The sequence below is a fragment of the Anoplopoma fimbria genome, chromosome 2 (genome assembly GCF_027596085.1).
Source record: "Anoplopoma fimbria isolate UVic2021 breed Golden Eagle Sablefish chromosome 2, Afim_UVic_2022, whole genome shotgun sequence".
Taxonomy (NCBI): Eukaryota; Metazoa; Chordata; class Actinopteri; order Perciformes; family Anoplopomatidae; genus Anoplopoma; species Anoplopoma fimbria.
This window is the reverse complement of record NC_072450.1, coordinates 9687074-9831252: the sequence shown is the minus strand read 5'-3', so window position 1 is coordinate 9831252 and position 144179 is coordinate 9687074. Positions and strand designations below refer to the sequence as shown.

Sequence of the window (144179 nt, the reverse complement as noted above, 5' to 3'; positions counted from 1 at the left end):
TATATTTAAAATTAGCATCCTTTCAAAAATCCTTTAAAAATAGTTATTTAATAAATATTCAATAAAATATAAGTGTAAGTTCATCAACTGAATTCAATGCAACAATGCAATTTTCAGTGTTTAATAAATCAGACACTGATGGCAGAGCGCTGTGTATTACATCTTTTTTTCAACCTAAAATGCTTTGCGCTGGTTAGGTACAAAAAATATTTCACAGGGGGTACATCACTGAAAAGAGGTTGAGAACCACTGTCATAGGCAATACATAGCTGGGGAGAATACTTTAAATTCTATTTTAGTTTCAGATATTAGAACATCAGAAGATGGTAAGAATAATTTTCAAGAGGAGATGATTTGCCAGTTTGTAAAACAGCTTGCATATCTGTTTTGTCAATTGTAAATAAACAGCTTTATTGAATTATATTCTATGTACCTTGAGGCTTCTCTATCATATATACCGGAAGTTGTTGGGCAAATCGTGGCAGTAATGGAGGAAGCTGAGCACAGTGCTCACTGACTCCTTTCACATTAATGAATGAAGAGGCATAGATTTTATGGAGCTCGGCCGTATTGACCTGTGGCTGACACCTACTTTTTAGTTTCATAACATAATCAGCACTTGACACACGATTATAATAACCCAATGCAATTTACTGCATTCTCTGCAAACACATTGATTTTTTTGAACAGCTCCCAAAACCAATTACATTATTATTGCCGCATAATTAGCTTACACATTACTAAATTACTGACAGATTAAAAGTGAAATAGCAGAGTTCATACCCTGCCCACATAACTGCCAGAGAGGAAATTAATATGGATTCAAAAGGTCCTCAGAGGCATGAGCAGTAAAAGGAGAAGGGAAAAAAAGCAACAATCTATAAGGCATGCTTGCATAAGGATATCCTCTCTGCAGGCTTGCCAGGTGTTGGTTTCAGCAGGGGCATTCAGGCCCAGGTATCTAATATGGTCTTTAATTAGATTTGCATATGAATATCGATAGGCTCGGCTCCTGTGGGGAGGGTTACAGTACTCTCAGTTTGGAGGAGTCTGTGTTAGACTACTGAGATTACCCATGCTTATCGCCTCATTATCAAACCCCCCCCATTCAAGCCAGGCTCAGACCTCATTTAAACCCAGTACTTCTATTTTGTTTGTATACTTTCTGTATAGTTACAGTATCGGTGTAGATGAGTAGCCTTTAGGAGACTTTGCATAATTATTATTATACGTATTAGTGCATACTAGAAACCATTGCCTACGTAAATCTGTCTGTCCTTCTTAACTTCACCTCACTTCCAGTCAGATGAAAGTTGGTGGCTGGTAGATGAGCTGCCGGATGGCACACTAACTTTTCAGCAGAAATGTATTGCTCTAACCTTTTGATGTGCGCATTGATCCAATGTACTGAGTGGCCATTTCCCCAGAAACAAACATATATAATTGGTATTGGGTTTCAATGGTGCTCTTTCAACGTCTTGGGGATGCTTTGCAGCAATATAAATCAATTCACACTTATAGACACAATATGGATGCATTAGTGCTGACTGGTCATTTGAGGATGGCTGAGAGGTTAGAATTCAATAGACCTTGATCAGGCACAACCAATCTATCTTCTTCAATTCTCAACTTCTAAAACACTGGAGCTCGAGATGTAATCATAATGAATTTTACTTTAAGTGTTTTTATCTGACGTTTTCTGTATTGTTTTGCTTATTTTTAGAATTACCAATTGAAAAGGCACCTAGAAAAAGTGCTGTGGTGATGAACAGGTGCACTATGAACAAAATGAGATATTTAGAATGCCATGTTTAACACCTCTATGAAACATGTGTGGCCTGCTATCCACAGGTGTAGTTAACACCTTATTATGTTCATAAATGATTGCATTATATTAAGCAAACGAGGGACTGTGAACATATGGTTGAAAAGAAGTGTATTCTTATTCCACATACACAACATATTCTAAAATCCTGAAAATGAAATGAGGTGTTACATGTGATAAATGTTGAATTTTTTGAGCTTTTTGCTGCTTAAAATACTGCAAAAGCACAGCATGTTTGGACTCCACCTCAAAATGAACATGCATCAGTGTCTGATGCCTTTGTCTATTTACGGCCTCATAAATGACCACTTTGCATGAGTCAGTAATACAAACATTGCTTGAGTAACCGATCTTTACAAATCTCCAAGGTTTCTGAAGTTACGTGTTGGACGTTACTGCAGGAAAAACAAATAAATGGAGACATCTTTCTAACTTTGAATAATACATTTACATAACTCCCCCACTTTCCTCTCAAAGATATTGATTCTCCTCATTTTCCCAACATCTCCTGAGCCCTCTGCTCTTGTTGGTTTTCATATCAGGCTTTGAAGTTAGCCGAATAGACCCAGAGTAAAGATCTTAATTCTCCTTGAAGTTCTTTGGCTGCTGTGTATGTATGTGTGTGTATGTGTGTGTATGTGTGTGTGTATGTGTGTGTGTATGTGTGATGTGGGTTTACCAAGGAGGACTATAGTAGAATCTCTTCATGGTTCCGGGGGTCTCTCAGTGCTGTGGGACTTGGCACTCTAGTATAACAAATGTCTGCATTCATTGACCAAATCAGGAATAAAAGACAGATCATTGACTTCTAGAAACAGAAATTGTGCAGTAACTCACAAAGTCCATTTCAAAGGAAGATCTAATGTTACAACTGAGGCTTAAATGAAAGTCATAGATGAGATCAGCTCAAATTCTCAAAAATATCTATACTTCTATCAAAAGAAAGATTTTTCCGATCTTGTTATGGGCTTTGTTTTATTCCTCTAGTCTTGGTGAATTTTCACATAGTGCCATTCTGTTATGAATTGAATACTGGACTGTAAAATCTTTAGATGAGTCATATAACTATTGCAGCACAAAATGTTGATTGCACATTAATTGCATATTTAGTCCCATTTGGCAGTTAACATTTGAGTGCACTTCATTTGCATTCTCGATTAATCAAAAATCCTCAACAAAAGAGGATTTTCCAAATTGCACACAGTCTTTATGGTCTAGTTAGAGAAAAATAAGAAAAGTCATATTTTGTCTCCAGGGTAACAACACTGTTTTATTGGTCAGTTTTGAGGTCGGGCACTAGTTGCTACCTGTCCACGATGCAGCCCTGCTGTTTACTCAGCTGTAGGGCCTCTGTCTCCAGTGGAAGGTCAAAAGCAACAGGTCACTAAATATTTCATTTCCCAAGTAAAACACGCTTCCCCTCGTCAGCTGGAAAAAAAAGAAACAGATCACAGTGATGAATGTGCAATCAGGCTGATTAACTCGTTATTAGTTGTCCACGGGATCCACCGAAGGAAATGAGGGCAAGAGCGAAAGAGGTTGTTTATACGTCTCGTGGTCAGAGTTATGAATGTGATGTGAGGAAGAGGCCTCCGTGAACTTTTACCTCTCCAAGTCCGTGATTTGAAGTTGAGTTATGATGCTGACATACAGCACTTGTTCCCACTGTCTGGCTCTTCCTCATACAGCCATGGAAGTGTTTTTATCCAAAGCACCAGAATTACATGAATGTTGATAGAATGAGTGACCCGAATGGTTATTAAACCCGAAACCCTCTCTCTAGACCCCATCAGTCTTCAAACTTCCCCCAAACTTTTCCTCCTTACTTTTTCTTTCATTGTTTTCTTTGACTGTCATATTTTTCACCAGCAGATGGGGCTGCAATCTCTTCACAAAGCCTCTACAGTGGAGCTAGACAACATATGCTCTCAGGGTCTCACACCGACATGCACGGCACACTTTAAAAAAAAAAAAAAAAAAAAAAACAGAAAAAAAGTCCGGCTTAGTTGAGGCAAATGTTTGTTGAAATAAGTGGAGATTTCCTGGTTTTCTTTTTGCAGGAAGAAAAAAAAAGAAAGGAAAGAAGCAAAGTTTCTTATAGTAAGAGCTTGGGGTGTTCTGCAATTACCTTTACTTATGCTCCAGCTCTTCCCCCCTCCCCCCCCTCGCTGAGTAGGAACAGACAATGTTTTCCATTCCAGTTGCCTCTTACAGTTGCAGAGAGGGTGCCGGTGGGCTCAGTGTTTGGGCTTTTACTGTTGTGGAACATGGTGGGTAGGATGACTGAGCCAAATATCACAGCTAGCATGGATGGTGGGAGGCATTGTGGACGTAAGTAAGAGCAGCAACTAACATCTTTCTTTCTAAGTGGACTGAGAGGAGAGGGTGAGGAGAGAGAGCGCGCTGCAATTCTTGTAAAGAGGTTAATAATTAAGCTTATGAGCATCTGCCAGGGCCTTGTTGTTTCCAATTGAAGAAATAGGTTATGGTGATGTCATAGCTAAATATATTTAAATGAGCATTTTAATTATTCCTTTTCTTTTCAAACTTATTATTAAGTCAATGTTTTTATTGTAGAACACCTGTGACTTTAAATGGATAGCATTTGTTTTTCACACCATTAGGGGAGGTGTAAGCTGACCAGGAGAAGAGAGGTGTGTGTGTGTGTGTGTGTGTGTGCTGGGGTGGGGTGGGGGGGCAGAGGTGGGGGACCGTAGCGTGTAAGCTATTGAAAGGAGGAATGTGAGAGAGCATTATTGCCCACACTTCATGTGAATGGAAAAGGGGTTAAAGAAATGACAGCGTACAGTGGGTGGTAGGGCCTCAGTGCAGCCTGGGAGGAAATGGAATGAGAAAGTGCAGTCAGGCAGACCACTCATTCACCATGACAAATGGGAGAGGCCTCGGCCAAGGGGATACCTGATACCCCACGGTGGGCTGTGTGCACCTGCCCTGGCTCCATGTTCACCAAAGTGCAAATAAACCTCAGCCACTTGTAGCAGCACACCTCCATTTATTGCAGAATCAGATATTAAATAATGGAGGTATTTAGATTATAGTGGTTGAAAAGCATTAATACAATCTAGATTTGATATATCTTATAGTATATTATCTTTTTTTCCCCCTTTCAAATGAGTAGTAGCTTTCCTGCTAAAATGGATTTTAACGTAAGCGTTTAATGTATACACATTTTTTACAATTAACAACTACCGCCACTATGTTTCATATACTAATATGTTATATTAATAGTGTTAAAAAATACTTAACAAAAACAAAACAATATATGATCTAATATAAATGTTCTGAAACACTTGAATCAGAAATCTTTGCATTTGAAACTAAAAACTTGGAGAACAGGAATAAAGGTTAATGCAACCCCTGTAAAAAATGTTTAGGCATATTTACGTACCATTTAAAAAAAACCACTTAGTCGCCCGAACACAAGACAAATTGAGGAATTATTGGTGTTCAATAAATTCCAAATATTTGTGGCAATTTCTTTTTTAACAAAATCTAACAAAGGTTTATCACCATGTAGTGAACTTCAAAACATAGCAAAATGACAAATACCAATTAACAAATTGTAAATAACTGTGATCATCCGTTGCAATAATTTGCAATTTGTTACTCACAAATAATTATTTGCGTTCTATTTTTTTAATAGAAGTAACAAATGAAACTTCCTACAGTTGATAAGTCTTCATACTAGTACAGGTCTCAAAGCATTATTATGCTCACAAAGAGTTAATGAGGGTTTCAACAGGAGGTCACAAGCCGCATGTCATGAGGTTTCCATCTAAATTAAGTCATATATCAAATTGTGGCATATTAAATCTTAGGGAACTGTTCAGAATTAGAGGGGTACTGCTATAATCCAATTGTGTAGGAGGACAGAACCAGAGACATGCGTAGATAGCAGAGAAGCAGTCTTCTGTTCACATATCGTCACGCGTGCTTCCGAAAGGGCTCCTCGGCCTCGATGCTGTCACTCTTCCTAGAGCGTCCACGAAGGATTGCTGACCTTCTCCCATGCAGGCAGATGAGCTGTGGTCACTCTAACACCGGTCAGTCTGTGGCGTCAGGGTGCAATGCAGCGTGACATGAAAATACTCAATCTCCTCTCCCATTCCAGTGTTTAGATTGGGCTGACAGTAGTAGGGCCCGCTCTGCTCAGAGGAGAAGAATAACATTCTGTTTTTCTCTGGCCAAACATGAGCTCACTCCTCTGGTTCTGTGTCACTTTGTTAGATTTTGTATTTGACTTTCCTGAAAAAAAAAAAGAGATGGTTTTACTAGATATCACTTCTTTACGTTGCCATGATTTATATTTGCCGAGTATTATGTTACATTTCTAGATGCTTGAATATAAGCAGACAAGACAAAATGCAAAGAACAGTATGATAGGAAGTGAAGTGTCAGCCCCTCCACCAAAGTACATTATTAACACCTGAGTACATTACATTATGACACTTCACACCACAGCCAATTAACACAGAGGGGGAAAAAACACAAATAAAACCCAGAAAATTCTTATCTGTTTTCACTGCGTTTGGCTAATGTGATCACTGGCTAAACTGTGTTTGTTAAAATGTAAGCAAGCTTAACCATTAACGTAGTGTAAAGCATCAGCTCGGTTACTGTGGTTACCGCCAGTCAAATAACGAGCTGGAATCTCACAAACATGGTGATGTAGAGTGATGATTAAACCGTTGACTGAAACGGAGGTTTCCCAATATATAACATTTTTCACAAATTGGTTGCTCTGTCTGTATGTTGGTCAGTGTAGTTTAGCAGATCATGCTCTGCCAGTCGCTGCTGTCACTATTTCCTGCTGCGGAGGTCAGAACTTGAACAGCTCTCTTGAGTATATACAGTAAATACTGCACCCACCTTAATAGGTAGATTGAGGAAAACGGTATTGATCATTTCTTGTTCATTCCAATCCTTTGATTTTAAGACATTTTAGGGTTGTTCTTTTCGGTTAAGGTGTTACCACAAAAAGGGTAAAGTTAATTTAATAAAAACTGTTCTATGGGTACGCAGTATTACAACCCTGCCAACACATAGTTCATCAGGAGAGAGCATTCTTCCAGGTTTAAAACTTCTCCTCTCTGTGTGGAGTTTGGATCATCTCCTCATGTATGTGTGAGTTTCCTCAGATTGCTCTCATTCCCCTCCCACAGAAAAAGAAATGCATTCATGTTGGATTTTCTCGAATACTTTTAAATTGGCCTTGAACTGTTGCTTCACTACGGCCGCCCGCTTTTAAATAGTTAGGAATTGTAACTAACTGTATTTAGCCTCGCATTGGTATCAGTGTGTGGTTTTTTTGTATGCATTTAACATCACGCTAGCAGCGAGTGCGTTTGTATTCCTGTGCAAAAGCATCTGGGTTAATCTCATATTAGTCAAGAAGGATCATTCTCACAAACAGCCTTAGACTCGTGTCACAGAACTATGCTCTACATTACATGCACGGCGTCAGTGGATTACTCCGTATCACTTTAGAGAGTCAATAATAAGGTGGTAAAATTAATTTCCATTTTTATATTCACAGATTCATATGCTTGAAAAACCCATAATGCACTTTTAAAAAAAAAAAAGAAAAACATCTCATGTTGTGAACATCTCAACTTTGAGAGCGTTGAATTCCTAGAATCAGGAGCCGGCATGAGTGCGTGCATACTATTTAATTAAGCTCCACGATAGCCTTTACGTTGGTAGTCATAAAGTTTGTATAATTAATTAGAAGTTTAATTAGAATCTAATTAGAAATTCCCATAAGTGAATTTATGTTATTAAGTTTAATGTTTCGATTTTACAGCCCTCACTTGGCGTTCTGAATGTCGCCCGTCACTGGTCCTGTGTGCAGCTATGCACGGTGTGTACATGTATTCTACTGTATGTATTCATGTTATTTGGTGTGTCCTGTGCTTTGCATTATTCAGTTGCACATTCCTTGCCCTTTCCGCACGCTGCACTACTATCTCACAGGTTCTCTGTTTTATTTTCATCCTGGAATGTATTTATTTGTGGAGGATCAGCGGGTGGCAGGGACATCTGTTGCACTAATGCCCGACAGAGTAAACAATATGTTTTGAATTAAGATTTGACCTTGGAATAATCCTTATCTTATTTATAAATCATAGTGAGTTAAATATGCTTTGTAAGTAGATTAGGTCATCTGGAGTCTCTCTCTCAGCAGCGAGGTTGTAGAGATGTAATCCCGATTCATAATCCAATGATTCTTACAAGCTGTTTTGTGTTGTTAAATACTGGGTATTTGTGTTGATTTAATATCATTCTAATCTCCTTTAAACTGCCAGTTGCTGTCTGGTTCATGGCCATCTTGTTTATTGCTTGCTCTCTACTCTTTACCACTAGTCTTTACTGTAGTCTGGGAAGTTAAATCTGATGAGGACTTCACGGAGGGCGCTGAACCATAGACATGTTAACTAATGTTTGAGGCTGGATTTTCAGGATTTTCTTAAATAGATTATCAAATATATTTTAGTGAAATGTTTTGTCTAAAGTTCTGCTAACACCGTCTGATCATCTTCTTGTTAAACTTTGTATAAACACGTTCTGACAATGAGTAAGCTCAACATTTTGGCAGAAACTTTTACAAACTTCAGGCGGCTCTTTCCATTCCCCGCTTTTTGGAAAAACAACAGCTTGGAGAAAAGTGCTACGATGACAAACCCACATGACTGAGGAATTTAATTTTTATTTCTAAAAAAACTTTATCAATTTTGTTTTTTAAATGAATTTGCCACAATTAACCCTTAATATATTGTAATTGTATGTTGAAATGTCGGTATAAAACATTAAACATTTGAGTGGTACGTGTTAAAATATCTTATTATATCACAATAAATGAATGTGGAAATATTGTACTTATTGTTATACCAAGACTCATTGCGTCTTAGAATTAGACATTTTAAGGATTCAGTTTTAAAAGGGGAAAACTTTTTTTTGTTTAACTGTTTATGTATCTTCTGTGTCTATAGGTCTGCATTTGCACAATTTTTATTGTTTCTAAAAAAAATGGAATACATGAAGATTTACTCTTTTATTGACGCAGGTTGAGCTGTGTGTGTGTTTGTGTGCGTGTGCGTGTGTGTTTGAATGTGAATGTGAATGTTTGTGGACAGCTACATATAGCAAAAACAGGGCTTACTAAAATGTTTAGACCAACAGGTGGTTCTGAGAATTTTCTACTAATAGGTGTTTACTGTCATTTCTAATTTGCAATAATTAACTTGTCATAAAGCTTAGTCTGATTTATATCCTTGCTATTTTTATTTAGTTTTTCTTCTAAGTGGATTCTGCTTCCAGAAGATTTGGTTAGCGCTCAGACTTGCATGTCCAATATTATTAGTTGCTATGAGTTCAGCCCCTGCAAATCTGTTAATGCATAAGACCATAAGAGCTTCTTATGTTCCAAGCCAGGTCAGAGTGAAGACACATCAGATTAATATTTGATCATGCAGAAGGGCCCTTAATCAGATTTGCTTATTCCCTTAGCTGAGTGCTCTGCAGCAATTATCATAATTGTTGCGCTAAACATGCTTGTCTTTACGGCTGGTGGTTGGACGTGAGCGTGTGCCGTGAGAGGGGGATTCCAGCACCAAACCCAATTAATGCAGGATGGATGGCTGGGCCTGCTGAGGGAGGAGGAGGATATAGGGAAAAGGAAGGGGAGGGCAACTGGTCCAACCCACAGCCAGTGATATAGCCCAGGGCAGGAAACTCAACTCCAGCCACCTGGAGCTCCTCAGGACGCCCCCCCCCCCCCCCCATGCTATAATCCCCCTCCTCAGTATTGCAACCAGCTCCTGCTGATACGAGGAAAGTCAGAATTGCACAAATCGTAGATTTCCTGGACTTGCAGATATCAGGTTTTCTCTGGTTCATATTTGTCTCTCCTCTTCTGTCTGACCTGGGGATGGAAATCATATTTTAAAATAATGCTGAAATGGTGTGAAAATACTCGAGGGCAATGATTCACTAATTCAAAATGATATTGTATTCCTCTTTAATTATTTACGGTTTGATTTGTATTCAAAGAAAGTCCCAAAGTTCCTTTGTAAACTACTTATTAGGACCCTGGAGAAACTTATTGAAAATAGAAATTATTTTATAGTTTAAATATAATATATAAATGACAGGAAAGTTCATAGATATTTGGTTCTTGTTTATAGAACAAAATATGTTGAACAAAATAGTTTAACAGAGAAAAACACAAGAACAATGTGATCAAAATGAGATTTCATCATAACTATTTTGATGATAATGGTTCACCACAACGTCTGTGTATTAACAAAGTCACTGAAATGTTTCTGGAGAGAAAGACCTAAAAAACAAACCCTGCTAGGATTAAACTGAAATTGGAAATTATGTGCTTTTTTTCTCTTTTCCTTTTTCTGTAAAATGTGTAAACTGTAAACATGAACCTTTAATTAAGCAGAAGTGTGACATGAGTTTGACGGTTCTTGCAAAGAGGGACACACACACACACACACACACACACACACATATGTTTTTGTTTTTCTTTGATTTTAAATACATCCTCCTGATACTGTTATCCTTAAATATGTGCCAAGTTGTCAAAACAAAAATATCGTAACAGTTGCTAAAATGTATTCCATAATGGGATATGTGAAGAAAAAAATACCTTTCAATAAATGAAATGCACAAAACTACTTAAATCAGTTATTCTATTATTTAGAGAACTCAAACCCATGTTTTACAAAATACATTTTCACAAAACGGACTCCCTTTATTAAAAATATTTAGAATATCAATTTAAAACTTGAGCAACTGAGCACTATTTCTCAAACTAGTCTACACATTGAAGTAAAGTAAAATAGAAGAATCCTCTCCAGAAAAAAGAATCATGTTGAAGTATTTGTCCACAACATTATTCCTTGTTGAACAGAATAAGGGAAGTGACATTTTTTTTAAAGAAATGTCACTTCCCTTATTTCATTTGGGGGGATAAGGGCAGTGACATTTTTAAAAAAAAATGTCACTTCCTAGTGTTTCTTCCCCCGAAGAATCTTTTTGTGTTGGAGTGTTTTTCTAAAAATACTTTGGATGGAAACATTTGTGACTCAAATCCTGTTAATTTGTCAAACCAAAACAATAAAATGACCAAAGTGAAACTCTGCTGTGTGTCTTTTTTTGATTGCTCTCTGATGAGTATGTTTTCAGTTAACCAGTTTGTCATAAGCATGTCTATTAAACAAATGAGCCTGTGGACCAGTTGTGTCTGTATGAAAGTCATCCATCCTGCTTGAGGCATGGCACTGCGCAAAGAAACACTAGGAGAGATGGTTCCCCATTAATCTACGTTGACTGGCTGGAAATTGCATCTTTGTAATGAGTATTAGGTGTGCATCTACATGAATTAAAGCTGAATGAGCTTCTGATTGATCACCTCCTCCCAAATGACACCGCTTCCATGATCATTATTGTTTAAAAGTGACTAAATCATATCGGGATGATTAAAAGTCTCGGCTCTGAGGGGAGGGAAGATAAAGTAAAAAACACACTGTCTAAGAAATTGTGCTTCTATCGCCCAAATTCTGTTTATATGGTTGTGGTGTATTGTTGTGGCTGTGGATGTGTGGTCAAACAGGGCTTATATTTAAATACATCTATTTAATAACCAAATAAAGCAAAAGTACCGTTGAATATTACTTGAGTGAACATTGACCATTTTCAGAATTTTACAGCACACAAGGACACCAAGTACAAGGAAAATATGTGATGAAAAAAGTAGACTATATATTGATACATCAGCTTTTAAAATCTCAAGCTCTAATTAAAGGATGTTTAATAATAAATGCCAATGGGCTTCATCTGTTTTATGTGAGACATCCTGTGTTAGCTCTATTTTCCACTGTTTTTTTTTTTCTTCACCTAAATGCTTATGAACAACAATAAAACACTATAACCTAAACTGGGATGTAAGAGAAAAGCCACCTTCCGTCTGCAAGTAGTGTACATATAACAACTCCATACTTGTTTCAGATGTCACACATTCAGCTATGATGAGATGATATTCCAATTTTGTTTTGGTTTTTCTTACCACATAAAAGGTCTGTAAGGGTAAATGGAGTGCAAAGGCAATGTTTGAAGTCGGGGCCAAAAAGTCCAGGTGTTTTTACAGGCATTGTGGCATTTATGTGGTCTAAACTATATGTCTGGAGTCGCCTACACAAAAGTGCTAGACATCCCTGCCAGGTATTCGCTTACTTCATAAAGTACACTCGACTGTGAGCAGCTGATTTGCTGCAGTTTGAGTCTCGGCTATAAAAAAATCTTGATTGTTTGGACTCCCACTTGACTCTCCGCTTTGCAAGTGTTCACACGCATCCATTTTCCAGTACCACATTTAAATTGTTTAAGATGGAAAGGATTATCAAGGAATCTGTTATTTGTTTCAAGCATAACTTATACATTTCCCGGTAGGAAAATAAAAAAGCTTGTTTTAGAAAAAGATCCAGCTTTGGGAAAAAAAACAGCAGACCTCTTCACCTTGTATCTCGACATATTTACTGTACCTGGACACACTAATGTTCCTCTGTAATGTCTTTCTGGTAATTATACTGCCAAGCACCCTGTTGGGGTAATTATACTAAAAACAGCCTCATTAGCAGCATCAAGATGTAAACCCTCAGAAGCCTCGCTATCTTTCCCCTGGTGCACCCTCGGAAGGCAAGATATTCGGCCAACTTCACCTCATATTAACTCTGTGCTCATTGCAGCACATTGCAGTATCATATCACTGCCTTCAGTGTGGCTGCTTTAGTTTGTTGCATTTTTTGACATTACGTGTAGTCATTTTGAATTCTACGCTTTGCTTCACCAGACACAATATTGTCCCTTAAACTGTCTAGAAACTCATGCAAGAATTGTTAGCTTGTGGCTATGCGCAACAATTTGTTTAAATAAAGAATGCTAGCAATGCTTACTGGCTGTTTACCAATTATCTGAATAGTTTTAAACAAACACACCCTTAACTCATAGCACAAAAACTGTTCTCAATAACGGGGCTCTATTGAAATTTAATAGCACAACAACTAAATTGAAGTTCTGCAGATATATTGCATAGTAAATATGAGTTTCAGCAGATATTCCTTCCACTATGTGATGCTCAGTTTCACTTAACCACAGATGCTTTACTGAAACTTGTACAGCAAAATTGCTTAAATGTTGCTTAAACCAGTTAGAGAAGAGACATAATGAATGGAAACTAAACATGTAGTGGTGAGGTTTGCTCTGCTCATGCAAAATGGACATACTACTCACCATAACAAACCAGCAGAGAAATTACAACAGTAGCGAGGCCCTGCATTGTCTGGCAATTTGCTCTCTCTAAATTATTCAGAGGAAAGGCTTTTTTTATGTCAGCAACTGTGTGTTTCCCAGTGACAAAGCTAGCCTCACCTAATAGTTTCACTGCGTCTGCCGTTTTATGACTGACATAGCAATAAGCAGATTGTCCAGATATTTATGCCATCTGCACCTAGGAGAGATAATTAAAGTATATAAATTAATCAAGTGCAATTAATTAGAGGCTTTATGTTCACAGCAGTACATCTTTGCATGTATAATTTATATTTATTGATTTGTTTGGTTTCATTAGCCTATAAGATAACAGTGCAAATGCATTAGAGGGGAAAATGCACAATTAGCATGCGGTAAGGGCTGCTGGTAATTGATAGATCAGCGAGCACTCCCTGCAGATATAAAGCTGTGTAAACTGTCATAAGCAGTTACAATCGATGACTGATATTTCCCTCCATATCTCCCGCTTGATTAATGATGTTTTTGAAAGCAGCCCCCCACTTAATGGGACCCTGATAGGCATGCAGAATTTACTGTTTAATCAGGGCAAAGAATTTATTGCGGTCCAGAACCTCTTGTCGTTGCTTGTGGAAATGTATGATTGGTCTCTGTAAGTGCTATGCTGATGTTATTTGCTCCCGTCAGCAGCCAATATGGCTGAGCATTAAGAGCTTTGTGCTTCCCAGTTGATTTTTCATTGACTGCGCTGCCATCGTTCATCACTGGCTGCTTTCCCCCTTTCGTTCTGCAGAAGCTGAGAGGGAGGCAAGCTGGGTAGTCAATAGCGGCCAACGTGCTTCACAGCGTTCCAGCGTTTCCTGCGGTGCTAACGGTGTGTGGACTGTTCGCACAAAATGTAAGACACTTACTCATTTACCTGCTGATGAGGCTATATCATCCTTGAGTCACATAATAGAAAGGTAATATTTTGTGTGATGAGAAATGTTTGTTGCATATCCTGCGGGCGTGCACATACATGTAGTTACTTTGCCAGAGCACAAGGCCATAAAGAAGTAGTGCCATTTAAGGACTGCGTGTTCAGAAGGTGTTGGGCTTATAGATAGATAGATAGATAGATAGATAGATAGATAGATAGATAGATAGATAGATAGATAGATAGATAGATAGATAGATAGATAGATAGATAACTCTTTTCACATTCCTTAGATGTTATTTTATCTTTCACTTACCTTGTAATGGAAATTGGAGTCATCTGAATTGGTGGCTCCTGTCTGTGTTTGGCTGACACATTTTGAGGATGTTGTCACTACGCGTTGCGTCATTGATAAATTCATGTTGCTGAAGCGATATTATTACTCCAAAGAAGACGTGTGGTTTATAGGCCCCACATGTTGCTGTTTGGGAGCAGCTTCTGTGCATTTCATCTCTTACATCGGTTGACCTCTCCAGTCTCCGACGTATGTTATGTTCACTCTACCTACAGTACTCTCCGGAGATGAGAGGCACAGGTGTGTGGCCTGAACCAGTGGTGTAGGTTAACCAGGCGTTGTTGGTGCGTGGTGTGGTATACAGTACGGCAGACGGTGTGTTTTCAGGAGCTTCGTCCTGCAGCTGGGTGCCAGACGTACATACAGTTTTTTGCCCTCCGTCTCAGGCAATTTCCTCCCCTTATGTCACTGTAAATGCTTACAGAGACACCTCCCCCTGTTTAAGGTTGCAGATATGCACTGTGGAAGAGGAAGAAGCCATTTGCCTTCCGGTGATGGGCTTGAAATTGGGATCTTCCTTTACACCTGCTGGTATCTACTCTTGTTTCCAGCCCCGAGGGGAGCTCCTGAGATGTTTTGTTGAAGAAGGATCTTTGGCAAATTCCCTGAAAAGTTTACAGCCTGTACCTTTTCTTTTCACTGTATATTTATTTAGCCAGCTTATAAATGGATGACGGATCATATTGTGTTGTAGAAAAAGGCCAAATTTGGAATATGAGGACATTGGGTTACTGTGAATAATGCAAAAGACAGGTCTGTTGTCCCAGAGGAAACGGTAACCGAAACCCTTTGACCTTTCTCTCCTATCCGTTGCTCGTCCCTGTACCCAGATCTGAGGTAACAGCTGGAGATGTTTTGAGGCTTGGCCCTCTCATCTTGCTGTAGGAGCCGGTGGAGAGGTGGGCCGCCTGATAGCGGGGCCATATTGACCCTGCTGGACCGCCGCGGCCCTTAAAGCCACAACAGGCTATCTGATTTCCTTCCAAGGGATCCCCAGAGAGTCGGAGCTTCCATTTTTCTTAAGTTGTGTATAAGTAAACTGCAGGACCTGGCTGGGAGGTCAAATCAATCTCTGCTATTTATTACATAGAAATGTGACACTCTGTCTTAAATGCTCCCGTCCCTTGTGATTTAGACTCGTGTCTGCGTTATGTCTGCAGAGTGTGTGCTAGGGTGTGTGTGTGTGTGTGTGTGTGTGTGTGTGTGTGTGTGTGTGTGTGTGTGTGTGTGCGTGCATGCCAGCGAGGTGGGGAGCGCCGCGTTTTACGACCGTTGTGCCAAATTGTCTTTTTCTCCGTCTTGTCTCTTGTAAACAAAGATGGGTTAATATGCTCTTTGAAGACAGTTTTATGTAAAGCTTTTAGCCCTGGTGTATGTATCATATTTACTGTAAGTACACTTCAAACACAAGGGCAGACTAATGCAACGGGAATGAGTAAGGAGCGTAGTCATGCACAGGTCAAATCTTGAACACAGTGTCTAAATATGATCAGTATCTCCCGCTAGTTCAGCACGCTTTTCACGCTCGTTCAGGTTTTGTCTAAATGATATTATAAGTTGTTCATTCAGTGCACGAAAAAAAGGACAGTGACACAGTCATTAGCCCCTAAAGGGGGGATGCAATCCTATTTCTGTGGGAAGCGGCGCTCTGTATACTGCGTGACAATGTGATATTGTGTGGCTCATGCTGTCTTAATTGGAAACAGTCTCACCCCACAAAAGGTGCATAAGACCCCTGATTTTGTGAGGCAATCTCACCCCTCCCCTTTCCCACCCCCATCACCCTCCTCCTCCTCCTCCTCCTCCTCCTCCTGCTCCTCCTTCCCTCTGAAGAGCAGCAAAACCCCCTGAAGCATTTCCTTAATCCTCCGGAAGATCATGCTCTCCCCACTAAATATGGTACCTGTGGACAAACAATGGATTTTTCCATAATAATAAGTTGAAGATTTCATTATGAGTGGCTAATGGACGGAGGGGTCTAGGCCTGAGCAGATACACGGAGAAGCTTCCTTTTGATCAGCAGCATAGGGTTAATCCATGGTAAGATATAATGGAGGTTTAGAGAGGGGGGGTGGGGGGGGCAGTATTGAGCTGGGCTGAATTTACAGCCGAGAGGGCTCAGTAAAAGGATGATTTTTAGAGCCTCTCGCTGCGTATTGAAGGGAAGACTGTCTGACAAGTCATCAATGAGCCCTGGCGCTGTACTAAACTAATGAAAGCTGCATTTGATCTTCTCCGAAGAGGTTCAATACCACTCCTGCTATTATTTAAGTCCCCAGCTTCACCCAAACCTGTTTTCAGATCCACAAAATCATTAGATTGCGCAGTGAAGTAAACTGTGTTTGTAAGTATTGGATGAGGAGGAAATATCTAAACTGCTTATAATGTATCCCTGTTGATTGCATCTAACAGTCATTTCCTCACTTGATTAGTGCCTGTTTTCTGCTGGTCCAAGTTCAGTTAACATTAGCATCTATTGTACTGAAGTGTAAGATTCATGTTATTTATATTTCACTTACAAATGTTAAAAATGAGCACAGACGCATTTGTCATGCACTTAGACTTTTCTGGGGTTTTTTCTGGCTTTGTTTGTCCGTCTTGTGTGGTCTGATGGTTTTAGTCCTTAGGACAGCACTTGATGCATTTTCATGTGTGTTTTGACCTTGTCTATATTCAACCATTCTCGTCAAGAAGGAGGCCACCTGAAAGTCAAACTGTTGTAACTAAATACCCCATCTTAGCCTCCGCTCATTAACAGAAACACTGAGTTCTGCTGCCGGCTATATTATTTTCTCATTGAACCAAAATAAAAATAAAACCCGGTTGTTGAATTTACACTCATGCTCAAATGTTAAGGGCCACCCTGACCACACTGGAGAGGCAGGCAGGATGAAAGATTTGGCCTAAGCCTGTGCCAGAGAACGGGGCATGCGTCATCTGCTAACATCAATGATGGGCTGCACCGCAAGCAAAACAGCCCATCCTCGCACTTGAACTGCAGTGATTCAAGGTTATGTTAACTGAAACATGTTGAAGTAATAATATAAACACTGTGATAAACCAGCAGTTTGGAAGATTTCAGTAATAAATCTGACCAGAGGGGGCCTGACTGAAATTTGTGATGACATCAAGTGGTTGTTAGTGTTAAAGTCTCCCATTATGCATCTGTTCTGCATCTATCTGGCTTTCATCCTGCAGCAGCTTTAGCGGTATATCTTTACTGAATGCTGTAAATGAATAAATAAATAGGTAATTAATACTGAAAATTGATGGTGAAATAAATATAATACACCCAGACATTTTCCAGATTTAAACCCCTTCACTTTTACCCATTAAAGTGCCTCTGCAACAGATAATAAAAAATAAAAATGTAATCTCAGAATAAATATAAACATGTTTACATAAAATATCAAAATCACAGTAAAGAAAATGCAGTCATAGCTGTCTTAAAAGGGCTCAAAAATATAATTCCATTAGCTGACCACAAAGTTTTAGGTTTTATTGAGTCTGATTCAATATCCTTTGTGATCCAACCTTTTTTAAGGTTTCATTTAAAACTTCCAAACTGTGCTGGCAGACAATAATATACATTTTTCAATCTTGTGGTCTAATAAGATTTAAGATTTGACAAACTTGCATTTTGTGATAGCTTTTTATTACACACATTCTTTGATGTAAATCTCCAATGGAATAAAGTAAATCAAAAAAAAAAATTCGCGAGTGGCCATAAAGTGTCACCTCAACCAGAGAAGGTCTACCCTGAGTATTTGCTAAAAGCCCAGTTAAATAGAAGCTTTTGTTGTGTAGGTTGAAAGATCAGTAATAAATACCATGAGAGAGGTGTGAAAAAAGAGGAGAGGAGAGACTCATAGAAGAGCTAGAGAGAGAAAGAATGTGAGAAAGAGGGCAGTAGAGCTGAATTCTCACCAGGCTGGGAGAGTAATAGAGTAAAGAGAGAGAGAGAGAGAGAGAGAGAGATCCATGGTAAAGAGAGAGCCGCTGGGCCATGCAGAGGATAGGCCTGCTAGTCCTCAAATATATATTCTCCTAATTAATCCTGATTACCTCTTTTTAATCGGCCTTCTCAGGTCGCCCTAGAAAAAAGTGACACTTCCTAATGAATTAAACCTGCGATTTACAATTGGTGCACTATTCCATCCGTTGTTTTGTTTTTTTCCGGCCTTTCATATTGGTCCCGTGTGGGAGCCTCCAGTCTGTCGGTGGCGTGTGGTCTCCACACTAGTTAACTGCTAAATGCTTGGGTCACACCTGCGCCCTTTTATGGGGTCTGGCAAATCAGTGGTGTTAGTGTTGTGAGGGGGGTGATCAGTCCGGTCGCCTTTGCTGTAAAGGTTTCGCAAGCAAGACCCAGACATTTATATTTGGGAGCGACCCCACTGGATGTGCACATGATTTTTATTTTTTTTTACATTACAGTGTAATTTGCTGATGAAGGCACGTTGAATGCTAAAAGATCTCTGACTCTGGCTTTGCTGGCGCCAAAAAGCACAGCGTGTTCAACCTCGACCCCTTGGCCAGTCTAGTGTCTAATCCAATGAAATGCGTTTAGGTGCAGAAAAAAGTAAACAGATAGATTGCTGACCCTGCCTTTACTTCCGGGTCAGCAGCGCCCGGTGGCCGAGCGGGTTTGAGACCACGGCAGTAATGAACTCTTGTCCCCCTGCGGTCGGGCCCTCTGCCTCCCTCATTTGAGTGTGTTGGTCCCTGGGAGATGGGATCCTGTGAAGCAGTGATTGTTTCCACGATTATGTGGGACGAGTGGTGGAGCCGTGCTCGTGGATCCCTCCCATGGATTCGCTCCCTCACCGTAGCCCGGGCTGAAAAACAATAGCCAGCTGTCGCCCGTCGGCTGATGTACCTTTGATCAGCCAAATGAAGGCTGCTGGCATTTCTTATGGAGTGGAGATTGCTTATCGATCTATATCAAAATATTCATGCTAATCCCGGGCAGCGGAGACTATTTTCAAGCCGGGTTAGCAATCAGAGCCGCCGTCCTGTCTAGAGCAATTCGCTGAGCTGGGAAGTCTAATCAGCTCAGGGTCCTGCAGTCAAATGCACTTTGCTGTTTAAATTTGGACCCCTGACATTGATGGAGGAGTCCAGAGAAAGGTGTTGACAAACCAAATTGTTTGTTCCAGCACTATTTTGCTAGAGATCAAGTCCAGAGTAATGTGCAGTGAATTTGTTCATTACTAGCCGGGGTCGGAGAGGAGAGGGCTGAGGTTTTCAGGAGGACTAGTGTTTCAGGGTTGGGGGATTGGAGGTTTTGTGTGTGTGTGTGTGTGGGGGGGGGGGGGGGGACAGCTTGATGGTGGTGGTGAGCGTATTCATGTGTTTGTGGTGGGTGTGTTCGGTGGCGTGTCAAGCTGCGTGGGACTGGTAACCGTGGTGTGTGTGTGTGTGTGTGTGTGTGTGTGTGTGTGTGTGTGTGTGTGTGTGTGTGTGTGTGTGTGTGTGTGTGTGTGTGTGTGTGTGTGTGTGTGTGTGTGTGTGTGTGTGTGTGTGTGTGTTGTTTGGCAGGGGGATGTGGTTGTGACAGTGGTTTTGGGGGGGCTACATGCAGGGTCAGGGTGGGGAGTGTTGCGTATCAAGGAGGTTGACGGCGTTTGGGGAACAATCGACTGGCTTCACTGGATATTCAGAGACCAGTTTAGTTTGTGTGGCTTTTGCATTTGAGAACTGCAAGAGGATCCTCAGCTGCCTGGATGAATAATAACAATTGTTTATTTCCACATTCCAAACCCATCATTTGTATAAAGAGATACTATAGATTGTAATTTTCTATAGGTACAGATTATAATCTTTATTTACCTTTATCAATATGTCTTATAACATACTATTTTATTTATACCCTTAGACATATAACATGTCATGTCTGTGTTCAAAAGTAAATCAAACATTACAGTGAATAGCTGTAAATCCTCTACAGGGTGTGTTCATGGCCTCCTTGATCACAGATTATGATTCCTTACAAAAGCCCCTCCCCCGCCCGGTGACGCAGGCCGTTCTAAATCTGTCCCAATACGTTAATACTGTCATGCAATTATTGTGCAAAGAAATCTGTGAAGAAAAAGCATTGCCAGAGTGGAGAGATTATCCTGCTGGAGGGTTGAAGGGCTAATGTCTTGCCATATGGCCCAGATTGTAATGGCCAGTGTCCTGCTTCAGGGTCAATCATACATCAAGTATTAGTGTCAGGTGGGGATTAATGCTTAATGTTCACCTCCGACACACTGTACTCTACCTGGCTCTTGTTGCTAGGACATGATGGATTTCTCATGTTACGTAACAATTGCAATTAATGGAGGAGTTTTCTTCCATGATGATGGGTTTTTTCAATACGAAAATGAGCATAAGACCTAAAAAATATAAATAATTTTAAAAAGTGCAATAGAGTTATGAAGCTTTTTGGGAAAACATCACACTGCTCCTCTTCTTCTCCTTTTTCCTGTTTAGCAGCCTGTCACCTCTGAATAAAGTCCTCCTATTTGCTTTCCTGTTGCTGCAAAACCCACCGATTAGTGAGATTATTGCTATTGTTGACTGATGCGGGGGCCATACGTTTTCACAGAGGGTGATTTACCCCCACACTTATGGCATAATGCTTGTCTTGTACACACTGCAGCCAGGAATGTTTTTTCCGTGTACATAATCGAGATTTATATTTCAGTTTCCACGCTGATATTTAGTTTATATGGATTGTTATTATTCATCCAATATAGCGCGCTGATATGCACGCCAAAAAGAAAGCTGTAATTTGATGCAGAGTAGAGCACGTTATGCATAACCATATATTATTTGATTATTGCCGCTGTTAAAAGCATCTTAGTTTTTCCTCAAGGCCTTTCTCTGTCACTTTATAAGGAATGTGTATACAATATTTCTGCGAGATAGTAATTGCTATGGATCTAGCGGTTTCCTTGAATGGCCCTGTACCCAGCCAGCCTTTTTCACCTGGTAGAGTGTTAAGCCAAGTCCTGGCTGAGGCATTAGCCTAAATGACTGTATAAGTAATTAACCTCATAATCCCTTTTTGACTGATTAGAATTGATAGGTTTCCTGCTCAAATGACACGAGAGCCTCTCCATATGAATCCTCTCAGAACCAAAGTGGCAAACACAAATGTCAAGGGGGGGGGGCAAAGCATAGCATATTGTGTATTGTAACCTTGAGAAATGTGATGATGGAGAGGGTGGCTTATGGGGAGGGTGTGACACGGCAAGGTGAGATGTTTCTGTGTGTGTGTATGTGTGTGTGTGTGTTTGTGTGAGGTTCACATATGTCAGACGGCAGGATGTAAGGTGCAGGTGTCGCCAGGCTTTGGCGCTGCCTGTCACCTTGTGAATAAACAGCAGTTGTTCGTCGGGGAAGGCGGGACTGATTCATGTGAGATCGGCGGAACATGGCAGATGGATGTACTTTTTCATATGTGTAAATAGTCGCAGCTAGCTATTAACATACCTCCGTGCAGATGGCAAACTGTAATAAAGTACAGGCGATAAAACGAGCCTCCTCGTCGATGGCTGACGCCCAGCCGATGTTTGTTCATTTTTACATACAGTGCAATATGTTCTGTAGCACAAGGGCACAATAACTAGTGGGGATATTTAGGAGTGCTTGTTGTTCCTGAATAGTAAACAGTTTTAATGCTGCAGTAAAAGCAGTTTGATCTGGTTTGGCTTCACATAACAGAAGTTGAAAACTAAATCTTGTATTCTAACTCCACTTTTTCAGCCAGTGAAAGACTTAATAAATAGCGGAAATAAACCCGGAACATATTTTTTGGGGTTTTATTTGACACTTTTTGGGGTTTTATTTGACTTTGGTTTGTGTTCCCCGATGGTAATAGCATGACAGAGCTAGCTGGTCTAGGAGCAGCAGCAGCAGTGGTTACATGTTGGGTTCCCGGGTGTTGGCTGACGTCGTAGCTTCTCTGGCCCACAGCTGGTTCCCCTCCAACTAGATGATCTGCTCCTTCCTGACTCCAGAGACCAGAGGAAGAGGCTGAAAAACCCAGACAGAGAGTGAGAGCGGTAGAGACAGACGGGGTTGAGGGGTAGTAGAGGGGGGTGGAGGAGCAGTCGAGCGGGAGCGGGAGTGTGAGTGAGAGAGAGAGAGAGAAAGAGAGGGGGAAAAAAAGTAAAAAGTGGGGGTGCATGGCGTCAGCATCCAGATGCATCACAGCCACTCGCCGCAGCGATATGTGTGTGTTTGTGGAGGGCGTGCATGCGTTGGTGGAGCCCAAGGACTTGTCGTCTGTCTGCTGCCGGTTGTGGCAGCCAGCTGTCAGGGGAGCTCAGGGAGAGAGAGGAGGCCAGGTGAAAGGAGGGCCAGCGGCAGACGAGGACTGGAGCCAGCGCTCGCTCACTCCAAATGAATGGTGACAAGAGCGCGAGAGCCATTGATCCACTGGTCAAAGCACCCCTAAGGCTGCAACCTAATGTGCTGAAAAAAGAAACATCAGCCCCAGTTGGGGCTCTGGGAGGGAGACAATCCTCATCGGATGAAACACACCTTCCACACAACATGAAGGAGATCAATAAGACGGAGCTGGTGGAGATGGCCGTTCAATACATTTACATCCATTATGGACAAACTCATAAGAAGAATTATATTCTGACATGCTGTATATAGACACTGTTCACAAAGTTAAATGAGTGAATACAGATTGCAGAATAAAGGCTCTTTATTAGTATACACACATGATTTTAGCTTTTGTTTAGGATCATCTGGAAGCATTATTCAACTTCACATAGAAATTAAAAAGTGTCGTTTTCAGTCAGTATTAACATTTAACACACTGAGGAAAAAATATTGTTACACCCTTCGGCAGATAGTCACTCACTTCACACTTATTGTTTTAAAACAATTAAATATATAACAGCTCAGCCAAAAAAGCCAACTACTGTGTAAAACTTACCTTAGAGAAGTGTTATTCATTAAATGTGTAACATCGATAGTTATCTTCTTTGAGGTGACAAGGAGTTTTTTTTTTCTTCTAATTACTCACTGATAACATTTGAGGTAAAACCTTACCAGAGTTCATCACTCATATCTCTGACTTAACGCCGTTTCCGGAGACGTTGTTTGAATAACGCCTCAGAGCTTTAGTACATGTGTTAGGAGTTAACTAGCAAACATGCACCGAAAAATGCATGTAAGATGCAACGGGGTGGAAGAAGCCCCCGAAACACTCAGCAAGCAGCATACAAGCATAAAACATGACATTCACCACTACATGGCTAGATGACGATCACTACACATCAGTATGGTTAATCACCTGCAGTGGTCCACCTGGCCTTACACTAATCTTTTGTGATGAAAATAAAAATTACATGACTTTAAAACATTCCCTAATTTTAGTTTTTTAGCGAGAGAGCATTAAAATTCATCTGCCCGCTCTCTGAATATTGAGTTGTGTCCCGAGTGTTCTCTGATAAGGGTCTTACGTGGTGCTCTGACACGTGATTGGCCGGTGTAACCTGAGCCAGGCAGCAGGGCGCGGGAGGGCCCTCTGTGGGCGTTTGCGCCGAGCTGATTGATCGGTGATGCGGGCTGAGGGAGATGATTGATTGATTGAGGTTGGTTAGGTGACAAACAATGCAGCGCCTAGCCCATCAAGGTGCAGCCCTGTCAGTAACAATAATCCCTGATTGCCTCTGCTTCTTGCTTCACCCCCTCCTCTAACCCCCACTCTCCCTCTCCACCCTTTGGGACTACACATACAGTCGTATAAGTACATGCACAAACACACAGACATGTACAAACAAATGCGCACAAACAAAACATGTGCATTACTCTGGTACTGATGCATACACACACTGGTTTCAGAAGTACAGACGCTCACCCCCGTCTCCCATCCAGCCATTCTTGAACTCACTACAAACTCTGGTAAATATCAACTATAAGCAATAGCTCTATTTTTCTCCACCACACACCTGCATGTGTGTTTGTGCATGCATAATGTGTGGGGGTTCTGCTCACCGTTGCCCTGCACACAATGTTCAGAACAGAGCAGCCAACGGCCCTGAGGCCTCTCACGCATATTATTCATATTACTGCTGATTCTAGAAAAATTAGTCGCCAGGATATCCCTTTGAGATTGCAGAGATTATCAAGCTCAACTTCAAATACTTCCCAGATTGAGTTAGAATACCACACAGCATGCATTAGCTGGCAAACTTTTGTTTCAGGGCATCAATCAGGTGATGTTTTACACCAGCCAAAGAGAAACATGGACGTTTTGTTTTTTCCTTTTTCTTTTGATAGTTCCCGCACGCAGAGCATTGCTAATACTCCATCCAACCATTATCAATAGATGTATCTGATAATATGATTATTTTTTTTTTGTTGTAATAATTTCATTAAGACCTCAACAACATCCTTTGTTCCTGATTTAACTAATTCAAGATTTTACGTTTTCTTTCTTGCATAATGTCTCCTATATGTCTGACAGCCTGCCCCGGAGCTCTTCCGCTCGATGTGGGCCGCTTGGCAGGTCTGCTCTGCACATTTGGTTCATGTCCCACACATTTCCTATCTGGTGGGCATCACAGGCATTTTGCTTTAATTGCTAGGCGTTCTCCGACTGAGTGCAGCTTATTTGTATGTTTGTTTGCCTCCCTGCCTGAGCTATTGGTAATCTATTCTCCCTTCTTAGCGGGAGGAAACCCAGGCAGCCAGTGTCTGGATTCATTGAACTGGCAACAGGGTTAGTGCATTATCATGCTGGGTTAGATGTGGAGACATACTTGGCTGGCTTTCCTTGATTGCAACTAAAGACCAGATAGCTCAACTTTTTCAGAGTAGTTTGGAGTGGTGGTACATTTCCATAAGATGTGGGGAGTTTGTAAAAAAAAAAAATAAGGTAAGAGGAAGGAAAAGATCCCTCTCATATTTAAATGTTTTTCCGTTATTACTTTAACAAGGCTGTGATACACACGGTATTCCTTTGCAGCAGTGTTATTGAGAGATTAGGATTTCTTATCCTTCGGAGACAAATACATGGATAATCTGTGAGGAGATCAAGTGGACAAAAAGCAGATTTTGTCGATAATCCATCTCTGAATAACAGATCTGCAAATCAACATCACTAATTATGATTGTCTAACAATTTTATCCTTGTTTTATCCTTGTTTTTTTCACCCCCTAAATACTGATGAAAAACTGGGATTTTTCCTATAAGAGTAGATAAGAGGCACTACACATCCATCCGCTGTGATAACGTTGTTTATTATATAAAAAAAATACCAAGCAGGAACTTGGATGAAAGCTGTTTTTCTAAGATAAAAAGACCTTGAGGAGAGGGACATGGAATGAGTTCAAGGAGCAATAATATAATAATTTTGACGTAAACAAAACTGAAACATCAATCAATTAAGTATCTTATCGTAGAAAGAGGATAAATGTTTATGAGTTAATGCTGTGTCCTTGGGTTTTCTTTTAAAAATACACTTAATGGAATAGAAAAGCATAAGATCAACATACAGAGAGAAACTCTTAAAAACAAGGTCTTCAACCTTATCCTTATTTTTTCTCATATTTTTTGTTGCATTCGTGGATAGAATACAAAAATAGAGTGAATAGTGAATTTTTACAATCTAATTCTACACAGTTATCTAACTCCGATTTGTGTCCTGCTGCATACAGGCGGTGCTGTGTTTGATGACACGTTTTTAAAGTAAGAAGGTAAATCATTTTCTTTTACTTTTTTTTTCCCGATTGATTATATCACAGTCAAAATGACCATCATATCATCTGTAAATACAGGTGTGTTCTTGATCTTTAAAATGTTTGCCTCACTTGGTCAAAAATAGCTCAAAACACTGTGTGATGGGAGCATTTGACCTTGTCTAAACAGGCAGCTAAATCCAGTGCAAAACCCAGTAATCCTTTGCACTAAAACTGCCCTGCGTTGCTTGATCGTTCCTGGCACACCCTGTACTGCGACTCTCCTTCCTCTTAAGCTCAGCTAACTTCACAGCGAATCACTGAAAATAACAAGGTGACAGAAAAACTTCTCTGTGACAAAAATTGCATCATGCTCACGACAAAATAACCAGCACAAACCCCTTGACATTCTCATATTCACATTTCTGAGGACAATTTGTAACAGCAGCACTTATAGCAGCAGTGAGGAAAAATGAATATGCTGAGTAATCTAGTAATGCTTGAACCTCCTCAACCTGGCTTGCTGATACTTGTTCTGTATATCATAATTAAGCAGAGACCCAAGCGGATTGTGGCAGTGTTATGGATCACAACTAAAGCATATTGCCATTAGATTAATACCGCTGCCTACTAAGGTCTTGACATACTGCCAGCACGCACAGTGTGAAATATGTTTAGTAAGTGCATAATTATGACATCTGTTACCCTCCACGGTAGCTCTTAGCACAATATTAACTGAAGAAATAACAGGTTTAAGTACAGTATGTGTTAACTATGATAGCATGTTTAATTGAAATATGACTGGGGCGTAATGACGATTAAATTAAACCCGGAGATAATCGTCTGACACAAAGATAATTGAGTTGCAATCCCCGGGCAATGAAGAATAGCTCAGCGAGAAGAAAGAAATAATCAGAGCCCTTTGCTAGAGAGGAATAAGCTTATTTCTCTGTGATGGGGGGACATATAAATTCAGCACTCAGATTAAAGAGTGATTAATCAAAGCAGTAATCCACAATTTGAGTCGTATCAGAATGACATATGTCTGCTTTATGTAATTTACTTTTCCCTGCTCTCCCAGAGAGTGCGGGTCTGATATTGTGCTATGAGTGCAAGTGTTTGGTTTTATTTTTTTCTTCACCCCCCCTTCGGAGATCTCTCTTCTGTGCTCGCAGGATGACTTGATGACTGATCCGATTGCGGGAGGGGGGTAAGAGAGGCTTGCAAAATGTTTTCATCTCCCCCCCCGTAAAATAGCACAGGAGATCTCTTGTGCTCTCCCAAACATATGGTCCCCACGTTAGTGCCTGGGCTGGTTCAAAAGGGATTAGAGCCTTCGGGTCGAAGTGTCTCCGTGTCAGCGGTGGCACCCTGCTGCATTTCCAAGCCTCTGCCCCGCCGAGCAACAAATAGTGCTCAGAGAGCCACGAATGAGCTCACAAAATGACACAATCATGTACCGCACAGTGACCTTTAGGCTTACTTTTTTTTGTCTTGAGAAAATCATCTTTCTTTAAATTGTTTCAATGTTTTTGCACAGTGTATAAAATAATTTAGCTTATATGTTGTAGCTTGATAAAGCTTTATTTAGTTTTTCTCTAATAGTATATCAGTGTTTCCAGCCAGTGTTCCAGCTCAAATTGTTTGAGAGGATTACGTTTACACGAGCACATTATAACATACAATCTGAATGACAAGCACATAAGAGGTGCACATTTGACTTATATGTATTGGTTGTCCACACTAACAGCATGGCTCCAGGAAGAGTTTCAGCCTATTGGTTGTCGGCCCGCAAATTTGGTCCAAACTAAGACGTCTCAACAGCTATTGGATAGAGTGCCATGAAATATGACTCACATATCCATGGGGCCCCGAGGATGAATCCTAATTACTTTGGTGATTCCTTGATTTTCCTCCAGCTTTATCTGAAGGTCAAAGATTTTACTCGTGCTGAGAAAGATATCAACTTCTGATGGATAGATTAGCACAACATTTTGTTATAGACATTCATGGTTGGGAGATACCCTGATTTTTTTCTCTTGTGCCCCCCTGAGGTCCACACTTTTGGCTTTAAAGGGAAATTGCAACAACTTGGTATGTCAAGAAATTTTACATGCGCATTTATTTCCTTCTCATAAACTGTAATATTTTTTGTTATCCCCTGACTATTCTACTTACCAGCTGGTTAAATATTTTTGGCTTTTAGTGAAATGTCATGACGACTACTGGATGGTGTGGCCCTCCATCCACAGATAATGAGTAGGGTCTTCAGAGGCAGCATCGGGGTCTGCATGGTGACAACCAGGTCTTGTCTTCACATCCTCTTCTGCTTCACCTCTTCCTGACTGTCAGGACTTCCACAAATTGAAAAATATAGATTTATTTTCCAAAGGACTTGAGTTGTGCAGGTTAGAGGTCAGTCAGGCTTCATGCACCCAGAGGCCTATTTTAGAGAGGTGAATAATTTAAACCGTGCTCAGAGGACTGGTGTAGCATTACAACACACGGGAGAGGGGATAAAAAAAGGCGAATGTCCAAGGGCAAAGGGCACAAGTAGGAATCATCACTAATTAGAGGTTACCACGGAAACGGCTCTGTGTAGGGAGTGAAACAAGAAAAGGCGTAGTAACTGACCATCAACTAAAGACAAGCACAAACAACACATGTATCACACCATCCAGCAGGGAGTTAATTAACTGATTTTACTTGTAATTAGTTGAGCTGGGTATGTCACAGAAATAAAGTTCAAACCAATCATTCATTCACTAGTTTCATCCTGACAGAGATGCACATTAGAACCAAATGTTGGCAGGATTATGATAGAATTGTTTTGTGTGTGCATTAATGTTAGTTCTTAGTTTAACATAACAGCATGGTTATATCCCCTCACTACCATCTACTGAGTCAAAAGTAGCGATTGTGCACTCTGTACACATGATTTTGACTCACCTGTTTGCACCCGCTGCCTTGTGTGCAGTTCTTATGAGTGAATTACAAATATAGATTTTTAAGGATCTTAAAGGCCTAAAATCATAAGCAATCAAAGCACCAAGGTCATAACCTCAACGTCAAAATGGTTAATCCCCGAGCTGATGATAACAGCTCAGCGAAAAGGGAAAAAAAAGATGCTATCTGTGAATCGACTGTCTGCTATTGATGTTGGTGTCATTATCTCCAGATTGGCTCTGAATTAGAACAATGGCCATTTTAAGGGCCATTTCCTTTTCCTTCCAGCCTGCTGCATGTGGTACACATTAGGCAACTTGCCATTAGGCCAAATATCTTATTTTCTATCTTGATTCATGCCCTCAGTCTTGAACAGATTTATGATAACCTGGCACTGAATGAGTAAAGTCATTGTTTATTTTTTTCGAGTTAATTTTTTTACACCGTGTTACATATTGCTCGGAATTCAACAGAACTTCATTATCATCTTGATAATGATTCACATTTGTCTTCAGTTTTTTTTCCGGTTCTTAAAATGACATGTAACTGTGATAAATGTAAAATTTTAGGTATTTTTGGGCAAAAAAAAGGACAATTAAATTACCCATAGTGAACACAAAATGTTTTCCCATATATTATGTTATTAAGAGTAGTTATGACTGCTTCCGTAAAATTATAAATGACCAGAAAACAGGGGTAAAATGTGTTTTTTTTGGTACAGCATTATACAACAATGTAAACATATGTAGATTGAAGGAGAATCTAAAGTCCCACCTCTTTGAGAGCAAGTATGGACCGCCATTGGGTTCAGGACACAAAGAGGAAGGAGCTGGGAGGTGGCAGACAGTGAGCTGCTGCACAATACAGCACACTAGGTCATAGGAGGAGCCAGGAGGACAGAGAGTGTTGTTCCCAGAAGTCAACTGCAGTGAGGCGGGGCGAGAGCCACAACACCAGCGACCTGCCTTCCCTCTGCCTTTCCCAGCTGCTGGGAAAGATGGAGATACCAGCAAATCTCTGTTTGTTCAGCCACTCCACAAATATCCCCTCTCCAGATTGCGTCTGGCCGAGGAAACGGCACTTGACTGGGATTCTGAAATGATTATTGGTGGCAGTGTCCTTCTGGGGCTGCTTTTATAAATGTGCCAATAAATTTCACATGTCCAGCTTTGTTTTGCTTTCATTAGGCCTCTAATCTCCGTCCCAGGGCCAGGCCCATTCTGCCATCAGTGAACTCTCTGTTTTCTCTAGAGCCAGTGATTAATGACTGGACAGCATCATTACCAACGCTCGGCTCTGGAGTTACATATCTGCCTCCATTGACACAACACCACAAACAGAGCAGAACACCGCCCACTGCATGTGTGCACATACGTGATTGTACGAGTAAATGTGTGCCTGCACATATGTGGTGGGTGAATATGAGTAGTTCCTGTTTAATAACAGGCATACCTTTTTATATGATCAAATATCAGGGAAGTCATTCATTTTGATTATACCAAATCTTTTTTTTATGTTTGACTCATCCTCTTGGAGTACTTTTGTTTGTGAATCATCTATTTGATCGAGCCATGGTTCAGACATTAACAATCCTAACACAGTTGATAGCCTTCATATCTCTGAAGTTAAAATAATGGAGTAAAGCATTGCTAATGGACTCAAGGAATCTGACCTGCCAACAACCCCACCTCTTTTTACAACGCGAGCATTGTTCATCTTTTCCTTTTAAAACTCATATGCCCATAGCAGCCGGCTATTAACTTGACGTTTACAGTACTTTTATTGACTCTTGAGTGCATTGATTCATAACAGTCATGTAAGTACTCATCTCCGGGGATATTAGTCACCCATCACCCGATAGCTGTAATATCATATTTTCTCTTTGTCTCAACTCTCTGCCCCAGGCCTGGAGACATATGCATGGCCCGACAAACCATATCGCCATAAACCCCCGCCTTTGTGCTGCAGTATGCATCTGGCTAAGCCCAATGTGACTGTGAATGTGTTTCCACATGACTAATAGATGATGCGTGCTGTCTGCCAGGCCAGGTTTTCCCTCGAGTCAAAGGACAGACAGTACGCGGTGGGAACAGGAGACCATGTTTTTTTTTTTTTTTTTTTTTTCCTTTGTTTTCTGATGGAGTCACCTGTAGAGTGGAGTCAGCAGGTGCTCTGCCTTTCAGGTCTCAACACCTCCACTGTCTTGGGGGTGATTACGCTGCCTGCAAACTGTCTGTTAGAAGGTGGTAGTTTTCTCAAAGCTATTGAGGTGATCTCTTGATATATACCTGTAAAATGTGTTAATAGATAGAGTATAGATATGGTCCTCAGTACATATATCATTTTGTTCTCTATTTACTAGATTAGGTACAGCATGTTGTTGGACCACTATGCTTCGTGCTCTAGATCCAGCAACACCACTCGGAAGAGGAAACCCTTAGAAATATGTCCATCTATGCGTTGATGAATGATATTTTCTCAGCAGTGAGGCTTCCATTGTTTATTCTTCCTCTTTCTCAATGTTATTCTTTTCATACCAGGTTGAGTATTTCCCCGGCCAGTGAATAAGCCTGTCATTCCCATATTAAACACAACGCTGGTCCAATAAATGGACACCACCTGTTTAAACGGTCAGTGCCATGTTAGGGTCAAGCGGGGTCCCGTTTGATTGGCCACGTCGAATGGTCGGAACACGCCGTGTGCCCTCTGCGGTAACTTTAAAAAATGTTCAGGAAGTTTGGTTCACCCTTTACGGCCTAGGACATTTCCTACTACAGGAGTTAAGCACTCAGGACAGGAAACCATTTGCTGTGGCTGTAAGATCTCTTTAATGACTGTCTAACTAGAAACAGGCTGGCCTAATTCAGTGCCTGGAGCCAGCAGGAATGGCCTTGCATCTAGACGCTGTTAGAATATTTACTGCTTCTTCGATGGGAGTCTTTTTGACACTGCTGCAATAAAATTTACAAGGAATCCCTTTTTAGCGTGATGCGAGGCAAAGTGTGGTCAAGAGGGGAAGGCACATGCTTGAAAAAGTAGCGAGCCATTAAAGTTATCATTTGTCTTTGTTTATGTGAAGCGGGAACTACGGATGGGTGACATTTAAACAGCGTTTGATCGGCTTTGTCCCCGGTTACCTCACAATGCTGTTGGGTTGATGGTCAGCATCATCTGACTTTGCAGTATGTCAGAGAGGGTAACAATTGTAGGACCTGAGCTTTAGTATATGTGAAAGGGTCAGTTTTGTCCTTGGGGAGGTGAAGAAAAAAAAAAAGCTGCTGATTCAAACATATTGAGCTTTTAATGTCCTCTCACTTTCTCTTGACTGCTGTCGTATGTTGTTCCACTTCAAATCAAAGCCGCCCTCTTGTCACGAGAGCCATAGGGCAACCATATGTACCTTGGAGCTCAGCATTGAACAAGTTAGCGGCTCGGTAACTGTGGGAGTGGTTATGGATTAGGAGTGTTTGTGTACATGTCCGTGTGTTACATGCCTATGTGGGTGTCCATGCACCGCCGTACACAGTGTCGGTGCTCCCGCTGACTGAGGAAATGAGCTGGGACCACCAGAGGTGATTGTGCATGTGCAAGCAGAGGCCAGGATCGGCTTGTTCCAGTCACTGACTGACTAGGCCTGTTCTGTGGCCCACCAAAGCCTCCCCCCCCCTCCCCTCCCGACCTTTGTTTAATAAGCCCAGGGAGTGGTAGCCCCTTTTTTTTTCTAAAGTGCCACCGTGTCTGGACAAACTGACACACTTCAGTTTCACTGCAACCCCTCCACCCTCCTTTCCTCTTTCTTCCACTGTGGATTTAAACAAATGCAGTCAAACCCAATTAGGGGAGAGTGAGAGCAGCACAGGAGAGGCGCTGGTAATAGTAACTTTGTTCAGCTGGTTCCTGCTGTGACCAGCCCTCATTTAAATGAGCCGCTTGATAACCCTCAGAAATACGATCCCAGTGAGAGAGGGAAAGAGGCAGTCTCTCCACTTTCCTCGTTCCCAGCGGAGCGTCTTTTAACAGGCCTGTCACTTCTCTGTGTCGGAGGGCACCGCGGTGACACAGATGAGCCAGTTGGGACAATGGAAATGGGCATTCATGTGCTGTAATAACATGTAATGGTTAATACTTGACGCTGAAGGAGGAAAAAGGAATACCGTTATAATATTTTTTCTTGTTTTTCGCACTGATCGGATACTTGATTCATATATTTCTCCATGTCAAAGCATCACGTTTAACTTCACTGGATTAAGTTTTCCATTTGGGGAAACCAATCTCAAGTAAACATTCAAAAGTCAACTTAGTACCCTATGTGGTTAACATACTCCACCCATCTGGGGCTCCGAGTGGGATAAAACAAATGCTTAGAACAACTCCAATTTGACCTAGGCTTCCTGACAGCTCCCGAGCAAACTTTGAAGTGTTCTTATCATTGATTTTGTGTTTTATTGTCTAACGCGTCTCCCAGACAGACCCGAGCAGACATGAGTGTTAAAATACTGTTATTCACATCATTGCATGTGAGGTAATGGAACAATTGATAAGGTGCACTACTCCCTACTGGATAAACAATGCATTTGAAAAATTCTGTCATCATCCTTCACTCACCAAAAGCTATATTTGTGCCAAATGGGTGATTTGGTTTTTGAGGCCAAGGTAGTCTATTACACAACACCATTGAGGAGGGAAACCAAGTAGCTTGAAAAACAACCCATATCTTATTGTTTGGAGAGAAATTGTATTTCGAAGATACAACTCAATCCTGCTGTGGATGTTTAAGCATTTTTGGGGCTCCATAGATCACCAAACACACTGACACTTCACTAACAAAGTGAGTGGGGAAAAAATGGAAAAGAAAAAAATGGAAATATAACAACTGCTCTCAGGTACTTTTGACCAGTATTTAATGATATAAACACACATTTACTTTTCACTTTATGATCTCAGTGGGCAGAAATGAAGGGATAACTTTCCACCCTGAATTTAATAATTTGTGCACAACAGCAGATTTTTGAAATATGTAATGTTTGTATTGCTGGCCTTGGCTGTAAGATAGCGAGCACTGAATCTTCTTGACCTGGAGCCGGACGGGGGGAAGCAAAGAGCTTTGATCTGTTCCCCAGTATGTTTCACAGCTGATCTTGGAGTTCGACTGGAGAGCTGCTGTAGGCAGATGGCCCTTTTATCCCTGTGAAAATAAAAATCCAATAAACATGGTAATGATATAGAATGCACAACACTGTTGACAGGATCTAGCAATGGGGCTGCTTTTTCCTTTTCTTCTAGTCCTGAGAATGGCAAATACGATTTATGAGAGTTTTTGTACCGTACACACCAGCTGATAGCCACAGCCGTGCTTGTCCAACAGACAAAACCCAAAGCCCACCTGGAATTAGATAAACGGAGGACATATTGACACCTTTGTTCCCCTATCAAGGGTGTGTTTTTACTCTATTTTGAAATTACGACAAATCAAATAAAAAATCTAGGAATTTTAGCTTAAAAATGTAACGTTCAGCTAATTACACATGCATGTCACACCAAAAACGACACTTAACAATTGAAATCACAACTCAGTAACTCACTTCATACCAACGGCTGAGATGTTGGCCTGTCAGCTCAGAGAATTGCGTGTGATTGAATGCCTCCCCATTACACTGATAACAGATCAGAGAGGGGAGCCTGTTGGGTCTTTGATAGGCAGTTAATGGTCCATGAGGCATTGGGAAGAGATATCTCTGAGAATCCACAGGTCTCATTGCCCTTCTTCCCTTCCCTACCCCTCACTGCTCCAATCAAGCTATAACACCACCTTGTGTTTCCATTGGCACTTTAAGTGACGTGATTAACGGCACCGTGAGGTCGATGTCAGCTCCAGAAAAAAATGACAAACAATAAAAACAGGCGAGATGGAGCTCTACAGCCACAGGACAATGGCGTGTCAGTTATGGCATGGCAGTGATACATTTTAATGTCCTCAATGTTCTTTTGTGGGAAATAAAAAATGTCAAAATTGACATTTGAATACAACAAGAACATGTGTCATTCAACACCAATGCCACGATAAATGCTTGTGGTCTTCTTTTGTGAAAATGAATTGTTTTATAACCAGTGGACCTGTTTAGAAGCATGGGGGCAAGGTTAAAGATGACTTTGGTAGTGTGAGGCCAAGTCGCATCCCATGTATGGCACTGTTACATTCATAACACAGATGTGGGGGTGGGTTTGGGTAGAGGGGTTACACGGTCAGGCCCTATTATACGCCACACTGAGGAGGCCTTTGTGGGTGCTGGGGCCACACTTTAAGTGCCTCTTTATTTTGGCTCTCATTACACGCTCCAATCCCACAGCAGATACTGTTGGTTGTGTGTGTAGGGGACTTGAATGTAAAGCAGAATTCCCTCTGTGGAAGCCACTGTCGCTATCCAAACATTACTTTTTGCCTGCCCTGTTGGTCACTCAGTGAAGCCCCTCAACAGCGCTAGTGGATGCACAACACCAAATACTGATTTATGCAGCCTCTTTTACTTGACAATATTGTCAAACGTAATTACAATTATGTATATCAGAGTCCTTTTTGCCGTTGATTGTTGCAGGGTGTTGTAATCAGTTTAGTGAGATACGCCACAATGGCAGACACAGCTGTTTGAGAGGCTACAGGCGTCTGCTCGGGGGGAAAAAAAAAAAAAAGAAACTGATGTGGACCAAGATGGCGACTTCGATTGTACACACCCAAGCAGATCTCAGACAATAGACACACCCTATTATGTCTTTACAGATGCAATTTCATAAAATATTAATACTTTATTATTATAGGATATTTTTGCAAACCGGTCCTGGGTTTTCTCGGCTGTACATCAAATTGGGTCAAAAATAATAATAATAATTTTTTTTTTCAAAGAAGACTAAAAGTTTGTTTTCGGATCTGAAACGTGTAACATAAAGCCAACCTACAAGTGTTCAACACATTGAGGATTTTTTAATTTGCAGAGCCTTAAAAATAAAAAAATTGTCCTGATATGGGGTCAAATGAAAGGTTTTATGTCCTCATTTTCTTTGCAAAATGTTATGTCAATTAATGCCAATTAGGAGAATTACATATTTTGTGTTCAAGTAGCTCCCGCAGTCTCCAAAGTAGTAGTCCAGAGTACAGAAATTATAAATATAATTTGAAACCACCCATATCAGATTTCATGGTTATCTGGGAGTTGCGATGTCTCTGGGCCAAAAACAGACAGACTGCTGAACTGATCAACTGCCCAAATTTCTTAGGCAATTTTGTTTGTTGTCACCAAGCCTCATACAATGCAGCACTGAGTGAAACATCTAATAAAATGTCTTGCCCTTGTGTCATCAATATTTAAGTAGTTCGTAGTTCATATTATTCACCAAAATTTAAAATTTTCTGACAAACCTTTTTTTGTTAATGCCTCCAAAACCCTTCATCCATCTCTATCCATTTCTATCCATTCAACAAGAAGGAGCAATGGTTATAATCAGAGCTCCTTCCGGGTATCTGAACACCTCACCCGAGCCCTGAGGCTGAGCAAGAGACACCCTATGAAAGAAACTTCCATCTCTTTCGGTCACTGACCAAAGGTCATAACCATGGGTGAAGATTGGACCGTAAGTCAACTGTTAAATCGAGAGATTCACCTTAAGGCTCGGTTACTCCTTCACCGCTATAGCCAGGTACAACACTGGTCACTGCACCGATCTGGCTGTCAATCTCATGCTCCATTTAACATTCACAATTAAGACCCCAAGACTGAAAGTTATAACATTATTTTTAGCACTGCATGAAGTTTTGCCCCTCCAATGCTCATGCAAGCTAACACCTCATCAAGTCATAAAGTGAATAAAGTCAAATCCCATAATAAATACACTACAAGAAAGCAGTAAAATTTTCGTTTCTTTGCACTAATCATAATATGGTTGCAAGTGTTGTGTCCGTTACAAGTCTGGCCAACAGAATTGACCCTGTTAATGTGCTGATTTCACTCCACTGTTCTGTAATATGCAGTGTAAATATGGTTGTCGGTCTCAAACACTGACAGTAGAACATAGTAACAGTGTTAAGCTGCTGCCAGTCACACACTCATTCTCACAAACCCTTAGGCTAGCATGTTAATGTGCGAGAAGTGCGCGGTGCATTATTTTTAGCCGTGAGTGGCAGCGCACTTGTAAACACTTTTCCTTCAGCAGTGCACTCAGAAGGTGCTCTCTTTTACTTTATACTGGTGATTTGCCTGAGCCTTACACAACATTCACTCTGAGGGTTAATTTTCTGTCACCATTTAAACATTAGAAGACAGTTTGAATTGCAAAGCCTGGATGAATTCAGATTTGACTTGGGTAATAAGGTTTAATTGGCTGGATGGGAAAATTGTTTGGTTCCTATAATTTGCTAAAATCATCATAAACTAGAACTTGGATATTTTTGATCCATTTGAACATTCAGACAAAAAAAGGCTGCAAATTGTTACTAAAATGGTTGATTCATATGTCTGACTAATAATAGTGCTCTTCCTCACACCATGGTTTGGTCAGTAAGTCATTAGCAAGCAGGAGCAGCAGATGGGCCCCTCGGATTCTCCCCATGACTAGTCAGAAACATTGTGGGTGTGTTCAGGGAAAGAAGAGAAGGGGACAACTAAGAAGTGGCAGGACGCAGCCGCTGAGCCTTGCCTGTCAGTTCACATGATGAATGAATCAGTTTCACATCAATCTGATGCCGAGCAGCTATAATTGGATTATTTACACAGAACAGAGGAGCATGGAGTCGGACCATCGTAACCCCAGGTGGGCGCTGGACTCCTGCTCTCAGGCCACGGACTCTGACCCACAGTCAATATCCCTCTGCTCTGCTGGTTATCACCAGCTAACAGGTTAACGCTCATAAATCTAATAGATTTAGCATTTCTGTTTGCCATTGCGCAGGAGCTTTAATTCAGAGCTCTCGTAGCTATCCTATAACTTGAAGTATTTGTTTCATGACTTAAAAAATACAAAACAAGGCCAGATGTACGGGGCATTTTTTTTTTATCAACATAGCGGAACGTTTTTGTTTATTATTTAAAGCCCAACAGCTGTATGTATTTAGGCGTTCTTGAACATCACTACCAACTTTTAAGGCTAAGAAAAGAGCTCAACTGTTTTTTATTTCTTTATATTTTTGCATGATCAGAAGGCAAGGTAATAAATAATCGAAATAAGACCAAATCTGGACATTTATTTATTTATTATTGCATAATGAATAAATCCTCATCCTTTGTCTGCAGTAATAATTTGACCTGCGACTTTCTGACATGCACCCCACGGTCCATCCAAATGTTTTAGTTCAACACTCCCACTCTTTTTCCCACAGAACAGGGATATCACAATTCATACAGCCTGGAAAATACTATCTGCATATTTCTCAAGGAAACCAAATGACATCTTAGAAAACACCTCACAGAGGAACCCAAAGGTATATGATATAACAGGTACTGTAACATCATTAAAATGTGCCTAAATAAATAAATGTATTTTCACATGAAAAGATGAGGAATAAAACAAAATCCATCCAAAATCTATGACTAGAAATATATATCCGTTTGTATTCTGACTTGTCCTTAAGTATTTTTGTTTTTCAAGGCAAAGATGTAGTTTTTAGTGTTAACAAGCCTTTTCTTATTCCCAACAGGAGAGTTGGAGTTTCATCTCCACTATCTGCTGTTGCCACTATTATTTCTACGAGAAAACACCATGTTGTCCATAGTAATATTTGGATTAATTCAAGATGTAATTAGACCATGATGTCATGTTGCTTAACTGGTTAGGAATGAGATTTTTCATATGCCTAGTGACTAACTAACTGTAGCCTGGAGACATCCCCTCTGAGAGCTGCTGTAGTAGATTTATTTATCTTCCAGGCTAGATTCAGTGTCACCCTGCTGCTGATTTGTGACTTAAACTTCATGTGGAGGAAGTTTAAGTGACTCTGTTTACAACAGGAGATAGTTTTCTTGCTCCCTGGCAACAACAGCCAGCACCAAGACCGAGAGTGACTGTTGGAAAATGTGGTGGGAGATGTTTCCTTACAGCGGCGATGCCTGCATTACAGCTTACCGCGCTGGGACACACTGTGAATTTATGCCTATAGAAAAGCCGCTTCATCGGAACAAAGTCTTGGCAGAGGACAGATTCATTTTGTCGTGTAGTATTTTCAGTTTTATTTTAGCCAGTAAAAGTTTTAATAGAGGAGGATTTTTAACATTGGATTAATATGTAAATTTCTACGAGGGCTCTCTTCAGTTATTGCTTATATGATGCTTTTATGAGTTTGATTTTGAAAATGAAAAGAGCTATTGCAGATGAAATGTAATGTATTACCTGGACAACCATTTGAGTATGACCTCTAAAGAATGAAATCAAAGAAAGTACAAATGGCATTAGTCATTTCCCCCCCCCCAACATTGCATCTGTTTAACTTCAGCTTTTTGTTGCCAGGCGTCTCAGAGTATCATGTAGAGTGGTATCATGAGAAATGTTGCATTTTTACACTGTTCCAGTATCGTATCCAATGTAGATATTTGGTGTAGTCATTTAAATGCAGAAAGAATCACCAAACTCATGCAGTTCAAAGACTATCTTATTTATTTATTCGTATACTCTGACAAACCAATCATATAATTATGTGGCAGACTCTCTATGATAGGGCTCCAAACCTCAATAATACTCAGTACACCAACAATCCTCATGCTGCAGCCTACAAAATGGATTCTCTCTGATTATCACTAAAACTGTGCCGGCTTCAGGCCTCCCACACATTTATTTACTCTGATTAAAAAACAAAACAGAAATGCGTGCTGTCCAGTGCAGAAAGTACATACCCATCTTTTTGCATACTGCATAAATTCTGTGGAAAATTCCGCAGGATTGTTTTTTATTAGGCTAAAGTTCCCAGGAGCTGCACAGCCAATAAAAAGCCAACAAGATAAAAGAGCGGGGAGGATTAGGAAGGGATGAAAGCTGTAAAATTTTCCATATTATCTTGTGAAAAGCTATGTTCTCTGCTCTCTCTTATTACATTTACCTTAATTACTCTGAAGGACAGAGCCAAAGTAGGATTTATTTGAACTTTCAGCAAGTCATCTCAAACCCACTCTGTACTAATCAGATGCTTTTTTTGCTTTAATTCTTCTGACATACATTTATTTGTTTTTCCTCATGGCAAAAAATAAATGGCCATGGACTTGGTGATAAATTGAGAACGTTGTTGTGCAGAGACAACCTGACCCCCCCTCCTCCTCTTGCCCTCTGTGTTGCGTGTCTAAGAATCGCACCACAAGTCGCGGAGACTCATAAAAGGAGAGGCGAAGAGACATTGAAATATCTGAACCTTGCGAAGATAAACAAACTGAGGTATTCATTGCACATTTAACAGGCTGTCCAAAGAATTCTGTCCTCTCAGGACTCAATTTGCACAATCAAAAGCGCACACACACACACACACACACACACACACACACACACACACACACACACACACACACACACACACACACACACACAGTCCTCCCATGTATAAAAGCAACTGCATCCGCACACGACCAGGTCTATACGCTCATACAGGCCCAGACACATGCACACACACAATAAATAAATAGTTAAGTAAATGGGCTTTACTTTGCCCAGTTCATGGCTCAGTTTTCACTGTTTAGTTCTAAGAACCATCTGGGTCTCTCCTTTCACTCTGCTCTGTGGAGCACAGATGCTCCTTTTGTGGTGAGCTCCAAATCTTAATAAGCAGTTAAAATATTTACCGAGGTGGGGTTTCTTCCCCCTCCACCAACCACATTTTCCACTCCTGTTTCGCTTTTTTTAAATTATCATTATTATTATTTACACCTTTTCACTAGCAAAAAATGGAGATGTCCACTAAATGTGATTGATTGGGCTTAAAAATGGCCATTATTACCATTAAGCTCCACATGTCAGCTGCTGCTTTTGTGCCGGCTGTATTTCTAAGCTAACCAGTGATCCATGAGCACAGACAGGAGGGGGAAGAATGTAATGCTCTGAAAGAAATGCCCATTTCTCTATGGATCCTTCACTTGATTAAAAATACAGCTGCAGACACGAGCATACAAGAGGCAGAGAGAGTCAAAGAAAGAGGAACGAGAAGAAAAGGAGAAAGTGAGACGGAGAGCAAAAAGGGGAAAACCCTGATGTTATAAGAAAAGGAACTCTCGCTGATTTGATGAAACAACTTCTTTCAACTGACAGAAAAGAAGAACAATGGCATATCGGGGCTAAATGTGCACATGTTTGAGATTGTGCACGTTTGGTTACTGTATGTGGCAAAAGATCTTGCAGCACACATGGGAATCAAAACTTGTGGAATGTGAGGAGGGGGTTGGTGTGAATCTGTTTACTGTTGTTGTTACTTAACAGCAACTTGTTAGCCTACTGCAGTTAGTTAGTGTTCATCATCTAATGAAAATAGTGAGAAAAACAACCTTTGAGACCATGTTAAAAATATACATGGAGTGCATTTCACACTCTTTGTCTTTCACAGACGTGTTTTTCTACTGATTCATTTAATTGAAAGATAAGAATACAAAAGAACATAAAAAACAGAGGAGCAAACAATAAAAAAACAATTCCCGAAAGGACACATTTCTGAAACAACTTCCTTGAATCTGTCCATTGTTTATTGTCGTATGATTAATTTACAAATCATATGCATACAGGATTTGATCGGGCACGACTGGCATCATAATTGTGTGTTTAGGGTATGAGTAAGACATGACCTCATATTGGATATCAACAGCATAGCCTCATAGCTGTGTGATTCAGTGAGTCATTGCAGTCACACGGTGGTGTTTGGATTTGACTTCCTGTAAATTAAAAGCATTTAAAGGCGCTTGCACGTACTGTAAGTTGACTAATAAGGACATCCTTAGGCTACGCTAAGGACGAGGCCGCTTTGCCCACTTCAGAAATATGTTTTGGGGCATTGTTAAAAGCAGGAAACTGCAATTTCACCACACACTTCCTGTTCAGAAGTTTCCACTACAGTTTTATCCCCCCCCTTACATAAAAGAAGGAGGAGGAACTACACCGAAAATATTAACGTGCTGCTAAATGATTCCTCATTTCATCTTTTTACCTCGGCCAAGGAGGTTATATATGTATGTATGTTTGAATACTTTAAATAATGCAGCACAGTGAATAATTAGCATTGCTTACAGGTGGTTTACTTGGAACCTGGTTTGTAATCAGAGCACCGATTGAAGCCTGCAGTCTGTGGAGCATCGTGGTGTCAACTTTATCTTTTGTAACACAGTGATTCTCTGGTGCTACTTGACATGATCCAGTGACTCAGACCCACAAGAGACACCAAAGTGACAGTAGCAGCAGGTCTCCCGAGCTCTCTATAGAAGTCATCAGTCATCTATGCTCAACAGCTCTGGCCATTAATTCCCTGTTTGGGAGGGCGGACTGTCCGCCTTCGGATCCTATTGACTTTTTATGAGTAACAAACCCAGCCTACACATCGCAGGCATTTTATCTCGCAAGTGACCAAACCTGTACAGCGTCAGTGACATGTTTTCTTCCATTGTTCGCTAGATGGCCCAGGATATGCTTCTTTCTGCCTTGCTATATTTTCATAACTGCAGAGCCCTGTTGATACAGTGCGCTAGGGGGAGGACAAAAAACACAGGGCCGTGCGCGGGGTCTGGAAAACATGACCTCACACACGCGTTGCAGAGAGGGAAGATTCCCAGAGGTCAAAGCACTGTTGTTCCTCGGAGGGGAAGGGCCCGAGGGTACCCGGGGCCATTGAGTGACCTCACCAGGCGACGTATCGAGCGGAGGGCAATCAGCTCAAGACGCCCACCAGCAGCGTTAACGTGGCAGCAAACAGGACGCAGCAGCAGTGTTCCATCCAGAGCGGTGGACGAGCCTGCAGGTTTTCATCCCAGTGCAACGCCGCAGCAGACGAGTTCCACTGGTGTTGTGTAATTGTAATGAAAACCAGGTGACATAATGGCTCTCGGTGTCTGATGGAAGTAGACAACAGTTATGCTGTATTCTGACTTTTTGCTGTGGATGGGTACAGAAAGTGATATACAATGCAACATAGGTTTGTTACATGGTGACATGATTCCCTAGGTCTTTATCACGGCCGTCTTTATTTAGTTTACGTTATGAACCAAAGTGAAGAATTGGACTAAATTAAATGTATATGTCAAAAAATATTTTGTTATTTTAGGCAAACAATTACACCGTCATTATCAGTGTGAATGGTGCAGATCGCTACTGCAAATATAAAAATAATGATTGTGCCAGGTGCAGCTTTAATGTTTCATAACCAGGTATTTTATACCTGGTTATGAAACAACGCCTACAACAACGCCAGTAATTCGCTTATTTAAAATCTTAAATTAATCAATGTATCGCACTCTTCTTAATTTACTTGTAACAATTGGAGAGCATCACACTGGAATGGAGACTCTTGTTGACATTGCTCATCAATGGTGTTCACTCCGCCATCCCCTGACTGTCTATCTGTTTCACCGCTCTGAAAGCGCTCTGTCTCCGGGCTCCTTTGAAATAAGTCATCTCTTCAGCTTCCTTTATCTCCTCCTCACCATCCCTCGCTTCCTCTCTCTAGCCATCACTCTCCTCCTATTCTTAGTGATGGTGCGTTTGTTCTGCGAAGCGGACGCCACGTGGGCCTCCTTTTATAGCGCTGCACCGTTTGTTTTATTTATCTGACAGGCGTTCCCGCCGTATTGTCCCAGGTTATCAGCGCTCTCTCCTGCAGATCACGTTACCGCCTGTGTGAGGCTCTGACCCATCTCAGGGTTCACCTTTTAAATCTGATTCTTATCATTACCTCCGTGATAAATAGGCAGGGCTTAGGAGGAGATTATGCCGCTGGTCCCGTTCCCCTTTTCCCACTGTCGACGGGGTTCTCCGTCCGGCCCTGAGCTGTCATCCCAGTCTCAATTAGGAGGAAGGCAAACACTCAGCTCTGTTCCTCTAAAGATTTGGTGACTTTAGCTGAAAAAAAATAAATAAAAAGAGCTACCGCTGTTCCCAGGCGAATGGTCTCTTATCTCCAGTGGGCGTCCTTAAAACCCTCTTCCCACTCTGCCTCGCTCCTCCGAGAGTTAGTCAGCACACCGTCATACTGACAACTGAGCTCCCCCATCGATTTTTCACACGGTTCTTATCTGGGGCAACAGTTTCAGAAAGTTTTTTATTATTTATTTTTACTAATGAAAGTAGTGTCATTTCAGACGTCATGCACACATCTGCCTTTCCCTCTCTTTCTGCTATGAATAACAGGTCTGTGTCTGGTCTTGTTTTCACTATTTTGTCCCCGTTTGCTATCATTTCTGCTTCTTTGTTGCTCTCTCGTGCTTATCATCTAAAGCAGCACTGCACATGATTTACAACCTTTTCAGCCTGCATCACAATGTGGAATTGCAATAAACATGTGTCCCACCACATCTAATTAAGATATTGTCGTTTAGCACTTTTTACCCAAATTTAATTTAATTCTGTTGTTGAGTTTTGACACTGGCAGAAAATGTTCTCAACCCACAAGATAATAATAATAATAATAATGAATCATAGCAAAAGACACTCTCTACTAAACACCAGAGAGCAAGCACTCTTACCTGAAGTTGGACTTTCTGATGTGAAATCTTCTTCTGTCTCCCCTTTGGTATCTTTTTGGTGTAAGGTAATACAAATGATCTTTTACCATAAACATCGTACTGTTTGTGGCTTACTGACATTACATGATTGGCATTGCCATTGAACTTATTATTTTTAAACATTGCTGTTGAGCCCATAATGCTTGAAGATGCCTCATCTCTCAGAGATGATGTGACGCAGCAGGTACCTTTTTTTCCCCCCGTTCTATCTATACATTATGAGCAAACCTTAATGTGTAAACTACATTGTCCATTTTAGCCTGTATATAGACCAGACAGTATGCTGTAGCCCTAACTCTTCTTCTCATCTGATAAAAAATTGCAGTAAACTGCAAATGTAACTTGTAAAAATCTTTTTTTAGCTGATCCACTTTTATGCCTGGCTTTGTACTCTTTTGCAGTTTATGTGTGTCCATATGTCTCCTCGTCATCCCTTTCTTAAGGCAATGCACACTGTGTGACTCACTGGTCAGTCATGTGACCATTCAGCTCTGCTGGCTTTGATTGATGGTCACTAACAGCCAATCCTGCCGTCACCATAGGGAAATATGGAATTCATTATTTAGTTTCCCATGTGGGGTCAAAGGTTAAACTGAAACAATGATAAAAATGGGTGAATCGTTTGCTTTGGACCGGGGATGGGGGGAAGGAAGACCTCACGCTAACATTAGCAGCTGGCTCCTCTCACCTATATCATGTGGACAGTTTTAATAGCAGTAAGCTGAAAGAAGTGCATGACCGGGTGATTGAGGACACTAATGTTAGTCCTGAGTCGCAATATCTAACCCAGGTTCACAATCTTTAAGTAAACATTTCTGAGAATGCATACATTTGACCTTATTCATCAATGTGAGAACTCACAGCTGTTGTCATGCAACCTAAAAAAAAGTATAGTCATCATACTGGTGGTCTTTGTGCAGTAAAGTCATATGGCAGATGGTTCTTGGTCAAGAAAATATTCATTTATCTATCACATAATGGAATTATATGTCTTGTATTTACATCTCACACCATTTGCTCATGCAATACTAACTTAATAATGCTAATCATCCATTTTCACTATCTCGCATATCAAAGCCAGTCTCTAAACAGCATATGAGGCTGACCTTCTGACCTCCTATTTGGCCCAATTATTAGATGAAATGACGAATTTGATCTCCTTTCAAAAGCAGCCAATTCAAAGGACCCTCCATTCTTTCTCCATCATGTTTGGGCAGCCGGTTAACAAGAGCAGACTGGTGCATTAATGATGATAGATTCCACACCCAAGGCCTTTGGAGAACAATCACTCCCAGAATGCCATGCAAGAGGCTGACCTCCTGACCTGTCTCAGGCCACACAGCAAAGGAAATCTATAAGTAGATTTGGAGGCAGAAGTGACCAGTGGCCACAGAGACTGGCCAGTAGGTGCAGGGGTTTGCTGGACAAATAGGCTCAGGCATACAAGCCCCACAGTTGAAGAATAATCCCATTGGAGGCCTCTTAAATATCCAGACCATGTAATATAGAGGAGCTGTAAGATATGCAAATCTTTTTAAAACGTAATGAAGCACAATCTTGTTTCACAACAAGCTGAATTGTGTTCCAAAGAGACTGAAAGGGACAAGTTGAATTGAGTCCCTTGGTGTTTCTCTGTGGGAAGCTTGTCATCTTTGAACTGTGAGGGGTTCTATCCAACCTCAGCAACCACTGTCACTGTGAAAAATGGTCTGTTTCCTCTTTGGGGTTTGAGTCTTTTCAAACAGGCAGGATCCTATTCACCATCCTGGTACTGTACTCCATCTTATTAACGTCACGTCGATAGTCAGGATAGTCAAGCACTTTGTCCTGTATGCATGCCGGCCAAGCGTGTCTGTCGTGCATGTGAGCGTGCCCCACTGGTTAGCTAACACTCACCGCTCTGCCCAGCTCTTATATGGCGGTTAAAGCTGATAATGTCATCCCTACGTAGAGCGTTGTCATGGAAGTTTAGCACCTACCCTCCTGTTCCGCCTCAGGTAAACACTGTTAGCTCTGTCAGCCCTTTTGCCATAGTTTGCTCTGTTAACTTTGTTAGCACAGCTAGCTATTAGCCACTGGCTTGCCGTCAATATGTTGAGAGCCATTGAGGGCAATTGAAATGCTCTCAATCTTGGATTTTACACCTTTTAAACAACTTGTCTAAAGCCCTACTAGCTGCTCTTCTAGGCTGTACTTCAGCACAACGGTGCTTCTAGCTAAATGCTAATGTAATTTACACCATGTTCATCATCTTAGTTTAGCAAGTTAGCGTGCCAACATTTGCAAATTAGCAACAAATACAGATGAGGCTGATGAGAATGTTATTAACATTTTTCAGGTATTTGCTCATGTATGGGAAAATAAAAATTTGACGTTACATGAAACATTTAAAGGTTTACCAGAGTTGCAACCCATATTGAGGGGGAACGCTCAAAATTTCATGGCAATCAATCCAATATTTACTTGAGACATTTTACTCAAGACCACGAATAATAATCCCATGGTGGCGCAAGAGGAAAAGTCAGCGGATCCCTTTTGCTTTCAGGATTCATCATCTTGGAACCATGAATGTTTGTACAAAATTTTGTGCCAGAACATGTTGAGACATATTACTAAAAAGCACTAACATGAGACCTTGTGTATTTAGTATGACGATCACAACCACATGCTAAGCCATTACACTATATACAGTGTTATGAGTAAAGCAAGTCACACTGATCCACAGTATAACTAACAAAGTCGACACCCCTGATCACCCATTCTATGTGAAACAGCTGTAATTTTCCCAAACACCTGCCTTGACTTAAATATCAGCTGTGGTTCCTGTCGCTTTTTACACTTTACTCAAATAGGTTGGCAGTCTTTACAAGCAGGGTGATAATCCTACCTTTTATTGCTGCTAAGAAGGCTACCTCCACTGACTTTTGCAGGAATAAACGTCCATGCCAATGCCTCAAACTAAGGGCCAAGTACAATTTTTAATTTCCTTACTTTTGACGACATGAGGGAATATTTGTGACCAAGAAGACATGTAATAATATGACATATCTCGCTATGAATATAAAATAAACAAATTTGGTATTTGTTATTCCAATTAAAATGAAAGTTTCTGAGAAAAGAAATAATCTTTAGGTATGTTGGCTGCGGCTGCTCTCTGTGGCAATAACCCTGTTATTCGCTAAAGATCATATCCTGCTGACATTAACCACACAAACACATGCACTTTGGAACAAAAAAATATGAGGTGAAACAGGTTTGTCAACAGAACCTTCGGAGATCAAATTGTATGTTTAAATCATTCATTTTGTGGCCTTGAAGTTGTGGCCGGTTTGATGACAACAAGCCATGTGTGTATGTGTTTCTGTAGTGTTAGATATTGATTGTCCTTATCTCTCTCTAAGGGGAGGGTGGGAGTGGGTGATTCATGTGAAATCGTAAATGGAACCTTTCATAAAGGTTCATGTGTACGGACATTGTGCATTCAAGGACAAATTGTTTTCCATGAAAAACTGATAGAACGAAATGGTCATCACTGAGCAAACTTTGGTCATTATTTGCATTCAGAAAAAAAATTCCATTGAGGGTCAACACACTGATGTTTGGGGCATTTGGCTCTTCTTCAGTTAAATGGTGAGAGTTGATTTGTTTGTCCCCAGTGGCAGAAAAGTAGTTTGATAACCTTACTGGTAAATTATTTCATAGCTTCCAAGGCTGATAGTCCACTCGGAGTAAATTCCCACATTAAGTGTGGTCACTTCCTGAAATGATGTCATACCTGGTAGGGAATCTCAGAATTCTTCAATCTGATGTGTGTGGAAGACAAAGAAAGATCAGAAAGTTGAATAAGAACACTTCCTTAAACACAGCAATGAACTGTTGGAGAAGTCTCTTGGTTGGAATATGTATCATGCATACAAACAATAACACCAGAAGGCTACCCGTTTAGACCGTTGTGTTGTAGTGGTGATCAATGAACAGAGGTCCTGGAGCACCATAATACCGGGTATAAATAGGGCACAAAAAACAAACAAAAAACCCACAAGATATTGTGCTTTTCCTGGATTCTAGTTTTATTATTTCGGTAACAATAGGTTGTTGATGACCTCTCCAACTTCTGGGAAAATCCTACGGATGTGTCACTCAGCGTTCACATAATTGGAGTGACTCGTTAAAATATGATTTCTTTCATCCATGTTTCATGTTTCCATAGTGAGTCACTGCTGAAACTCCATTACCCTCTTTATGATATTAGTCAGTCATGTTTCAGCAGACTGTGAGGACACAACTTCAGTACCAGGAGAACAGACACATTTTCTTGTTGATCTCTTTGCTGCTTCTTTGTTGTTGCCGAATGTGGATCTATACTATCTTGTTTCTATCAATGTCAGATAGCAGTTTGGTGTCCATTCAGTGATGGCATTCCTGCTGGGAAGGACTTAGTGATTAAAGCAGACAGGTGTTCTTAGTCCTTGGAGAAATAAAGAAAGGAAACCATCGATGGCAACATGCGGCCATCATTGAGGAACATCCATAAAATAGATCATGGCAAGGAGAAAATGGATAAGAGCTCTAGGCAAGAAAGATCCAATCCATTGAGTAGGAAATCATTGCTTGTTGCTAAAGTAAAGTCCACTATGTGTGGGAACGTTCTAGTAAGTCTTTGGGGACACTCAAACATTATTTTAAGGCCAATGTTATTTTCAGCATTCATTTGGGATAATACATACTATATTTGTCATTTCATTCATCATTAACGTATTGTGTGCTGAGGCAACAATATTCAACTTTTAGTCATCAAAGGTTAGAATCCACACTCTCAAATCCCAACTACACTATATATATTGTTAAAGCAGACAATGGGCAGTATAAAATATTATAAGCAATGTTTGTGGGGTGTTAATACATATTTTTACTGAGCCAACAAGACCCAACTCACCATTGGCTGCACCCATAAAGCACATGCCCGCAAAATATTATTTTCAACCCAAAATGTCCCAAAACCAAAACAACGTGCAATATATTTACTAGGCGCTTGTTGGATGGTTCAAACATCAACCCCATCCCCATACACCTTTCTGACATCACTTTTTTTCTTTTTTTTTTTACACAGCTACTTCACACAGCACAACCAAGTGCAACATTATAACTGCCTTGGAAACTGGACCAGTCAGCAAGTTTTCATACTGATATGTCACTGTAGGCCAACACTAGTCAATCATTAATTCATTGATTAAAGGTTGTTATCAAATGGCCTTCAAATAATTCTTGGTTGAACAGTACTGATGGTGTTCCTTACATAAACAAATCAGTCTTGCTAAGCTAAGATGTGCAAAGTAAGCTAAATAATTTGCCATTGTTGGAAGGCTAGCATACAGTATAGAAGTATTACAAAGGTTAAATATTTGTGTTGGCCAAAAATAAACACTCATTGGTGATGGAAATCATGCATCCAATGATGTAAAGAAAAGTCCTAAGTTTAGTCACCTAGCAGAAGGTATATAAAACTGAATCCAGTGAATAAACTGTCAGCTTTGAATTAGCATGTTGCTGGATGCTTCTTGGCAATCGTGAGCCACGGGGCTCAGATTGAGTCAGACGTGTTTGTATATAATTTCATCATATTACAGTGTGTCATTCCGACAGCAGAGTAGTGTCATCGTGGGAAAGCTAATTGGATTTGCTGGCTGAGTGCGCCGCAGCGCAGCCACTGTGGATCTGTCAGGATGGTGATGACACGTCATGCTGCACTGTAGTGTGTCAACAGCGGTGAGGAAAAGCCCGGAGCCCGCAAATATCATACGACTGATGAATTTGTCACCCTCACATTACACCGCAGTCACCTCAGGTGGATAAGCTGAATGCTTGATTTATATCGCTCTGCTTTTTTAGAGCACAGTTTAACTACATTTATAAAATTCTCGCAATCTGCCCCAACGTGATAATTTTCTTTCGGCTTGTCTGTGTTGTGTTAAAAGTGACACAGCGAACAGTGGAAGCATTGTATATTTCGGGCCTATTTAAAAACTTGACACGAGATTGGACCCACCATGCGGCTGTAAATAGATGAAGTCTTTGGGGGTACTGGCCTTGGGTGAAAGCAGCTCCGGCAGAACTAAAGAGTGATTTACTGTATTCACCACTCGGCCTGCTCTTTTCACTGAGAAATAGGCTAAACTCAAAGAGGAATAAATGTTGCTGAAGTTTTCCCAAGCATTGCTCAGATTCATTATGTGCATAACTTACTTAATAGCATTCCTTCCTTGTACACTTCACGCCATGCCTACCCACCATGCACTGCATAGGCTTTATATGCTCCGAGTGCTACGGAAAGGTTTAGAGTTGGACGGGTCAGCAGGGGTGTTGTAAGAGTGGGTAAAACTTTTTTATTTATCCTGATATTAGGACAGTTTGAATTTTCTGGGTTCATAGTTGACAACTAGTCTAAAAGACAAACGCATTTTAGGGAAATTCACTCTTCAAAAGACAGAGGAATTATTAAACATAGTGTCCTGGGAACATAAGCTTTTTGGTGAGAAAGATTTTTGTAATAAAGAGACCCCACGGCAAACAGAGCTGATTAATTCAGCCCTCCAACCCCCACCCCTGAAAATGATTCCCCCCAAAGCGCAGGAGCACTTGGGCATGTTTAGCGCAAATGTAATTACGGCCTCGGTAAGCGGCCAGCTTTTTAAATAACCCCTTCTCCTCCTCTCTCACTTCAATACCTGATGATGTCATGGCCCTTTGTGGGGTCGCAGAAACTCCTCAAATCAACTGCCACTCATGACCTTTTCTTTCAATTTTTTTTTTCTCTCCCCCTTTGCCCAACTCTTTCTTCCTCTTTTTCTTTCTCCGGTTCATAACTGAGGCTCCCTTTATGGGTTGATCAAGCAGCCCCCCCTCCCATTTGCTCGCTCTTCTTTTGGAGCCACTTTATGAGAAATGCATGCCCCTGTTTAAATGTATTGATAGTCCTCACAGACGTCTCGGTCTTTTGTCCTCCCGGCCTGCTCAAGTCTAAAAAGTTCCAGAACATGAAAAAAAGGACCCGGCATGCAGCATTGTGCTGACAATCCCACCTCCAAACATATTTGACTACAGACATATTGCGGTTTGAGAGACCAGAGCAACGCTGCTTGGAGAATTTCACCCATTTTATTGCCACTCGCAGTGGCAGAAAGGAATGTAATCTGGCAAACAAATGTTGTGACAGTCAGCTTGTCTGGAGGACTTTATGGCCCGTCTGCATTGTTGGTACATGGTTACACCAGCCTCCTCAAAAGTTAATGCTGCATGGAAAGCTGTCTTTAGTTTTTTTTTTAGTTTAGTTTTTTTTTTTTTAAATGTGTTTACTCTGTAGCTCTTCAGGGTTTGTGAATCTAATTAAAAATCTAGCAGTGCACAACAAGAAAAGGGGTTAGCCTAATAATGGCTCAGCACTAATCCCTGACTCACACATGATCGACAAATTACTGTAAATGTGTTCATCTTCTGTTGAGATGAGCAACCGGCAAAAGGTGCCCAATTAGTGCATTGTCAACAAGCCTTTCAGAATTGTATTTTCAACAGCAGGTCTGATGGTTGCACTTTTTTTTCTCTATCTGTGTCATCTTGTTTTCACGCAGCAAGTGCATTTATTTAAGAAGTTGATGTTAATTCTTTGTAACTTTTATTAAACTTTGATATTTCTTGGAGAACAGTTGTGCAGTTGGTGTAGCGCCTAGCCCTCTTTATTTTTCTTAAAAAAAATGTTTTTGCATTTATTTATTCATAAGGACAACATGGTTTAATTAACATTTCTGTTAATGTGCCATTTTTTGCCAGCTGGCTAGTTTTAAACCGCATTCCTTTGGCGACATGTTTTAAAACTAGTATTCCCAAGGCCAGAAGCTGAGGCCATGCAGAGCAACTGGAAACCGTATAACATTAATACAGTAACGCATTAAAACATTTTCACCATTGAGTACATGTAGCCATGCAAGCATGCAACACAAAGCAACAAAACGAGGCCAAGCAACACTGATCTTAGCTGTTTGACACATGCAAACATGCAGAGCAGCAGTAAGCAATAGGACATAAATAAGTGCAGTTACAAGTTAGTATAATGGTGATATGACACAAAAAATACATAAGCCACTGAGGACAGGGATGAAAGACCCGACTATAGAAGATCAAACCACATTGTTATAAAGTTTTAGTGCATGAGACCACCATAACGATGCAATCAGTCCCTCTCACATTTGGTATGTAGACCATGTTTGTGAAACATTTCTATTGTGGCTCTGCTACATTTCGTTTCATGCAATGGAGAAGCAATAATGGTCAACATGGAACCACTAAAAATCAACCAACAATGCACTTCTAAAATGTTCCTTAATTACCTTAAACTCCAGTGGTTGCTTGATGCTAATGGTTTGAAGAAGGGTCCTCCTCTACTTAGTATCCTGTAGAAAACAGAGAAGTCACTTAATATTAAGCTATTAACCAAAGGAAACAACTGTATTTGAACAGTAATAACTATTTAATGTAGTGCCGAGAGCTTCAAAGCATTGTATGACCTCGCATGATGACGCTAATTACATGTTAAGGTACCATCAAACAAGTGCATCAGTGTTATTCTGGTTAACTTTCCTTGATAACTTCAAAATGATGTTTAACCTGGATTTAAGTGCATGGTGTTGGCTGCAGTATGTTGTTGAGCACTGCGTCACCTTCTGGGAAAATAATTTGTGTATCCATTCAAGACAGCCCCTTTTTAACCATTATGTTATCATTGTTTTACATCGAATATGTATACAGGCAGTATTTTTTAATTGACGCAGTACGTGGTCTGTTTTAAACTGCAAGTTGAAGCAAACAAAGTTGCAGAGCGTACTGATATAAATTGCTTACTTTGTCTTCATTTCTTGTTTGCTGAGCTCAAGATCCCTTAACTAAGATTTGAGATATTATAGGAACCAGTGTGGAATTTGCTATCTTGAGAGTATTGATGGATAGCAAGAAAAATGCCCATTGGTTAATTTGAAGCCAGACCATTACAATAGAATGAATAGCAGAGAAAATACCCATACAATGGGTTAGTCTTGTTACAAATTCTAATGTCAGGAGAAAACGAATGGCAAAGGCATGCAGTGCAGAATGCTGGGAAAAACACTTTCACAGCAAATTTAAAATGTTGAAACTGCTTGAAAACAACACAATTCTACATCACCTGTTATCAGAGGTTAAGTTATAAAATGAAAACATGAGTTTAAGGATTGTCATAATATAACCTGGTTCAGTCTTTATGTCTTCTTTTCATATTTTTTTTTTACGGGGGTAGGTATCTCACACAGCTTTTGTGTGGTATGGTTGCTATGCAGCATTGATCACCCCTTTTCTCTTTTTGCCGTGTTTCACACGTCATACAGACCTCTTGGAAAACACAAGATGAATGAAGGGGTAGAAGCAGTGAAAACACATCTAGGTTTTCTCCCCCAGTGGGGACTTTTCAGTGGCATACATACAGTTTATGTCTAATTATGGCTGTCAGTGTGGGAGAGAAATAGGGGAGGCATTCATTTCTCCTTTGGCCGGATTTTCTATCTCCTCCAAGCTCGTCTCTTCATCTCTCCCCGTCCAAGTGATTACAGCACACTTAAATGCCTAATTGGCTTTACTCCTTATTAGCAATACAATTATACAGGTCTTGGGATCCTCATGTGTGCAGCCATCTGTAGAGAAGAGACACCATTCAGGTCTATCCATAATTCAAACCATAGTTATTCTTCCACTGGCAAGCCCGGGCCTTTGTGTGTGTTGTATGGTTTCTTATCCTGGCTTCCTGGATTAAATTTGTTAGACTTGTTGCATCCCATCATGCAGCTTAACCACCTTTTTTTTTTTTTTTTTAGCTCACGGTTATAGAAGCAATTTGTCTACAATTATGAATAGAATGGGAGCACAATTTCTTTTGGTGTAGACACATACTTAAAGCTTAAAAAAGTTAAAGCAAAGAAATGCTAAATAAATATAATTAATGAAAACAATTAGCCCAGTGACAACCACTTCCGCCCCTCCCACAAGGAAGTGCAGCTGTCTTAACAGTAGGAAGTTCATGTGATCTGAGGGGCGCTCACTAAACTTTGGCACATGTGACGGATGGATTAACTCAACCAGGTATATTAGAGCACACTGTCGCAGAGCTTCATTATCTGTTTCCATATCTGCGCACTAAGGAACCTGTCTGTCTGCCCGGGGTCTTCCCCTCCGCTGTAATAAGACAGCTCTGATAGTATCTAATGACAAGGCAGACACCCCGGTATCCTGATGCCATTATCAAAAGTGGCCTCATCAATCAGACGACCCGTTGTGACAGAGGATGTGTGTGTGATGACAGGAGAGATCGGTGATGAGAGGCTGTAGCGGAGGAGCAGGGTGGGATGAGGGGGATGATGGGGTGCAACCGAGGGCCGTTGGGAGTGCAGGCAGGAAGAGGCGGGGAGTATGTCGCTGTAATGAGGCGGCCCACCTTTTACCCCCCTTAGACCCGGTAAGAGATGGTCTCACTGCGGGGGGGGGAGGTGGGCGTTGCAGAGAGCAGAAGAACAGCCCCCTCAGTCAGTGTACGTTGTTTGATGAATCACTAACATCTGTCCATCCACAGAAGCTACTTTAATGTGGCCATTTTATTTTTCATCTTACATCATCTCTAGTCTAGAAAACCGTTAAACAGAATAGTTCTGCATTGTCATGTTCTCAACATAACTGACATTTCATAACGATAAAGGGTTTCCATTTTTGCACAACAGGTGTAATTTTGCTTTATGAAATCAAGGCTCAGCGTTGCGAAACAGGCGTTTACTAAACAGTGCATGCATACATTGTTCGATTTGAATTGCCTAACTCCATAATCCTGTATTCTTTCAGTTTGCGGACATATTGCATCCTAACTCAAAGGCACACTTGTGTTGCTCAAGCACAGGAAATTTCCAACATGCTGAATGAACTCTCAAGCACTGTGGAGGAAGGGGCTGAGTTTACGCTCACACGGATTAACATGTTTGGAAATTCTAACTCTCTCCATCTGACATCTTTGTGTGAGAAGAAAAGCAGAGAAACCTTTGACAACGACATTTTTCACATGATCAGGGCCAGATGAAAAAGTGCCTTTTGAAAGGCAGTGAAGCCCAGGAAAATTGTTTGTTGACCACACAACAACCATCGTATTGCGGCTGTCAGGCTTGCGTGGCATGAGGAATTCCTTTGGGAAACAGATTAATAGTTCATTTTCATGGCAGTTGCACCGAGAATGAGAGAGTGAAAGAAAATGGAGAGGGAGACATGAGTGAGGAAAAAACAAAACACAGGCTTTTTTTGAAATTCTTTTTTTCTTTTTGTCATCATTTATGAGCATTTTTTGTTTTTTTCATTTTTTTTAGATTGACATTTGTAAGAAATAATGAAAGAATATTCATGTTCATTGTATAGCCATATGCAAATGCTCTGCTTTCAGACAAACACCAGTCTGCATTTCCACTGGGCTTGCCTCGAATAGACGTTTTGTTTTTCCAACTTGGCTACAATGTCATCCGGAATGCGTTCTCAGCGACAAGGAAGTTTAGGAGGACTGCCGCCCCATCCTCGCTTTCCCATAATCTCCTGTTTTTATTTTGTCAGGGAATTGCTGCAGAAACAATGAGCTTCCTTTTTCAGAAATATTTTGCTTACCTTCTTACTTCTATATCTGAATTAGAATGCAAATAAAAAATTACCCATGAGTATTTGGAGTTAACAGGTTTGTCTTTTTATGAACCTGTGGAAAATAAAAGACAACAATTTAGGATTATTATAACTATTCTAATATATCTATAAAAAAAAAGACGTATAAAGAATAAGCGAACAGCTAGAAAAAATAGTATTGATAATAAATGAGGAATTAGTTTGTTTTGCTTAATCTGAAATGGATTTAGGAATAGCTCAAATAATTAGTTGATAATTTGTGTGGTTGTGAAAGGGCAGAGACAGCACATTCTTTTACAGGTTGTGCTAAGTATTCATTTGGAACTGGAACATTAGTCCTTATTTGTTGCCTGTGTCGCACTTTATAGTCTTGGGAACACACTTAACAAACACTAACAAATCACTTTTCCCGGGCCACAGTAGGTAACCCGACGGTAAGCAGCGCAAACTTTTGTCTTTCCCCAAAGTTTTTTTATCCCAGTAATTGTTCTAAGTGCAGGTATCAATCAGAGTTCTTGCCATTTACAGTACATTATCTCCTACATTAGCTCCGTTGAGTTATGTGCGAGTGCAGGTGGAGACACAGTAAACGGCTCTGCGAGAGTGTATGCATGCATGTGTGTGTGCTGTGTCGTGGAGTGGGCGTGCATGCATGTGCATACACCTTGTTAGTTTCCAAACTATGCACGCCCATAGCTTTAGAGGCAGACAGAGGTTGGCCCCTCAATAGATCAAGGCATCACTAATGGCATATGATGCTGGGGCGGCCTCAAAATGAGCCGTGTAAAAGAGTGACATTATCGATCGTGCCCTGCGAGTCGTGTGGCCTCCAAACACCTGGGATTTTAATGGCACGCTTACTTTTTCATGGTTGTGGGAATAAATCACAACGTCAGGGGTGGTGGTGGTGGTGGTGGTGGTGGTGGTGGTGGGGGGTGGGGGGGGGGAGCCCAGCAGTGTGGCAGAGCGCTCCATCACATTTTATATTGTGTTAATAATGTCAGATGTATGTGGGGGAGAGAGGGCCCGGCATGCATTCATCACAGGCTTCGGAGAGGTATACGGGGGAGAGAACCGGACAGGGTGTCGGGCTGGGAGACAGACGCCTCCATTGAGCTTTCTGTCATTCCTCCACAGACTCAGACGGAGACCGCGAGGATCTATATAAGCTCCGTGCGACACCGCATACAATGTGTCTGCTGTGTGGCTCTCAATAGCACTAAATTTGAGCCCGGCAAACATTCGTCAAGACATATGCTTTTATTCTTGCCATCAGGGAGGTTAATGGGATTAATTCACAATTTCGATCACTCTGAAATGTCGCTATAAATAATTCATAGTCTCACTGGAAAGCAAGACTTTTGTCCATTAATTCTTTGAAATTATTTCCCCCACGTTTTCTGTTTTGATAAATGATGTGCACGACAAAAAAACATATTGAAATTTGCAGAAAAAAATGTAACTGCTGTCATTTTGGTGACTTTGAACAGAGGCCGGCCAGTAGGAGTGTTATCTCTCCTCCTCTCACTGATTAATGCTCTGTTTAAGAAGACAGAGCAGATCATCTTAAGAAGCTCCATGTGCCAAAGCTATTCCAGCGCACCTACCAGGAAATGCACTTAATCTGGTCAGCAGTACCAAGAAGAATTTACTTATGAACTGATCCTCTTGTAACGTCCTTTGAGTTAAATAGAAATCTTAACGATTCTTATCCTCAGTTTTTTTTCCATTCATTGTTTTAGCCATCTCCAAAAATGCATATTTGTTTCAACTATTTTTCTCCCCCTTATCTGTGCTTTTTTGCCAGCCTTTCCACCCCTTTGGTCCAAAACAACATTAAAGACTCTCTTCAATAACAACAGTAAGATGTAAATCATCGCAGGTGAACAACAGGTAGTGTGCAAGCAGCACTGTACAATTATTACAGCCTCTTGGAGCGATAACATGTAATCCACAAGCACCCATCCCTGCAGGCGCTTAAAGACTTTGACCCCTTGCACTCCCTTGCAATGCGGTTAATGCAGATTACAATGGTCTGACTCCTGAGAGCCGTCCTCACAGCTGCTCCCACCTATAGCAGTCCGCACGGCTGTAATTTAGCAGGCTGGGCCACTAGCTTGTCCCTGGAAGCTTTGAAACAAAGTCAATAGAAACTTTGTTAGCAAGAAATAAAAAAAATAATAATCAAGAAAAATACAGCTCTTTTAGAGCCATGTGTCTCAGGGTGAGACGGAGAAGACAGGAGTGAGAGTGAACAGAGAGAATCAAACAGGCAGCTCACTTTGTCAGACGGGAGTTGGCACCTTCACACTTCCGTCTCTCTCTCGCTGCCAGTGGCCTCATTTGGGCTTAAGCAGGATCAACCGCCATAACAACGTGGCGTGTTACAGTTTATGATTTAAATAAAGTTCTCCCTTACATTGCTAAGAGTTACACTGCTGCAAAGCATGGTTGTTACAGTTACTTTTCATCAGTTAAGGTTACTTTTTGGTACCTTTTGTAGAGTTTGTAAAAGGGGCAGAATAGCAGCAAAAGGTTATTTTGGACAGTCTCCAAGCCACGGGATTTATTATGCCTTGTCAGTGAACGGCTCTGTGTATTGAATATATTCGCTCTAAACTAATTGACCAGTACGGTGAGAGGCGCTGAATTAGGCAAATGGGCCCAGGATGTGAAGTTGGACTTGATTTATTACTTTGAATGCAACTCAAATCAATGGCTCGGCTTCCCAAAACCATTGCATTTCCCAGCTGAAATCATTGTTATGCTTAAGAAAAGAGAGATTATGCGGGCTTAATGAGTTTCAGTGGTTGAATGTGTTTGCGCGCCATTCAGGGGCGAAATCATATTTAATGGCTGACACTCAGTTCATGGCAGGTCCTCCTTTTTCTCAGTGGCAGGTCACCTTCGTCACCGCAAAGGCGCTTTCAGGGGGGGGAGGGGCCAAAGATAGGGTCCTACATTCATGAAAAGAGGAGCACAAGCGCCGCGCATGAGAAATGAAATGGGAGAAAAGCGGTTGATTTGCACACAGCGCTGCAGCTCAGCTTAGGGTTGGCTATAGGCCTCAGCCTGCTGACCTCACTGTGCCAGACTGGGACCTCACTTGCTTTAGGAGACGCTTTTGTTTCTCCTGCTCGAGAAGAGCACTAATTTCATTTCATTCCCGACACACCAGTTGCCTTGGCATCTAGGTGAAAAATGTTGCAGATCGCTAATAAATTAAGATCTTCTCTTTCTTCTGTCTCCGGGCTGTTTGTCTCAACGTCCCAGACTAAGCCCACAGTTATATTTTCACAACTGAAATCACATTCATTTGCAAATCGCCTACGCACAATTCATTTCCAGAGACTGAAGCTCTAAAAGAATGATAAATAAAGTAAAGGACAGCTATAGTTTGGCTCTGGCCTGACAGCATTGCCTTAAATTACTGTTTATACTAATATTTGCTCTTTTTGTTACTTTTTTGTTTTTTAAAACCCATTGCTCACAGTTACCAGCTCTGTTCTTGTTAAACATCTTCTCATTATATTACTGGATTCCTTTTAATGGCAACAATAAGTATAAAATCGTTGTGGTACCTGGACCGTAGTCGTGCCTCCTGCTGTGAGCCGACTGACACCCACTGCTACTTCGATTATTATTATTAATCACATTACTATCCCTATTTTCATAACTATAATTCTACTGTAATAATTGCTGCTGTTATTATAAGTAGTCTTATTATATGAATCATTTATGTCATATACATTGAATGTGTTGTATCTCTGCTATGCTGTTCATTCTGTACACATGACATCTATTGCATTCTGTCCATCCTGGGAGAAGGATCCCTCCTCTGTCGTTCTCCCATAGGTTTCTTCCTTTTTTCTCCCTGTTAAAGGGGTTTTTAGGGGAGTTTTTCCTGTGCCGATGTGAGGGAAGGACAGAGGATGTCGCATGTGTACAGATTGTAAAGCCCTCTGAGGCAAATTTGTGATTCTGGGCTATACAAAATGAACTGAATTGAATTGAAATTGAATTAAAATGGTGCCAAAGTAACCACATTTTTTAAATAAAATATCAAGATTAATGTTTGCGATTTGCAATGACTTAAAATTGTATTTGTTATGATTAAGCCAGAGTTTCATAGTAGTTAGCCGTGGTTGTTGTTGCACAAACATATACATTTCCATACACTGATCGATGCAACTGCTGTAATTTGACCAATTGTCAATAGTAATATGTTCCTATTAGGAACAATGCATTACCATGACCAGTTATGAGAGTAACAGTCATTGGCTTACAAATGAAAAAAGGCCGTCCCATCTTATTCCAGTTTAATAAGCACTGAATCCACTTTATTGATTATTCACTGCTAATATGCAGTAGCTAAAATCAATACGCAATCCAGCTCTCATTTCAATATCAGTCCAATTATTGCTTTTGCTAAAGCTGAAGAAATTAGTGAGGAAATGGATCACCATGTTATATTAATTTGCCCATATGTAATAGCCTCAACACTGGTCTTTGTGTAGTTTATTAATAACACATAGGGAGTGAGTAATGTCTTATTTTCATAGCAGGGCACATGTTTACTCTCACACTTATAACTTCACACTGACCTCATAAATGATGTTACTGTTTTGATTTATCACTTAAAAGAACTTAAAGTAATTTGTTTACTTGTTGATGGTTTGGTCCATGTCATTAGCTTATTTAGTCAAATATGACTATTTATAAACTATTTCATTTAAAAAACTGCATATGTAGTCATTTCTGCGGGCGCTCTGACTCTGACAGCGAGCATGAAGCGAGTAGAAATATTCTTCTACATTCCTCAGCAGACTTCTATTAAATCCCACATAAGTCCCTCTAATCACCTGGTTACACATACGGCTGTTTGGGTTTTCAAATCATCTCTAGTTATAGGGAGAAGTGAGGAAGACAGAGAGAGACATCATTACTCTGTAATAAAGCATCCATATGGTGTAAAAGTTGAGCTGGTGCAAATCCCTGCAGCTTAGCTGCAGAGCACCCTGGCAGGGAAGGTCAGGAGTAAATGCGTCTGACTTAAGCATATGTTTCTTTTTCTGCCATTTACATTTCTGGTTAAATTGCACGCACAGGAGATGAAAGGTACATTGGTCGGTGGAAGGACTATATTGAAAGGCCATAACCACGTGCTTCATGTTAGGATGAATATGATTATGCGTTTGAATGTTACATCATTACTAACGATGAAAAACAACTACTGCTGTACATCTCTTTTGGTCAATTTATAATTTTTAGTAATGGAAGTACAGATAGTAGTCAGGGGTTATTATGTGGCCATTTGTTACTCTGCTTTTTAAGTGGGCACTGTTCTAAAACTCTATGGCAGTAAGTTTTTCTCACCAAGAATGTATTTGCAAGCTAAGTATGCACAATAGGAAATAATGAATGCATGGAGAATATGGAAGCCAAGTTTCTCAAGCGTAGGCACTTTCTGATAAAGTTTTGTAAAAATAGTGTGTTTTGATACAATATCGCTGTTAGGCTCCCCTTTTGAATAAAATGTTTTGATACAATATCGCTGTTAGGCTCCCCTTTTGAATAAAATGAATTCAATTAATGCAACTCCAAACATCCAATCTCTTAAATTGGAGCGTCATAATTTCAAGTAAATTGAGCATATACGTTATAATCTTAATTAAAATTGCCTGTAATGCATTACCTATAATTGTAATTTTCCAGAACCATGCTAAATGCCATGAACCTCTGGAGACCTTCGGTTCTGGAGCCAGCTCTTGCTACTTTCCATAAGATGTAATATGATTAGTAGCTTTGTGGAAACCTGCATATTGTTTAGTTATTTAAGGACCATCAAGGCCACAGCGAGTAGGCTAACCTCCTCCCAGTCGAGCAAACTCCCCTTTGCATATTCCAAGTCAGACAGGAAAGTAACTTTACAATAAACTACCCCAGCAAACAAATAGAGGTATAAATAAAAAAAACATTATTATAACAAAAATATGGCGTTGCAATGTACAACATTTTGCCTATTTTTGAACTAGGCTGTGCTGCTCCTTTTCATTGTGCTCTCTCTCCTCTCCACTCTGTATTGTCTTCCTGTCAAGTCAGCACAAGCAAGCGGATCACAAGTACCCACCACGCTGACAGTTATGAGGAATACCAGCTATTTGTCAAGTTTTTGTTTTTTACTTCCCTAAAAGAAATAATTACGAAAATATCAAATAAAATATTCGTAAAAACGGACTTTTGTGCTTTGCAGGATACAGGATATAGACTCAGCTCCACCCTTAATGTGTAGTTGCACAATATACAGTCTGGTCTTCAGATAATAATACCTTCCTCCATAAAGTCCATCACTCAAAGTGAGTGTATGATCACACAGTCCTGAGCAGCTTCCTGTGAGCCCATCACTGAAAAACTATCCTGAACTGTTTGTGACCCCCACCATGAAAATGTGTAATACAGCATCGTGCGTTTGATTTGTTTGTGAACAGGAATTTATTCACAAACACTGTAAAGCCCAGAGATTGAGTTTAAAAAAAAAAGAGCAAAACAGGAGTGCTTTACTTTCTCCCCATCCCCCAGTTTGAAATCTTGTACTTTGCCCTTTTAAAGTAGACAGTAGTCACCCTGGTCCTGAAGGCCCTGCCCCTAATTACAGAGCAGCTGTAATTACAGAACCTGGATGGAGAGAGAAAGAGAGGAAAACCTAAATCCAGCAGTTGTAAATTTAGATGACTGCCTTCCGATGATACCTGTTTTTTTCCTGCATTGAGAGGTGCAAATAATCCCATCAAAGTGAACAATGGCTACACACCTGCCTCCTACTCTTCTGTCCAATTACATGCAGCTAAACATTAGGTCCGCCTGCCTCCTCACTCTCGACATTGACCTTGTATTATCTGCACACTTAAGGAGCTTCAAATTATGAGGTTCTGTAACTGCTCTGCTCCTAATGAGCAGTGCTAAAATAGACCTGCAAAGTTCAGCATTGGCTGCAGTCTTGTTTTTGTAAACAGAACAGTACAAGACAATATTTACATAATGAACCATGATAAAATAGATAAAACACAATATGGTCACCTTTAGCCACTTCTTAAAAGCTTTAACATATATGCTGTTCTCAACATATATGTGTTGCATAGAATTTGATTTAGTTATTCTGATTGTAGTCGTATTTGTTTGATCTACAGATGAGTTGCATGAGAAGTAACTTTTGATTTTCAGATTGTTTAGTGCTTTTCTGCAAGCGAAAGCCATAGTTTGAAACACAGTTACATTTTTGAGCATCCATAACAAATATCACAACTCAAAACTTGAAGTACTGAAAACAAATTAAGAGGCAAAACTTCAAACAAGTCATTAAATGTTGTGAATAAAAAGTCGTATCAATCATGCATAAAGTCTGTGTGTCATATTATTCATAAGTTGGTCATTTGCATCCCGGGGAGGAGTTTTAGTGTTAATGAGTTGACCTCTGGGGTTAAAGGTTAAGCTCTCTTCCAGTTGAGTTGTCAGCGCAGCAGGCCCATTGTGTTTAGGTTTCAGTTGGAGATGGAGCTCAGTGTGTGTGTTTCTGTTCGTCACGGAAAAAGAGACTTTTTTTTTTTTTATGAGCATGTGTGCTGATATGTTTGGATATGCCGTTTATCTTGTGTGCGTGTGCGCTGAGGTACGGGTCACTAAAACGAAATGTGCCTACTTCTAAAGATCCCAGAGGCCGGTTTGTTAGCTTCCACCAAGTCAAGTGTTCCTCAGATCTCCCACCACACCCACATGATTCTCACACAAAAAATATCTATTCCACCTCGATACCTTCATCCTTTGGTCAGACAAGTTGAGGAATAAAACATTAATCCACGCAACATTAACAACTTCTGTTTATGCAGTCATTTGGGCTGCTAATCTGGCTAACACTTTTAGTAAATTAATCAAAAACAAATGTGTTGCTAAGTTTTGAGATTTGGCAGCTTGCTAATGACTAAAATACTCTACCCTAGATCCCGCTCACACACAGAGCTGGATAAACACAACTTTACTGAATGAGTTCTTACACTTAAGAGCAGAAATGACTAACTCGTAATTTCACCGTTTTAGTCACAACTTCCCGTCAGCACTGGAAAAGACCATAACAACTGTAAACACATTGTCCTCCTCCCCCTTTATGTGAGTGGACTGGTTAGCAGCTCCTCCTCAAAGTTTTCTCAACATTATTGGTGGACAGGCTTTATGTTAAGAGAGGAGTCATCTCTGACTCTGGGGGAAACAATAACTTACAATCACTTCCAAAATAATTCATTTCAACAATTCCTCAGTGACATTTTCCTTTGTAGCCCACGATAAAAATATATATTTTTAAATGGCAAGTCTAGTGACTCTGTGTGATGCCAGTGACACACGGAAGCTTCCAACATCTGCCCTAAAATAACTAGTTTATTGTGTGGTAATATCGTCAGCCATGGACCTTTTTTATTGAATGTTATCGTTTCTTGAACTTCTTTCATGTAAGGTCTTTCATTTTCTGCTGGCAATCATTGCGTAATTTCAGTTTTCTCAAATGGCAATTATTTCTGTTTATCTTTCTTTTTTGTAATTTTTTGCTTTTTTTTTATTATGAAGACAACTTTCATGCCCGCAGGCCTGCGTGCAGCCCCTTGCACCCCCTTTCCCTCTGATCCATTACCCACAGCCCATTAGGACCCGCTTGGAGTTTAGGTCTGTTTTTATTGAATGATCTTTTACGCCTCTGCGTTTGAAGTGAGCGCTGCTCGGCTGTGATTTCCTGCTCTGAGCACTTGCCGCTCACGACGTGTGTAATTAAGCACTGTGCAGAGCGTCCCATAGAGTGGCCAGCAGCACTACTGATGTTTAGTACCCACAACCAGACACAACGCCTCATTGACAGGGCTATGGTTCACTACCTATACAATTACCCTGCAGGATATACTTCACATCACCTTCACCGGTACAAAGTGCATCTGCCCACTTTTCTTCATGTCAACCATGCCTCTGTTTATGTATCAAAGGCAGCTGCAGAGACACATTTGACCATAGAAGACAAGTGAACTCTGTTGTATTGTCAACCATTATGCTATCGGACAAAATAGAGCTGCAAAGTTCAGTGTTCCAATTATCTTTTGTGTTTAGGTGTGTGTCTGTGTGAATCTACGGATGCATGTGTGTGCATTTTATAGGTGCTGAAAGCTGAAGCATTTAGGCTATAGTGACTCAAAGAAACATTTTGTGTGGCCCCTGAATGTTACCTGAAATGCTGCATTATATTTTAGTCACCCATGGTCCTTTCAATACTTTTACTTTTTGTTACTCGGATTACAACACACACAGAGAGGGAGAGCAACTTCATTATCTGCTTAGGTACACATTACTGCACTACATATTTACATTGCAAAGAAGTTGTTTGCTGCTGTGTCAATGCTCTGAATAGTGTATAAAGAAAATGTTTATGGGCATGCCCTTGTAGAGCATAAAAAAAGCCACAGTAGAGCTTGCCATAAAATATGTCAAAATAAAGTCATAGTATAGTATATCATAAAAAGTCATTAAAAAAAATCATTGAGTAGCATGCTAAATTCTAAATTCTGAATTCTATAGCATATCTATTGCTATACTCTACACCGCTCTCAACATGGCGACGGCTAACAGTGGAAACAACGGCAAAGAACAGAGAAGCTCGGATTACACCCACAGCGGGGCGTGACTTCATTTTCTGCTCAAGTATATTGCTCCACTATACCTTTACATTGCAAATAGCTGTTTGTTGCTATGTTAATGCTCAGAATAAAGAATAAAGAACCTTTAAAAAAGTAATAGTATAATTTGCCGTAAACAAAGTTTGGCATATAAAACTTCATAGAAATTGTCATAGTAAAGCATGGCATAAGAAAGTCATAAGAATTGTAATTAAAAAAATTCATAGTATAGTATGCTTTAAAAAATGTAAAAAAAAAAAGTCATTGTATAGCTTATCCTGTTGTAGAGCATGCCATGAAAAATGTCATAAAAAGCTATAGCAGAGCATGCCATAAATATTGTCATAACAAGTCATAGTATAGTATGTCATAAAAAATGCCATTATAAAAGTCACAGTATAGCATGCCATAATAAATAAATTGCATAAAAAAGTCATTTTTTTGCTTTAAACAGGGATTATATTGTACAGTGGTTACCAAATGTTTTCTGCTGGATCTATTGTAGATTAAAAAATTGTCAACCCCCCCACCACCTACATGCACCTACATAAACACACTCTCAGACACATCCTTTGCTTGCAAACTCCTTAGAATTCCTATGAAACATTGTCTGCAATTCATACAGAACTGCAACTTCAGTACGCGACATCTAATTGAAAAAACTTGTGTAACAGCATTTATAGTTTTCAACAGATCTTCTCAAAATTGCCTCTCTGCATTAAAATGGCTTTTTTTTACCAACTCCCTTGGAGTAAACAAACAAACAACTTAAACATTTTATCTACAAGAATTGCACTGCATAAAAAAGCAAAGTATAGTACTTAGTTGTTCTGCAGAAGTACATTTGACCATAGAGGGAAAGTGGACTCTGTTGTATTATCAACCATTATGCTATCTTAAAAAAAATAATAGCTGTGTGTATTTTATAAGTGCTAAAGGTTAAATCATTTAAGCCATAGTAACTCAAGATGTCCCAAAATGCCAATGGTGGCCCTCAGAAACCTTGTGTGGCCCCTGAACATGACATGAAATTCATGCGTTATATTTGAATCATCTGCCGTCCATTTCAATACTCTCACTTTCATTTAATACACTACTCGGCTAGTGCATCAACTTGCGCCCCCCCCAAACAGGCGTCTCTCAGGTTTTGTTTTATGTGAGCACCTTTCCTGTGCGTCCTCAGTTATATACTGGCTTTCCAAATTGGCGCCAAGTCATCAAAAATTTGAGAACCCCTGGTTTAGGCTGTGCAGATCCCATTGAACACAGATGTGTTTGACATGCTTTCACCCCTGCGATACCTTCTCCATTTCACAACAGAGAGGTTGATGATATGCGGAACACAGTAAATATCGAGTACATTCATTACAAAATGTGCCCCATTACAAAAGAAAAAAGGGTTAAAAAATAGGTGACTGGGTAGCCTGTCTTTTCCTTTCTCTGGTTGTGATGAATGAAAGACTAGATGGGTTCTCTGGCACATTAATTTCATAGCTCTATGAATTTACTGCCGAGGCCTCAGGCTGAAAGAGACTTTTCAAACAAAGGTCAAAGTAGAGGACTTAAGTAGGTCTGGGTTGTGTGTCACAGCTGGAAATAAGGCCCTGGGATTTTAAGTACTTTATGGGCCCGTTGTGAAGCTGATAATGCGCAATGTGGGAGAATATTCCAGAGAGGACGAGGTTAAAGACTATGGGGGAAGTTAAGGGGCTTCAATGGTAGAGCGAATGATTGTGATTATTACAAACTGATAAGAGACGTATCCTCAAAGTAATCAGTGTGGACTGAAGTGTCTGTTACTGGGAAAAGTTTGTTGTATCATAAGTGGCACATAAATATATCAAGTGTACATTTTTGGTTAATGTTGCTCATAAAAAAACAAAATACAACACCTTCCTGCATTCATGCAAACAAGGCCGTAGTGTTTCATAGCTTTAACAGTGCATTGTTTCTGTGTCAGCCAGAAGCCAGTGTGTGTAACTGTTTCTGTCATGGCTGACAATTTGATAGTTTTTCACACTTCGGTTTGCCAAGGCTTCCCATTTTTTTTTTTTTTTCTCCGCTCCCCATTTCCGCACTAAAGCCAACTGAGGTTTACAAATATTGAGCCTTAATCCTCGGGCCTCAGACAGCAGGGCCTGCTGTGTAGTGCTCAACAAATGACTGAGTGTTCATGAGTGAAATTAGTTCAGGGAGGCCTCTGTTTCCTCTCTGTGTTGATATAGGGGCAAATAAAAAGCTGCGTAAACGTGGAGCCCCAGTTTGGGAGTACCTCAGTGAGTTGAACAGCCACTGTAGGCCCAATGTATTTTCAGAGTAAGTTTTGAATTTCTTTTATATACTTCATAGGGGCCTGTTGTGATTGAATGGTTGTCACGTTTCAATTCCTGGACTGAGAAAAAAGTCTCTTTTCTAACTATGATCCTTGAGAAAAGCACACCTGATTTGCTTTAGACCTCCTATGTGTGCGCTGTGATTATACTGAAGGGCTCTCTACCATCACCATTTTATTTACATTACAATTACTTCTCTTCCAGACTTACTGTTTTTGTGACATCCCATCATTTTATCATCAGTAAATAGACGGATTACCCACTATAGATCCTAAATATGAAATAACATTGCAAATGCAGAATATGTACATGGAAGTAGTCATTAAACATAACCTTTGATTGTCATTTTATTGGACTCCTGCCAAAAGAGTCAAAACCCAGATGCATTTTTACTAAAATGATCCCTAAAAAGCATTCAGAAAACTAGAATGTATATGTTTAAGGTTGTTGTCAGTCTCACTCTCTGATTTCTGGAATTTCTTTAATATACTGTGATTTATGCTCAACACATTTACACATATAGATAAACAGAAATTGCCCATTGTATTGCTTACAGACGATTAAATGCTTTATTTTAATTCAACAACCACAGAACATTTAAATCATATCTGTTTGACAGGCATTTACCACAGATCAATGGACACACACACAACCTCACACGGAAATATACACACTACCACCCTGAATCAGGCGTCAACGGATGTTTCTGAGAAACCCGGTTCCTCTCTTGCACTCCCCAATGTGAAACCATCTGTGGATTCTTTTTTTTTTTTTCTGTTATTTGTTTGATTCAGGCATCGGATTCCGGGCAAGGTTGCACACAGGGGGGGCGGGGGGAGTTATGTTTTTTCGTCTTCTGATACTGTATGTCCTGAACAATGTGTGCTCCAAAAATAAATATTAATCTATGCGCAGACTTTGTTCCCAGCCGGCCGCTCTCTGTGTGTGTATATGCTCGTCTGTGTGTTCTGGTGCGCCTGTGTGTTTCCCCATTTCTGGATCGGGCCCAGCTCCAGCCCCATTATCTCTCTGTGTCTTTGTATGTGCTGATTTATTTCAACAGTTCTCTTTTGGCCGAGCGCTGGGTGCCTCCTCTTTGTCAGCTCCTGTGTGAACGCAGAAGCCTTTGACCACCTTTGACAGTGTGAATATTTTAGCTCCTTTTTAATATGCAGCCTGAACTTTTATGTAAAGATGAGGAGTGGGGAGGGGGGAGGGTGATTGGGAGGAGAGCAGAGCAGAGCAGGGGGGAAGGTTTCGGGGATGAGGGGAGCGATGGGTGTTGTGAGTAAATGTTCCCGGAATTTGAGATTGATCAAGCGGCAGAGTGACAAGAAAGGTATTTCAGGAAATATCAGCGGTGCTTTATGTTACACATGACCGCCTGTACAATGTTTTGCCCTTCAAATCTGACAGAATTCACAATGAGACAAAACTTTTCTCCCCTTTCATGTGTTTTTCTTGGTATTTGTAATGAATTCCTCCTGTGGTACATGCAGACTTGTTGATTGTACACTCTCTGCTCTGGTCTGAATAACACAGAGCTTCCCAGAGCTAGCAGGTGTTCTGTGTACTCTGGTTTCCTTTAATGTCAAATGGTCTGGATGTTCATTTTGTAGTCTCCTGTTATTGAACATTTACAAAGTTTCAAATGAAATGGGACCCAAAATGTAACTGTTATGTAATCTAGGATGTGTTGGAGTCCAGAAGCCTTATTTGTGTTTCCATATAATTAAAATATATCCAGTATTATTACATTATTAAACGCCAAAGCAATTTATTTAAATATGAAATAAAAGATACAGAGTTGCTGTACAACTCCTTTTTGCTTCGGTTTTCAGATCTTAGAAATAGTGATGTGTTGTCAGCGTAAATACAAAAAAAAAGAAGTAGTTTGACGAATTTAGGAAGTTTTTTTATTTATTTAGCTTGCATGATATTGGAAATTAAAATAATTTCCCGGAATCGTATATAAACACCCTGACTGTGTTTTTCTAGACCTTTGACCCCACAAATACACATACATGGCGCCCTTCTGCGAGGAATCAAAGTTCAGCAATGGAGTTTTTTGATTTCTAGGAAGCAGCAGTTGGCCTGCTGGTCCGGTCTGATGCTGATCGTCCGTTCGGGGCCAACAGCAGCACTCATCTCCTCAGTTATTATTCTGACAGTGTTTGCTCAGCCTTGCTGACATATGTTTCTCAACTTGAGACGGCCCTGTTTTAATCTGCGTTACACTTTAAGATGTGGACACAGTCACTGGTTGGATTTATTAATCCAGCTGGTGTTTTTTGATGAGAACCCCTCCCCACCTCCCCCATTGTCCTCTTCTTTCTTCCCTCCCCCTCCCGTGCCCTTCTTTTCTTAACGTCGATTCCAGCGTCAAACCTGTTTGCCACTTGGAGCCCGCCTTTAACTGTAGGAACGGGCAGTAGAAAAATCAAACCCATATACTGTCTGCACAGCACATGATGCAGCGACATAGAGGATAACCAGCTCACTGTCAGTGGAGGAATATATTAAAAGGACAAAGATCAGACAAATTTGATATGAACTCACTCATTTGAGTGTTAACAAATGTGTCTGTTTTGTCCCGATGCAAGCACTTTGCCCCAGTTTCCTCAGCGAGTGTACAAACATGAACCTGGTCTGACTGTTTGGCAGTCTCTGTCAGCCTGTCAATCCACCGCTAGAATGGCCACAACGGGACAAAACAATAACACAGACAGATACACTGGAGATTATAGAGGGATAGACAGAAGACCTCTCCAACCAGACAAGATGGACACGGGAGGGAGCGAGCAGAGGATTTGTATGAGGAGCGGAGGGGGGGGGGGGCTGAGCGTTGTGTCATGGCAGGGGTAGGCCAACGGAGCGGAGAGGCCCTCATGCCCCCGCTGATCACAACAGGGGATTAATTATGTCAGCATAATAAGTACAAATGGTGATCTGAACGTGGAATTAGCCCCCTGAGCAGAGGCTGCTGTGGCGCGCAATGGAGAGGAAGAGTGGGTGGTAATGGAGGGTGGGGGGGGGTTGTCCCAATTTGTCCCAGTCTGTCTGTGCAGGCACAGGGGTGGAACCTCGGGTGGGGTAGCTTGTTGTCCGTCCGGCTGGCAGGCTGACTGGCTGGCTGGCTGGCTGGCAGACAGGCTGACATGTCTGCCTGGGTGGGTGGTGGGACGGCCTGGTCCGTCATTTCTGTTATGATTTGCATGGATGTCAGTCTCAGTGGCAGAGCGACAAGGCTCTAGCTGAGCTGGAGGCGCTCTGCTGTTCAAAGTCCCATTTATTTCCCAGCATCCTCCATCTCGGCCTTTGTCCAGTTCGTAGATTTGGACTAAAAGTTGAGCTCTGGCTACGTCGGTTGCTTTTTATGTAGTCATAACTGTCATGTACTTTGGTTTTAAATTTCAATTTGTTCATTAAAACTCCTCCCCTTTAAACAACACAGCGGGTCTTTCCTGTCTTGTTGTGGTTGAGGAGTCCAAGCTTTGGTTCTAACTCTGTTTCAGATCCAGGTCATGCTGCCCCAGGAATCAGCCCAGAGGCAACATGACCAGCTGTATACAGTGTTCATCCTCAGCCTCCCTGTTGTAATAGCTGTTGTCCCCGCTGGCTCTTTGCCTTCAGCGCTTCCCTTGACCAGCTCTCTGTCAATGCCACACATTCTCAGTGAAAAAAAATGCAAACAAAGCCTGCTGGGCCAGACTGGAAAAAACACAAGGGGAATAAAACAGAGGCCAGCCCGATTTATTATTGTTATGAAGTTTGCAACACAGACTTACACCGTGTGACAGTTAAACGGTACAAGTTGTACATGTAACTGCATGGGTAAAAGTTTGTTTACATTTATAATAGTCACCAAACCTTATCTGTTAACCCGTCATGATATGACTGATTGATGATTGATATTATAAAAAATGAAGAACTTTAGTAAAAAACTAGTTCTAAAAAACGTTCTATCCTTTTACAGGTTAAAGGGATTCACAGAAAAAAAGATAAAGCATGTTATCCAGTTTGTTTTTAGTTCATCTCACCTGTTTCTCTGTTTCTTGTTCATTCTCTACAGACGTTTCAGAGCTGTTATAAGTATCTGCTGTCTATACATTTTCTGCTGCTGTTGCTTCACATTAAACGTACTTAACTTGCGAAACACAGGGTGGCTTTTATTGTGAAGTGGTCATGCAATGTATTTGTAAGCAAGGTAGTTATTGACTCACTTCCTCAGTATAACAATTTCAGTTTGTGGCTAGATGTAAATTGATACATCCGTTGCTCTACTGTACTATTTCCAACTAAACCAGCCGTTCAAGGAGCATTTGCTGCCCCCAGAATTCTGGGACCTGTTGTATTAAACTGCACTTGTAATCAGTACAAAAAGTTGTTGTCATATCTTAAAATATTTAACTTTGAAGATATTTATAACATAACCAACACAGAACCATCAGAAAAGCCGTCATTGGAAACTGTTTGGAAAAGGGCAGGAACTTAAAAAACCACCAAATGTTTCAACCAACCACTTTGGCATGTGATTGAAACATTTGTTGATTAAACTCTTGTCAAAGAGAAGAGCGAAAACATGTTTTTCCACCAAAAAAAGCCTTCAGTTTTGTTATTTTTTTCTTCTTCTTTCCTCTCTGTTTCTGATATAACTGATGTTATTGCAGCATCTTTGCTTACCTCTTTAGGAGCGGCCATTGTTGTTAAGAACTAAAAGTCGAATCTCGGTGTTGTTTTCGCACATTCGTAAACAGCAGCTGTAGCTGCCAGTAGCTCCTCCTAGCAGACTAGTCCGTGCACTATCTTGCCAGACACTAACGCATTACTTGAATCCGGACGTTGGATTTTTCTTTATATACGTGACATTGCGAGACTCCAGTTGCTGGGCATGGTGATATTGTCTATACAGGGTGAAACACATTTGAATTCTAGACTCGCATCTCCTAAAGGCTCGACCAACAGCACATGTAGACACTGGGCATCTTCGCAAGTAGAGTACAGAGTATATGACAAATTGACTTTTCAATAAATATGGTTTTATGATCGCTGACTACCCCTGGTGACAATGCACGTATTGTGAATATTCTTTCATCGTCATTGGAAGTGTGGCGCTCCTGAGCGTGGGGCTGTGTTTACAGGAGGAGTAGACCCCAGAGCCAATTTTCTTTGCGCTAGTCTATGAAGCTTATAGTGGCTGGCTCTAGATAATGATTCCTTCTCTATGGCATGGAAGCAGCTGGGGGGTGGGGGGAGTCATATGCAGACTCAGGCCCCATAAATTCCTGCTCTATGATGAGCACTCTGCTTATGACTTATGGATCACAGAGGCGGCCAGTTAAGACAGCCACTCGTAAACATGTGGCATGACCGCCCTGACAACGCTGTCAATTTTCATATTTCATCGGTTATTGGGGCCAGGAGTGCTGAGTTATATCTCCGGCAGCCTCTTGTTAAGGAGGGCTCTTTAGCCCTTCCTGTCGGCTCATACTGCTGACAAGCAAAGGAAGGAGAGAGCAAGGAAAATAATTCCCCTGATTATTTTTCTATTGTATCGTAGGCCATTATAAATGACTTCAGTCAGCAAATAAGCATTTTGTTTTAATAAACAGTGAAATGGCTTTTGCTGTCTATCTGATATGCGTAATTCAAGATATTGGATTGTATTCTCAAGTAGTGGCAGATCTTTCCCAAATTCCAACACAGTATTATATTATGTATTCTGGTTTTGTGTGAATTCAACTATAAAAGAGCTTTAAAGGATGTCTATAATATTTGGATACGACTCTGTATTTTTATCGGCCTTTTTTATAAGAAACCACACCTCTTATGATGTTTTGACAAAACTATGGGAGTTCTAAGTGTGGTGGGATTTTGACATGTATTATTATAGTGGTTGTATTTACTGAGGATGCTGAAATACCTACTTCAGTATCATAAACACACATAATATTGTTTTATTATGTTAATAACTAAGTATTGTGTTCGGTTGTGCAAACAGGCTTTTTAAGGGATACAGGTTCAGATTTTTTACATAAGAAAATGAGATGAAACTACAGTGGGTGAAAATAAAACCCGATGATAAACTGCAGAGAAATTAAGTTCAGCTTCTTTCCACCTAATTTAATTATTCACTATGTCACTTAGTGTGTGTTAGATTAAGGCATGTTTATTGAGTTACATTTGCACCATGTTTGCATGACATTAGTAGTAGAGTTATTAGTAAGCATGCAAAAATACTTCTTTAAATACTGACAAAGATATATTATTTCAAACTTTAGAGACTGTAGTTCTTTAGCTTTGTCAGTCTTTGGGTACAAGTTTTGCACCCTGAAGGGGAAGGGAATCATTTCATTTTAAATTGAAGTTTCTTCAAAAACAGATGATAGCAGACTTGCATGTAGTTCTGTTTTTATTACATTGAGTGTCTGCATACACTGCACTTACATTTATGGCTGCAACAAACTGTTATTTCTATTATCAAATATGCTGACTAATTTCTCAAATATCATTTGGCCTGAAAAACTGAAAAGATTCCCATCTGTTTTGTCTGACTAACAGTCACTAACAGTCCAAAACTCCAAAACACAAGGGGAATAAAACAGAGGCCAGCCCGATTTATTATTGTTATGAAGTTTGCAACACAGACTTACACCGTGTGACAGTTAAACGGTACAAGTTGTACATGTAACTGCATGGGTGAAAGTTTGTTTACATTTGTAATAGTCACCAAACCTTATCTGTTAACCCGTCATGATATGACTGATTGATGATTGATATTATAAAAAATGAAGAACTTTAGTAAAAAACTAGTTCTAAAAAACGTTTTATCCTTTTACAGGTTAAAGGGATTCACAGAAAAAAAGATAAAGCATGTTATCCAGTTTGTTTTTAGTTCATCTCACCTGTTTCTCTGTTTCTTGTTCATTCTCTGCAGACGTTTCAGAGCTGTTATAAGTATCTGCTGTCTATACATTTTCTAGAAGATCTATTATTTCAAACTTTAGAGACTGTAGTTCTTTAGCTTTGTCAGTCTTTGGGTACAAGTTTTGCACCCTGAAGGGGAAGGGAATCATTTCATTTTAAATTGAAGTTTCTTCAAAAACAGATGATAGCAGACTTGCATGTAGTTCATAAGACAAAATGCTCCAAATCCTAACATTCGAGAAACTGGAACCAGTGCATGTTTGTCATTGTTGCTTGAAAACTGACTTAAATGATCAATCAACAATCCACAAGTTTAGGAATGTAACATAATCCAACCCAAACCTGCTTCTTGCATTTGGCATGAGAGTTACAAAAAATGTCATCAACACCAGAATACAGTAACAGCTCACTTTGTTTTGTCCTCAAATTAACCACCTTTATTTTGCAACATAAATTCCACACCAGTATTAGCGCTGTGTGCCGCTGAGCGCTCCTGCCCGGCTAGCCGTGACTGATGATGCACACTGACTCACCCCTCTCCCCCCAAGGTGAGTAAGACTCCATGTCACTTACTGGAACAGACTCTGCAAAAACACAATGGAGGCCTCACACAAACACACACACACACACACACACACACACACACACACACACACACACACACACACACACACACACACACACACACACACACACACATGTATGCCCATGTAGATCCCTCACTAATGACTCAAAAGGTGTCTCTCCGCCCTACATCCCCATTCCCCAACGTCTCCTTTCCCTGAAATAACCCCCAGTGTGCTTTGGACCAGGTGCTCTTTAAACACAGTGAAAAGGATTAGGATAACACATGACCATTCATAGCCGAGGGTTGTCATCACTTTGATCAATGAGGAGGCTTTTGTATACACAGACATATGAGATGATGTCAGCTTCACTATTTTTCTATGACTACACTGTAAAAGAAAGAAAAAAAGAGTAATTTAATCATAATTTAGTCTTGATGAAAGAAAATGAAACATTTGAAATCATACCAGAGACTTTGTTTTCCACTTTCTTTAACATTCTTTAACATCAGAATAATTGATTCATGTGTTGTTGTTCTGACAAATATTGTTGAACGTTACACTCAAGTATTGCCACACCTTTCCGGTTGCTAAGAAACTATTGTATTATCTGTTCTACTTTATTCCAGGTGAATACTAAAATCCAAGTGTGAATTCATCTGTAATAGAGCTTTTAGAGAAATGTCTGTGTTATGTGGATACAGTTCCGTAATGAGAATTAGATTAGATTTTATGCAAGCTCACTGAGACAAAAGTGGGGTATCAAAATGCCTCCTGGCGATCCACTTACAAAGGCACACATTGTGCTTCTGAGAAAAGAACATACAGTAAGGCCATTTCCTCTTATTGGCGCTCCTGGCAAGTCTAATATTTACAGAAATGTTATGGCCTGACAACCCTCAATTAAACTTGTCATAACAGAGCCCATCTAAAAGAGAGACAGGAAGGAGGAGATGCTAGGCATGATGTCAGCTCGGCGGGGAGGAAAGCGGGGCACGGAGGCATGTAAACAGCTGTTCTGGGATTGTCTGCGGTTCAGCGGGATATTGAGCGTGCCGTGTGTTTGTCATGTTATCGCAATAACAATGGTGACTGAGTACAGCGGGCACACAAGAAATTTGACCTGGTTAATTGGTGCCTCTTGTGTTAAAAAAGACGATTACGCAACACAGGGAGCGACACACTGCAACATGCCCTCACTTATGGAAGAGACGTACTCTGATCATAGACTAAACAGACAGAATGCCAGCTCCAGTGTAGCCGCACTATAAGTCTATTTCCTACCTTCACACTTACAGCCCTGTGACTCTTACAGTAGGTCTGTTTGCGGTTTAACAAAGCAGAAAAAGTCTCTCTGGTTGAAATGGACTTATTTGGTGCCATTACATCATCTAACTGTTACAAAAAGGCACCTAAGTGATCGGATCCGAAACTCAATCTCTTATGAAATAGCATTTGTCTTCAGCTATAAATCTGTCCGTTTCCCCGCTTTGAAGTTGATCCACATATGAAACAAAGCTGAGCGCACTGAAACAGAACGCGGGGGAGAGAGAGAGAGAGAGAGGGTAGAGAAAGAAATCTCTCTGCATTACATGTCTGAATTATTACAGGGATGTAAGTATGTAACCCTAGCCAAAGATGTGGAGTGCCTTTGGAGTCTGTGTAAATGGATCTAGTCAGAGGTGAAGAGAAAACAAGTCTGACCCCGTGCACTGTGCACCGGGGAGGTCAGCCTGTCTGTTTGGTTTTCTGAGTCTGGACCATGTGCTCTATTTGAAAAAGGGGGCGGGCCATGCTGACGTTGTAAATTACAAGGCAGGCACGATTTCAGCATGTGCGCGTCTGTGTTTGCTCCTCAGTTTGTGTAAATGCGTCTGTAAACTCAGAGTTTGTGAAGGCGTACCTGGTCCCTCTGTGAACCTGATCACCCAGTGACTTCATCTTATCTCAGACTACTGGATCAACCACAGCTTCCGTACTGCCCCCGTCCCCCCGTCCCCGTCCCCCCCAGCCTCAGGCAAACAGAGCAGAGTCCAACTCCAACACTGTCTGATTCACAAATATGATTCAACACGGAGATGACGGGGCCCCTTAAATGCCATTTACCGGGCCCTGGCATGGTGATAATTGAAAATGTCAGTAAAAGTGCTTAGGAGAAATTCCAGCAGGATTATCGCCCCAGTAACATGGACACACAGTCTCTGGAGAGCACAAAAGAACTTGTCTCCATATCATAAAACCTGCACTGTTCCCCTGCTTTTTTTTAATGAAACTGCTGCTATGCCAATCCTGGGAGGGGAGTAAGAGTAACATCTTGTTTTTTTGGTGGGAGTTGGTGGTGTGTGTGTGTGCGTGTGTGTGTGCGTGTGTGTGTGTGTGTGTGTGTGTGTGTGTGTGTGTGTGTGTGTGTGTGTGTGTGTGTGTGTGTGTGTGTGTGTGTGTGTGTGTGTGTGTGTGTGTGTGTTTGAGATGATGTGGAGAGGGGGTGGCAGTCTCCCCCCCCCCACCCTCTCTCCTTTTGGAAAGCCAGTGTTGTCGGTGCATCATATAAAAGAAGATATACAAGCAATTCACATGCAAATGTTGAGGGTGATTTAGAAAAGAGGGGGGGGGGAGAAAGGGGAAATGTGCTATTGAAAGCCAGTGGAGGGATGGGGGAAGGGGGGTGAGGAAAGAGGGGAGGGTTGGCGAGGGAGGTGTGAGGTGGCGGCGCTGTGAAACAGAGAGACATTTGTGTAATCTGGCTTTATGTATCACCACTTCTGAATAATAACATGAAAAAAGGGACTTACCTCATCTGCCTGGTGGAGCCAAGGCATAAATAAAAGGGCAGAACAATGGAATTACTATTACCCCAGCCTCTGCGCCGAAGCTACATCACCAGTATTCTTTGGAGCCACTGGCAAGAAGATTAATGTTTTGTTAAATATCAGTGTGGGAGCATGTGAAGAGGGGAGAGAGGAGAGAGGAGGAGGGGAGGGGGGGGGTGCTTACTGGGTCTTCTAAACTTAGTCAGCCCTGGCTCTCTTTGTAATTATGGTGTTGCTACGGATGCGTCCCACACTCTCCCTTCCTAAGTGTTAGTCGAGCGTTGTTATGGTATCAGATGCATGTATTTGTCGAGAGGATTATGGGTAATGTTCCGTGCCGTCTGATTGGACATGTGTGGCTTGCTGCCCTCTGTTTTTTCGTGATGCATTCCTTGGCTGGCAGCCCTCATGGCAAAATGTTCTGTGTTGCTGACTAAACGCACCGAGACCGGCTCCCCTCTGTCAGTGGGCACGATTGTCCCTTTTTGTCACAGGCCTGTGTGTTTTCAAAAATCGTTTGAACAATACTTTTTCTATTTTATTAGATTAGCAAAACCTTCCCCAGCATTATTTATCATTTATTTTGACCCTACCCTTGACAACAACTGAGACACCCTCTCTAATATTTGTATATAAATTATAAAGCTGGAACTAGGTAATGCACACTGCACTGTTAATACTGCTAGCACCGCTAGCTGCAAGCCGCTGGCTCAGTCATCGCCGTGTTGAGAGGCCAACTTTATATGACACACAAAACTTTATATTTTTACTTTTTGTCATGATTCCAAATAAAAGTGAAGGAAATAACAACTTTCGGTAAAGATTACATTTAGTGAAAAAAATAGAAAAAAAATAATAGATACAGTATTGTTAATATTGTATTTTGTGTGGCTAAGTGTACCTTTATGACCCACTCTGCACACTAAAATCATATTTTGTGATCAATTATAAAGAATATATGTGTGCTATCCTTCAGTGCAGAATAAAAAAGCTGGGATGCTCAATATTATTTCATTCAAGACGCTTTTTTACATAATTTTAGTATTCATTACTCTGATTCCTGTATACATAAATAGGCAATTAAATATTTGTTTTATATATATATATATTTTCATATATGCATATATTTATACATATCATACAGGCTACTTATCAGCAGCAGCATGCCTCACAGCATCCATTCTCACATAGGAAACTTCCCAGTTCAACCACTGACCTCGACTTTTGACCACTAAATAGGTTTGGGGTTAAGTTCCTTGTTCATTAGCATCTCAGCAGTATTTGAACAGGCAATTTTCCAGTCGTTTGCACTCTTTTCTAACATCTGGGCTACTGTGGGTGTCCCCCCCCCAATAAGAACACAGGATTTACACAGACCACAAAAACTGACAGTCAACAGAAGAGGTTGTTTACATAACTAAAAGTCCTAGGTAACACTGACATATCCCAGCTATAATGTTTGGCTTTCTCATGACCAGGATGTGGTCTTTAACGCAGCAATATTTCTGTTTACTTACTTTACTTTTTTTATTTCCCCCTAAATTGCCATCATCACCAGCCACAAAACCTTTTTATTTTATCTGACTCAAATGTGAGTCACATATAGTCATGTAATGACTTTCTCCACTTGTAAAACTTAAACAATATACATGTTTAAGCACCACACACACAAACACACACACATACATACAAAAGCGACAGTGCTTCCTTTCAGAGCGAGAGGCCTCTTATTTTAATGGCATTTGCATGTGTATGTGTGTGTGTGTGTGTGTGTGCATATGTGTTCCCTGACCAGACATCCTACCCCTGTGTTAGTAACAGGACTAACGGGGGGGTAGCTCACCCACAATATTACACACCCTCATAAATCTATGGACCCTGTAGCATTTATGTCGCTGGCCTGTGATCTAGGGTGATAGGCATGTCCGGACACAACTGCCCTCCCTCCTGTGCCTCGGCTCTTTTTTTCTCTGTAGCGTGTATGAAAGAAACAAAAGGTCAGGGGTGAACCTGGTCGCATGACAACGAGCTGACAGGCTCAGTTGCTAAGGGGATAGGTGACAGGGTGGCACGGACGTGGGGTGACAAGGTGATGGCATGAGGTGACAGAAAAGTTACCAGGTGAGGACGGAGGTGAGTGACGGCAACTGACCGACTCACCCGAATCGCTCTTTCTCTCTCTTCTTTGTCTGTCTTTCTTACTGTCATCCTTTCTCTATCCGTCCGACTCTCACGTCTTTGTCTCACAGGCAATCACACTCCATCACACCTTTGAACTTTTTCTACCTGACTTTGACAGCAAATGTGTGTGTGTGTGTGGGGGGGCTTTTCTTTGGTGGAGCTAGTGTTTTCGTGCAAACATAGATGTACATGTGTGCTGACGTGTGTCATGTGCTGTACCAGCTTTTTGCTCCAGTTAGAGTCTTGTTGTTATCTTACTTTTTGTTATTACATGCATTCTTTAAGACTCCTTTGAGCTACTTTCTGGATGTGTATGTGTATGTGTGTGTTTCACAGCAGTTAACATCCTTCCTGTTTGCTCTCTTAACTCTGAGTCATGGCTGTGACGTGCTGAAACAGCCAAGGGGGGAGGCAAACACACCCCTGTTGGCAGTTGAGGAGAACCAGGGGGAGGAAATGAAAGGTACTCCCCTCATTTCATACACCAGCAACCTCACACACTGACTCAGCAACCAAGCATGGCGGGTGTGGGTGTGTGTGTGTGTGTGTGTGTGTGTGTGTGTGTGTGTGTGTGTGTGTGTGTGTGTGTGTGTGTGTGTGTGTGTGTGTGTGTGTGTGTGTGTGTGTGTGTGTGTGTGTGTGTGTGTGTCTGCGTGTGCTCTTATGGCAAGCGTGTTCTAACATGTGTATGTCTATGCATTGGTCTATATTATGTACTTTCTAAGAATAACTTTACATGGTTGCACAAATTGTTTGAGATCAGCGGTCATATTTGCACAATCCGCAGCAGAGCATCGTGTTCTCAGAGTATCAGGGAGACATTATTCAGCCGGATGCGGGAAAGGATTTGACCTGTCTGGCCCTTTTCACACACCCGACGTCTTGTTCAGCGCTGCTCCTCCTCGCCAGGGAGGTGAGGGGGAGACACAATAGCAGCACTCATTGACCGGGTTAATAAGTATTCTGTCTTGGTCCCAGTCAGATGCTCTTTACCTTCTAATACACTGTCTGTGTGTTTCGGTCTTCAAAGCGACACAGTGACCTCATGTCTGCCACACACACCTTTTGTAAACTAATGAATGACAGGGGCAGGGGATTCTGCAGCCTGGTCGAAACAGTGCAGAGCCGTGTGTGTGTGTGTGTGTGTGTGTGTGTGTGTGTGTGTGTGTGTGTGTGTGTGTGTGTGTGTGTGTGTGTGTGTGTGTGTGTGTGTGTGTGTGTGTGTGTGTGTGTGTGTGTGTGTGTGTGTGTGTGTGTGTGTGTGTGTGTGAGTGTGTGTCTCGCTGTGAATTTGCACATTTATAACATCTCATCTACCATTCTCTAAGTGTGTGTGTTTGGAGAGAGTAGTTGGTGTGAGTGGATAACCGTAGAGCAGTGGTGTGTATGTGTGTCTAGCACACAGGTTGGTGTGTGTTGGTGTTTTTTGTCTCTGGGTCATGTGGGGCATGTCGCTCTACAGTTTGTGTTGGATTGCTGTTGCATGAGCTGTTTTGGCAAAAACAGACTTGTGTAATGTGGGTGATGTCACTGAGCAGCTTCTCTAAATTTAACAGGATGAATTAAAATAACTCAACAGAAATAGCTGTGAAGTGCTTTTGAAAAATGTATATATTAAAATAAATAAATGAAATGTATATATTTGTTTATTTGAAATAATTCAAAACCAATAATGTTTATTGGCCAAATTATACATTATTTATACCAAATATAATAAGTTGACAGCTGACTATTCTGCACTGTGAGGTACTTGATTAGTTTATTATTGCTTTTGTGATACACCTGCCTCGCTCCATTGGCTTTCTCAGCCTTTGAGCCAAGGAGGATCAAGAGGAATCAGACCTCGCCGTGGATGAATAGATCATACCGATGTTCACATCCCACATAATAGCTTTCTATTCACCACTGCATTTATTTTGTATAAAAACTCTATTCCCCAAAGTTTTTTGATGGATAGTTCAGCCTACTTTGGTTGATGGAGCTAAATATACTCAACTGGAATGGAGCTTTTAAGACAAGGGGAAAAAACAACGTTAAAGTGGTATCATTATAGCTAAAACCTCCCACAATACTACTCTCGTCTTATATTGCAATGTCAACATTATGTTGATATATCTCACAGTTCTAGACAGATCTTCTCAGCTATTGCTTCCCACAAAGGATCATTTGTCATTATCTTTTATTAACCTGCAGTTTAAAAGTAAATGTGTGTTTGAACGTGATTATGAAGAGCTTCTGTTTGATGTTTCTGCTGTCTTTACAGATACATCATGCTTTGCACTTAGCTGTCAAGTACATGCCTTTGCAGTTAGCTACAATAACTAATGCAGAAGGCTCATTTCTAATCGGGAAGGTTAATTTCTTTGTTATCTTCCAATCAATTTCATAGACTAGAATTTGGAATGATTTATGTCAAACGTAAGTTTTTTGGTAAGCCTTGGGATGCTTGTGCTGCTTGCCTTGACATACGGTATACTTTTTTTTCTCCAAAAACTCTCATCTACCAAATCTCAAGAACAGAGTTGGGGAGTGCAAAGACAGCATGACCCATAGTAAGAATTGGCCACAATCATAAGGTCCAGACCCAAGTCGAAAAGTATTGGAATTTCCCTTTACACTCAAAGTAGAATGAAACTCGGCTAGTAAACTAGAGACCATCATGCGATGGAATCACACCAAATGCGACGCCAAATCGAGGAGGTCAAACTGGATCTTCATTAGTGCCTCATCTACATATGGTTGCGATGCCATCGTGATGACAAAATATGTCCACAGAGAGACAGACAGTCATATAAACACCTGGCAAAGTACTCAAAACTGCTTCTGTGGTAGTTCCCATTACATCAGGTGTCTCCAGGCCCACATTTGCCATGATGACTCAAACACAGACTCTGTTGTGTCTGGTAACAATCTCACATGTTCAATCATAGATCATTGGGCAAAATCTTGAAGGATTTATAAAATGAGATTTGAATGTCATGTTTCTTAACTACACTAATTCATGACTCATCACAAAATATATGTTTACTTTGTTGTGCTTGTTTAAAGAGACTTTTGTAGTGATGTTTTACCATATTTCATGCTATTTAGGTCCAAAGCTTGATTTGACCCATAAAATTGTGGGTACTATCCTTGCTTACACTATCTATTAAATATCTGTCTATTTTATTAGTTAATGTAATGAAGAACAAAGGGGAAATAACATCTGGTTTCATAACAGTAGCCGTATAAAACAAGTTATTAACTGTTTATTCATTTTGCTTTGATTGAATTTTCCATAGAGTCTTGACTAAAAGCCAGTCACACTTTTTCAATTATGGACTTGTTCGAGCAGTTATGTTGAGTTGGAAATGGCGCCCTATGTTTCAGGAAATGCATATTTATATTAAAAAGGAAGACAAAAGTCATTCAAATCACTCAGGATCATAAAAAATTGTGCCTCATGCCAAATATGTTGTGTCAAATTGTGCATTTTGATTTGCCATTTGTATAAACTCACCCTAGTTATGGCATTTGATTGTTTACTGCAGTACCTGCTGTTTAAAAGAAGAAAAAGAAAAGCCATAGCCTGCAGCGACTTTCATCCCGACTGCTGCTGAAAGGTGTTCCTTTCTGGTCCTGGCTGCATCCGACCTGGCAACCGTCAGGTGTCCTGGATCGCCCAGCTGGTTTGCTCTCCAGTGCCAGAGGAGAGTGCTAATGCATGAGGGACATAAGCCGTCAGTGTCAGGGGATGTAGAGAGCAGCCGCTGCCATGTCCTGCTGTCCCGTGTTGTTTGTTTACAGGAAGGTGCCACTTGGCTGTGTGTGTGTGTGTGTGTGTGTGTGTGTGTGTGTGTGTGTGTGTGTGTGTGTGTGTGTGTGTGTGTGTGTGTGTGTGTGTGTGTGTGTGTGTGTGTGTGTGTGTGTGTGTGTGTGTGTGTGTTTCTTAAGGCCACGGGCCTGGATGGAGAAATGGGGCCTAATGACTATTGAGTGTCTCACAAGATGACAGCCTGCTTAAAGCACCTGGCTGGCACTCCGCACAGCCCCACGCTGGTTCCTCACGTTGTAGTAGGCAAAAAGAAGCGGTGTATAAATGTGCATGTATGTGCAGCTCTCACTGGATATCCATGATCTGCTCTCTAATTGTCATGTGATCTGCTCTCTAATTGTCATGTTTGAGTCTCTTCAAAAGAAGAGATGGAAAAATTCCAAACCTTGGTGGTCATGCGCTCAGGCCACCAGATCTTTAAGTTTGCTCATGTGAGACTGAAAAAGGTAACAGTCTATGTTTATTTTATTTTTTATAGCTTTTTATGTCGGTCACGAAGAAGAAAAACAACATTTGCCTGCAAGTTAGTCAGTGATTTATGTCATGTTTGGACAAGTACGAACAATCCATCTTTTGCAGGGGACTCAATTTCCTTAAAATATCCCTATTATTCCTCAGAGAGGAATGTGTGTTTAAATCAGAAATTGAATATGTTGATTTAGTGCGTGGTAAAATGGCACTCCTTCTAATATATTAGTATATAAATGTCTGATAGTATATTGGTTGATTTTTTCTATTTTTTTCTTTTTTTTAAATAGAGGAGCACAGTAGCGAATGGAAGGAGGTTGTGCGCATGTTAAATGCCATTTGTTTTTAATTTCATACAGCAGCCCACAGTGGGGTTTGTAACAGGCTTATTCCAGTAATCATACTTGTCAGAGAACCTCCGTACTGCCAAAGTATGGGTGAGACACCTCGCAATTACTAATCTGCATTTTGTTGAGACGTTTATAATTCCCACAACCTAATACAGGAGCATCGACTCAAATTACAGGCTTTGAGTTACACGGTGAGAACTTATTTATTGTGGCACCTTCTCTTTCTTTGCCGGTGTCAGTCGACTACAAAACCTAATTAGTGCTTTCAGCTCGACACCCATTAGCTGAAACCCGATCCTTGGCCTGGTATAGAAAAATAATTATGACATTCCTCCTATAAATCATTGGTTATGTCCTGAGCCCCTTTCAATGGAAATATGATTTCCCCACTACAAATTGTCCAACCTGCTTTATGTTCTCCAACACATAATTAAAGCCGTGGTGTGTGAGAGGAAGTAATTTTGTTCAAAGGCTTTTGGCAACAGCGGTGCTACGTCTTTTCTGCTTGTTTAGAGAGCAGCTACTGGCAAACCTGGACATGTGAGCTGTGTAATGGATTAGGAACAACAGCGGCAACATGTGTGAATAAACCTGTATTTGTCAGTCAGCCAGGAGACATGGGAAATGAAATACATCATCGAGTGGCAGGGGTGATCTGCGGGTCATCGGGTACGGTGAGGGCCACTGGCAAACCGCTCTCTGACTCTGAGAAAAATGTGTCCACACATTAGGGCTGCCGGGCCCAAACAAGTCTGCTTTATTCTCCTGGGGGAGGTTGACTTCAAACCACAAGTGGCCATGCGTGACCTAGTGAGCCCGGCTTCACTGAATGAATACCACAGAAGCAAAAAAATGTCCAAGAGTAAACTTACATATGCTTGACATGTATTACGACAGCTTAAAGCTCGTTATAAATCGGGGATAATACCCCAAAAGATGTACGTTTTATCTATCTATCTGTCTATCCATCTATTCTTAATACCTCCATATGGTCAAAGATAAGTACATAGAGTTGGCACTTGAGGATGCTTGGATTTAACCCTGCTTATTGTTGTAGTGGATGGGCTAATCTCCTTCATACTTGTAATCCTCCTGAAGCAGGAACATTAAGTTATAGTGTCCTGTTTATCTATGCCCTTCCAGGCAGGGAAAGGTTACACCATTACATTGCCTGTGTGTGTGTGTGAGTGTGAGTGTGTGTGTGTGTGTGTGTGTGTGTGTGTGTGTGTGAGTGTGAGTGTGTGAGAGAGTGTACTGTACATGTGTGGGAGGAAGCGACAGCCTGTACCAACGTCAGTCAGCCAAATACATGGCTGTCTGATAGCCTTGGAGAGGTCATAGGGTGAATCTTGTGGTAATCTGCTAATCCAATTGGCCCGCCGTATTCACATGATCAGCCAGGACAGCCATCTTCTGTTCAGACACACACACACACACACACACACACACACACACACACATGTGTAGGTATACGCACGCACGCTCGCCTATCTCTCGCGACAGTCTTTGTCTCCGTGACACCGGCCTGTTTGATTCCACTTAGGCTTGAAGCAGATTAGTGAAGGTGACTCCTGAGGGGGAACTCCGCTGCATAATTGGCAGAATTTATAAACCAATTAAAAGCACATTCTCAAGAGCGCTATTTTGCGGCTATTATTAACTCTGTGTGATGGGATAAGCAGGGGGCCCACTGATGCAATGCGTGCACACTTCCTATCATACATGCGAACTGTACAATTCCGCCCGTGTTCCATTTGAAGTTAATATGATCCCCAATCCAGTAATCATCGACAAAAGAGGTCCTGTGCAGGAAAACTCTGACTGACCTTGTTTATGCCTAAAAAGTCACATACAACATGTACAGAACCACAACATATGTGATAACCAGCATGTCGGAACATGAAAGAAAGTGACCTGCTTTTTATATTTCCCATTAAAACATAGACATAATTAACCACATCATAGCAAGCAGGCTGCATATTTCTTTTTATTTCAGGAATTTACACACTCCGATAAGAGTTTTGTGCCGTGCGGGATACTTTAACATTACACTTAGCTGGACTTGATCATTATACGGCACAGTCTCTCTAATCCTTAGCCCACGCTGCCATCCTGTCTGTGCTAACTAACATGCCACATATGAAAGGAAAGTACTTGCCACATGTGGTTCCCATGCAAACATAAGATAACAACCACATCATGGCTGGCAGGCTGCACTGTGAGTGTGTGACGTGCTCTATAGCACCAAAGCCGAGGCTTAGGGAAGGGACTGGATCCCATTTCCCAGGCTGAAGCAGGACCCGAGGGCAGAGTGTGGAAACTGAACTAATTGCAGGATATTGGTCCTTGGATGATTAGAGGAGGACATGGAATGCCTGGTCTGTGATGCAAGCAGACCAAGGTGAGACTAATGACGGATGCATTTTTTTATGTCTTTAGATAAGTCTGTATCCTACAGTTGAGGCCCGTGGCATTGTGAGGACGAGGGCAGAGGAAGCAAGGCCTCCTGTTTGTCCTTAGAGAACAGTTGCAACCAGTTGGGGTGTCTAAGTTATAATTATTACATACACATTGCTCATGCATAGTAACTGAACTATATCAGTAAAAGACATTGGAATCAAAGAATATTGATCGGTTTGTAGACTGTAATTTATGATTATTTTATTCTCAAGGATAAGTGATGTATTCACAGACCAGTACACACTTTTTAAAGCAGATCCCAATATCTGTATTTTTTTTTTATCCAATGGCAATGTATCTGCTGATATTATTATCTTATATCTGCAGTTAGTTTATATCGAACCACACAATTTCTCAATCAGACCCTTGAAAGGAAGTCAGTTTTACATATTTTGACCTCACGTCTGCAGTGATTTACATCTCTTTGTGTACTATGTTTACCCTCTCCTCTGTCATTTTAAGCATTTGTGGCTGCTTGGGTTTTTCCATCCCAAAGGTGGCCGGTAAATCAAACATACCACAGATAAACTTCCCAAGCTCCAATAAATGTCAGGACAAAGGTTCAACCCAAACACTGAAGTAAAACGTTTTCAGCTGAAAGCTCTGAAAGTCGTTCAATCTCTGGATCCACAGGTTCATCCAGAATCTTTTTGAGGTGGCACCTTCACCTTTGTTTTTATTTAGCCATTGTTTTATATTATGTAACAATACACTATAAAGCATGTTGGATGCTGAACACTTGCTTAACTCATCTTTTTGTAGAGTTTGCAAATGTTAATGATATCAGGGTTCTCTTACATTTTACTTAACCAATTTAGTATAAACCTTCTTAAAGACCAACTAGTGAAAGTGAATACCTTGATGAGAGTGTTCAACTCTAGATGTTAACCCTTAATGGGTGGTGAGGTTCTACTAACACATAGTGTTGATTTAGTGACACAAAGTTCAAACAACTACAGATTTTACTTTGTGCTGAAGACCATGGGCTGATTTTGATTTAACAGCATAATTATCTCTGTTATGTTCACAATTGAACTCAAATCAGTTTTTATTTCCATTCAGTGTTCAGCTGACACCTGTTCAATGAGATTGTATCTGAACAATGCATAGCATCCTGCCTATAATAAAGTCTGAAACGGACCAGGCTGATCTATGGCATGTAATTCAGTTAATAATACAGAAAACTACATATCTGCTAACCCTTGTCGTTTATTATAAATTGTCCCAAGCAACAAGTGGTAATTATTTTCATTTTGTATGATACAGCTGGCACAACTACTCAGCTTAGCCTCAGTCCAGAAATGTTAGCCGTACCGAGCAGGAGGCACTTTTGGACCGAGTGAAGTGTTGCAGTCCCTCTGTGCAGACACCGACCCTTTGATTCTGTGTCTGCGTTTAGCAGCCCCCTTTGTTTGCAGTGTTTGTTTGATGTTACTTTAGCAGAAAGAGACAGACACCATTGAGTAGTGGGAGTGCTGTTCTGCTGCGTGCCATTCACGCCTGCTGTAGAGCGCGCAGAGTCAAACACAACAAGGGTAGGCCATTGTTTACCAGTGGAACTAATCACCCTGATGGCACCTCCATAAATCCCCCTCCCCGTCGACAGTGATTGGAGTGTACCTATGTGTGACCACGGACAATACAAATGCGCCAAAGGCAAATAGAATTGGGGTGCACTGAGGCAATATTTAGCTTGGCCAGATGGCTGGTTGCATGCAGCAGGCTTCTTAGCCCTCCACATCTGCTCCTTATGATGTGCCAGCAACTGGGTGAGTGTCTCAGCTTTACTTGTGAGGGCTTTTCCTGTGCACCCAACTTTGTCCCACTGCAGAATGCTACCTACCCACTTTAACATGTCTGTCGGAGGATCCCGCAGTCTTCTGTTTTTTCCTGCCACCGTGTCCACAGTCAAAACTCCTCTCTTCTGGTTTCTGTCTTTCCTTGTCCTGGACGATGATCAGATTCAGTCTTGCGGTGTGGTCCCGTTGCATCACCAGTCCACACACAGAAGCTTGCTTTTGCAGCTGTTTAATATAAATTCTCTGCAAATATCTTAGTCCAGATGGTTTATTTTTACAAACAATACACAGGGCTGCATTCCTACTGAGCCCCCCACCCCCCCACCGTCCACACCCCTTTACTGTCTGCCTAACTAGGCAGCTTCACTCCAGAGGAGCAGAAAGACAGGCACTATCATGCAGAGTGTGCACAGATGGTCCAGTGACACTGCTGTCATACAAACAGGCTTCAATAAAAAAGATATATACACATGTATCGGTATGGATACATAAGCAATTCATTTTCAAAGGAGGAGACGCTCACGTGGACCCGCACACTTCTTCATGCGTGAGGAGACAGATGTGCAGAGAAGAGAGGAAAAAGTGCATGTATATGGATTCAAGTGTGTTTATTTGAATATGATACATACCCATTTGTCATAGCTCACTAGGTTTCTGAATGATTTCCAGATGACGAAACCAGTGTTGTGTTAATGTCACTTATATTCAACGTTCGGGGCGTGTCTGCTTTCATTTCAGCAGCATGCATAAAAAAGTTCTAAGATTTATCATCTCAATTTAAGAACACATGTAAATACTGTTTGGAATGTAGGATGCTACCAGTTAAAGTAACTGAGACATCAAATCCACATCAAGAATTACAGGTCTTTAATATAGCAAATACAGCAAATAAATCCATTTCTAGTCTTTTTCTCTATTAAAATTGTACATTAAAGTTTGCTCTTCTACATTTTTAAATATGTGTAGAAAAAAAATAGGTTTAATCAGCAGGCCAGTGTTACATTAGATGTTTTAAACTCCTGTTTGAATATGTTTCATATTATTCTTAATTTAATAGAATATCTTTGTTCTTTGGACTGTTGGTCAATTTGAAGACCTCACTTTGTACTTCTGACATTTTATTAATTGAGTGATTCATTGATTGATGTAAATAAAATATGAAATGATTAATTCATAACTGACATGCTGATTAGCTGCAGTCTTATTTCTAGATTCAGCAACAGTTATCTGAAATACATAATTTGAAGTAAGTGAAATGACCTCATCATGGTTGCGACCTTTTCTCCACCTTTTAAGAAACAATATTATGAATTCCATCGCTGGAATGAACGGCTTGTTAGGGTTGACATTTTTTTTTTTTTTTTTTTTGCAGTGTAGGGTTCTACCCCGACCCCCACCCTCACCTCTCCCCAGGCCTTACTGCCACATCCACTGCACATCCTCTGCTCCTTTCCGGGCCCCAAGCTCTGGAGCCTCACAAAGGAGCCCTAACAAGAGAGAAGAAAGAGCCAGTGCCACTTGGACGGGATTACAACCAAGTAAGATTCTTCAGTCCTCTTGGCCGGCCGCCCCTTAACCCTCCCCTTCCCTGATTAGAAAGTGAGCAGGCAAAGGCTGGCTGGATATAGAAAAAGGGTCCACACATGTCCAATGAAGTGTTGCACTGTTGTATGGAGTAGACTTGCTGAGCGTCGTGTCAGTCTGCTGTTATCAGAAATTCTGCCATTGAAGTCATTATAAAGTGCATGGCTTATTGTCAGCACATGTGCACTGTTAAACAGAATTCTAGTTAAATACAACTAACAACAATATATTTTTGTGATATTGGGGGTCAAGGGTCTCTGATCAAATACATACAAGGTTAGTATTAGATTAAATAAAAGTTATACCTTTTTTTTTTTTTATAGGAAAACGAAAATATTTGATTTTGAAATGTAGTTTCCAACCCCCCGCGTAAGCTCTAGCCTTAGTTCATGCTCTAACTTGCCCAGAATTCAGTTCTTCAAGGGGGAAGGACCCCACAGCTTTGGTGTTTTACCTTATCCTTTCTGGATCTTTAATACCTGTCTCCACCCTTCCCGTCCTCAGATCCACTCACATTCCCACAGTCCTGACCTGTCTTTCTCCTTTTACTCGTTGTGCTAAATTACTTACCTTCAGTCATCATCAAAGGATTTATTACTTACCCTGTTTATTTTTTTTTTAATTCATGCTACCAACTAAATCATGTCAAAAAAAATTCATCAAAGCTCACTTGCATTTCTAAGAGGAGAGAACACATTGTGTGATTCAACAATACATCAAAGTCAAGGGGGGACATTTTTTGCAGTGTAGGTGTCTCTGATGTATAACCGCTGAGGTTGAGTGATGGCCTCTGTGTCCCCCTTCTTTACGCCACCTGAGCCCCGAGCCCCCCCCAACAGTGGCGGTAGGGGTCAGGTGACAGGTGGACAAAAACCAGTAGCTTCAGAGTAAATGATGCATGCCCTGGGATCAGTAAATAAGAGGCAAGGTGCCATTAAAGAAGGGCAGCCTGCATAGCTGCCATTCCTGCCGGGCTGCTGGTGATGTCAGCGGGTTACCTGGCTGGCCCCACCGTGATGAGTGGAGCGTAGTTTTCTGTCTGTAGAAGTACTATCACAGTGTTAAGTCATTTAGTTATTATTATTATTTTTATTTTTATATAATATTAAATACAGTATTTTCAATTAACCCCCATCAAGATACATGTTTCCTTTTTCTGATATAAGAGATATTATCCTCATGATTGAAGATTTCTAAAATACACAAAAACTCATTTCAAAGTGTGTGCACATATATGAATGGGTATGTGTGTGTTATTTGTGTTGAAGTGGGCTATGGGCCCAGGGTGCATGTGTAGAGACTGCAGAAACTCCCTGATGTATGTTGTTGAAGTAGTGGTCAAGGGTCGCAAGACATTTACCCCCTAAAAAATACAACCTGCACCCAAGATAAATGGAAATAGCTTTGGGTCTGATGGCATAGACCAGATTATAGTAGTTTGTAGATGATGGCAGTAATAGCCGCTATTCTTTTGTTGTGTTTCTTTTCTCACTTATCGTCCAGGGAGATGCCTGCCGTAGTCATTTCAACTGTGAGGAAGGTTAAGTAAATCCACAAAATAAAACTGATCGGGTAATCACCACATCCACCTTTCAGCTTTTGTCACTCCCATTAGTGATTCCATTTTTTTTATGTTTTTTCTCCAGCCGGTGCAAGAGATGAGCTGTTTGTTGTTTATGGGAAGGTTGTATTGTTCAGAGAACCTGCGTCAGAGCAGCTAAACTCACAGCTGAGAGAAAGGGAGAGGGAGAAAAGTGAAGTTGGGCGGGGAGGGGGGGGGGGGGGGGGTTCTGGCTTCCCTCAGGAGCTCCATCGTTCATTGGAGCCAGGGAGGCAGCTGCTTGCTCGCCCAGCCAGGGCTCCCCTTAGCCAGGCCCTGCAGCGTTGCTCTGCTCTCCTCTGGAGCTGGTCCGGGGGACTGACGAGGCCTGGAACTACTCAGTCTTGCACATCGCAGCCAGGACAGCAGCCCCCAAGCCAGCCAGCCAGCCAGCCAGCCAGCCAGCCAGCCAGCCAGCCAGCCAGCCAGCCAGGCAGGCAAGCCCCCTCCCAAGCTCCCAGCCAGGCCCCTTTGTGGTGCTCCACTGCCCAGTAATTGATGCCTTGCACTGGGGATATATTTAATCACCATAACAAGGAGTTGGTAGGAATAAAATGATCTTGTAAAGGCGCTGCAAAGCTCTCCGAACAAGCTGGATCAGAGTTTGTGGGAAGCGGAGCGTGAGACCTTTGAGCATGTGTGTATGGACACGCATGCGTTTGTGCACTTTTCTCTTTCCCTTTGCTCTTGCGCTTGCACGTGACTATTTGGAATCTCAGACACTCACCTGTCTCTCGCCCCCCACCCCCCCCCCTAATACTCAGCCCGGACTCCACCCCAAAGAAACACGACTGCAGGCCAACAAATTTCATTACAACAGCCCTAAACTGCACGGTTTTAGAGCCTTCTAATTATTCCTCTCTCAGATGTGGTCGTGTTGAGAAAGGCCGTAAATCAACAGAAGTAGGAGCGCCAGGCCTGGAGCTGTGAGAAAAACTGGAAACAAATGATCTGCCCCTTCCCCTTCTCTTTCCTGCTCTCACCATCCCTCTCTCCCAACACCTTACCTCACTGTCCGCCTCCCTTGACTTCCAGGCATTCGGAAAGATGAAACTGAAGGCCTGAAAACAGCAGGAGGTCTGACGTGTGACTACTGATGGGTTGAGAGACTGTCCTGTATGGTGCTGAAGCGAACTTAACCAGTACACTGGACCTTCTGCCTGTGTCTGCATCAGTCCAGATGTGGACAATGTTTCTCAACATCTTGCCAATAAGCAGCTCCACTGAAGCATTTGGGGGCGGAGTGTCTTGCTTAAGGGTTCTACGTTGAGAGATGTGATGTTCTGCGTGGTGGTAAGATGGTCAGCAGACAGATGAGTGGTACCTGGGACCAGGTCTGTCTGGTCTGCTCCACAGTCTGTGACTGCCTGTAATCAGCTTCTTTAAAGGTTCCAGCCAGTAATTGCTCACTGTAGCCCCAAGATAGCAATCAAAGAGGTGCTGAACTCCATGCTCTCCCTTTCTCTGTCTCTCTTTTTCCATCTCTCTCTATCCTTCCCTCTTTTTCCCCTCCCACTTCTGTAAATACAAGCATTTAAGCATCAGTTTTTTTTAAGCATTCCAGGGAGGAAAATCAATTCAAATGGGATTAATGGCAAAATTGATATCGCTTTGAAGAATGCTCCGCCACCCCCAACCCCCTCCTCTTACCCCGTTCCCCCCGTGTCTCCTGCCTCTGTCCTGGTTGCATTTTTCCCCGTTCTCTGTTCTCTTATCTTTCAACAATTACAAGAGCAGTCTAATGGCCCTTTTAAGTTGGCTGCCAGCTGTATTTGCAAAAAAAAAAAAAAAAAAAATGTCTTCTTCTTCATCTGTGGGCAAATGTTGCTTGCTGTGTTGAGTTTCATTCACATGTGAGGATCGCTGATGCCTTTCCTCTGAAGTCATGACGAGGGCATTAAAGCTGTTTGTCTGGGCACGAGATGTGAGTGTGTTCATGAAAAGGTCTCATGATGTTATGTCAAATCTGTCAACCATCGCAAGGTACCAAGCAGCGTTTCATGTGGTGTGAGTTCCCGATATATCCACAGCTGTTCATTCAGCGCTGAACGGCGAGCCAAAACCATCAGTTGATGAACTGATGATTGTTGGAAAACAATTGATCAAGTAAAAATGAACATTTTCTGGTTATAGTTTCTTGTTTGATGTTGTTACAGATCATCCTCAAATGATAACTTCTGGTACATTTTTTTTTTGGGCCCTGCTGATGATTTTCAAGACTTAAATTTTGTTTCTGGTGATTTATGACATTATTATTTTTGACAATGTGAAGACCAAATTATGAATCAAGAATGGAAATAACTGCAGCCCTAGCTGAATGTATATAGGCTAATATAAAGAGTCTTGTTCATAGTTATAGCAGTTGTATGCCTTTCTTTGTTCTCTCAATGTTTACTGTTACTAGTTACCAAACAATGTGCTGAATTCCTGCAAGACCTACTTAGTACCAAAGTTTGATTTGTTTGATTCTATTTTTCCCTTTTGGAGTATTGTTTTTATATTTAATATATTTTCCACACGTGTGTGTACATCCTTTTTTTATTATTGTATATATACTTGCTCTGGACTGTTGCTATAAACAGAATTGCATCACTGGGTGAAGTCATCTGTTAACTCTCATGAGAGGAGTGAAGTAATAGACACCTGCAGTTCAGCAGATGTCCCATCAATTATCACTACCTATTCTTCCTCACCCAGCACCCAGCACCCACTCCTGGTTACTGGAAGTCCCTTTAATCAGGGATCTGATGCAGTATTCTCACCAATTCATCCTTTGCATTTTACTTAAGACAACTCCCATGCTGCAGTTACATCCTGCTCAGCAACACAGCATGAACCCTGTAGAGTAGCGTGCTGTCACTTACTACTTAGTTTGACGGACACATTGCTCAACTTTAATGCCAGATTAGCCCCGTCGCACTGAATTCAAGGGGGAGAAAAATGAGGCAGCGTGTCCTTTCCTCTTAAGACGTCAACCTGCTTAGGAATCTGTCTGGCGTGGGATACCAGGTGAGGATCATCCAGCATGTGGGATCAAATCTCATCATCGCCAAGCACGCAAGCCACAAAAAAATGCTAATACATAGAGGAAGCTCAGCATGGGAAAGGGGGAGTGACAGTGACTGGAAGAGAGTGAAACCACAGAGGAGAGGGAATAGAGAGCAGAAACAGAAGCAGAGAGAGAGAGAGAGAGAGAGAGGGAAATAAAACAGCTTACAGATACTGGAGAGAGGAATGAAGGAGTCAAGGAGAAGAGGGTATCAATGCTTTGCAGCTCAGCTGAGACTGAGGAAGATAGAAATGAGAGAGAGAGAGAGAGAGAGAGAGAGAGAGAGAAAAGCAACACAGGCCAAGTGTTTGAAGTGGATCACTGTAGGCCAAACATCTGAAGAGGACAAGACTGCAAACATGTCACACTGCAGCCTGCTTGCGTTTAACAACAGATGTTTGGTCTCTCCATCTCCGCTAATGGTTCCCCATCCAGGTTGGTCTGACCTAGTGAATGAATTTTTTATTTTTTTGAATTTTTGTGTTTCTTTTTGAAACCTTTTCTCATAAAGTGGAAGTTTGCTGGCTCGTTTTAAAGCACAGCTCTGAATATTTCTAACTCCCAGTCCTCTTCTGTCTTGTGTCTCCTAGCGGGGTTATGGTGAGGGAAATAAGAGACGCATCGCTCCCCACACAGTTTTTACCCCAGACAACCAAAGAAGTCAAAGTGGTCTTCAGTAACAAGCCCCCCTCCCCATCAATACAGACAACCGGAACTATGATGAGCCGACCGCAAATCTTTTCCTACTTTTGTCAGTTGTCCTTGTGTTCGTTCTGTCCACTCTCTCCACAGCAGAATGCTCAGCCACGCTTCCTCTTAAAGTGTGTAATTACTCCCCAGCTAGAGCAGCCCATACATCCTCCCCCATGAAGTGGCATCACCAGCGATTTGTTCCTAATTTATGGCAACAGGAGGTTCGAAAGTTTCAATAATATTTGGGTAATATCATGGCAGGCCTCGCCTCGCCCACGTGATGGATGGAGGACCGGACCGAGCAATTGCGATTCTGAGCATGATGAGATATTGGCACCAAAACAGCTTCATACCTCGGCACTCCTCTATAGGGGCTGGCAGTGGTGTGAGAGCACAGCCAGAGGAACTTCATGAATTATAGATATGAGGCTGAATGGTCGGGGCCGAGGCCATGTGAGCGATGGACAAGACGGGACAGGATGAAGCTGGCTGATGCGCCGCTGTCTCTGTCGTCCTGCTGGATGCTGGATGCTGATGCTGATGCTGGCATAGATTAATGATAGGAGGATGAATAAAGCAGGTCCTGTGTTGGAGCAGTTCGTTGGCTGTAAAACGCCAACGATCGTCACGAGACTTTGACGACTGCTGATGGAAGCTGATGGCAAGTCAGATGTGTTTTTAAAGTACTTTTGATAAACGGATCCATTACAGGGAGCTTTAAAGACTTAAGAACATCAATAGAGAAACCTGCATCAATTATATTAAAAGTCGAACCCTGGTGTGTGTGTGTGTGTGTGTGTGTGTGTGTGTGTGTGTGTGTGTGTGTGTGTGTGTGTGTGTGTGTGTGTGTGTGTGTGTGTGTGTGTGTGTGTGTGTGTGTGTGTGTTCAACAATGTGGAGGAACAGTACTGCAGTGGATGCCTAACTCACTTTGGGCCTCAGAGAGAATATTGAAGGGTATATTGAAAAGCAGGTACATTAAAAAGCATGTTTACAAAATACACTTTTTCCCATTTAGAACATAGAACCCACATTTTAACATTTAGATTATTAGGGTTTGTCTTCTGCAAGTAGTTATTTCATTATCAATGCATCTGCTGATTAGATTCTCAATTGCGTAATTAATTCTTTAAGTCTACGGAGAAAAAAAAACCTTAGAATGTTTAACTGAATCAGCAATTCTTTACATTGTAGAAGCTTTAGAGCCAGCAAATGTACATGCTTCCTTAAAAAATTGTCGGTTATTTTAACTGTCTAACGATCAGCTCTACCTCTGTCTGTTGGACAGCCTCATTTGATTTCCGTACATCCTTTCTCTTCACCAGTGCAGCTAAAATACATTTCTTCACAGTTACAGCATTCGCAGTCATTCTGATTCACATATTTCCTGTTAATTTGCTCATGACAGTAATGTGAATCCATATCCCACTCTGCGCTTTGATTCCTCTCTTGTCAGTTATGGTGCCAGCGTACATTTGTAATACATGGAATTAAACATTGCCATTCTGTTTTAATGAACCACTTGTTGGAGGAGCATTGATTGTGCAGACATTAAGCCCATGCTCAGATAAGATAACACAGAACATTCTCTAATCTAGCTCTGTCCTACTTCACACTTGACCAGATGGAGATTTATTTTATTTTTTTTATCGTTGAAAGAAGAGAGAGAAAAAAAAAATCTCTTTAAAAATTAATACATTATTTACACCCACCAACGGCTTACCGCCCAGTGTAAATCAAGTCCACAGCAGGCTCTACTGAGTCCTCTTAATGACTTCTAAAACATATGCTTTTTTAATCTTTCTCTTCTTTTTTTTCATTGCCTCATTGCTGCTCTGGGCTTTTTTTTTGCCCTTTATTAAACCATGCACACACACACAGACACACACACACACACACACACACACACACACACACACACACACACACACACACACACACACACCCACACACACACACACACAGACACACAGACAATCAGTGAATTACACAGTGTCATTTCCACAGTGATAAGAGGAGAGCAGGTCCTCAGCTGTTCTGATAAAATCTGAGGAAGGAGACAGTGAAACCCCGCCCCCCCGACCCAACTCAGCCTACCCTCCTTCTTCTTCCCTTCTGTCCTCCTTCCTCTACACCCTCCTGGAAGGAGCAGAGGAGGAGGAGGGAAGGGGTTAGTATTAAGCCTGACCTCATGTCCAGCAGGGCAGCTGCCTTCTTTGTCAACACTTGTCAGATAAAGTGAGCCGACAAGGCCATTGTTGTTGCAGGTAACTGTTTTTACACACAACCTAAAGAGTGTCTGGTGGGCGGCACTGGGAGATTACCACCTGAGATTTATTAAAATGGTCAGTGATAAAAAGAACAATGGGGCTTAAGCGTGCTGGGTAAGTGGTCCTAATTCACCACAGGAAGAGGGGCGACACGGCTCCACACCTGCAAATAGAGGAGCCAGGGGATGAATACCCCGGAAACTTTACCATCAATTAGCAAACAAGCTCAGAGCCTGGATTGTCTCTGAGACAACAAAAAAAACGTAGAAAAAAATCAATACAGGTTTGATATGAGACAGTGAGGAGCATGTGAGATAAGTTTACAAGCTATTGTTCTGGTGAGAGCAGGGAGAAGAGGTGGAGGCTTTTTTTTTGGATGAATTAAATCAACTGAATGTTCTAAATAATGCTTTTAACATAATTATCTTGTCTTTGTGTCGTATAATCTGCCAGTAGAAAGCAGAACAAATACAGATTTAAATGAGATATAAGGAAATGTCACGTGTAGTTCATCTCAACACGGATTAATCCTAGTTTCTGTAAACTGAATGTATTCCATGCATGTAGCTCTCTGCGCATGCTGAGCTCTTTCCTTTGCTTAATAAATATTTTGAGATTAAAAGCAGTGGTCCTACAGATGTTCGGGCAGACATGCACGACAGGCGTATGTTTTTCGTGTTAAGAGGATACGTTTAATTCAACTAGAGAATAATTATTGAAAATACTCGGCTTCAATCCTAATCTTGGGTCCAATCAAAGCATGAGCCTTAGTCAGATTAAATTTATCCCCCCCCTGTATTTCCATCTGCTTCAAGACATCTCCAAAGAAATACACATTTTCTTTGGAGGAGAAAACAACAGAATTAGATGTTGGCCTGGGAGCGGTCTTAACGTCAGTGTTTACCAAATCAGTCTGGATTAAAGGCAAGGCCGTCGTCCTGGCACAGGAGCAAGTCCGCACAAAAGGACAGAGCAGCAGGGCATTCCTAAAGTTCCTTGACCCAGACTTTTACACACACACACACACACACACACATACATGCGCTCCAACATTACCGAGCCTATGACTTTACGTGCAATCAGCTTGTATATTGCTTGGGTGCATTCTTAAATCCACATCAGCAAAATTTGGGCTCTGAATTGACAGTGGGATTAATCAATGGGATGTTAAAATGAGTGCCATCACCATATGGATTCAGGTTGAGCTGGAAAGTTTTGTCAGAGACCCAGCTACTATCACCTATTTCTTTTCCCATTTTTTACTCTATTGTAATTTTTTATAAGGCAGCAGCCTTAGTAAAATATACAGCTCATAGCAGGGCAGGTGTGAGTTGCTGCATTATATCCTGCTAGTCAAACCGATGTCCAGCTAGTAACCATTTAACCCTTGACTGGGGGCTTGTCACCTGTGATAAACACTGGCGTTATGAAAATATTAGGAGGATGGGCTGGACTGGAAGAGGGCTTCATGGAGGAAAATTAAGGCCTGGTCCATCACCATAATTTATAGAAGCAAAATATAGCAGAGACATCATTCCAGCTGGATTCCCACACATATGGAGTTCAACTTCAGTGAACTATGACACACATTGAAAGAGGAAATGGAGGAAGCTATTGTAGCTTATTAGTGTTGGAGTATAACTGTTTCACAATAGAGCCATGTTTTGAAGATGGTTATAACAAAGTCCAACCGGATAGCAAGTGAGTTTCTCAACTAGCCCTGCATATAGTTTCTTTGTCACCAATCTTACTTCATATTTTGGGCAAATTCATTTTACTGTGTCACTTTCATGGAGCACCAACTTCAAACAAAAAATGGGAACACATTTAACTAAGAAGAGCCAGTTGTAAAATTCAACACATAAAAAGATTTGAAAAAATAATTATATTTTAAATCTTAAATCTAACCTTAGACTTTTCTAAAGAAATGGTTTCTTTAAAAACATAAAAGCAACCCAATTCTTGAACAGATTGAACATATATTGATTTCTGAGGTATAACATTTGTGGTTTTGTAAGTCTTTGTAAGTCATATTACACAGTAAATAATGGTCAAATTATGTTTAAACTAAAATGCAGTGAGTATATTTACCCAAAAGACAGTGTATTGTGTCCTCTCAGCAAAATGTGTTTGGTGTGTCAGTTCACTTTTTGAGAGTGACAGGAAACGGCAGCAAACTACTATTATCTCCTTCTCTCAGACACGGCGTGGCTACACACATGACAGCCTGTGGCATTTTGGGGATTTGATGACACAGTTACACATGTTCACTTATGTCTGAGGGAATTAAGACATATGTGACACTCTGCTGTCTTTCTTTGGCCGATGTCATACTTGGCCTCTTAAAATTATGGCCCTGTCTGTTCACATCTTGCTGCATTTCACACTTCGGATTATTTGGTTACTCGCTATGCGTTTCACACTGATACATCGCAATATATCAACCAGTGGCTCCTCTGCTGTCTCCGCCTCAGATAACTCAGCTTTTTGTGAAGATTGTTTTAGTCCCTCTTTTTTAATGACCATGACCAATTGGATATGTTCTGTTGGCAACTGTCTCGCTGCTCTAGTACACTGGGCCATTGTGAATAAGAAGCAAAAAAACCCTGAGGGCCCTCAGGATTTTCATCTTGTGTGTGACAGCCTGTAAATTTGTTTAATATGACCCTCCATCTATCATTTCCTAGAACATACTGCATGTTGTGTGTGATCAGCAGTGTCTCTATGTCTGTCTTTTTACACATACTACACATACTGTATATATCAATTTTTGTCAAATAACTATTTGAAAACTGATACAAGAGTCAGATTTAAGAAGAAGTCCAGGTTGAGTATCAGTTTGAAAGTTAGTTTGAAAACTGGTCGGCAGCAAAAACTGCATACTGGTTTTGCCAACATTTTTCTGGCTAGTTATCATGGCAACAGTTATCTTATTATTTTTGCCAACAATCGTAAGGTACATGTTCCAGGAAGGCGCTCTCGCACATATTTCATTGGCCACCACAGGGCCTTGTCGGATGACGTCACGATGCAGAAAAACTTCAACATTTCTGTCAGGTGAGCTTGGATTATTTTTTTAAATAAAAATAATAATAAAATCCTATTCACAGCTAAATTGAATTGCTACAAATTTGTTTACAGTTTATTCCTTTTTGTATCAGATCATGGACTGTGTATCTACATGTGGTTTTGTTTCAGTGGGAGAGCTTCACCCCACTGTTTGTGTGTATACATGTTTAAATATTTGTCTTTAGTGATGCATTTTCAGGAGTTTTCGGCAATTAATGCAGATTTATTTTGTCTTTCAAGATACCGGGATTGACTCAGATTGTCATGGAAATATGCACATACGTAAAAGATAGCAGGGAAATGTTGTATACAGAAAAATCACTGACTACTTACATACATAAAATGTTCCAAGAAAATCAAATTTAACTTGTAACTTTACCCGAAGGTCTAAGTCCACATACTGCATAATTGTGAAAAATGCATAAAGTTGGCAAGAGGCTGAGAGATGAAACTCCTCCCACATATGGCGAAAGCCTACACACCAGCGTTGACAAATATCATTGCTACAGTAGCTTTGATAATAGTGACATGGTATGGTGTACTGAATTCAATTAATAGAAGGGGGGTCTGATTAGAGTGTGTTAACATTCTTTTATTTCATGACGTAGATTATTCTCTAACAGTCCACTCTATCTCAGAATTGGCCTTGCAAGATAAGAGCTGATTTAAAACAGTAGATGCCATTTTCAGCCATTTTCAATTTTAAGACATTTCAATATTAACACCATCATTGACGTGTTTCATCAAAGTGCAGTGTTAAGTGAGCAGTTATTTTTTAATTGCACATTTTACAGACTATCTCCATTTATCAGTATGCATGGATAAATGTCACTATCACACTGGCCAACATCCAGTAGACCTATTAATAACTAATAAATCCAAGGCCAGTACTGGTCTGATATTGGCTTAACCTGATACATGGGTACACACACCAGTGTGTTGACGTGAAGCAAGAGGTACAGATCATAAACGAGGGAGGAAGTATCATAATCTCTCATTACATCATTCATGGAGGTTATTGCAAAGACATAAACCACTGCTGCAGGAAATGACTTAACAACTGTCATAAAAGTCAGTTAAATACTATTCAACCCCCCAACCTTCCATTTCCGATCAATATATGTCGAAATGACCGAGGATGTTTTGCTTCTTCTCGCAGCTTTGTGTATTCTCTGTTGAAATTATGAACCTGGAGCATTCAAGCTTCGTTGTTGAAGAGTGATATGGTCTGGTTCATAAGCACAAATACACACCTGCAAAAAAACTCCACAGCAATCATCATTTGATAAAATCTTCTTCTCCCAAACAGATCGACTGATATTTAAATGGGTGATTTTCAAGAATGGTTTCTTCATGGTCCATTTTGCAGCACATTCCCCCGAGTTCCAGATGAGTCCTCTTTGAAGATAAAAGACCTGCAAATCTGTGGACAATGGCACAATGGATCAAACGCAAAATGTGCGGTCAAGAATATCAGGAGCTGTTATGGGTAAGCCTTTTATCCACATCTCAAGAAACTAAAATAATTGTCTGCTAGTTTTTAAACTTGAAACGCCTGTGATGCTTTTCCCCTTCCTGCGCTGACCCACTCAGTGCTCTCCTGGGGTCATGTATTTGGTGATGTGCCTTACTTTGAGATCTACCCAAAGCCATTTTATCAACTAAAACCGACTTGCTGGACCTCCCTCTCAGTTGTGTCCCAATTATCCCGGTGAATCTTACAGCAGGTATCCAAATGTCAAGCGTCTTCCATGTTTTTTTCTCCCACAACTCCTCGATGGAATAGATTCAGTAATTAGTACCTGTGGGATGTGTCAGTGTGATCAGAGGGTGAGGGCTAAGCATGGCTCCATACTCAAGCGGTCCTTCATAACGGCTCTGTGGTTGCATCGTTCAGACGGGGATTTTTGTTCGATAGAGCCCCTGAATCAGACGTTACAGCGGTGTCAGTGGTGTGCAGGTATGAAGGCCGGGGCAGGTGTTGTATCAAGGTGGGTCTTAGTGTTCTCACAGCCTTGGGAGTTGTATTCCCACAATTGTTAAGGCAGACTAAGAATTAGTTTTTACAAGTTTGAAAGTAATTCTTCAGCAGGGAAGGCACTGTGATGTGAATGGAAGGGCAATTAATCAGACATTGTGACACTCTTTGTGAGCATGTATAGAAATAAAAAAAAAGATAACCAATACTGTTGATGATCTCTTGATGTGTCTCATAAATCCAATCTAGTGCCTTTGAGTTGCCACGTGGTTTAGTTTTGTACAGTCAAATTAGTTATTTTGAATTATGCAAATATTGCTACTGTAGGAATTTGTCAAATAAATGTACCTTCTTATGCACTCACCTCCAACAATACCTGTTTGAGTGGAGTGCTTTTTAACAGTTCAGATGTATGGGGCCATCTAATAGTTTTTATTCCAAGCATGTTTACCATGTATGTATTGAGGAGAACTGGATACAGATGTTTTATATGTTGCCTCATTTATTCCTATATCAGTGGCTTACTGAGTGAATACGCCCCCAAAAAAAGCCTTGAAGCCATGACTTGTTGACTAGCGAGTCAACAAGTCACGTGACTTAATGTCAACGTTTACTTTAAGTCTCTCACAGGACACAAACAGCAGTCAAGGGGCACTGAGGAAAAGTCATAATTTGACGACTTGGGAGTCCGACCAGGTTGTTTTGGACGAGTGTACAACATGTGATGGTCCCTGGAAGTTGCAATACCAAGTGTGACCACAATTTATTTTTGTGTGTGATCAACTTACAAAATAAAAGACACCAGAATACTCCAACCTAAATGCTTGTCGTATGATCAAGCAGCATCTGCAACAGAGTAGTACTGGGAGCTAAGCAGGACCAGGGCTGCACGTGCAATCCCCATCCATGGATACCTGAGAGTCGAGAAAGCCCAAAGACTCTGGTAAAGAGGCCAAGTTAGTAACATGCATTAATGGGACATGAGTGCATACGGATGGAGAGGGAGAGGAGGAGAGGGGAGCTCAGTGTATCATAGGGAGTCTAGGCATGTATCAGTCTAGGCCTTTAGCAGCAGAAATTGTTAAAACCAATCATTTTTGTAGTTTAGATTATTTGATTAGTCATTACTATAATTATTGAAACACAATAAGAAAGACCAACGACCTCGGTTACTAAGACTTGGACTGGATCCAGATCAGATTTTAATACATTACTAGAGGATTCTGGATTCATCTTTAAGCAGTGTTATTGTGGATTAAAACAATTCATGTACTCATTAAAGGTATTTATATATCTCTATATTTTGACCAAACACTTAAATTTGCTTTCATATAACTCTGTTTCAAGCTCCCGTAAATAAGACCAGAGGTAATAAAGCAACGCGAGGAAGCTATGGGAAATCGACTGATGGGTCCGCTCAGCTCAGTGTCTCTGTTTGATATAAGAGCTATTCTATGCAAAAGCACTCCCCGCTCGTTTTCCCCCCCTCTCCTCCCCCTTTGTCACTTAAAGAATGCTTGGCGCCTGTGGATTAATTAAAGTCTAAACATTAAATATTGATTGATGCATTATCAGTGGCTCACAGTCGCCTCCTCTCAGATTGATTTCCACTGTGATTTATTGTCATATTTGCAGAGTCATTTCACTTGATAACAAAGAGAAATTGCTTGCAACCTTGGTACCCCCACCATTAGCCCCCCACATTGACACGCTCCCTGGTACTTAGCCCTCCTCCCTGTCCTCCCCCTCTTTTTTCTCTTGTTTTCTGCTGTCTCTTTTTATTCTTTACCCTCTTTTTTACCGACTTTTCCTCCTTCATCTTCACCGTCATCCTCACGCCATTAAACAATAAGTCTGCACTGCCATTTCAGAGTTGTTTGCAATGTGATGCGAATGCACTGATGAGTTACTGCTCGGTCACAAGTGAACTTGATAAGAAATACAATTTCAAAAATATTAAATCAACTCTTATACATACAGGTCTATTCAAAGATTTTAAATTTTTGGGGGGGGATAAAATGCCATGTTTTTCCCCCCATATTGTTTAAATTTATTAGATAAATCATCAAGTTGCCAATCAAAAGAGTGTGAAACCAATAAATCTCTTTTATACAAAAGGTTAGTACGTAATTTATTTTGAAACCAAAACGCAAAACAGGCTTTCAGGTCTGCCCCCCAGTTGTCATGCCATTCTCATGTGCCAAATATAATTTACGATTTTACTCCTCAGCCGTCAACTGTGAACTCTATTAATTTGTAGGGGGAAGTCTGATTTATAGGCTTATGAGCCCATGTATTCACATCATCATTTGTTAGCCAGATATTTGCTGCCAACTCCCTGGATGATGGCATCATCCCATTTCTCCGTTGCACATACACAAAACCACACAGGCATACAACCATCCATGATAAATGATATCATACATATATTGAAGGAAAAATATCTCTTTATTTCACCTTTACTGCTTAAACTCTTATTAATTGGCTTTTGTTATGTGTTTAACAGCAGCATTGGGCCTTTCTCTCTCTCTCTCTCTCTGTCTCTCTCTCTCTCTCTCTCTCTTTCTCTCTATAATTTAGATGCCATTCTTTTACCAGAATGAGGCCCACATATTTCTACTCTCCCACAGTTTGGAGGTTCTTTGCAATCACACGTATTTACACAATGTCAAAACAGAAAAATGCTTTGTTTTCCAACACTTCATATTTTTAGAACTTATACTCAAATCAACTCATTATTTCAAGAAGCAAATTGAATTTTCCTGATTGCAATTGGATTTGGTGACATTGAATTATGACATGTGTCCTAATTTGTGTTTGCTGCATCTGTGTGCGAGTGTGTGTGTGTGCGTGCATGAGCGCATGTGCGTCTTAACAAAACAGTTCTTGTGGGTCTAAATTCTTAAGCCAGTGTTGAGGCGAGGGATGCATGTCGTCCAGGTCTCACACGGTATTGTATTGCTTACCAAACTGCATTATCTCTCATGAGGAGATGGTGTGGGAAACAACGTGTTCCCAAATCAAGTGCTGAATGAAGAACACATGTGATGTTGGTTTTTGTTCAAACCAGGCAAACTCCACAGTCCTTAAATGGAGTAGTGTTTGTAGTTTTAAAGATGTTATTCCAGAGCTATTGATTTGTTGCAGAGCACAATACTTACATTACATTAATATAATAATAACAACTTTTAAAAAACTTAGTTAATTCAGGTAAATTCAGCATGTAAATTTACCTCCTGTTTTTAAGGATCAATTAAAAAAATTGCCTTAATTGGCACATTTTGACGTTTTTAAAAGATGCCTTTTAATTGTCATTTGATCTGTGTAGGAATTTTAGCTTGGCTGCACACCGGCTCATCAGCCATAGATCCTGTATTCAGAACATTTTGCTTAATCAAGATAGACCCTTCTGTGTTTGACATCCATAATTAGTATGCTCTGAGGGAAATTATTCAATTAACCCTAATTAACACTGTAATATTCTACAAACTGCATGAAGATTAGACTTGTGCTTTGACTATTTCAGAGCATGTTCACACACACTTTACAAGCTCATCTATTGTCTGTGAGCGGTTAATTAAGGCTAAATTTGCTAATTGTTCATTTGTATTTTTCCTATTGACCTGTCATGATAAATCACTGAGCGGTAATTCATCTCGCCCGATGTACTTCATCTCTGTCGTAAAGGAGCTTGTGGTGCGGCTGAAGATGAAATGTTCATTGTTAGCATCATCCGTCACACTGTGGGAGGAGAGTGATGACACAGCTGTGATTTGCTTTAGCTTTTACAGTACCAGGCCTCTAACCCGTACTGCCTGCCTCAACTGAACAGGATTTGGATTAATAATCTATTATTATCAATTTATTCCTCCTTCTCTTTTGACCTGGTGACAAAGCTCATAACCGCACACACTTAGAGACGGTGTAAGGGGAAACAGGCCCTCCACAGCGGTGCAAATGTAAAGCATGTGCAAGTTGCTCAAGTATGCGTTTGCGCTAATTCTTCAAAATACATTCCCTGACAGAGAAACTGATCTTTTCCTAACCCTAACAAAGTGGTTCTGTTGTAGTTTTGTTACAATTCACAATGTTAATCACATGTTTAAGGCTGCGTCTGTAATTCTAGAGAAATTACACTTCCCTTGCACCGTAAAGTGAAGCTAACTATTGCAACGGTCTATCCGCCATGTTTTGCTATTAATTTCAACTGTTTATCCATTATGTTTAGTTAACTATTTAAACTGCCTATCTATTATGTTTAGCTAACTATTTAAACTGCCTATCTATTATGTTTAGCTAACTATTTCAACTGCCTATCCATTACGTTAAGCTAACTATTTCAACTGCCTATCCATTACGTTAAGCTAACTATTTCAACTGTTTATCCATTACGTTTTGCTAACTAGTTCAACTGTTCAATAATTCGATCATTTTAAGTTGGTTACTATCAACTATGTGTCCCTTACTTTAATCTAGCTTTTTATTCATTACCAGTTACTTTAAGCTATTATTTATACTAGTTTTCACACACTTAATTGCAACACAAGGTATGTTACAACGGACTCATGTAAAAGGCAGCCAGCTTACTTTATTAATAAAATAAAAATCTGCCTAAAAGCCTTAAAACCGTTTTGTTGAGTACCCCCGGTTTGGATCATCAGGTTGTCTGAAGTGATCAGGGCTAACTTCAAGTTTCCAGAAACTGAAACTACTAAAATGATACTTATATACATTAAACATTGTTGTATGTTTCTATCTGCTTCTTCCCAGAAGCTGTAGACTGTCCTGTAGTTTGCAAGAGTTTTCACCGAGGCCTGCTGTTAGATAAACAAATCGCACAACCTTCCTTATTCTGTGGTTGAACCAGTTCAATACACTCTCATCTCTCTATCTCTCTCTCTCTCTCTCTCTCTCTCTCTCTCTCTCTCTCTCTTCTCTGCAGTCTCTCCCTGCTGCATGTATTGGCTTCAGCCTCTACCAATCGTCCTATTGATCCCAAATGAAACACTGAACTCATCAATACGGTCTTAATGCGAGTTTGTTGTTCAATCACTTGCCATTTAAATCACACGGCTCAAGTCCCGCAAGCCATCCGTTTTCTGTCATACGTCGCCTCGTCTCACCTATTTGCTTTGTCATTTTGGGAGGAGTGTGCAATTATCATAAATATCTCCCAGTGCTTACTTTGTCTACCCCAAAGCGATGTGATCATGCCTGCAGAAAAATATAGGTCTGCCACTTATTTTATCTCCTTTGTTACCTTTTTTTAAATAGGTGCTTTTCTCTTACCACCAATACTTACGATGGCCTATTCTTACATCTTAAATGAGGTTTCATGAATGTCACAAATGAAGTCAAAGTGCAACCCCATTGATTAGGCTGGTAATTAAGATGTAAATGTGGTTGTGGGCTGGTGAGCGATCACACCTGCGATAATAACAGAGTGCTGTTAACATCACCAGGGGTCTGACTGCCATGCAGTGCGCTGCCTTATCAATGTTTGGAGTGATCTTCTGTTTAAGTATAGGCTCCACTCCTAATTTATGCTGTTTGCTAGTGCTGTGCTGCCACTGGCAAGATAGTGGGCTACAAGGTAATGACAATTTTCTCCAGTGGGTGCAAGTCATTCAGTGAGAGGGGGCTCTTGTGTTAGCCACCTGGTTAAACAAAGGACCACTGGAAGACGTTACAGTCCAAATGAGGATTACCTTAACTGCCAAGTGCAATGAATGTAGAGGAATTTGTCATGGTGACATATTCACAACTCACATTGACAGAACATGCAGACACACAAGGCCACCAGGACCTTCAGCGCAGTGTAAGAGGAAAATGCAAGACATACTTAAGAGTGGATTGAGCATATATGAACATTATGTTAAGTCCTAAATTACATTTATGCGTGCCCAAATTCTTTCATACTGAAATTCTTACTTAAGCAAAAACAATTATTACATGTAAACTGACTAAATAATACCACGGCCATTAAGGGAAGTTCAACAGACAACTCTGCATTTACAACTTTGTTGAGAAACGCTACGTCCAATGCTACGCTCATATACTACATCCCTTTTTGTGTGGAGAGCAGATGTGTGTGAGTGTGTGTGGTGTGGATTAAGGTAGACCAGGCATGTGCAGCCGCTGGCAGTCCTTGAGGGTTTTTGGCGCTCGCACGTCAGTGTTAACAGTTTAGCTTCAGTGCCAGGTAGAGAATGAATGACACGGGGCAGGGTGGCACATCCTTGGAGATGTTTGTCAGGAGATGTCCCTCCCTTCTGCATGTTTACACTCACAGGGGCCACACTTGGCTGTTAGCGGGGGAGAAAACTGGGAAAACAGCCGTCTTGTGAGAGCCAAGACTCTTACTGTGAATATTAAAGAGAGACAGGGAGGGAGAGGGAGAGAGGGAGGGAGAGAGAGAGAGTGAAAACCAGCTATCTGGACAAAACAAAGCTGGGTTTGGAGAGCCCAGAGCACATAATAAGCATGGCTCTTTCACTGCACACCCAGGGCACTCTGGAAAAGTGGGGAGGCCGCTGAATGGGAAAGGAAGTAATAAAAAAAGCAAACTTCTTTGAAAAGAGTTCTGTGTGCGTGCGTGCGTGTTTGTGTGTGTCTGCGAGTCCATATGCATGCATGGAAGTGTTTGTGTGCAGCTGTCTGCCCTGAATGATGAGTATGTATAGCCTATACCTGCAGTAAGAGTTTCGGACATGAGATACAACCTAGCTTTTTTTGACGCTTGGATCACTGAGAGACAGAAATATGAACTACTGTAACATCATCAAAGACGGTGGGTGGATCACAGGGGTCTTGTGAAAAAGGTAAGGGGATCCGCGCCGAGTCCCCTCGCCAGACATTTTGATGGGAGTTTAAAAAGCAGCAAGACAAGCCAGACAAGACGAGCCAAGAGGTAGGAGGCAAAGGAAAAGGGCAGTGGAGTTTGATGAGAGTCTGATTGCCATTCTGTCTGACATGCAGCCTAAACGAGCTAAAAGAGAGAGAGAGAGAGAGAGAGAGAGAGAGAGTGTTTGGGTTGACCATATGCACACACAGAGAGAAGTGGCCACTGAAGTATCCGGCTTTTAAGCATTCTGCATAAATGCATGCATAATTTTGTCCACTCTTCTTGTTGCAGTTGATTGTGAGACACTGTCCATTATCTGTAAATGTTGTACATTAATATGAAAAATACATAACAGCTCCGATGTCACCACAATTTCAACATACTTTTACTGCTCGGGAAAATATAAAAGAGTTGAATTTGGTTGAAAGGTGAGAGGCAACGAGAGAGAGAAAGGGGGAGCAGACAACAGGGAGGAGGGAGTGAGTCGTCAAGAGAAAAAGGAGGCAGGAGAGACACATGGGGGGAAAAAAAAAGAAGCAAATTGGTGAAGTGGTGGCAGTGCTGGAACTTCAGTGAGTTTACCCCCTGAGGTAGTCTTTTCGCTAGTCATCAGGGACCTGACTTCTCTGACGTCTTGTATCCGACTAGACTTCTACAAGTGGGGTAAATAAAGAATGACAAGCCCCCCCCCCCCACACCTCCCCCCACCTCCAGGCAGGTTTCACCCTTCTTCTCCTCTCCAGTGTGCAGAACTTGTGTGCAACAATACAGCTTTAACTAAATAATCTAATTTCCCCTCCGTTAGCTTTGTTGAAAGATGTGCCAAATCATTGCAGCGCAGACATTTTTTTGATCCTCCAAGTTTTATTATGTTATCACCGTGTAGCTAAATAACACTTTACAAAAACAGACACGCACACAGAGACTCCGTCTGACATTCTCTCACACACACACACACACACACACACACACAAACACAAGCATACATTTAGAGCTGTCTCTTGTGTGGTCACAGGGAGCTAAAGTACACACATGCCAACAGATGAGAGGACCTCACATTGAGCCTGCAACACTGTTCTTTCCAACAGATTGCTGATTTTTTAACCACGGAAACCTCAGTGCAGTCTAACGTGTGTTTGTGCTTGTTTTAAAGGAGCAGTTAAGAAGAAAAAAAAGCGTCATATTGAGCGCTGTTTCCTTTACATGGAATACGTAGGGGTATAAAGGAAGCAGAGGGCAAACTGAATTTGATGATTTTGCACGCTATCGGCCGGGCTCTGAAATAGCACTTTGCAAAACACGGCAAGCCAAGTACATCACTGTATTCCAGCTTATCAATCAATACAACTACAAATAAGTGGAAATTATTTTAGGACAAAGAGGAGAGAATAGGAGGAAAAAGAGGACGAGGTAGAAGAAGTATAAATTTGTGGGAAGCAATAACTGTATTTGACTTTCCTTTGTTAAAAAATAGAGAAAACTGCTGTTGCTGATGTAGAAGCTGACATAAACTACATGTCCTCCTGTGTTCCAAGTGTGTACGTAATTGAATCACTTTGGTGCTATTTCATTAATGAATACAGACTATCAATTGAAATACGAGGCGACAACCTGAAGGAGCGATAACTTACTGAATACCAGCACCACCAGTAGCCCCTTCCAGGTGCCAGACACCGAGTCTGGGAGTGTCGTGGAGGCTCCGCCCGGCCTCCACTCCCATTCCTTCCCCCGTAGCTCCAGGCAGGTCAGGGACAAGCCGGAGATCAATAGCACGCATTTGCCCACAGCAGTCCCATTTCTCAGCCGGGACACTGATGCTAACTATCAATAGTAATAAGGGGCTGTCTGAGACACAGTTAACTGCTGGCCAACCAACACAGCTGTCTGGCGGCAGTTGATGAACATCTTGTGCCCAGAGTCGCTGCGAATAAACCACTTGATGTGTTTTAACTTTGTGGGTGTATTTACTGTAAGACCGTGTGTGTGTGTGTGTGTGTGTCTGTGTGTTATTTTTTCTCTTACGTGGCGTGTCTACTCACCCAGTGGTTACCTGCACGCTGCTTTGTTGTGTGGTTTCACTACTCGCCCGGCTTGCTCTGCGGCCGGGACGCAGACATCACATGTGTATATCCTGTATATGTTCTGTGTTTACGAGCGCGTGAAGTAATGTAAGGATAATTCACGATGCAATTTTTAGTTTTTGCTTCTCGGTTCTTAAAAATACATAAACACTCAGCTTTTCGGAGGGTGATGTCTGTAATTTCTTCAAGATGTTTGGAGTGTTTGCTTCCTCTGTAACCTCCAGCCATAGTGATGTGTGTCAGTGTAGTCGCTCCGCTCCGTTCTGCGAAACATCTAACGAGCTAAGCATCTCTCTTCATCCAAATATCATTTGTCAATGTCATATGAAAGCCCAATGTGTTTTGCAAGAATACGAAAAAGGAGCTAAAATAGTAGTCTTGGTGGTCGTCCAGTACCATGTTTCTCTTTAATTCAAGTCATGCGAGCGCGTTTAATCAGATACAATCAAGTGAATTTGTATCATAACAATCGGAGGATGTAATGATTGCATCTCTGTGAACGTGAGTATCTTATTCAGGGGGGAAAGAATTGTCGGTGCAGAGTAATGAGAAACAGACAGTCTTGACAATAAGACTTACAGAAGTAAAATTGTAAATATATTTACTCAAGAATTGTGTGTGAAAGCACATTTAGAGTTTATTTTAGATTTAACCATATCAAACTGCTGACATATATTTTCTAACAGTTTTGGAAAATAAGTGTACAGTTTCAGATTTGAGTGATGTTAATTATTTTATGGTTTTGCTGTTGAGTTTCACGCATGCAAAAAGTCTGTTTATTACCATGATTTTCAATGAATGAGAATAGCATGTTATATCACCTCTCTTTATCGTGTTATCCTCTTCCTTTTTGTGATTATTTAATAGAGATACATTTCTTTGACAAGACAAAAGTGTGCCAGTGTTTTCACACTATGCAACAGGATGCGGATATGGAGTGCACACCGTCTGTGGTTTCTGGTTTTAAGTTACTCCAGTCAGTACAGGACACCGCTGGCCGCTTCGCCTCTCTCACTAATAACTGGGAGGACGAGACTCTTAGTCAGGGATCCTTTGGCAGACATCTCCGTACACTTGTACCTGAGCAGCTACAGCTGATACTCTGTGTGTGTGTGTGTGTGTGTGTGTGTGTGTGTGTGTGTGTGTGTGTGTGTGTGTGTGTGTGTGTGTGTGTGTGTGTGTGTGTGTGTGTGTGTGTGTGTGTGTGTGTGTGTGTGTGTGTGTGTGTGTGTGTGTCATGGATGACTCTACCAGTGGCACATGCAAACTCTCTCTCACACACTGCGCGGACTAGTTGTGTGTGTGTGTGTGTGTGTGTGTGTGTGTGTGTGTGTGTGTGTGTGTGTGTGTGTGTGTGTGTGTGTGTGTGTGTGTGTGTGTGTGTGTGTGTGTGTGTGTGTGTGTGTGTGTGTGTGTGTGTGTGTGTGTGTGATGGGCCAGTGACCTCTAGCACCTCTGTGACACCCTTGACTGTTTGCTTGTTTTCCCTCAAACAAGACAGGATTGAAAGGGGGGGGTGTCTGTAACTGCAGCTGAGATAATGTAAAAACAAACACGGCCCATTGATATCGGGTGATGCTGCAGGAAGTTGTCAGGGGGCACAATGGGGGGAGACAATCTGTGGGACAAGTGGTGGCAGGGCTGCTGGAGGACAATAGAGAGGGTTTGATCTCTTAATTAATGGAGGCTATTCCCCGCTGCTGCAGGTACCGAATTCTAATGCAGGCCATTTTTCAAATGGGTTTCTTTCGTGGCAAAATAGAACACTAATTGCTGCATTGTGGTCATTTGGAAGACGATTTCAGTTCATCCCAAAAATATAGTTTTTGTTGCAATTGATACATTTCTTCATGAACATAAGTTATTTTAATAAGGTTTCCTATCAAAAAGTCAAATAAATGATGTAGCCATACTTTGAAAGGAATTAAAACATTTTAATTACAGTAATATTCTTAATGATTCACATTGTTGCAGTTGGACACCTTGAACAAAGCTGCACAGCGCTATTAAGAGCCACACAGTGACAGCGTGTGTGACTTGATACAAGGAAAATGTGGGCCTATTTCTTTATTTCTTTGAGCATGAGGCCAGCTTACAACAATCCCTTTAATCAAGCTCCTAATCCCTTTGCAAGACGTCAGCATGCCATGAATAAGGCCATGTACTTCTTGATATTTGTGTTGGAAACGATGGGGGGTCAAAGGCTTCAGCGTTTACCATTGAGCAAAAATAAAGCTCCGCGTAGCAAGAATATACTTTTAGTCCGCCATGACTATGACTTTATATACATTTAGTAAATGATACGTAATTAAATAACTACTGTCTGAATCAGGTGATTTTCTATCATATTTTAAAGCACCTTATTTCTATAGCCAACCCTTCATTTGTGAAATTATTATTTTAATCAACTTAAATATTATTTTGACTGATGACATGTATATGTCACCTATCAAAAAAGTATGATGTATAATATTTATACAAGTACAACATTCTTCTAATAAGTCATCCACTTGTGTTACATACTGGACACCTCCATAAACCATAAACCTCTAAAAGTTTTCTCTTCATTCTACTTTGTCTCTCATTATCACACGCACACGCACACACACACACACACACACACACGCACATGTGCAGCTGACCCAGATGAAGGCCTGATCCAGCTAGTTGTAATTCTTTGGGCATCGCGTCGAGCAGGGAGCAGGGACCGTGAATAGAAACACACCACGTGTTGAATGCGATGTCACACAGAAAGGGGGCTTTCTGCTCACAAACACTCTGGCGGAGGATCGCTAACGAGTCCGGTCTGGGAGCTTCCCCGCCTTAACTATCACATTATGCGGCCAAACGCGCAGTGTTTTCTGAGCTATATGATCAATCATGGGATGTCAGTGATAATAGTGAGTGATGGCACCCGGGGCCGGACCGTCTGTGATATGTTGCGCACTGCATTGATTGCGCACATCAGACAAATGCGCACTTTTTATGCGCCACAGGCTTCTGTGATTTTCCTTCTTTTTTTTTTTTTTTTTTTGTACATTGACAAATAGAAACTGGTATAGATTGTGACTATATGTGTGTGGCTATTTAATTATTATTAGATGTGTTAAAAAATCTAAATAATTGATATAAAAAATAAACATTAATATTATATCTTCATTTTTTTATTTTATATAATTTATATGATTTATATTTGCATTTAAATCGTAAAGATCTAAATGGAGGATATTCCGCTTTCCTCCTTCAAAGCACCAAACTGTCAAAATGAACTATTAATTATGTGTTAAATATTTTTTTTTTTAAATAATATTTTATACACAAGTAATCCATCCAATTGCACCTGATTGGCTGAATTAAAAAAAAACATTTGAAGTCAAAGTAGAAACTTTTTTTTTTTTTTTTTTTCCCAGCGCTCGCGTTGAGTTATGTCTGCTGGGTCCCCAAACTGTGTCCGTCTGTGTCATTCAGCCCATGATTGTTAACACTGTATCCTCACCGTCCTGAGTGAATCCCATTTAAAATGTCTCCCGCTCGGCTGGGCTGCAAATCACCCTGTTTACAATCTCACACCAACACTCACATCAATTAACTGGCCATTGATTTCCCCGCTCGGGACATTACAATATTGCAGACCCCCTTTTTCCTCTCCCTGCAATTTCAAGTTTGGTGCACATAATTGCATGAGCTTTTTAACGGCAAAACACACTGATGATCATTTGCTGTGTGATTTTGTTAGTCATTGCATACATTTCGATTTGATTAGATTGTCCGATTTTAAGACAGTTCATATATATATATATATATATATATATATATAGTAATACTACAACAATATGGGATTACATTTAAATATATATTCCTTAAACATTTGGCATATCGCATTGATAAAGCAGATCACTCAGAGCCATCAGTAGTTGACCCCCCCCCCCCTGCATTTTCCTTTTTTTTTCCATGAATAAGTAAATAGTAAAGGCTAGTCGAAACTAAAAGATAGCTGACACAAGAGAGGAGCAGATCCATCTAGCCTGCAGCCGCTCTTTAAATATTCAGTGAAAAATAATGGCATCCGAGGCATCACCTATAGTAACATTATTATCTTCATTTCTCAAAATCAGCTCGACTGAGAGCTTCGTTTATCTTTTTCACGTAATAAATCTACTCGACTCAGCGCTCACACGAGGCTCCCCTGGGACCTCTTGCCCTCTTAAAACATCCCCACTGAAGGCGCACTCCTGTTAGTGCATTATTCAGGGCGATCATAATAATAATAATAATAATAATAATATTAATATTAATAATAGCGACAATAAAAAAAAATATGTAATGTGTGTGTGTGGTCCATAGCTTATTTATTGATTGGTGGACCGGCAGAATGATATTGTACAATTATCACTGCCTTTTAAAAAAAATAAAAAAAATCATAATGCTACAAAAGGCCTTTAAAAAATATCCAACTTCTGATAAGGACTTCATGCAGTAACTCATACTGGTTTGACTACAAACAAGTTGTTGTTTTTCTAATAGTTATGGTGTTAAATTGAGTCCACAAGACGTGAGTGTGATGCAGGGCATTCACTGGAGAGAAAAAAAAATACAAATGTTAAGGGGGAAGAAATTAGTGAAGAGATTATTTTAGATGAACAGACTTGTCTCCGCTCTCTTTACCACTGATCATCCCGGTGCGCACAAAGCGTTTGGATGTGCTATGCGCAATCAGAGAGAGAGAGAGAGAGAGGGAGGGAGGAGGAGGAGGAGGAGGAGGAGGGGGAGGTGGAGGTGAATGGCAGCGTGACTGAATAGCCCGGTGACCAATCACATCCTCGATGGGCCGGGCTCCACTTCTTTTTCTTTTTTTTTTCTCCCCCCAGAGCTGCACGGGCCCTCAAAGTTTGTTTATTCGCGGAATGCAGTGTGTGATGAAAACGTGTTAGTGAGTAACCCCCCCCCTCCTCTTCCCCTTACGACTCATAATAATCAAATGAAACTGATTGGGACGTCGGAACGCACCGTGGACTTTTTTTTTTTTTTTTTTTTTGGGGGGAGAGAGACGCGTTACCGGTGCCATTTACGCACGGGAACATGCCCGAGACACACTGCGCTTTTAACGCACCGGGAGCCTCGGCTGGAGCTCTTCAGAGCGTAGGTGTCGGTGTGTGCAACACGGCAAGAGCTGAATCACAACGAGCTTAATGCGGGAGCGGAGGACGGACTATACGGAGTTGCTGAGTGAAGAAAAGTTGGTCGGTGATCGCGGAGGTTTTTTTTTTTTTTTTTTTGGAGTTTGCGAGCGTCCAGTCAGTCCGCATCTACAGGAGGGAGAGAACCAGCAGAGAGGAGAGAGAGGAAAAAAAACAAAAAACTGTGATCGCTGCTTGATCAATGTGAAAGATTGAAAGATACTGTCGCAGGCATTGACTCGAGAAGCTGACATTCCCCCGTAGTAGTCGAGATAAGCTTTGACTTGGCTAACAGAAGGGGTTAAACCGTATCTAAAGGGAGTTTGGAAAAGCCAGCCTTTCTTCCCCATACGGATCAACTCATTGGGTGGGAGCTGAGAGAGAGACAAGAGTCCCCAGCAAATCAGGAGCTAATTGATTAAAGAGACTTCATTTGAATAGGAGGGGGGCTGGCGAGGTGCCAATCGCCTTTCAAAGAAGCCCCCCCCGTATGATTAATCGCAGAGCATTATTGATAATCATAACGGGGCACATGCGCGGTGGATGGGCTCGATTTACGTAATTTTTGAGAAGGTTTTGTAGTCATTTTTTTTTATTCTTTGCCTGCTGATGTGCCAGCCAGCATGTCGCGGAGGAAACAAGCGAAGCCGCAACACTTCCAGTCCGACCCTCATCTGCCTTTATCGGAGCACAATGGTGAGTCCACGTAACCTATCCCTGCTTTTATCCAAGCACCATGAATATCTCACTTTTTTGGGATGTTTTTTTTTGTTGTGTGTTTGGCCCACGTCTGACGGCTAAAGTTAATACTTTGAATTGGACTTCATTCAATTGTTTTTGTTTATTTGTTTGCAAAGTCCAACCTCTTGGTGATGGAAGTGTAACTACTTTTTTTTTTTTTTTTTTTTTTTTTTTTTTTTTTTTTTTTTTTTTTAATGTTCAGTATTTCCTGACATTCACTTTATTTCAGTTCAAAGGGGGGATTTAGAATCCACTATCAGTATTATGCATGCTAAAATAATGGAACTGCAAAAAATAAAATAAAAAGTTACATATACCAAGAAAAGTATAGCTTTTTCTCTTAAGGTTAACGCTGTGGGGTTTTCTTTTTGGTTTTTTTTAAAGTTTCAAAACTTTTTTCTCTGCTTCAGTTTTAAACTGTGTTTTTAAGCTGGAGTTGAAACTCACTTGTAATGAGTAGCCGGTTTGGTTTCGGTCTTCTCCGAGGCTTTGGTGCGTTCAGCGGTCTGCCTCGGTGCCTGGAGATGGACCACCCTGTCTCTGCAGCCGGGGACTCCTAACTTTTCCCCCGAGTCCCCGGACAGAGACATTTCTCCAAAGCCGCGTGTATTTCAGTCTCGCGTTTTTGTTTTATGAAAAATCTGTGTCAGTGAGTCATTGCCTGTTTGCACACCAGCGTGCTTTATTGCTAAAAAAAAGTTGGATGAAATGAGGGACAAACTGCTCAGATGAACACGCATCCTGCACTGATCCTGAACACATCCCACCGGTTCATCGCTTCTACTTTCAGTTCAAATAGCAGCATCGAGGAGTGGAGTCTTACACACACTCTCTCTCACACACACACACATTGTATTTCTGTTTCTTTAAAAAATAATATTTAGTTTTTGTTTCAACTAAAATAAACATTGATAAATACGTGTGTTATTTTTACTTCGTCGCTTTGAGAGACGCGTTTACTTAAAGAATATCTTTGGCCTGCTGGGAAAAATATAACGATGGGAAATATTTGTTCGCAAAGTGAAATTCTGTCTTTTTAACGGTGCTGTTTGGATGTGGAATCAGTCTGCAGGCTACAAAGTGGCATTCAGAACTGGAAAGGTCTCTGTATGCAAGTGGAGCTCAGGTTTACAGAGTCCAGCAATATCCATTCAAGCTGTAATTAAATCGAAAGTGTTTGGATTTTTGTTGAAAAGATATAAAACTGAAAGATAAACTTCTACAAAACAACGTGATGATACTGTTGTGAGGATGAAGCCTAAAAACAGCTGAATTTCGTAACAGGACGTTGCGTTGTAACGTGTGTTTTTGTTAACCGACTTTACTATCAAGTAATTCATTAACAAGAATAGAATATGTATTCATTTTTTCTGTATTGGTAATAAATTATCTTAATTTAAATGGAAGCTTATCTTTGGTCTGCAATGCAGTATAATCGAATATTACTGCATTTGTATTATTTTACAAATTAATTGCACAAAAAAATAAGACATTCCATGAATAAAAGATATGAAAAAAGAAAATAATTTTTGCATGGACTAGACCTGTTGGATAAGGCCTACAAATAAAATACATGCAATGTAAATACTCTCAAAGCCACATTGTGTTTAGTGCTGCCTGAAAAGCATGTGCAGGTAATTTGAAATAAACACTTGCTTCTTTCAGGAGAAAGTCATGTAGAAAAAGGTATTTCACAGGATATTTTGGAACTTGATGATTATTGCAAAACCTAGTTTATTCCTGAGGGTTGGGTTTTTTTTTCTGCATCTCCCTTTAAAATCTAATAAACTTAGTGAAGAGTTACTTTTGTCACTAACTCTGGCAGACTGCAGAATGCAGATTTCTTAATTATGTCTGATTCTATGCCACATGTTAAAATAGTGTCTTGTGTTTGTAATTATAAAGGCATGGACATAATGTTGTCTTTGGGTTTTGGTGCTATTTAGCTCAGTGCTCCTAGCAAGCATGCTGTGTGTGTGTGTGTGTGTTTTGGAGAGTCGTGTTAGTCGGAAGTGAAAACAGAAAGTCATTGTATTTGTAGCTGAATATCAGTGATGCCGAGGGCCGTAGTTACTGGGAGGTCGGACCGAGAGCCACAGAGGGTGGGATGTTGAGCTGTTTTAACCTTTGCCAGTGTCCCTCTGTGTGGAGGTGACGTGAGTTCAGGGCCCAGTGTGTTCCTCGCTACCTCGCCATTGACCCTGCTGGTCGGAGCTGCAGGCGGCCCAGCGAGGCCTCGGCTTTTCACTTAAGTGCGTTTGTGTGAGGCCTTATCAATGTTGTAGCCATCCCCTTTGCCCTATCAGAGTGGCCCCCCTAGAGGGGAGATTGGCAGGGCAGCCCACTTTGCACCGTAGTTCCCCTGCAAACAGAGAGCGCCGTCGCTTGTCATTTTGCCAGTGTTTATGTGGTGTGAGTCTAGCTGTAGCCTGAAGGACTTGCTTTGCCTCTTTTTTTTTTTTTTTTTTTTTTTTTCTCCCTCCCCTTGAGCTGTAAGCATGTCACCGGGGCAGAGCTTCTTAGATTTGAGTCTTGTCCTGGACCACGGCAGCTTTTAGTGGAACCCCATCTAGTGTTCAGTAGGATGAGTCCTGAGTGCTGGAGACGATGAGAGCAGAAAACCTCCTGAAGTTACAAGTGTCAAGAGGCTCACAGAGGCCCCCAGCGAAAAAATAATGTAGGATCTCTCAAAGCTCTCCGTTAACTTTTCTTGACTAATCCTCGCTTTCTTGTCGCTCATATTCAGACTTTGGTCAGTCTCTTTTAGGCTCTGTCCTCTGCTCTTTGTCTCTCCTGACGCCCTTTAGCCCTGCGCACTGCTTACATTGTGCTTTTGATAGAGATTCTATGGAAGTTTTACAGACTCCATCTTTATGCCAGCTTGACTTTATCTTAATTTTAATTGGAAGTTAATCCTTGCTATTTGGGGAATTAAGCCTAATGCTAGCATCTGCGTTGTTTGCTATTCTTGTCTTATGTGGACAGTGGATTTGTACTCATGCATTGATTTGGTTTTGATAATTCTTTTGTCGTCATGTAAAGTAAAATAATAGTAAGGCACGGTCAAAAAAGCAAGCCTGTAGGCGTGTAAGCGTTAAAGTTGATGAAGAATGATTCTTATGTGTTGCAGCCAAGATAATTATTTTCTTCTTCTCTAACATTTCAAATTTAGGATAGAGTTGGTGAGGGGGATATTGTCTTCTGCTGCATCGCACAATTTTGATAAATGTTTTACTCCAGTTCCTTAGTTGGCCAAATAGAAATGCACCAATAATTTTGAGCGTAAATATAATCTGTTATATTTTTAATTTGTCTGTAATTTTCAAAATGATATATTCTAGTGATTATTATTATAATTTATTTGCATTTGCATGTTAAAAATGTAATAATTGAGAATCTTTTAATTTGTAGGATTTTTGAAAATGCGCACTGCATAAATATTATGGAAATTATTTTAACCAAATAAAAACACTTAGGCCCTTTCTAAAGTATGTGTATTAATGATATTGTGAATTAATTTAATTAATTTTAAATTAATATTTCAAATAGTATATGCACCGTGTCTTTTTTTCCTTATGTTCTGCTTTGATTTAAGCATGCACACACATATTAAATTTTTTCATTAACTCTTGAAGTTTTTCCGAAAAGTTTTTTTTAATATTTTTTTGGATGGCTCCTATTTTCATCCCACTCTGTGTCATACACTTTGATTTTCTTCACACTTATTTGTGTACAGTCGGCTTTGAGAAAAAGGGAAAGGTGTTTATTTAATCCTCACATTTCTCACACTATAAATCAAACGCTTTTTTTTTTTTTCAAAATTAGCGCCTGGGGTGAAGGTAGACGGTGGGTGGAACGGGGGGGGGGGGGATTTAACATGAAAAGTTATCATTAAAGTTGAGTCTTCCCTGTTTGCATGGTTTGGTGGTGTGAGGGCCAGGGTTTACTGTCATGGCAACTTTGCGTTATCTGATGTCTCTGAGCAGAGAAACATTGAGGGAGATAATCCCTGAATTAAACAGGATCTGCTTTGAGTCGACTGAGATGAGCAGGGCCAGGCTGTGCCGACGATCCCCGCCGCTCCCATGCTGCGCGAACAATAGGAAGGCATCCTGTCTCTCTGTGGGGCAGGGCTGCACTTCTCTGGGTTTCATTTGCAAATGAATTCTTGGCCCTGATGAAAGTGTTGAGGGGCCAGAGCCACAATGAAAGGGATTCATAGAGAAATACAATTTGTAAATCAACTTGTATGTTAAACAGCAAGAATTTAGTGTGACAAAGAGGGAAAAGAATTAGGAAAGTCTTGAGCACAGCAGTGGCTCTGGGGGCAGGGTGAAGTTTTGCCTTTTTCACTCCCTGACTTGTCTTGTTCATCAAAATGGAAAATTTTGATGAAAAAAAACTCATCTTAAAGGCGGCATTAGTTTTGCATTTTCATGTGAGTGACAGCTGAAGTTGCAGTGTCTGTATTGTAAGATCTGTGAACTGGTGAGTCCAGTTTCGGCAAGTTTGTGATTCATGGATTCTGAAGTATTGCTCTACTCTTAAGTTTTGACCAAGTCATTTATTGAAACAATTATTCTTTTGTCCAAGAAGAATTTACTGAAGAGTGTTTGTTATATGGTTGCTAATACAATACAATTATCAAACAAAAGTCTGGTGACGTTTAAAAATTAAATGTGTTTTTCTTACTTTTCATTGGAATACAAATAATTTCATATCATACATACTGAATGAGTCACCTTTTACTTTCTCTCTATTTTTTTCCTCTTTTGTTTTGCTTGTTGTGTTTAGCGTCTGCACGTAACAGCCTAGACACCCAAGGCTCTGTTGTTCATGTCTTACTGTGACTGCTGCTTGAGTGGATACAAATTAGTTTAGTGACATAGATAACCTGTCCAAGATGCCCATAGTTGGCTGAAAATGAGCAAAGTTGACAGCAAATTGAAAGTCTAATAAGTCCTTCAAATGCTTGATTTGAGCCGAGTGGACAAGTAGACTTTGAAGGGCATGGAATATAGGAAATCAATGCCTTTCTATGAAATTTCATTAAGAACCAATGTCCTCACTTCACTCTATTCTATATTTTGATGGATTATCTGGAGAAAATGATTACCTTTGGTCGGGCTGATGAAACCCAGATGTACATCTTCAAAGATCACTTTTAAGCAATATTTGAGTAGCTCCCATTGATTTTGTATCCCCTCTTATCGTGTTTCAGAGGCCACTGCATTGAATAAGGCCTTTTCTCATTTCTGTTGGCTTATTGTTGCCTTTCGATCGTTGTTTTTGTGAAGGCATCAAGGGGATAAGTGTAAAACTGATTAACTTAAGATTAACAACAATGGAATTTGAGGAGATAAAGCTGCTTCTTCAGCTGCAAAACATTTCTAATCACTAATCCTCTGTTTCCTCTTTTTCAGGGGACACAGAACTTTGCTCAGAGGACCCCCCCTGCAAGGAGTCAGACGCCCACGTCTGTAGCAGATGTTGTGCTGAGTTCTTTGACCTATCAGATCTTGAGGAGCACCAGAAAAATTGCACTAAGAATCAGTTAGTTCTGATAGTGAATGAGAACCCTGTCTCTCCCACCGGAACTTTCTCGCCTGGGTCTCCTCCCCATAATCCCGATGACCAGATGAATGACACAGCTAATAACACTGATCAAACAGAGTGCAGTGACCTTTTGGAGCCTAACACTCTTGACAAAGACGAAGCCATGGACGTGGACGTTTCCGGAATGAGCAGCGGTCATGAAGAGGAAGGCAGTCATACCGAGAGCGGGAGCCCCATCAACGCAGTCAGCAGCCACGGTGGCAGGAGCACCTCTGGCCCTGCACTAGGTACTTCAGCTATCTCTGCGCCTCTACCTCAGATCAGAAACCTGTCTGAACTGGGGAGCTTCTCTATGATCAACAGCAATGTCATAATTGAAAACCTGCAGAGCACCAAAGTGGCTGTGGCCCAATTCTCCCAAGAGGCACAGCGTACCACAGGGGGCCCCAGGGTGGCAGTGCCGGCCCTTATGGAGCAGCTCCTCGCCCTACAACAGCAACAGATCCACCAGTTGCAACTTATCGAGCAGATTCGCCATCAGATACTGCTACTGGCCTCCCAGTCCCCAGAACTGCAGGTGCCCCCAACTTCTGCTCCAGGCACAATGGGGCCTGCTGCCAGCCCACTGACCACACTCAGCTCACATCTCTCCCAACAGCTGGCTGCAGCCGCAGGCCTAGCGCAGAACCTGGCTAGTCAGTCAGCCAGTATTAGCAGCCTAAAGCAGCTGGCTGCAGCAGCACAGCTACCTCAGACCAATCCAAGCAGCAGTGAGACATCTCAGAGCATTAGCACACTGGGGCCGTCAACAGTCAATACCCAATCCTCTGACAAGAGGCCCAATCATATGAGTAGCCTCCAATCTCAGCTCAGCAACTCCTCACTCACTAAGTCATCCACGCCAGCATTTGGAATGGGTAGCCTGTTAAGCTCTGCAGTGAATCCCCTTCTACCTCAGCCCCCACCTGGAAACCCCATATTCTCCAACTCTCTGCCCAGTGTTGGCACCACCGTAGAGGACCTCAACTCTTTAGCAGCTTTGGCCCAGCAGAGGAAAGGCAAGCCGCCAAATGTCACTTCATTTGAACACAAGAGCAGCTCTGACGAGGCTTTCTTCAAGCATAAGTGCAGGTTTTGTGGCAAGGTGTTTGGTAGTGACAGTGCCTTGCAAATCCACCTGCGCTCTCACACTGGCGAGAGACCATACAAGTGTAATATATGCGGCAACCGCTTCTCCACCCGCGGTAACCTGAAGGTGCATTTTCAGCGTCATAAAGAAAAGTACCCACATATCCAGATGAACCCCTACCCTGTTCCTGAGCATTTAGACAACATACCAACAAGCACTGGCATTCCATACGGCATGTCTATGCCCCCTGAGAAACCTGTCACAAGCTGGCTGGACAGCAAACCAGTATTGCCCACACTGACTTCCTCAGTCGGCATGCTGCTTCCACCAACCATGCCGAGCTTGCCCCATTTCATCAAAAAGGAAGATCATTCAATAGCCATAACTAGCCCTTCTGTTACAAAGATTTTCTCGGGCACTGCCGAGCCTTCGGCTAAAACTAATGACGAGTGTCACGAAGTGTCTGAAGAGGGTGAAGGTGCAACTCTGCCTACCTCAAATGGGAGAATTGAAGAAGGCAGCCACTCCTCAGGCTTCATGACAAATGTGAGCTCTGCCTCAGAGAGCACTGCTGACTACACAACATCCAACAGCCCGCCTATGATGACCAACCCACTCATGCCTCTTATGTCTGATCACTTCAAGGCTAAGTTCCCCTTTGGAGGCATCCTGGATCCTCTCCAGGGGTCAGAGACATCCAAGCTACAGCAGCTCGTGGAGAACATTGACAGGAAGGTGGCAGACCCAAACGAATGTGTCATCTGCCACCGGATTCTGAGCTGCCAAAGTGCTCTGAAAATGCACTATCGCACTCACACTGGGGAAAGGCCCTTTAAGTGTAAAGTCTGTGGCAGAGCGTTTACCACCAAGGGAAATCTTAAGACCCACTACAGCGTCCATAGGGCCATGCCTCCTCTGAGAGTCCAACACTCCTGCCCCATTTGTCAGAAGAAGTTCACAAATGCTGTGGTTCTGCAGCAACACATCCGCATGCACATGGGTGGGCACATCCCCAACACCCCTCTGCCAGAGAGTTATCCAGAGTCGATGGTCTCTGACACTGGCTCTTTTGATGAGAGAAACATTGATGACCTAGACAACTTCTCTGATGACTTTGAAGGAATGGAGGAGGGCCCAGACAGCAGTGTGCCAGACACACCCAGGTCAGCTGACGCCTCCCATGACAGTCTATGTAACTCCCCGGCCCCCCATGAAATGGCTAGCCAGGAGGAGCAAGAGAGAAATGGACGAGAGAATGCCCACAATATGGAAATGGAGGAGCTACAAGTCATCCAAATGAGGGCTATGGCAAATGGCTTAGTTGAGGGAGATCGCTTCACCAATGACTCCTCGTCTCTAGGAGGGGATGTTGAATGCCAAAGCCTCGGGAGTCCAGCTGTGTCAGAATCTACCTCCTCCATGCAGGCGCCATCCCCCACTAGCATGCAGCCACAACCACGCAAATCCCCTAGCCTGGAAGAAAGGCACCAGAGGGCCTTATCCTTGGAGCACACCACTGCAAGCCTCTTGCACTCTCACCCCTCCAACATTGGAGCACTGGACCTGACATCTGTCAATCCCTCAAAAGATCCCTTAGGCATGTTATTCCCCTTCCGTGAGCGTAGCATCATCAAGAACACATCCTGTGACATCTGTGGGAAGACCTTCGCTTGTCAGAGTGCCTTGGACATTCACTATCGAAGCCATACCAAAGAACGACCTTTTATTTGCACGGCCTGTAACAGGGGTTTCTCCACCAAGGGCAACCTCAAGCAGCACATGCTAACCCATCAAATGAGAGACCTGCCCTCACAACTCTTTGAGCCGTCAAACACCAGCCTGTCCTCCAGCCCAACCCCTTCCCTCCTCTCTGTAGGCTCTCTTCACAGACCAGAGGTCAATGGCTTCCTCCATAGCCTCCACCCAGAGAACAAGGAAATGCCCTCTGGCTTGGTCACATCATCTGCCTCGACTTCCCCGGTGCTTTCCTCCGCTCAGCCACGCAGGACGCCCAAGCAACACTACTGCAACGCCTGTGGGAAGTGTTTCTCCTCCTCCAGTGCTCTGCAGATCCACGAGAGAACCCACACAGGGGAGAAACCCTTTGCCTGCAGCATCTGTGGCCGGGCCTTCACCACCAAAGGAAACCTCAAGGTAAATGACGAAACATCCAGAAAACAGTTGGCCTCCCGCAAGTTTGTGCGTGAGAACGTTTATGAAAAATGAGTCTCAGTGCTCCTATTTAGTTTTATACGGTGTGTGAGTGCACTAGGCATCAAGAGGTGATAATGTTGTATAATTAATGAAAGGAACAGCTCTCTGAGAAAAAGAAGTTACCTTATAATGGAAAGGCTGAATCATGCAACTAATATGATTACTGGGTAGGAAGTCCAGAATGTAATCAGCTAAGAATGATTCGGTGCACAGAATTAATTATCAGAGGCAATCATTGTACGCTAGGTCAATCAGTAGTGTTCCACAACAGAGTTTGTGAAAACTGTCACAGCCCTAAATCATTAAGAAAAGGGATCCTGCTCAATGATCTACAGAAACGTGGGACAATTATGTGAACCTAATTATTTGTAACTTGGGATAATTACTTTTTTAGCTCGTAAAGCCGTAATCCTAGGGAGGAATTTGGGGTGCATGTTAATTTTTAATTTGTAAAGCTCTGGCTTTCAGTTGACAATGGTTACAAACAGATATATCTGCATTTTACTTGCTCCATTAAAGTACACGGAAAAGTCTCTGAACTTCTCTCTAGTAGGTTGTACAAAAAATAACTAAAAATGCAATCATTTAAATGTACCTTTCGAGGATTATGAAGCAGGAAAAAAATGTATTGTCTTTGTCATGTAAAGGGTATTGGCAGAGGTGAAGTGTCACATGCAATACTGGCCAGAGCAATGAAACTGGACAGTGTAATTTAACCCCCTAGCCCAGCTGTCCCCTTGTGAGATGAGCAAATTAAGGTTTAGATTAAACAGCATGTATCAGTCTTGCCAAAAAAAGATGTTTACACCATGCTGGTACCTCTTGCAGCATGAGCAACTAACTGGTCTGCTGCACACAGGGTGTGAAGCTATTTTAATTTGGAGTCGAGCATTATTATTATTTTTTCCATTGCATCATCTCATGTGCAGCTCTTGTGGCCAAGTTTGTAAACATCACTAATTTTCATCCCTGTTCCTCTCCTCCCTCCCCCTTATTCCCCCCTCTCTCTCTCTCTCTCTCTCTCTCTCTCTCTCTGTAGGTCCACATGGGCACGCACATGTGGAACAGCGCTCCCGCCAGACGTGGGCGCAGGCTCTCCGTGGATGGTCCAATGGCCTTCCTCGGAGCAAACTCAGTCAAGTTTCCTGAGATCTTCCAGAAGGACATGGTATCGAGGGCAAGCAATGGGGACCCGACCAGTTTCTGGAACCAGTACGCTGCAGCCTTCTCCAACGGCCTGGCAATGAAGACAAATGAAATCTCTGTCATCCAGAATGGAGGCCTCCCACCCATGTCAGGCGGTATGGGAAATGGGGGTAGCTCTCCCATTGGTGGCCTGACCGGCAGCCTAGACAAGCTACACAGCATGGAGCCCAACGCTGCTCTTGCCGGTTTGGAGAAAATGGCCAACACAGAGAACGGGGCCCACTTCCGGTTCACGCGCTTCATGGAGGACAATAAAGAAATCGTCACCAGTTAGAGTGAATGTCCTCCGTCGCGCACAGACACATGTAGGTGCCTGAAGGCATTCTGTACACATATGTAGACAAACAAAAGAAGAGAAAGAAAGAGAACAAGACAGGGACAAAATCAACTGAACTGCTTTGCTCGCCATTGAATCTTTACGAACACGAGTGTGAAGACAAGTTGCTTTTTTTGTACAATGTACATGTTATAGTTTTACGGAGCTTATTTATTAGTGATTATAACCTTGCTTGAAACCAAGTGGAAGCATTAACAGTTAGGTTTTTGTTTGTTTTAAAGCCAGAATGGGTATGTATGGGTGCTTAAAAAAAATGTGCTTTTGAAACTTAGAATATCTGGGTAGATAACCTTACCTTGGCATTAAGTTATTTTCTGTCTGTAGTAGCTATAACCGAACTGTCGATGTTCATGTGATGCATTAGCCCTGTAATAAGCAAACAGACTTGCTGTAAATAATGTACACTGATCTTCTGTAGATGGTCTAACATCTGTGTGTTCATGCCCCCCCCTCCCCTCATCCAAGCAAAACAATGAAATTCAGGCAAGGGACTAAATGATGTGGTAGTTCCTTTCTTTCCAATTGATATTTACCTTTATTTTATTTAAAAAAAGACAAAACATTGAAGTTTGCTACATTTCAAGGGTTTTCTTTATTGTTGACTTGTTTTGTTGTTACAGTTTCTGTGTAATTTTACTTTCTACTTTTTATTTACTTCCATAATTTCCCCTCAATTTCTTTTTTTTTTTGTTGTTGCTCGTATTCTGGTTTTGTTGAAAGCAAGACAGAAGGGAACATTCGGTCTGGCCCATTTCCTGGCTTTTGGAACTGAGACAGCCAATCAAACGAGCAGGATTCTCCTTCAGTTTCTCAGCTGGATTTCCACGTTGCTGCTATGTCCCAGCATCCTCACTGACATCAAGTGCAAAGTTATGTGTTGAAGCTTCTGTAAATATGTTCAGACGTGGAAATAAAAACTCCCTCGTAAGAAAAATGTACATAGAGCTCACACAAGAGAAGTCCATCACGGCCAGGGGACAAAAATGATAGTGTTTTTATAAATATAAATATATATTAGGTTTGACAACCTTCGGACTGTTACATGCACTTTCTTGGAAAGTTGGAAGATCTTTATGGGTCCAGTTTCTCTACACTTTAATACCTACTAACAACTAAGATACTGTAATTCTTTACTCTAATAATCAAATACATCAGTTTTCCAAAAGAAACATTGTGCGTGTGTGTGTGTGCTTTTATTCCCCATCTTTATTTATCACGCCATTTGGAACCATACTGGCAATTATTTTCCACGCATCAGACGTTGACAATCATTTGAAAGAAGAGCAGAAATAAAAATCAAATAACCACGTGTCTTTGTATAATGTGTGCTCAGGGCCGCCGTGCAGCAGGAGCAGACACGGAGGCTTTACAGACAGTAATGGTGTGAGCCCCCCCACCACCCCCTGCCCTGTCATTTCAAATGATCGCAGTTTTAACCTCATCATTTCCGTTGTCAATCCTTCATATCGCCAATTAATCGCTACTCATCGGACTCGAGGAGATTCGAGACTTTTTTTTTTTTTTTTTTTTTTATACGCAGAAAGGAAAATGTTCCCTTCTGCCACTTTTTATTTATGCACGTTCACCACATCGCAATAAAAAAATATTCTCAGCTGGGGGAAAAAAAAAAAAACAACAACATTATTTAGTCTGCAGACGGGATTTAAGCAGAGACAATCCTTTTACAATTTTGGAAAAAAATGACTTTTTCATTTAAAAAATGCTGCGATCTATCTATATGCCATAAAAGCCAGAAAGAAAGTTGACAAAACGATCGCGGTGATCCGGATAAAGCCTCTGACGGCTTTCAAGGCATTTGACTTGCTTTTCTTTTCTTTTCTTTTTTTTTTTTGTCAACCGAATTTTCCCCCCTTTTGTATTTCAACAGCTGCATTTAATTTAACAGATCGTTGCACATCCTGCAATACAGGATCTGTTCATTTCAGTCCGGCGTCCTCGGCGCTGCCCCCTCCTCTTCACAAAGAAATCCCCAATATTTACGTTTTATATTTCAAGACGTCGAAGCTAAATGATCCTTGCCCACACTGCCGGTTTTCTTTTTAACAGTCACATCTGTTCCTCTAAGCTGTATTTGTGCAGCACGTTGGCTTCCTAAAAGAGATTCCTTCAAAGGACAGAAAGAAAAACAAAACTGCTCCACCTCGTTAGTGTTCCGCTAATTATGACAAATACTTCGTTCATATTTACAACTTTCACTTCCACTTTTATGTAATAGTCCACGGTTTTTCTGCTTTATCTTGTATTATTATTATTATTATTATTATTATTATTATTATTATTTCTGTTGTTTTTGTTATTTCTCAGGTGTTATTTCTCATATTTAATTTAATTAAAAATAAAGGTAATATTTTATATATCTGAAATAAACTGCTAATAATCAAGTGTTGCAGGAATTCTTCAAGCCTTGTCTCAATGCAGCAAATAGCCTATATATGTACATGTAAATGTATTGTTTTTTTTAGATAAAAACATGATGCCTCATTTTTTTCCTGTGGGCTAATAACAGGTGGGGAAACAGAAATAAACAGGAATAAATACATGCTTTATCTCTGTGTGAGTAGTCCCACCACTAAGCATGGACTGGGCCGTTCCCTCTCGGTTCCTCGCTTAAGTATCGATTGAGCTGTGCAGTATTACAGAAACACTTGAATCTCAGGTGGCAGGAATGTGTACAATTGATCTCTTCCACTGTGGCTCCCAGCAGTGGCTTTTTGCTCCACAACACAGAGCACCACAGGAAGAGCCCGGCGAACACACTGAAACACAATCGCTACAGACTAAGAGGGGCTGTCCCAGTCTGCCCTGTTCACTGTCACAATTTATTGTTGTGCTGTGAGTCTCATCCTCTGCTCTGCAGCTATACTGAGAATGTGCTTTCAGGGTGCAGACACTTTATATAACAAACACACTCATAGGAGTGATGTACTGCATCTTCCCAGCCTCACACAAACACACTCCTGCATATTAAGATTTTGTCGTAACATTTTATCCAATCTGTTTTTATTTAAGTGTTGGTTATTTTTTCCGCAGTCCAAGCTAAATGGCTTGATGGACTTTTGCTGCAGTGTCTGGAGAGGATGGGAACCATCAGCAGAGAAACATTACTCTCTTTCGCTGTAAGCCACTCCTGTCCACTTACTGTACACTTGAAGGTTCATTAAAGGCTTGGCCTTAAGTAAGGGCTGTATGCACAGCTGCCACATTGCAAAAATACCATCATTTGTTTCCAGTGTAACTTCACTTGTACAACATTTCTACTTCATTCTCCTTTGTTTTCTCCAAATAGTTTTAATGGGTCGGATATTTTGAATAAGTGGCTTTATGGAAGTTCAATTTTAGATAAAAAAAAATAAAAATAAAACTTTTATCTCAAATTCCATCCACTTAATTCAAAACTTGGGATAGAATGGTTTTCACTCTAAATTAAATTGGTTGAGAAACAATTATGAGCTCTACAACTGCTAGCAAGTTTAGATTGTGTGTGTGGGTGTGTGTGTGTGTGTGTGTGTGTGTGTGAGAGAGAGAGAGTTCACTCTAGTCAGTCAATAAAGAGCAAAAAGAAAGAACTTGAAAATGAAGGAAACAAACAGGTAAACTGCTTCTGGACTCATCAACAGCAGCATGATGGACAATTAACTCAGGAGTGGAATCTGATTCACACCTCTTGTTTCTACCCTCCACAGTGCTTAGGTGTGCAGGTCAGTTTGAGATGAGGCGATCTTCGGGAAGCTGGAGACATCGTCTGCCTTGTGCTGTCAGCCCTCCTGAGTCGATACAAACCGTAGCCTGGGGGCCCCGGCCTGGACTCCCCACTGAGGTTCTGGCCCACCACTGGGAGATCAAAGACCCGAGCAGAACAATGGTGAGCCTCATTATGCCGGACGCGGTTCACTTTACCCCCGGATGCACCGCCACACCTGCCCACTCTGTCAATCACATGCATGTGATGGACCGGCTCAGAGGCTTACTTCCTGCAACAACATACCACTCTGGTGTTTCCCAGTCTAAAACAGTGAAAACCTTAAAGTATGTCCATCTAATATTTGTTTCTTTAAGAGTATTTGTTTTTATTTGTGAAACGGCAGTCTTATGCTGCCTTTAATTTCCGTCATTTTGACCTGTTTTGTATTTCTATTGTACAAAAAAGGGATTTTCATATTTGTATAAGCCTCACCCTAATTTGCGTTGTCATTTTTCCTCCAGCCATTTCATGCTGGTTTTATCTTCCTGTGGTTCTCGTCGTGCTTCCTGTGGAAAATGAAGCCTGTCTGCAGCGTGTACACAGCTGGTTGGAAGACAAGACCTCCAGATTGTAAGTACAAACATGGGGCAGGATTTTTCAGGCCTGTAAACTCTCACACTTATCACAGACGAGCAATCAAAGTCTTCTAGGAAATATCCATCCTGCTGAAAACCACACTCTTTTTTTTTCGTCATTCTGCTCCTGTTTGCTCTCCATTGAAGTTGTTCTTTGGTCTTATGAGATTGTCTTTGCATGGTTTATTTTTATGGCACAGCAATTTGGAGGCTATCCAAATGTCAAGGTCATTTATCTTGCAGTTCATCCGCTCCTTGGCTTTGTGTGCTGAGAAAGAGAGGCACAGGCCCATATTGCATTTCATGACCTATTGTGTCAAACGAGCACCCAGACAAACAGGTGGGAGCCCTAATGTGAGCACCTCGTGGACCAGACTCACCAAACTCGAGGCTCTCTGGCTCATTCTTTTATAAGGCACTCATGCTTGCAGAACTGCCACAGTGCTCTGTTTCCCTCATCGTCAGATGGGAACCTTCAGGGATGCTAATGAATGTACAGTGAGGGTTTGTCTCACGCACAGTGCTCCCACTATCTGTGTCTTCCAGTTTATCATCACCACTGAAATTGCAAGCCCGTTTTACTGGGCTTTTACTACAAGGGGGGACATTTAGCCCATTGTGATGCTAATTCTATAAATTTGATGTCTAGGTTTTGTTCTTTCAGGTCAGGATAGGTTTATGAGACTGGGTCTTTTGACAGAGAACAAGCACCTTTTTTGTAATCACAGAAAAAACCCTGCAGTCAGAGGTTGTCCTCATTGCCCCTGAAGGCAAATTTAATTTAATGTGCATTTCCATTTTAAGATGAATCACGTTTCCTTGTTTTGTACAGTAGAATGGAGACAGATCGTCTTTCTTTGGTTTTAAAGAACAGCTTCGAGATTAAGTAGGCTGATTGTGGCCCTTTCACCATCAGAATTACGGTCGGTAACCCTAGCCAGGGCTGTCTGCTCTGAGGCTGAAACACACACATAGTTGGGTACCCTGTCTGTTAATGTCATCTCACAGATTCAATTTCCTCATCGCAATCTTACCTCGAGTCCCACAACCTATGACACATATTCCTATTCTTTCTCACAGTGTCAAAGCATGCTAGTGGATTGGAAAGCTATCCTACGGCCGCTGAGATATTGATATTGAGCGTGAAGATGGAGTGTCAGAGCGACTAGGAAGTAGCTCTTCAGCCGCTTGTCAGGTGTGTTTGATTCCATAGGTGCTCCGGAGAGATGTCTTGAGTTTATTGAATTTGTCATTTTCGGCCTTGGAGTGAAAAGGGCACCTGTGTGCTGCCGTAAGCCCCCCGTGCCAGGTCCGCCACCCACATCACGCGATGACAGCTGATGTGCACGGACAACCCTGAAGCTGTTGGTTGGATTTTTTTGTTTTGTTGTTTTTTGAAAGCAGTCCATCAGCCTCCGCGTACATTATTCATCAGGGGAACAGCTGAAAGGATATTTACTTTGTCAATTTTCTCATAAAAGCCCTCCTCGGGCACAAAAAAGTCACCCTTGGTTACAGCAAGAAAAACGTAGCTATTTCAGAGGCAGTTTCAAATTGAAGACTGTTGTAGTTGTGGATACCGGCCACCCACATCAGTGCTAGATCAAAGCAATGGTCTGCTACAGTGGCTGAATATTCAGTGACGTTATTGGAGTGTGATAGTGTTCTTCCACTCAGTCACTGACTGTGGGAAAATGAGGAAAGGTCTGATAGAGATTTTGCTCTGTTCCACTGTCTTTTATGAGATTTGGGGCGCTGTTCAGTTTATCTAACAGGTCAGGATCACAGATCTCCCACCCACTCCTTACTCACTTCTGTAGTCTAAGTTGGTTTTCTCATTGGACATCCTGTTGTAGGCAGGAGGGAAATGGTTTCCTCTGTGAAATGTGTAATCAAATGTAAGATAAGAAATGTATTAGATCATGGCAATTCCCACAATGTGCTGTTTTACATGTAAATGTGTGCATGTGTGGGTTTAACTCTATTGCACCACCAGAGTTAGATGTTTGACTCCCACCGGGTCCGCCAGCGCTAAAACGGCGTCACTCATCGGATTAAAGCATCCACTAAATGGCATATGTTATGATGACATGACTACATGATTTCATGCATGTGTAAGTGTGTGTGTGTTTTATAGTTTGCTGCCGGTACCTTTTTGTACATGCCTTCCTCATGCTCAGTTAAGTCTGTGCCACCTGTGATTAATAAGAGATATCCCAGATCCAGCAGGTTAATGTTTAATCAATCAACTGGGAGAGAAGCCTCTAAATGGCCTAGTTTATTTTTAACCACTGCATCACATTAAATGCACGGAGGTTTTTACGCAGCCAAAACTCATTATTTTTTCATTCAGCTAATGCTTATCAGTCCGTGGTGAGAATATTTTACACCAGGCCTATGTGCTTGTTTTCCTTTCTGGAAAAAAAGTAAGAAAGGTTTCAGCTATCAAGGGACATCATTTTGTGAAATGAAAGGACAGAATGTAGTGATTCAAGGACTCAAATATCACAGAGCAAGGTCAACACGTACAATAAGTTACAGGGAAGAATTCCAGATCATATCAAAAAATGAATACAGGGATAATAGTGATATTTTGTTTCCCTACCCCAATCCGTATATAAGTAACATTTGTAAAACTCACACTGCCTCTGCACATTTCCTTTCTGCTGTAAGCTGCTTCTGTGTGACTTGGCTCGAGCCCTTGCGCTATGAAATCAACACCCCACTCAGCAATAATGCTCTCTGAGGCTTGGCCGGTTTACGAAATAATCGATCCAAATAAAAGCAGCAGATAAAATTGACTGACCCTCATATACTTAATTATTGCAGCTATTTGACCAAATAGCATTTTTCAGGATGCTGTGTGTCACAGGCCATCAATATTCCTTTAATCGCTGTTAGTTATTGCCCTACTTTGTTACTGCTGTGGATGGCCGGTCTCCAGTGGTCAGTCTGGCCCAGGGCAGTGAGGGAATGAGATGCTAAATGGTTGCGCAAACAATTTGATTATGCTGTTTAATTCCCGTCATATAGATCTGCCGGGCCTGCTGATGCACTCATTTCGGTGAGGCTGTACAGCAGAGTGCTGACCTGCCTACCTCACACCACCGGCCCTGAAAGAGCTGGTTTTTCCTTTGTGGCCGCTGGATCAATAGAGACTACTCCCTGGGTATGGACCGGTGTCTTCACCTCTTACCACTAACCTCTCGAGTGATGGAGCACTGTGTTCAACATCCAGTCAAATGTTGAAAACTTCTGGCATGTTGCGTTTGTGGCCCAGTCCAACAGGCCCTCAGTCCTTACCTATCTAAATCAAGGTGCTGTAATACAAGGAGAGTTGAGGGTTAACTCTCCCCATCGAAACAGACCAAGTGAAAAATGAGAAATGAGCAGGGCAGGCTCTCAGGCCCTGTTGCCCAGTTCCCGAAATTAACATTTCAATTCAAAACCAATAATAACGCATTGTGTCTGGCATGAATGAGTGCTGCTGCAAAGGGGAAGGCGATACCTCCTGTTCCTGTGTCAATGAAAAAGCTCCTTCATCTTCTGCTAAAGGGCCCACACAGTCTGAGGTCAGCCAGTCAGCCTTGGTTACACTGCACAGGCATGCCTGGGTGGACGGCTCGAGCTTCCCGGTGCCTTTACAAAAGCCAGGAACTGCAAGCACACACACACACACACACACAGACACACACATGCACATACATACACATACATTCACAGAAACACTCATGTCATGCTCCGCTTGTGGTTGATGGGCTCTCAAGTACTGCCAAAGAGTACTTAGCACGTTGAAAGAAAAGTACACTTTGTGTTCTCTGAAATAAGTTGCAGTAACTAATTGCGATATCATATGACCATGTCAGCCTCGGCAACATATTTTAATTTGAAATATAATATTTGCATGTAGGTAAATAATCTCTACATGTTCATGCCTCTTGCTTTTCCATGTGCTGGTCTGTTTGGGCTTCATTCATACTGTTGTGACACCTTATCTGCAAGATATTCAGTCAAAAACGTGTTATATCTTGAGTGTATGTACTGTATGTCTCTGTTCATGTCAAAGCCTCTGATATGTTCACAGACAGGAGATCTCAGGCAGTCAGAAGGGGCCACAAACGACCACACTGTGTCGGGGGGTTTTGGGCACCTTGGCTTTTGAAACGGTATATGGAGCCAGGCTCAGTGGCTCTGCCAAGAAGGTGTCAGAGCCAACCTCTGCTACATGCTCCCCTCCATCAGAGAGCAGATTACCAGTCTGGGAGGTGAGAGAGAGAGAGAGAGAGGGACACAGGGCAATTTCACGAGAGCACTGTGGCTATTTCCACTGAGACTGAAGGGGTGCAAGAGCCTATCTGCTAGCTGTCTGCTGCAAGCGATGCGTCCTGTATTAGTCTGAGTGATTCCTTACATGTACTGCACACAAGTTAAAATACTACATAAACAGTCACTGTTGATAAGAAACACATTCAGGAGCAGGTGAAACAGGAAAATGAGCATTAGTCTAGTTGATGAGGAGGATTTAAGCTGCAATACTATGCTGGAATCTACAACATTTAGTTAAGGTGTCAAAGACATTTCTGGACTAACCAAAGAAGCTACAACTGTTAAAACACCTGCAGCACACCCATTTGTTATTTGGGAATAACTCAAAATGTGATGTTGTATCCACCAATCAATATATCTTTCTACTTTTTATGATTTACCTTATATTAGGCTTGAAAATGATACCAACACATGAGTACTTTAAGATAAAATACGATAGTTAAGCTGCAAAGTTTTGATTTTTATGAATGCGTATGAACTAGCTCAAAATATTTTGCCCAACAAGCTTGTTCCCCGTAGTTTCCCAAATGTGAACGTAACACGACCATGATACAAAACCCAAGGTTATTTTGCACTTTTCTGAAAATGCCTTGACTGGTTGAGGCAGGGTCTTTTGGCTGGCAGTGATGACATCATTGCTCCCCAGCGAAGAGGCCAGCTCCACTAATAAGGCGCTGCTGGGATTGCTGCCCGCTTAGGTTGTCAATGACTCTGTCTTGATCTGAGGATTAGGCCAGTCGTTCCAATTACAGCCTGGTGCCTTGAGGTTTGTCAGGCATTGACACAGACGCCTGTCGATGGCCCCGTTGCATATTCCAGGACCCTGCTGAGTGACAGGCGCCAGCGTGCCAAGAGACGACGCCACACTGTGTGAGTGTGTGTGTGTGACATGTGTTGTGTGTGCATACGTGTCTGTACGTGTCTATTCCATATCATTAGTTTCTTATCCATGTCATAGCTCTCAGCTGAAAATGAACCTGTCCTACTCTGTATATATACTACGAGTAGTCTGTGTGTGTGTGTGAGTGAGTGTCTCATTTCCATGGCAAAGATATTGACTCTTAATGACAGTCCATCCTGCACACATTAAGGAGTACGAATTCAGGCGTAAGACCGGTGATGTATCAGTTAGTCATGTATCCTGTCTGGTGGTCTGTTACAAAGAGTATTGATAATTTAATGCAATACAGAAAAGAAAGAGGCACACCGTTGATCACACTATGGATCTTTGTAAAACCAACCGTTAGACAACGACCAGCTACCTCATGGCAGCAAAACAGAAATAAATAAAAGGGAATATACACTGACCGTAATATACTCTTAAATATATATCATCACACTATGTATTGCAGGGATAATTTTGGGATCAAATACTGTTATTATTATTTTTTATTTATTTTCTGCAACCTGCCTCGTCCTTTCTCCTACATTAGAAATGTATGGTATAGATGCTAGGTTTTCAGGAAAAAAACACATTTGAAATTTGATATGGGAAATAAAAATGTGAGGGGGCAATCTGACATCTCCCTGGAAAATAAGGAGGGTATTTGTATCTGTTCCTCTCAATAATGGACTCCACCTGTGTGATTGCAAAACATCAGTGGAAATGGCAGATTGCACTGGTCATATCAACACCAAAACCTGATATTTACTGCTGATGTGTTAGATTTACTGCACAGACGGACTGCAGTTTCACTCTAGCTGCATTCATCTAAGTGAGGAATATGAAAAATATATGGCGGTCTTTTTTGTTTGTTTTTTAACAAAAAAAAAATCCTATTACTTCCCGAGAACAAATTACATACATAAACACTTCTAGCATGTAGCAGGTGTACGTTATGTGCTCCTTCTAAGAAAAAAACATGGCTTCTGGTTTGTATCTACAGCTCAGCCATGAGTCACAGGGAGCAGGTTTGTGCTCTCTCAGAGCAGCACTCAGTAACTTGACATGGTTTGGCTGGACTCAGCCACCTCTCATCTGGTCATCTCTGCTAACTTAAACCCCCCTCGCTATACACACACACACACACACACACACACACAAGCTTGTCGCCTGGGAGGCCAGCAGTGACTTTACACCCACAGAGGTGGGTCATGTGACACAGGCTGCTGTGTCCCACGTTTGATACTTAATATTCACCACCTGGTGTTATTTACATGCCATTAAACGAGAGATGGTTGCTGCCCTCACTGACTCTTTTTATCTGATTGATCTCTTTGTGTGCCCTGAATTTAAAATTATATCATGTTAACCTTTCAGAAATAACATCCTTGCTATATTTTTTAAATTTCATAGCAGTTCTTCCCTCCATTTTTGCCGGGTGTAATGTTATCCGTGAGCGACGTTAGCAGGCTGTAATTAAATATGAATGGAGCGCTGTTGGTTGCCCTGCCAGTTTGTTTGGTTGAGTACTGGCCAGGGGAGGAAAGCTCATCAAATCAGTTGTGTTGGTGTCATTCTACACCCCTATAACACTCCATGACAGGGAATCTCGGTGGTCCTGTGTAAAAAGAGGGCTGGGAATTACCTGTATTTAGAGTTAATGGATTCGAAATAACTCACAAGCTCGCACTTTAATGAACACTGGGTTGATGAAAAAAAAGAGGCCCCCTCCTCTCCCGCTTGTCCCCGCATTGCATGAAAAACATTTTCAAATTGCATGCTGGCACAGATAATTCACTTATTCTGTGTAATTGGATGCTGACCAGGGTTAATATGTAGGGTGTCATTAAATGGAAATGTAGAGTTGTAAAAGGGGGACTGTATGATACAGGGAGTCTTTTCTATAGAGCGGCCCCTATAGAGCTGATTGTGAGCTCCTTCTTCTTTCTGGCAGGGACCTTCTTTATTTGAGGCAACTCAAGCATGAATTCTGCAAGGGAAAGATTGGGGACAGTTATATTCACTTCTATTTGTTGCCCAGTTGAATGAACTGACCTTTAAGATAAAGGGAATCTCTTGAACAAGTCAGGTGAAGAAAGGGCCGCACAAATAGGGCAGATGTGGTGAAAGGAACTTTTTAAATTCGACAGTGAAGGAAGGGCTGCTAGACCATGGATAGTTAAAACACTGTTGTTTGCTAGTAGCCCTGCTCTGCCACCAGGACAATGCCACATGGGAGAATGCTTTCACTGTGGACGCTCCTTATTTTGATTCAAACAAGATTGAACACAAGGGAATAACCTTTTTTTTTTCTCCTAACTTTATTTTTAACGCAACTGTTGAGTGAAAATCCTGTGATCCTAAAGAAAATGATTTTGGTCTAGGGAATGCAGCAGCGGCATAATGCAGGGTAATCTAGAGACTGGTTAATTAAGTTGCTCCTTCAACCTCCATTCATGGGAAAGGCCTGTAATTAGTCTTCCGAAAGCAAAGGTATTTTCTTCGGATGGGTCAATTTGAATTCCTCCCGACTCCAATGGAGAACGCTGAGCTTCTGTGGCTTCAGGAGAGGCATATAACCTGCATTCTCCCAGTGATAGCAACACTGTTAAACTAAACCAAACAGTTAAATGTGTCCTAAAGAAAAACCATTAAACGCACAAGAATGTGGAAGTACAGTCAGTAATAAAAAACAAAACAAAATGAACCCTTTTGGTTGCAGCCCACTTTTTTTTTCTTGCTCAGTCTGGTGTCGGCTGGGCTGCGCCACGACTCACCAGCTTTGCCACCTACAAAGAGGGTAGACTCCGGGCTGCCTGGGTACTTTTGGTGAGGAAGTTAATCATATACCTCAGAGAAGCGCGACACAAGAAAAGCGGTGTTTGTAAACCTTCCCCCATGGCTCTGCCCATAATTGGCTCTACAAGTGACTGCCTCGGCTTCCTGTCAGCATTATATCTGTGTTCACACCAGCCCAGCTGGTAAGACATTTGTTCCTTGGAAACATGGCTGCTGTTTTGATCTTTGGACTGTGAAAGCAAAGTAGCTCTCACAATGGTAGTAATGTGGGGAGGATTTTCCAGGCTGTGGAGGAAGCCAGGCAAAAATGTCCTGCTGCCTCGGCTTGGAGTGAAGAACAGCACTTTGGTAATGTTGTTGGTGCTCGCTTTGCTCTTTTGTTACATCGTTTTAGGATGTCTAATCAGTGATTGTTGTTCAATGAATGCTCAGTGTGAAACACAATACACCTGTACATCAGATGCACTTTGATTGGCCTATTCTTTCTGTCTTGATTTGAAAAATTCCCTCTATTCTCAAAATACTCAAATCTTTTACTTCAGTAAAAGTTGAAATATGACAAAATAAAAAAATACTCTGTTACGAATAAAAGTCCTGCATTCAAAATGTTTCTTTAAGATATACTACTAAGTATATAAGTAAGTGTCAAATGATAAATACTGTGTTTTTAGTACAATATTATCATCTGTAGTACCCTACCGGCTGTAATTGATACCTGAATGAGGGGCAAATCTTGACAACTTTGGTGGGTAGTTTAATCTAAAAAGATGCACCATCATTTCATAAGATGATCATATGTTTTCATGTGGAGTTTTTCTCTGAATTTAAGCAAAGTTTTAAGTAGAATAATTACTACTATTATAACTATATCATGCATATTGCATTCAACAATAATAATAAGTACCAAGCCATGTGTTTTATATTCTGTGCTTTAGATAATTTAAGTAACATCTCATTTTGAACCGTCCTTCAAACATACCTTTAAGCAAATTTGATATAAATTGAAAAAAAAAGAGCAGAACAAAGAAACTGAGTTGTACCAGACATCTTTGTGGCATGTCTTGGCAGAACACAGATTGTTATTAGGAGGCAGCAAGGGTGCAGGAGCAGAACTTCATTTTGAAGCTGACACATGGCAGGAATCTGAGATTAAAATTGGAAATGTTAAAATACTGCTGGTGACACCTCGACGTGTGGAGGGATGTGACTTCCTGTGCAGCTGTCAAGAAACACTTCCCAGCACCTCCCAAGCTACTGCTGCTGCTGTGCTCGTATCTGCTCTTCAGCTCTGCTAATAGAGCATGCAGGGGAAATGGAAACTACTTGGAATATGCTCATAATTAATTACATTAACCTAAAGTCAGAGACTGATGATACATTTGTAATAGTAGCCATTTGTATAGTACAAGTGGAATTCTTTCAGAACACATCTCTTTGATTTCAAAGCAGACTTTAATTTCGTTTGTTTCCTTTTGCTAAAAAAAAAAGACGTACGTTAAAATATGTTCATTTGACATGATGAATATATTTTCTCCGATTCTTGATTAATACAGGATGCAAGAACCTTTGAGTTTTGCATCATGTGTTTGTTGTTCTTTTTAAAGGTTTGTGGGTTCCTGACATATATCTTAACCAGGTACCAGGAGGAATAGCTCAAGTTGCAGCCTCTCTGGCCACATGTGTTTGCAGCGCTCGCCCTTGTGTAATGAGGAATCACTGCTCTTCACTTCTCCCCGGATACATGTAAGGCTGAATATGACTTTTCTGGCTGGTTCTCCCATTTATAGACAGGCTTGATTTCTTGGGATTTTTTTTTTTTTTTTTTTTAGAAAACCACACTCTGATGAACATCCTGCCCAAGACATTTAATTGTGGCTGCTCCATTTTGTGCACAGGCAGTTCCGTGCCTTTTTAGGACTTGTTTATTCAAAAGCGTCCACATGTTGATTGTAACCTTATTTTCTTTCCATTTCCTTTAGCCCAGTCACGCTTTTCAGGGGTTTATAAACCGTGTTGGATAGTGATGGGAAGGCATATGTATTCTGGTTAAATATTTAATTTAACATTTATTCTATTTCTTTTTTTTCTATTATTGCCATCAGTAATTTTTTTAAGTAATTTATGTAAATTGTCAAATTATTTGCAGTAATTTAAACAAACCCACCTTTGATCCTCTATTTTTCTAGTAACAATGACATGTTTGCACAAATAGTACTTTGAATGCATGAAGAAAAGCTTCAGTCATAAATAGCACTGGGGGCAAAGCTAAATATTGACTGTGTGACTCCACACTGATGTCTCCTGTGACTGTAGGCTTTTGTCTTCTTCTCCGCCAGCATGTAGTCGTAATTGAATTGTAAACAACACCCACCATGTTATTATTTACTGCGCTTTGCTGCTCAAACCA

The 144179-nt window shown here is 41.3% G+C and overlaps 1 protein-coding gene across 2 annotated transcripts; it reads left to right on the top strand.

Moving 5' to 3' along the window:
- The first annotated feature begins 103636 nt into the window (after positions 1-103636).
- Positions 103637-130690, top strand: sall1a (spalt-like transcription factor 1a). Of its 2 annotated transcripts, none has more exons than XM_054617948.1 (3): positions 103637-103652; positions 124408-127823; positions 128923-130689. In XM_054617948.1, the coding sequence occupies exons 1-3, from the start codon at positions 103649-103651 to the stop codon at positions 129361-129363; spliced, it is 3861 nt and encodes a 1286-aa protein (XP_054473923.1). In that variant the 5' UTR covers positions 103637-103648; the 3' UTR covers positions 129364-130689. The 2 variants fall into 2 exon arrangements, with proteins under 2 accessions (XP_054473923.1, XP_054473922.1); XM_054617947.1 differs by lacking the exon at positions 103637-103652 and adding an exon at positions 118145-118939 and having other exon boundaries at positions 128923-130690.
- The last annotated feature ends 13489 nt before the right edge of the window (positions 130691-144179 follow it).

Coding starts and splice junctions, on each gene's coding strand:
- sall1a (XM_054617947.1), top strand. CDS start 118,867: ATGTCGCGGAGGAAACAAGCGAAGCCGCAACACTTCCAGTCCGACCCT. Junction 118,940..124,407: donor GCCTTTATCGGAGCACAATG/GTGAGTCCACGT, acceptor CCTCTTTTTCAG/GGGACACAGAACTTTGCTCA. Junction 127,824..128,922: donor CCACCAAAGGAAACCTCAAG/GTAAATGACGAA, acceptor CTCTCTCTGTAG/GTCCACATGGGCACGCACAT.